The 144,179-nt window shown below is 38.4% G+C and overlaps 2 protein-coding genes, 1 long non-coding RNA gene and 1 other non-coding gene across 4 annotated transcripts; 2 read left to right on the forward strand and 2 right to left on the reverse strand.

Moving 5' to 3' along the window:
* Positions 1-770: 770 nt before the first annotated feature.
* Positions 771-115,426, reverse strand: TBC1D19 (TBC1 domain family member 19). Its single transcript, XM_090268198.1, has 21 exons — positions 115,219-115,426; positions 96,133-96,205; positions 95,169-95,214; positions 92,299-92,374; positions 77,480-77,554; positions 76,350-76,413; positions 75,321-75,367; positions 72,769-72,879; positions 61,652-61,724; positions 55,656-55,694; positions 54,041-54,153; positions 49,227-49,301; positions 45,745-45,807; positions 35,107-35,191; positions 30,530-30,574; positions 16,828-16,860; positions 14,626-14,735; positions 12,325-12,416; positions 6,884-6,999; positions 2,197-2,267; positions 771-1,186 (listed from the first exon to the last, which is right to left on the reverse strand). Exons 1-21 carry the CDS (start codon positions 115,315-115,317, stop codon positions 1,112-1,114), a joined length of 1,581 nt encoding a protein of 526 aa, XP_090124324.1. The 5' UTR covers positions 115,318-115,426; the 3' UTR covers positions 771-1,111.
* On the forward strand, positions 13,202-14,736 carry LOC150020281 (uncharacterized). The gene is made up of 3 exons (XR_016509335.1): positions 13,202-13,372; positions 14,159-14,262; positions 14,628-14,736. It is a non-coding gene; the product is annotated as an uncharacterized LOC150020281 (long non-coding RNA).
* On the forward strand, positions 83,624-85,083 carry LOC150020282 (CCHC-type zinc finger nucleic acid binding protein-like). Its single transcript, XM_090268197.1, is given in 2 exon segments — positions 83,624-83,875; positions 83,877-85,083. Coding segments are annotated over 2 exon segments (534 nt in total). The 5' UTR covers positions 83,624-83,684; the 3' UTR covers positions 84,220-85,083.
* Positions 90,700-90,773, reverse strand: LOC150020283 (small nucleolar RNA SNORD121A). The gene has a single exon (XR_016509447.1). It is a non-coding gene; the product is annotated as a small nucleolar RNA SNORD121A (small nucleolar RNA).
* Positions 115,427-144,179: the final 28,753 nt, after the last annotated feature.

Consider the following 144,179-nt stretch of genomic DNA (forward strand, 5'->3'; position numbering starts at 1 on the left):
TACAATTCTAAGCATTCAGTAAGAGTATCAATCTATTCATTTAGAGTTTTGTTAAAATGATCAGCATCTGGAATTTGAGCCAAAAATCAAAAGACAGTGGTTTTGTACTTTTTTCTTTTCATATACTATTATTCCATGTTACAGAAATGGTAGGCCTTTAGGAATTAATATACAATAATACTCACTTATAATAAAGACCAAAATAAGATCGATGACTTGCATAATGTCTTCAGTTCTGGAATGACTGTCTAGTACCTACTTCTAGTCTCTTTTGGATGCTCTTCGCTAGAAGTAAATCTCATTAAACCGACCAACAGCAAAAGCGAGTAGGTTTTGATTTTTCATTCCCTTCATTGCATCCTTGGGTGTCCTCTGTGTATAGTTGCAAAGTAACAGACTCTGGCAACAGGCCTCAGCAGTCTCAAGTCTTCTAACCAAGAGATGAAAGTTTGAACAGATCACTCCATAATTTTGACCTTTTTTGAGAAAATAGTGACTATAATATTGTCAGATGAACCCAACTGTATTTGACCTTCGCCAGTACAAAAGCACTAAGGGAGAAAAAAATGGAGAAGGATCTAGAAAATCTCTGGTGAGAGACACATTAAAAACAGCAAAGTGCATTTGAATTTCTACTTAAAAACATTATCTTTTTCAAGTCTTCCCACATCCTACCCCACCCCTGGTTCCAAGTGAAGAGCAACTTACAAGACAAAACAACACATTTCTAAAGATAAATTTACAAACTGACATAAGAGAATTGTCCCAGAGGCCACATTGCCTCTTCAAGTTTATTATAGTATCTTTAGTTCTTATTGCATACACTGTTACATGCTTCTTACAAATCAGGAGTATATACATAGTATGCTCAAATTCACAGAAGTTAAGTCTATTGCTTCTCTCTTGAAAATCAGCAGCATGCCGTGCAATATTTGGTGTGCTGAGTTATTTTCTCAAAAAGTGAAAAACTACTTAGTTTTAACTAAGAAGGGAACATGATCTTTTATCGGCTTATATACGAAGTTTAATTTTGGTTTTATGCAGAGTTTGCATAGTTCATGATTAGTTTCTAATGAAAAACTAGATGTGTTGTCAGAGACCTTGAAGAAGATCAGGTGACAGTAGCAAACAAAAAAATTTGAAGAAGAGGCATAACTTTTAAAGTAGAAAGGTCAGCAAGAACTGCCTGAAACAAACAAAAAAAACAACAGAATTATTAATGTCAGTATTCTAATCAGCAAAGTGAAGCCAATGAAATAAGATGCAACAGAAACAGCATTACAATGTAATTCTGGCATCAACACACACTCTTTAAGTTCTTCAGGTCTGTCTTCAACCTCTGTGATAAAGCTACAATGGTCCTTCTCTTTTCAGAGTATCTTAATGTTTGAACATGTGCAAAATGCTAACATGCACTGTAGCCCTGCGCCTTCTTCAAATATACAAGGTAGCATGAGTTTATAACAGGTCTAACATTTCAACTTGCTTCTATAAATAAATGTACGTTATGAATCCTAGTTCTGTTGTAGTAGTATAAGGAGTAGCTGACTTCAGGAAATCATTTTGAGATGGAACTAAGGTTTATTCAGTTGCAAGATGCATAAACATCCTCTTCCCTTTAAACAAAGAATGCAGGCAGCTATTTTAAGGGTAAAATTTACGTTTCTTTGAGAGACAACAAAAAGAGTACTATGGTAAGCCACTATTTAATTTAACCATGTTTCAGGTATAAATTGTACCATTAAAAAGAAACCAGCTTTAAATAATTAACTCACAATAAAAAATAACCAGAGCAGCCCATTTATCTTTACTGTACCATTCAAACAGACACCCTATAACATTCTCGACTAGTTTTTTTTGTTGTTGTGTGAGCATAACACATGGGTGTGAAACTAATAAGAAAGCACCCCATAAGACCCAATAGTTTCTATTAAAATTACTAGGTATATTGTTTCCCATAATGGTTATAAATGGTTTACTATAGTTTTGTTTTTGACTCCCTCCCAAGAAGCTCATTTTCAAGTCATTAAGGGATTTTAAATACTTAATATTACTTAGCTCTGAACTTGCAGGTTTCACCCAAGTTAAAAAATCAGGCTACGAGTAACATGTGCCTTCTGCGTCTGGACTGAAGTGCCCGAGGCTGGCAGTGTCTCGGGAGCTATTTCCATCCCCCGGAGTGAAACTTATCCTTACTTCAGCGGCAGCCAGTGACGTCACCTCCATCAGGTTGACCGCGCGGAAGGCAAACACGGCAGCTGCCAGGACTGCAAAAGAACGCGCACTGTTTCAGCTGCTGGCCGGCACTCCGGGCCGAGGAAGGCGCTGCTGCGCCCACTCCCCTGCCAGAGCTCAGGACTCGGGCTTCTCACCCAGCTACACGCCTGCATTGGCAGTTCTGCTTTTGCTACCAACGGAGATTCCCTCCCCTGGCGAACAGTGACTGACGCCTGGATAAACTGGATCTCACAGTTTTGGGGAAAAGGAAAATTCAATGGCCTCAAAAAAGCCATTTTAGACATGGTTTCTTTCATACTGGCAACTTAAATTATAACAGTTTTTAAACGGCATGAAGCTCTAATGACTGTTTCATAAAGTATTTTGAGGCAGGTGTTTCCTCTTAATGCAATAGAGAGGCTTTGGAAAAGTTACATGGAGACTGGATTTTTAAATATAGCCTGTCATGTTTCCTATGTATTGAGGTGGCATCCCGATAAAAAAGGTGGCAATAACACCTTTTCTTAAAAGCATCCTTATAATATGCTGTTGTATTCCTAGTTTTATACTCAGCATTGAACTTCCTTGAAGCATCACAAATGGATGTGCTTGAGGGAGCACGGCCGCCAGGCTGACCCTGACGTTTGCCCTCATGTTGGCTATAGGAAAAAAGCTGAAACTTTGAAAAACAACCATTATAGGTGAATATTATCCTTTGAGTGGAAAACAACGTTTGGATTTTTGTTTTTATTAAACATATGCCTATGAAAAAGCAATACTGGCATGTGAGAGAATGAGTCATCGAGCAACAGAAGGACCCATGTAAGAGGCAGGCAACCCTGATAAGGAGACAGTCCTCCCGGGGGTGACTCCTGACTCCTCCTCACCCGTTTTTATTTCATCACCAGTGGTGGTAATGCACTGACTACCCAGCAAGTACTGAATTTTAGGAAATGAAATCTATAAAATTATTTAGAACACTGGTTCCTAATACACTGCAGAGCTAATGCAAATATACAAGTATATGTATACACACATATATTTTTACTGTGGGAATAATGATAATAGTTAATTCTTATGCCAACTCTATGAGTTAAATACTACTAGCCCCATTTTGCTAATGTGGGAAACTGAGGCACAGTGAGTTTGGGTGACATGTTTATAAAGTCACACAGGTTGAAAACAGCAGACTGAATACACCTAGTTCAGGCTCGAGCATGTAACCACTGTGTGATGACGCTACTGAGGTTGAAGGTGAGCAGTAATGACTTCTTTCTGACACAGAAATCTGCATGCTTTCCAAGAATTGCCTCTCGGCTATCCCTCAGAATGTTTTGCAAGGGATGGCATGAGGGTGAAGCCACGTGGCCCAAGCTCTCACAGGAAGTTTGCTGTGCCTGAGGAGCAGAAGTCAGGATCCAGGCCTCTTGATTTCCCCAGAGGCAGAGTGGAGCTGGTGACTGGGAAGCACAGGCCAAAAAAGCATTAAAATAAGAAAAATTATGGGGGGGAAATAGTAATGGTAAAACAAAATTTTAAAAGTTGATCAGCTGGTATTATTTAATATGTAACAAGTCATACAGGGATCTGGGATGAAGAATTTATCCTTTGACGAAAAAGAGAAAACTCAAGTACTTTGAAGTCACTGAGCTTCTTTGTTTACAAGAATATCAAAGAAAACCATTTATGTGGCCCAGCAACTTCTTTACAGTCTGCTAATATGTGGAACCATATTTGACAATGGAGACATTTTAGAAGCTAAGGAGTGTGAGCACTGCTTCCTTTTTGGTGTATAATTTAACAGTGTTGGGGAAAGAAAGCCTGCCAGGATGGTCAAACTTTCTGCAGTGGCAGGAAAGAGTCCTACGTGGCGGGAAATTGCTTTTCCAAATGTAGATAAGAGGAGGAAAAGAGAGCAGTTCGCTAATTGATCTCAGCACCCAAAAGGCTCATGTGCTCATAAGCTTTATTTATCTTGGTGTCACATCACAGAAGTTCCTTTCTGTCTGCTTCATGTTGGCTTTGCCCAGCCCTTCCAACAGAACAGGTTTGTTTGCCAAGGAGAAAAGGTCTATACTTTAGGATATTTTCAACTGAAATCATGTTTCATATGAAATATAGAAATGCTAATATTTACTTTGGTTTCTTAAAACTATTCTCATTACTTTTATGTTAAGCAATTCTATCATGAATGTTAAGGCACCTCTGCTTTTAAACTGTTCTTCTAAAGTCTCTAATTCATAATTAAGCCAGTAATATTTACTAAAATATTTCTAGGGACTATATGTAATAACTCAATTGAGCAAAAAAAGTGAACCCAAAATATTCAGACCAAAAAATAACAAAGCATTTTAAATAATCAAAACTAATTTGTATCCATCTACATGAAATTATCTATCCTGGGACTCTTCATTTGAATTCCATGGTGGGGAGCTCCGATCAATCTAGCTGCATTTCTAGATGTTCTAAAAGTCTTCCCTGTTGAGTTTTTAAAAACATACAGGGAAAATAGATGGATGCAACGGTGTGGACTGAATTTCTACCTATTCATCAGTGACTTTTTTATTAATGTATTGAGCTCATAGCACTGTGACTGCTTGGAGCAAATACGGTGTTCAATATTTGTTTATTTCTCTTTTACTTCAGTTTGCTGAGGGGTGATAAGTCACAGAATGAGAGAACTGAAATTGGAAGAGGTCTTAAAAGTCTGCTAATTCAACATTTCTTTCATAGTAGAAAACCTCTTAACCCTTCAGGTGACAATTAAAAAGCCCATGCTACTTTGGAAGAGTCCCAATTATTAGAAAGTACTGTCTTATACTGAACCCCTTTCTTAAACATACTCTAATATCTTTTTGAAAAGATATAAAAAGCTATATACAATACTTTCAAAACTAATGACATACCCTGAGGAGAGTTATTCAGTGGAATGTCTAAAATCCTGTTGCCTGAGAAATGGTAGCAGAAAACGAGTCTGTTTAGCTGGGAAAAGGAAGACTTTGGGGAAAGGAGGGATTTATGAGAGTAGAAAACACCATGATGACGACCCTGGTCTTACAGGAGCATATTTTAGCAAGTTGTATTATCTGGAAATGAAATGGGCTACCAGGTGAGAAAGGGATATACGCTGCACTGAAGTGTTCAGACAGAGGAAGAGGACTGCTGATCAGAAACATGTCAAAGAAGTTAAAGCTGATGACTTCTAAGGTTCCTTCTATCTCCACCTTATATATGTCACTGCCATTCAGCCAAAAGAGACAAGGGCAGATCATTCTTTCCTAACTCATATCTGGATGGGATTTAAAAACAATTGCGATAGAAAATATCAGTATGTGATATTACTGATGTTTTACCAGCAATAATTATACCAGGGGCAATATTTATCTTCACGGCATTTTATTATAATTCTAATTTTCCTTTTCAAAATGCCACCCAATTACTCTAGACCTCTCAGCATTCAATAATGTGTTGATATGGTACCTAGAGAATCTTCTACGAGAAAAGTCTTTTTCAATTCAGCATTATTTCCCAGAAAGGTGTCTTTACACTCATATCAATATAAGGTAAGGAAACAAAGGCTCACACGGGTTAAATAATTTCTTCAATACTACACAACTGGAGAAGGTCGGACCCAGTACTCTGTCAACTTTTCTGCTTTCCATCCATTATAGTAAAAACAATGTAATGCTTGCCCTGGCTGGTGTGGCTCAGTGGATTGAGTGCTGGCCTGAGAACCAAAGGGTCGCCGTTTGGATTCCCAGTCAGGGCATACACCTGAGTTGCGAGCCAGGTCCCCAGTTGGGGGCATGTGAGAGACAACCACACAATGATATTTGTCTCTCTTTCTCTCTCTCTCTCCCCCTCCCTTCCCCTTTCTCTAAAAATAAATAAAATATTTTTTTAATGTACTGTTTAATTTTTCAGATAATCCCAATGATAAAAATTGAGTCTATTTTGTACAAGAGAAGCAAAATCATATAATAAATAAGAAATCTGTGCCCTATGTGTTATTATACAGTTGCTTTGTGTGATATCTGTTGTAGGAACTGTTTAACTATTTAATAACAGGTGAATCTGTGGCTTTCAGAAAAAAACATGAACTATTTTTGGCTTAAGAGAATAACTAAAAAGAGGAAATTCAGCTATCAGGGCAGGAGTCAGACCATTAGCAAAAAAGGAAAAGGTTTTGAATCCAGTATACATGGAAGTGCAGACGAAATGAGATTTCAATTATGTAGGGAGGCTCAGCACCAGTTTGGGTTTCGAGTAGTAGCTGAGAAGGGCACAGAACAAACACTAAGACAGGCAGAGGACCCCAGGGTGGAATGTGTACCCAGATGCTGTGGCACAGACCTCCCAGGCGCTGAGGGACAGTAAGCCTTGGGGGGGGACTGAAGGTGGGGGCAGGGGAGAAACGGCCTTTCCTGGGAGCTGAAAAGAAAGACTCGGAAAGCTTGTGTTGGGCAGTGATACAGAAGTACGGGATCTACATCACAGAACCTCAGTACTTGTCTTCTAAGGCTGACAAACCCACAAAAGTTTCATGAATTAGCAATGAGAGATAACTGTGGACTTAAACTCCAATCACAGACGGTGAATGTTAGAAAGGAAAGGGCTATACTATAGAAACAGCATGTGAGCTTCACAAAGAAGCGCTCACTCTTACCAGCAAGAAGTTCCAGGGAGTTGTACCCTAGGATTCTGTCCCACAACAGCAAGAGTTGATCTGTAGCTAAGTATCCAGAGAAAGCTCGAACCATCCATTTAAATGATATGCGAAGTCTGTAAGCAAAGAAAAAGTAAAATAAATTTTACCGATCGTCTTTTTTTTTTCTTTCAAAAGGCAGTATCCTACAAAAGGCTGGAAGAGCCCATGCGATTCTATTGTTAAGTGCGTCTTAGAAACGACCTGGGCATTTCTAACTCCAGTACTCTCTCAAAGGCTGCAAAAGGGCAGTGGTGAGAAACCATGAGTCCTCAAATGAGCAGTCTCAAAGTATTGGAGGGATAATTATATCTGCCTGACCCCCTTCATGTTACAGTTCAACCTTTAGAAGACTCACTCCTACCTACTATTTTTCAGGGTGTGTACTAATTAGCCATCAATGAAGGGGTCTTATAGCCTTAACAGTTTCAGGCAAGCCGTGATCATTTGAATTTTTTCCTAAAATACTTGAAAGAGTGCTTGATAGCTGCATATTTTTCCTACTCAATGAATTATATTTCTACATTTCAGTCAAGTGGCCACATAGGAAAAATAAAAGTTTTTGAAGACCAAGAGAAATACTTCTAAAGTTACAAGGGAACTTAGAAACAGATTTCTAATTTGAAACCCTTCATTTTAAAGAGGAGATTATTAGAACTTTGAAAGACTGGCTAGAAAATGCAATTAAATTCCATTTTGTGCCCCGCCCCCCAAACCCTAAGAGGTACACAATCCCACCGTTTACAGGTAGGTTAAGTTAGGATAACAATTTTTCTCTGGAATCAGGAAATGAATTCCTTGCCTTTGATGCCTTAAGAGATAAACTAGTTCCTCACATTTCTGTACTATCTTTTAGCAGGCCAACATCATTTGTCTGCCCCTGAGATGTGCTAGCCAAACTCTTTGCTGGAATTGTTATAATATTATGTAGGTAAATATCTGTACTATTTTCTTAAAGCAAGAGAAGGGGACCCAGAGATTGCGTTTGTTGGTGTCATATTAATTTTCTTAAGACTGAAAAAGACCCCGAAGTTCAAGAAATTCTTCAATATGAGAGAAATAACTATTGTTCTAATAAAACAAAATAATATTGACAAATGAAGTGTTTTGGTGGGTTTTAAAATATTTTCAGAGATGCCAAAGAAACTTTTGGTCATTGACTATTTAAAAATGTTATATTCATTTTATTTTTAAGTTTAAACTATTAACTTCAAGTAGTTTCATTTTGCTGGCACTCTCATATCGTCTTATACGAACAACAGTTCCACACAGTGTGCTCTCCCCATTATCAGCAAAGAATCCGTTTCTTAGAATTACAGTTTAGGGAGGTATAATTTATCGATGGTGGAATTCACCCTCATCAGTGCAGAGTTCTGTGAGTTTTGTTAAGAACCAATGGGAACTTTAGAACTGAAAACTACAATAACAGCAAAACAACTCCTCACTGGATGGATCCAACAGCAAAATGAAAATGACCAATGAGAGAGCCAGTGAATTTGAATATCCATCAGTAGAAAGACTCCAATCTGAACCAGAGTGAAAAGTATTAAAAATACAGTGAACAGAGCTTCAGGAACCTGTGGGATAAGACCAAAAGTTTGAACATGTGTGTCATTAGAAACCCAGAAGAAAAGGAGAAGAAGTGTGATGCAGAAAAAAAAAAGAAAGAAAGAAAAAAGTATTTAAAGAAGTAATGGTTTACAACTTCCTAAATTTGGCAAAAGACATAAATAAGCCTACAGATTCAAGAAGCTCAGCAAACCTCAAACAAGATAAAGCCAAAGAAATCCATGCCCAGATACATCCTAATCAAACTCCTGACAACTAAAGACAATGATCTTGATAGCACTCAAAGTAAACAAGAATTGACATTATTTACTCCTAAAACATTTGGAAGAATTTGCTAGGTAAGCCATCCAGGACAGGAATTTATTTGAAGGTAGAATGTGATTAATTGAAGATAATTATTATAAACCTTAGGTCACTATTATGGACTGTTTTCCCCACACAAGTTATATGTTGAAACACTACCTCCCCAATGTGATATTATTGCAAAAGAGGGGGTATCTCTGGGAGAAAATAAAGATTAGATAAAGTTATGAGAGTAAAGTCCTCATGATTAGGAGTAATAACCCCATAAGGGTCACGAGAAAGGCTGTTTGCCTTGTCTGCTCTCCACAGTATGAGGACACAATGAAAAGCCGGCAGTCAGCAACACAGAACAGGGTCCTCTCTGGAACTTGACTGCACTATCACCCTAACCTTGTGCTTCCGGTCTCCAAAACCACGACATGTAAATTTCTGATGTTTATAAGCTATACAGTTTATGGTAATTTGTTATATCAGACTGAACTAAGAAAGGCACCTATGAAAAGAATGCTTAAAAAAAGAGTATAAATACTAATTCAATAGTGAAGATAAATGGAATAAAAATAATTTAAAAGTAGGCAGAAAAATATAAAGAGCACATAAAACAAATAAAATGATGTCAATTACATTAAGTACAAATGGAATAAACATACCAATTAAAAGACAAACTGCCACATGGAAAGATCTAACTATAGTTTGACAAGAAAGCCACATGAAAAATAAAGATGACAAAAATAAATCATATTAAAAGTAAAAGGATAGAAAACACGCAAATTGCAATGAAAGGATAGCTGGAAAAGCTCTGTCATACAGTAGATTTGTTACCAGGAATAAAGATAATATATATTGATAAAGGTATCAATTCCTCTAAAAACAGAGCTCCAAATACATGAAATAAAATTCATATAGCAATAAACATACAAATGCACAATTATAATAAGTGGTTTTAACTTTTTTTTCTCAATCAACAAACAGAAAAAGTAGACAGAAAACTAACAAGTGTGTAGAAGGCTTGAACATTATCAACAAACTGATTTCACTACCATTTATAGAACATTCTGCCCAACACTAACAGAATATAAATTCTTTTCAAGTGCACAAAGAACAGTCACCAAGAGAGATCATATTCTGGATCATATAACAAACCTCAACAAATCCAGAAGAACTGAAATCTCAGAAAGCATGTTATCTAACTGCAACAGAATTAAAATATAAATTAATAACAGAAAGATAACAGGTTTTTATAAGTATTTGGAAATAAACAACATTCTCTATATAACCCAAAGTCAAAGAGAGAGTCACAAGAGAAATTAAGAAACATTTTGAATTGAATGATAATAACAACACAATTATCAAAATTTGTTGGGTAGAGGTAAAGCAGTGTGCTGAGGGCAATTAGTAACATTATTAGAAAAGAAGAATGGTCTCAAACCACTGATCTAACTTTCACCTAAAGCAAGCATAAGAAAGGAAATAATAAATATAAGAGTGTATGCTATGAAGTTTAAACCAGGAAAACAATAGAGAAAAATAAGCAAAACCAAAAACTGGCTCTTTCAAAAAGGAAAAAAAATTAATAAACCTCTAGCCAGAAAAAGGAAGAAAAAAGAGACAGAACATACAAATATCAATCTCAGGAATGAGAGAGGTTGAAATCACTCTGAGTCTATAGATATTAAAAGGCTAATTGAGGATAATTAAGGAATATTATAAATAATTTTGTCTATAAATATAACTTAGTTAAAATGAACAAAGTACCAAAGCTTACTCAAGAAGAAATAGATAACTTGACTAGTTCTGTATCTATTAAAAAATTAAATTCTGAGTTAAAAACCTTCCAGCAGTATCAGTTTTAATTCATGAAAGCATTTTAAAAATTCATTTCTATCTTGACAATTAAATTTTATACTTTCTCCTGCATTAGAATGTTAATGTTTATGTCATTAAAATAAATGTTACTTTTATATGATTGTGGGAGAGGGGGTGGGTTGGGTGGGGGAGAGAAATTGGGGGAAAAGGGGACACCTGTAATTGAAAAACCAAAAATAAAAAATATATAAAAAATAAAAGAGGCCTAGCCTATAAAAAATAATAATAATAATAATAAAATAAATGTTACTTTTAATGATAAAAGTGTATGAATTGGCTAGAGAAATATCAGAATTTTAGTTTCTAGCAATAAATGGTCTTCATCCTTGTAAAGTCTGCTTATATTCAATATAAAATATTTTGCCATATTCTTGTTTTATAATCCTAATTAACAGATCTCTGTTTTGCAACAGCTACAAAGGAAAGAGTAGCAGCTTATTATTATGAACACATGATATGAGGTATTGTTTTATAAATGGCAGTTCTAAGATCTAAGATGTCTGAAATTCAGTGGTGCTTTATATAGAAAAGATTATATTTGTGTGTGTGTGTGTGTCTATATAGAGAGAAACAGAGACAGAGGGACACAGAAAGAGATCTATATATTATAGGCACATATAGATCTATATATTATACATCTATCTATCTAATCATTCAATCTTGAACAACTCCGTAAGATAAAAATTCTCTTGAGTTTAAAAATAAGGAAGTTAAATTGGGACAACTCTAATAGCATAACCAATAAAATACAATAAAAAACAAAAAATAAAATAAAAATGAGGAAATCAAATTATCTTGATTTAAAGAAAGAAATTGAGGTTTAGATAAATTAAATAACTTTGCCAGGATTATACAATTTAGTAGTGATAGAATTTAAATCTGGGTCTGTCTCTAAAATCCACCCACTCATCCATCCATCTGCTGTGGCTTCAAGTACGGAGAAGAGAAACACTAAACTGTTCTATTTCTTATTAACTCCTTTTGTGGCCTCAAAGGGTTAAGGTTCCTTTCAAATGCCCTCCTGAATAGGGGAAAATGGTTGCGCAAAGAAGAAGATAGTACAAAACATTGATAAATCATTGGAAACTTCTGTTGCCTTAGACATTGTTTTTTAAAAAAGAGAAGAGAGTCAGTAAAATTAAAGTCCAGAGGTACCCTGCATATTCACTGATAGCTCATACTGAGAAATACAAACAAATATTCCAACTTTTGGAAGGAAAAATCACAGTGTACAACCATTGATAGGTAATTGATTGTTTCCTTTCACAAGACAGCAAACTTTAACTTATATTACTTTCATAAATTGTTCTCTGATCAATTTAGCCTAAACCGACTTAATTTTAGTTTTATCACATTTCCCACGAAGTATTTGTTTCCACAATCTTTTGCTTCAGTTTTGGCCAACACCTTTCATTATAAATAGAAATTAGTTCATTTTTGGTGATTCTTATACCAGGCACAAAAATCCTAGCAAATAATCCTTCCAAGAATTTCTGGCACAATGGCATAGTTACAATTTACTACTTGATAGTTATTTTATTGGGGAAATTGTTAGTTTAATATCTCTGAAAAATTACTGCATCTGTGAAGTGATCTACAATGATGAAAGAGAGCCTTCAAATGTCAAACCATCTATTCTCCAATTAGGAGAGAAAAATACTCACGGTTGAGCCCCAATTTCTCGGAGATGATAAAAAAGTTTGGGAAGGTAAGATTGAAGAAGAGTTTCAAACAGCAAGCAGAGTGACACAATACCCTGCATACAATAATACATCACAAGAGAAATACATATTTTAATATTTAAAAATTAACTCTGTTAATAAATTACTCAAATGGAAATGAGAAAACGATTATCAACATATTTTTCAACATTGTTTTATATTGTTTAAGAGTCAAAAACAGGAAGTGCACCAATGACCTCCAACATTTGTTTAAAGACACATTTTACCCTTCTTCATGGAAACCTACTTTTACAGATATGCAATGGAGCCTCCTTTTTAATACAATAGGCTCTCCGCATAACTTAGTATGTAACATTCAGAGAGGCCAAAGAAAACAGTATTTTATAGAAAAGCTGCTGCTTTGCAAGCCATATATTACCATTTAGGCCCAGCAAAATTAGTTTTTTCTGGATGCGTTCCAGTTTCCAGGTATTCCTCTGGTGCTACAGCCACACCCTCTACTTTCTCTCCCCAGTCTCCCTGTTCTGCCAGCTGCCTCACCCGCCAGGGAAAGAATTTCCTGCTTCCCCCGCCCCCCCCACTTTCTTTGAAATCCATCCACAGGGAAAGACTGACAGCTGACTGCTTGAATTTTGCATCAGAAAGTTATCAAACAAGAATTTTGATGATTTTGTATAAAGGTACTTTTTTTTTTCTTTTTCACTGAAATCTTTCTTAAAAGGGCATTCATTATTTGTAGAGCACAGGAAGTAACCGATTTAAGCAGATGGTTTTTCAAGTGCATTTATTACTTGACAACTCTGAATAAAGTCTTTCTTGCAGCTCAGCATTCCTCCGGGTTGATTTTGGTACTGAAGTTTTAATCCTCTTTTCGAATTTCTAAAGAAAAAGGGCTGTAATGCTTCCAAATAGTTTGGTCTGGCTGCAAGCCAGAAAAGGCGATGCCGCCTGGACGTCTTTATTCCACCGAATAAAGGAAGAGCAGAGGCAGGGCCGGCCCAATCGATCGGCTGAAAAAGGACACCTCTGGGTGAGTGTGGAGGCAGAGAAGGAATACCCAGCATTGCTTCAGGGCTCTGCATGCGCGAAACGGCACGGGTGTGTACTGAGCAGTCAGCTAAAAAAAACTTTTTTTTTTACTCTGAAGCATAATATGTAAAGAATCCGAATGTAAGAAATCTGATACTAAGAATGGGGAATTAGAAAAAAAGAATTATTAATATATTTCTGATTATTCTAGATTAAACATTAATGTAAGATAAGCACTCAATCAAGGTGTCTCAGAGAGAAGAAACCCAAAATGACTGGGGGTGCTTCATGTGCTCATCTGTGACACCTTGATTTCTGTTACCTGTCAGCTTTCACTAGCGATGCATGAGGGCAAAACTGGAGCTAGAGGAAGGTGGAACAGGAACACCGTTAACTGGGGGAATAACCATCAGCTGTTTCTTTTAGACTCCTCTCTGGGGAAATTTGGTAGCCCTGACACATTCCAATTTAATGTTTCAGTCAGTTGAGTTCTCACAATAGACCAAAGCAGTCCCAATGGTGGAAAAAGCATAACTGAACTAAAAGTAAACACTACTTTTACTCAGGCTCATAGTGGGGAAAAAGTTTTGAAAAGGACCAGCCAAAATAAAACAGATAAAAACCTTCAACTCCCAATACATTTCTCCATGACTTTCATACTGAGGCCAAAGGAGCTACCTATTGAATAAACACAAAGAAAATATCTAGTATGATAACTAATAATTAGCCAAACATGAAATTGAAAAATAACTGACAAATACGTATTTGGTTTTCATTAACAACAAAGAAGAGCAGATGATGATGATGATGATGATGATGATGATGATGATCATAACAACAAAAACTGCAGCCATTTCATTGGACACCTGCCACAAGCCAATGACTGCCCAGGTACTACTTTGTAGGCTTCTCTACATCACTGCAGACACGTTCTTAACCTCATTTCATAGGTGAGGAAATCAGTGTTCCAAAGGGTAGGCATTTTTGTCAAAGAGAATAATATAGAAATTTCTATGATTTTTTTAACATATAAAAGATTATTTAAATGCAATTGATAAAGGACTTTTTCCTCTAATTATTACCAAAATATTTAAATATCAATTTCTTATGCTCTTTCATTTATTCTATAGAAACATGTTGGTGACATCACAAATTAAAATTTGTGGCTTTATAATTCATTGAGTAAGAGACTTTTTCTTAAGAAGAAGAAAACAGACTTAGATTCTGATTTGATCCAATTTTTTATGAACTTACAGAAGGATGAGAAGAGATGGAATGAAGTCTGAAGAAGAAACGCACATACATCTCACGGAATATCTGATACAATTTGGAAGGTTCATGGTATAGAAAACAAAGTGGTGCAACTGAAAGAATAAAAAAATTCATTGATAATATTGCATAACTACTAATATTTAAAAAATAAGTTCATTAAACATGAATAAGTCCATATTTTATAGTAATAATATTCACAGACAAGTTTAAATGAAAAAAATGTTTTTAATCAATTTTTAAAAAGATAAGTATTATAATTTGAAAGAAATACAGTAACTAAAAATGGAGTGATAATGAACTAACTTGAGTTCCTGGGGGAAGGATTTATGATTATTCTAGTCTACTGGTTCTAAATTAGTGGTTACTGCTAAAGTATTTGTGGCTGCTTAACATATTTTTCTAAAATAGTATATATATATATATATACACTGTGTATCAAACATTTTGCATCATCTACTTCCTTAGCGAACATTTTCTTCTTGGGTGTATAAACCTTGGACTATTTAAATGACCAGAAACGTGAATAGTCAGGAGTTGATGTATTTTGTACTCCAAGAATTGTTAGAAGATTTAAACTTTCTGACATCATTAACTGTCCTCCAATCATTCAAGTATATCTTTTAAAAACTATTTACTTGAAAAATTCTTGCAGGTGAAATTATTAAAACAGGATAACAAGGCTAGCAGTTTTATTATCAGAGGTAAAAATTTATGTTCTTAACCTTTTAAAGTTTTCTATTTTAAGTTCCTCACATATTTACAAAAGAAAATAAAGCAGAGTGCTCTATAATTCAGGATTTCTCCAGACTACTGGCATGCACAGCAACACTGCATTAAAGCATTTGGTCTTCCTCATCAACACCATCAAGGACAGCACAGTGCAAAGTTCCTAGATCCTTTTGATCCTTTCCTTTATTTTTTATAAAAGTAAAGCATTCATGTATTTCTGTTGAGCCTAAAGGTTGGGGGGGGCAGCAAAAGTGGGGACAATAATCTTCAACAAATTCACATGTAGTGTATGAATATTTAAAAATGAAGTGCTCTTAAGGCATAGAGCATTTTTCCTCTGGTCATCTTCACTGAGCTTCTTGCAGGCCTCATTCGGTGACGCCTAAGGCCAGAAAGGCACTGCTGGGGAGAAAGAATTTTCCTCTGTCCTACAAAGGTTCTTCTGGCTGATCTAATAGTCAAGACAAGGATGAGACAGATTAACAGGGGAAAATCAAATTACATTTTGCACACACAGGAACCCCATATACATGAGAGAGTCAGAGACCCCACATGCATGAGAGGGCCAGAGACAAAAAGGTACACCGAAGCACAGGTGACCTCCTGAGCTGAGGAATGGGGGAGAGTCCTGAGGCTTCCAAGTGGGAGAGGGGAAGGCAGTGGCTAATAACAGCACATGGTTAGTAAACACGGGTGGGCAAAGGTAGATTTACAGTGTGAGTACACGAAACACCACGTTTATTCTTGTATTATTATGTATTGTAGTTATTCATTCTTATATTATATATTAGTATTAACCTACTTTTGCCCACTCCTGTAGATGTTTGCCCTGATGTACAGATAGGTCCTTTTACTTCTGGTAATAACTCTTATTATGAACAAGGCCCCCAGTTTAATCTCTTCAGGGGAGAGGTAAAAGTTTCTCTTGAGCCCACAGGGTCTTCGTTGCCTTTAGCTCAAAATAACCCTCATGTTCTCAGTCCCTTGAGCACTCAGGGCTCTCCCACCTGCACATGTGTTTTTCATGTGTATTCAGGGTGACTGAATGCTTCGATGCAACTGTAGCTTTGCACACCACGAGTCTGGAGAAATCATAAACTCAAACTCGGGATTCGTTTTTCCAAAGACTTAATGAGAATTGGTTCAGGAACTTAAGCAACTTCATCTTACACCCATTAAAACTAAAGATTAATGTGTATTCCTCATCTCCATTGGATTAGAAAATGGTAAACCACAGGACCACTTTCACAGCATGTTTTAATTCTGATTTGTCAAGCAAGCACCATCTGAGAAATTATGATGACGCTTTTTTTCATTGGACATATAAACAAATACTAAACTCAACGTTTAAAAATGTTCATAACAACACGTGTTCATGATGTGCTAAAAGTGTGATCTTCATGTTTAGTTTTCTAAATTGTAATAAAATAGTGAATATTTTCAAGCCCAACTTACCATACATTGAAAATCCATGAAAAGGGATTACACCTAAAAAAAAAAAAGTATTTTTAATTAGTATGCCCATTGAATTATTAGGTAAATGCTAGATGATTAAAACTGAAAATATAAAGTCTTCCTATTTTTGTTTCAACTTTGTTCATGAAAGACTTAGTGATGGTAAACTGAAGAGTTTCTGCTCAGCAAAAGAAAACATCAGCAAGATGAAAAGGAAACCAACCATATGGGAAAACATATTTGCCAATGACATCACAGACAGGGGACTGATTTCCAAAATATATAAAGAGCTGATACGACTCAACATCAAGAAAACAAACAACCCAATTAAAAAATGGGCAAGGGACCTGAACAAACACTTCTCCGAAGAGGACATACAGAAGGTCCATAGACACATGAAAAAATGCTCAACATCATTAGCCATCAGGGAGATGCAAATAAAAACCACAATGAGATACCATTTTACACCAGTCAGAATGGCCATCATCAACAAATCAACAAGCAACAAGTGCTGGCGAGGATGTGGAGAAACGGGAACCCTACTGCACTGTTGGTGGGAATGCAGACTGGTGCAGCCACTATGGAGAACAGTATGGAATTACCTCAAAAGATTAAAAATGGAACTGCCTTTTGAACCAATGACTCCACTACTAGGATTATACCCGAAGAATCTTGAAACCCCAATTCAAAAGAACTTATGCACCCCTATGTTCATTGCAGCACTGTTTACAATAGCTAAGTGCTGGAAACAACCTAAGTGCCCATCTGTAGATGAGTGGATCCAAAAACTGTGGTACATTTACACAATGGAATACTATGCAGCAGAAAGAAAGAAGGAACTCCTGCCATTTGCAACAACATGGATGGAACTAGAGAGAATTATGCTTAGTGAAATAAGCCAGGCAAAGAAAGAAAAATACCATATGATATCACCTAATACAGGAAACTAAAGAACAACACAAACAAAGGAACTAAATAGAACAAAGAGCAGAATAGCAGTCAATAGGGGGGAGGGGAGAGGGAGAGAAGGGGGATAAGTAAGGGAAGGGTTTAATTGAAGAGCCTGCATGAAAGACTCATGGACATGGACAACGGGGAGGGATATGATTGTGGGAGAAGGGGTGGGTTGGGTGGGGGAGAGAAATTGGGGGAAAAGGGGACAACTGTAATTGAAAAACCAAAATAAAAAAATTAAAAAAAAAGAAAAAAAAAAGACTTAGTGATGGTAACTAATAAAAATATATTCTTTTAAATATCTTTTAAAAAGCAAACTAGAGATTAGCAATATAGATAGTTAATTTTTCTATTGCTAATGTTGAAAATTAAAACTTTGAATATATATTACAAAAACTGAAAAAAACAGCAAAAAGGCAGTTCACAGAACGAAGTTAAAGAACTAATTATAACGTTCTCAGAGGTCAATAGATTAGGTCCTTCCTGAAACAAATTCATCCTGTATGTTTTAATCCGACGTGTTTAAACGATAAGTGAGAATTTCAAGGTACCTCTTGTGTAGATGTATTCCTCTGTAAACTTACTGAAAATTATATCATAGGATGTGGTTTAGAGAAAGTATTGGCAGGAATATGGTTCCAATTCAGTGTAATCTTTGGCAAGAATTACACACAAGTAAATTACACATCTACTTCAAAGAAATGCTCGAAGCCTAACCCGGTGTGCTAACCATCTTGCCACATTGCAAATGTAAACTTAGAATCTGTACAGCTTCGGTTCAAAACACAAGTGCTGTAATATACATACCACTGTACATCTATCACTGCACCAGTTCAGGTCCAAACACATTACAGAAGAAAGCTGAGATGTTTACCTTTTTTGAAAAATAGTATAGAAGTGCTTTATTCATCTGACTTGTTCAGTGGCGGGGACTTTAGAGGTCATCTAGAGTAAGTTATAATAAATTATTGTTCAGTCTCCATTTAGATACATCCAGCAATAGGAGATGCATTAATTCCCAATGCAACCAGTTACTATTTTTAACAGGTTTAATTTGGTGGGGGGAGGGGGGTATCTCTCATACTGAGTCAAGCTCTGGCTCCATGTAAGCCTTCCTTATTATTCTTAGTTCTGGCCACAAAGGTCGCATAGAACAAGTCTAACTTGTCTTCTTTGAAAACTTTCAGAAACATTTGAAGACATTTTTCTCTCCCTCCACCCCCATCACTACCAGGACTTTTTTTCTCTCTAAGACTATAAATTTTTTTAAAAATTATTTTTCAAATACAGGAGACTTTAGGGGCTTCTCTAGTCGTTCCTCAGATAAAGAGGTCCTGAGTAGCTTCCTTACTCTCTTCTCTTCTGGACAGGCTACAGTTCGCCACAGTCCAAGGGAAGTGACTAAAACCTCTAAGCATCCTTCCTCCCTGCACCACCACACAGCTAAGACACTGTGTACTTGTGCATTTGTTTGTGACCTAAATAAAAGATTATATTCTTATCTCTAGTAAGTTATTTTCTGGTGAACCATTCCAGTTTGAGGGAATCCTGAATTTGCATTATGTTCTCTAATGTCGGCAGCCGTCCGTCTCGAGAGACGATGGTGTAGCTTCTTAAGAGTCTATCTGCACCGCCGAGAATGGCTGTGCAGTCCGACTCGGGAGTGACACGGTATCTGTCTCCTCCCGTGTTGAAGTGAAGCTGAAGCTACAGAGCCTGGGCAGGGTGATATGGAGGGTCTGCTGTTGCCCATGCAGCAGACCCGTTCTCTAATGTATTCCCTACACTTCCTGGTTCCATAATACTGAAAACTTCCTTAGTACGTTATCTACGTCCTCACCTAAACCATTATAAAAGTGCTGAATGAGACAGAGAATGGACTTGTCACTAGAGACCTCCCTCCACACTGAGAGCAATTCATTAGCATGTTATTGTGGTTAAAGCACAGACGGGGTGTCAGACACTAGATGGGTTCATTTAGCTCTATCACTTAAGAATTCTGTGCCTTTAGATGAGTTTCTTAACTTCTCTAAGCTTCAGTTTCCTCATCTGTCAATCAAGAGGTAATGCTAGAAGCTACATGTGATTAAATGAGATATGGCTGTACCTTGGCCATTAATAAATACCTATGCCCTTAATAAAACTTAATTATTGATATTATTCACAAATTAGCTCTTATTTCTTTGTTTCAAGAAAGAATTTTATGAAAACAGAATATGAGAAAAATCCAGTATTATTCTGAACTATATAGTATGCCAAGCCAACCATCTTTAGAATTTTGTACAGCATCACAAGATATAATTTTCAGGATCTACTTTCCCCATTTCCCCCTAATCTTCTGGAACACACCACACCCATCTTGCCCATCTCTGGCTGAATCCTGTGTTGCTTGTCAATTTTCTTGTTCATCTGAATTTGATCAGCCACCCTGTTCTCTTCGCATATTTAACACCCAATTACAGACTTACATTTCTCCTCACCAGGAGGCTGATGCCGTGAACTCCCTCACGCGTCTGTTCCTTACCCCAAATGTTCTTCACGTGTTACATCTGTTTTCTCATTTCCTTTCAGGGAGATCTTCAGATGAAGATGTTTCCTTTTTCTCTTCCAGAGCAAACACCTTCATCTGAGCTCTTAATCCTGTTTCCTTGACTTTCACAGTGGCTGGCAAGCTAGAGCAGGTCTGTGGCTAGTTTTTGTGCAGCCTATGAGCTAAGTATGGCTTTTACATTTTTAAAAAATGGTTTTTACATTTTATTTTTTTAATAACAAAAAAGAATTTATCACAGAGATTGTTTGTGGCCTGCAAAATTTAAGATATTTACCACCTCACCCTCTTCAGAGAAACCAACCTCTTTGGAATCCTGCCCCAGCGATTCTCCCCTCTGCCCCTTTCTGTACGTTATTCAATAAATATGTCTTGAGCCTCTATATGTGCTAGACACTGTCCTAACAGCTAGAGCTCACTTTTTATTAGGGACAGAAAGATCATCTTCAGTCTTTCCTATTCCACTGTAACCTTTCAGCCAAGGATATATAAGTTATTATAAATATCCTCAACAGCGACCTAATTAAAAGTCCATTTTCTTCCCTGGATCCCGCTTTCTCGACAAACAAATCTCTCATCTCTCTCTTTCCCATGAAGCCACGCTTAATTTTTTGAAAATTCTCCAAATTAACTTCTTTCACTTCCTCATTATATATCCTCACATCCCTGTAAACTGGTTTCTACCCCTAGGACCCCAACTTCTGGTTGCTAAAGCCGGGATCTCCTCTCTGGGTGTCTGGGAAGTCCCCTCCCACGTGTGAGCTGACCAGGCTCCCCGCTGCTCACTTTGCTGTTGTTGTGACGTTTTTGGTTAGTTCTCTCTGCGGCCCACTCCTTCACTGTAGCTCCTTTCCTAGACACTATTGTATTTGTTTTCCCTCTCCTTCCCCCAGCACCTCTTTATCTTGTGCCTCCTTCTGGAGACTCCGTTTCTGTAAAGGACTCCCCACCTCCCTAGTCTTTAGGGAAGAGCGCTGTGAGTCATCCCCGCTCTCTAGTTCTCCCTCGGCCCTCACACCTAAACGTGACTGTGCGCCTTTCTGTCCCTTTAGGGTGAAGGATACTTAACTGTTCGGGATTTGGCCACATTCTAACATCAGCAGCTTCATTTCTCTTCCCTAACCCAAAGCACAACTCTAATCCTGTCAAGTTCATTGCCACTTCTCCTTCAGCCTCAGGTGTAGGACCAGGGTGTAGGCAACACTCTCTTCCATCTCCAGCCCTGTCCCAGCCTCATCCCTTCAAGATTTTAAACAACATTCCTCCTAAAAAGATTCCCCCCAACAGCCCCTATTCTTTACCCACAATCAATTCACTAATCAGTAGTTTTGTATCACTGACTTGCCCTGAGTGATTGAGGTTCCTTTTCTCCTCTATGTGCCTAGACAATCCTGCACAATTTTGGGTCTCTTCATTAACCTGTTTCCTCCTTCAGTACTGCTCTTAGACCGAGGCTGGAACCGGAAGGGGGCTTGGAGTAAGGGTTCTGCTCTGGCCCTCCTTTTAGACCACAACCCAGGTAGCCAAGACTGTGAAATTCCAAGCCCAAAGACTCCTAGCCAGCTGCCAGGGTCTGCATGGCTTCTTTGGCAAAGCCACCCTCCTGATGGGGAGGTGACCAAAGGGCTGCTCTTTGTGGAAGGCGTGGGATGGAATCCTGCGTGAGAAAGGGTGGAGATACCACAAGCTAGGGTGTGCTGAGAGGTCTGAGAATTCTGAATTTGAACCTGGCCTTCCAGATTGTTATAAAAGTATACAGAGATGGACAAAAGTAGGTTTACAGTTGTAATACAGGTAAATAATACAATAATTAAAAAATAATAATACAAGAATAAACTGTGTTTCATGTTCTCTCAACTGTAAACCCACTTTTGCCCACCCCTGCATTTTTCAAGACAATAGAGTAGACTTTATCAGTTTATTTGCCTCATTTATAACATTTAAACACCTAGACTTATGGTAGGTGGGCCTCCATGTATACTCCTGCTCTAAGCCCTACAAAAGTTAGGAATAGACTTGTCTTCACCTATAAAATTAGGGTAACACCAGCGAGGCTGTGAGGATTAAATATATGTGATGTGCCTCGCATAACACCTGATGCAAAATCTGTACTTGACAACTAATGTTTTCCTTCTCTTATCACAGTGTGCTGTAACCATTTTTTGTTTTTGTCTCTCTCCCCAAAGAATAAACCCCTTGAGTATAGAAACTATGTCTTATTTATCTCTTGTCCTCAGAGATTAGCCTAGTACCCAGAATTCAACAGGTACTTAGCAAATATTTGTGGAATAAATATATAAAGTCCCCAGAGAACCTAGCTCTACTGTTCTTCAACCACTCCTTTCCTTCCTGTTGCCAGGGCCCGAATTCAGGCTCTGATGAACCTATGGTCCTGCTGATTGACATCCGTTCCCTCAGACTCTCAGGCCTCCAACCAGCTTTTGGAACGGTTCAGGTTATCTTCCCCACACGTCGGAGAGACCATGAAAAAGGCCTCTTATGTCACATCCATGGAGGGTTTTACACTGACCACTCCTTCATCCGCTAATCATTTGCTGAGCTCCTACTCATCCAATTAGCTGATGTTTAAAAAACTACTACATAGCCCCTAGAGATGTTAAAGTAAATATATTTCTCCTGTATTCATGGAATTCACATTCTAACTTTGTGATATAGGCTGCGTGTCTACAGAGTAAAATTCAAAAACTCTGATCTGGTTTAAACTACTCACGATGGCAACCCGAAATACATACTCCCCCTCCCCTTTTATTGCTATACAATATTATGTTGAGCGTCGGCCTGCGAGCTAAGTGTCGCTGGTTCAATCTTCCAGTCAGGGCACATCAGAGAAGGAAAACTCTGACTCCAAAAAACCTCCGCTGCCTTGCGGCATACCTCTTCAGGGGAAAGGCTAAGGGAGTAAACCCCGACAGAAAATCCGGAGCCAGAGTCCCTAAGGCGGTTTGACGTTGTAGTCAACACCGGCAACTCCTGCGGCGCACCTGAAGCCAAGCTGTATTGACTCCGTCTTTCCCTTGGATCCTTCAGCTGCGAAGAGAGGGGGGGTCTGCTGCATGGGCAACAGCAGACCCTCCATATTACCCTGCCCAGGCTCTGTAGCTTCAGTGTCATCGCAAGATGTCGATTCAACACGGGAGGAGACAGATACCGTGTCACTCCCGAGTCGGACTGCACAGCCATTCTCGGCGGTGCAGATAGACTCTTAAGAAGCTACACCATCGTCTCTCGAGACGGACGGCTGCCGATGATTATGTTAGTTTCAGGTGTCCGACATAACGATTTGGTATTTTATACGTAGTGAAATGATCACCACAGTAAGTCTAGTTACCATTTGCCACCACAGAAAGTTACTACAATATTATTGACTACACATGCTATACAGTACATCCCTGTGATTTGTTTCATAACTAGAAGTTAGTACCTCTTGATTCCCGTCCCCCAGTTTGCCTCCCCTCCCCTTTGTCACACATATCCGCTGCAGTACAGCCACACCAAATTATTTATCATCCCCAGAGCTCATCGTGCATTTTCCTACTTTGGCAGCTTTCAACTTGATAATTCTGTATCCTAAAATGCTTTTTTGTTTACTACTCAGACTATCAAAACCTTACTAAGGTCAGGTACTACCTCAGAGAAACATATCCTGATCACTTAATCACAATTAAATGCTTATTCTTCCACATTCTCATGGCACTTTGTTCATATTTCCATCACTATACTTTCATTACATCTTGTATTACAATTAGCTGTTCAACAGATTGCTCCAGAGGACAGGAAATAGGTTTCACTCATCCTTGTATGCATTTCACGATGCCACGAACGTAACTGATGATGAATACACATGTGCTGAATGAATGAATGTCTCGATGGGATGGATGGATAAGTGATGAACAGAGAAGCAGCAAGAAGTGTACAGGTAGACAACTGTCTAGTCAGGAGATCAGGACTCCATGGTGAGCTTTCCACAAGCTAGCTGGGTTAGCTCAGGAAAGTCGCTGAAACTTCCTAGGCCAGTAACTGCTTGTCATGCAGAGGGACTAAGGCTGTCTCTGGAATATTATCTCATTTAAGATTCTGTGTTTAACAACTGCGACTAAAGTAAATGCAAAAAAATTGGAGAGCTGAAGAACACCGGGCATATGAAGATTTCTGATGGTTAAGATTCTTTAACAACTTAGAGGTCTTTGCTTTCTAGAAACTAAAAAAATTCAAAACCAAATTAGTCATATTAAAGGTAAATATTTCTAATGACACTATAGCTACCAGCTCTAGTTTGGGGAGGGCCCCAGAACCATATTTCTTCTTCAAATCTCTCTCTCTACATCTCTAGCTGCACCTCTTTTTCTTCCTGTGAACACCCATGTTTTTCTACCTTTCCTCTCTGCTGCTAACTTTTAACAAATAATTTAAAAATCTGTCTTTCCTAACTTTCTACAAAATACATGTGAAAGAAAAACAAAGTATGAGAAAAATAACTTAATAAATAGAAGGCATATTTTGATGTCTAACAGAAATATAAGTACATATTATATCTTTCTACATAATAAATCTCAAAGCAGATTGCTATTGTATAAAACTCCTATAATCATAATGCAAAAACATTTTCCCTTTTGCTGTTAAGTTACTGCAGAAACATTTGCACAAGCAGATTAAGGCAGTCAGGAATGAAGATATTATTATTATGGTTTTCATCTTCTACAAATATTTATCAAGAGTCTGCTAAGTGTAAGAATACCTTAGTCAGGACAAGGCACTTTTAATTAGGAAGCTTACAGAAATGAAATAGTGACCTGCCAAGCAGTAAAAGAGGATGCGTGTATACAGGTAACTCATGGTTAATGACATTTTCACTCCGTTTCCCCCAAGTTCTAAAATCTATAGCCATTCTCTAAGTAGCTAAGGTATAATCTATATAAGTGAGGAGCCACAATTCATACTCTGCATTATCTTTACCATGCAGCATAGTATCTTCTGCATGTGAGATGCTCAACATATGTTGTTAATGATGGAAATCTGAACATATAAATATAATCAAGGCTTATAAATAAAATATTAAAGTATAAGAATCACTTATGAATAAATAATCACCATATAGGATAGGAAGCTCTCAGTAACGCAGTGTTGACATATAAATGGTCAACAAAGTCACACAGATATGATTTTTAATTCTGTGTGGCCCTGGGAAACTACCAACACTCTGAGTCTCCATTTTTATTTCTGAAAATTGCAATCAATAAGACCAACTGCTTTAGGCTGTACTATACACCAATAAGTTAATGTATTTAAAGGGCACCAGTATAATATTTAGTAAACAGCGGATGCTTCAATAACTGTAGCTACTTTATGCTCTCAGAAGGGGGAATACCACATTTCAGTATCAACTTAAACCTAAGAAACTTTTTTTTTTTTTGTCAGTGTTAGATAGGGATTCACTTCAGCTTAATGAAGATTAGCCAGGGCTTAGGACTCCAAGAAAAGGTACACAGGCCACTCTGTTGAAGAAGGGCAAAGTCAAGACTGGCAAACAAAAGTAGGAGGTGTAAGAAGCACGGAAGAATCCATTAGCACTCTAGGGCACATACCACCTAGAATATGTCTTTGATCTTAGAGGCTGTCATGTTCTTGGCCAGTTTCTTAAAATCCTTTCCTTTGGCTCTCATCACTTCAGTTTTTCAAGGGTCCAGTTTCACCCACCTGGCCATCTGCCACGAGTGTTACTTCTAGCAGCCTTCGGGATACTTGGGACACCATCTCTTATGCGGCCCATGAGTCCTACAAGTCTGCTATGAGTGATGATTTCAAGATCCTAGCCTCCCATTACCAATCTGAAGAAAGTCTAAAATACTAACTGCCTAAAATATTAATTCCATTCAATAGGAATGACTTTATAAAGTAATGATTTAACGGGCCTTTGACAAAGCTCAGAACGGTGAATATTGTCAAAAAAAAATCTTGAACTAGATAAGATATAAATAGGAAATGTGACTCAGATAATACACCAAGTATCAACATGCTTTATACTTACTAAATATTTTCCCTTCATTTCCTCACTATTAATATTCAACATTTATAGTTGTACTATAACTCTTACTTCTAATTCAGTTTAACATCACTCCAGTTGAAAGCACATTTTTATGCTCTTTCATTTGAGATTACTTAGTACAGTTTATTTCATTCATTTGTTGAAATAAGCATTTCCTCTGTTTATTCTCATTCCACACGAGCCTTCTGGTCATGAAGAACAGGGATTAGGACAATGGATAAATTATTTTCTAAGTATTTCCATTATCTTTCTGAATTAGAACTTCAGAATATGACTGTTAACTTTTTAGTAGTTAAAATTTGCCCAAACAGCAGAACATATCCATATTTAAATATCAATCTAAAAGTCATACTTTAAATAAAATTTTAGTTAGGTTTTCAATTTATGTGTAAAACTACACATTGAATGAATTTTAGATGTTTTGAATTTATTTAATTAATACAGATGACCAAGTACATTGCTGTTTATCAACTTGACACATGCAGGCAGATTTAAAATGACCTATTTTCATTGATTCTTCCAAGAGCCTTTCCTAACCTGCACTGTAAGGAGCTGTCCTGTGCACTGTAGGATGTTCAGCAGTGCCTGTGAGATAATGACAGGTACGACCCCTCTTCCCCTGGTTGCAACAATGATAGCATCCTCAGACATTGCCAAATGTCCTCTGAGGGTTGGGGGGTGGAGATAGATTTGCCCCTGGTTATGAACCACTCACTGCTCTAGAGTCCTAAAACTCTACTTAACGTTCACTAGCAATTCATTATCTTCTCTTGTCCTACAAGAAACAAATGGTATCAGCAAACTGTGATGTTTAAGTATCAATCAGAGCTATGTGTAAGTTTTGTGTCCTTGTTTCTGTTCTTGCTCTTCTATATTCTCCTACACTTGTGTGATAATGTGTACTGATTGGTGCTTTGGGCCATATGTGATTCCAGGTGCTAGATATGTATGTTGGTCATCAGACTATTACGGTCCTTGTTCTCTTGGAGGTTACATTAGAGTGACTGGGAGGCCCCTTTCCTGGCCCTTCATCTAACACACCCATGCCCTCCCCCACCACCCTACCTATCATCAATTTCTTTTCCCTTTTCTTGTTCACTTCACTGCTCCCTGAAATTATTTTCATTAGCTATTTCTTTACTTGTTTATTATTTCTCCCTTGCTAGAGTTTAAGCTCCTTAGCAGCACTACTTTTATTTGGATCACTCACTCAGAAGAGGGTGCTAGAACAGGGCTAAGTATGTATTGTATCAATAAATAAAGACAATACATGTTGAACAAAGAATTAAAAAAAAGAAAATCTTATAAAACGCTGTGAGGAATCTCCTTCAGCTCAGAAATGTTGCTCACTAGTTGTTTAATGAACCTACTAGAGAAAACCTCTCCACTGACAAGGCTTCACATGAGGTGGGAAGTAGCGTCTGATACTACTGTGGCCTGTCACTTCCACCTGAAGAAAGGGGATCACAGGTGGCTGGGTGAACAGCAAACCTCTGTCCCTTGGAGGCACCAGCCTGGTCAGGGACAGAGAGCGTGCCCCCTCTCTATGGGGGCCACTGAGACCTAAAAAGCAAGACCAGTTTGGAGGTGGTGGTGGGAGAGGTATCCCTGAGATTTCAAAGTGATCCTGTCATTGGCAGAGGTTGAAGAACAGAGTGGGAAATGTAAAAATGTTGCTGAGTATTGCCCTGAGTGAAAAATAAAGGGATGGCAGACCAAGTGGTCTTTGTCTCTTCCTGTATTGCCACGTTAGATGCACAGCCCAGAGAAGAGAGTCCTCCTGATTCCGGTAAGGCTCTAAAACAACCTGATAGAAGAAATAATCTGAAGAATTATGTAAGTTTATGAACAGCTGTGAGGTTACCCCATTAAGAAGTTAACTATTTTTATTCTGGATGAAAATCTTTCTAGAACCTATTATATATATACACACACACACACACATACAGATAAATCTTTTACTTTTTCAATGTGTTAACCACTTTATTTTCTTCTAAAAGAGACTAGAATAAACTTAGTCACATCTTCTGAGGCAATGGGGCATGGTGATTATGAATATTGCTTCTGAAGTCAAAGATCTTGGGTTCAAAGCCTGGCATTGCCACTGGCCAGGTGGGCAAGTTAACACTCTGTGCCTTGGTTTCTTTGTCGATAAAGAGAGATAATAGATAATATTAGTACCTGTCTCAGAAGCTTCTTATAAGGATTAAATGAATTAATACATGTAATGTACTTAGCATGCTGCTCGGTGTATAGTAGTCTTGAGAAATGTTAGCTACTGCTGCTGCAACTACTGTTACTATTATTATTATAGCAGTATTTTTTCTTGGTACCCAGAGAAGGGGCCTCTGTGAGCCTGGGGACACAGGGGAGGCTTCCTGAAGAGCGTGGCACCTGGCCTGAGACTGACAGGTCAGGGAAGAAAGGCTGAATGGGCCGTTCCTAGCCGGGAACAGAGGTCACGAGGGAGGAAGCAGTCCAGGGCTGTTGTGAGAGCAGGTGGGTGGGTGGGTGGGTGGGTGTCAGGAATGAGTAGTTTGATATTGATGCGATGAAAAGTATCCCCTCGTGCTCTGTCGAGAGGCTCGGGCATCACTTATAAACAGATGAGGGTCATTAAGAAGCCTTTAAGGAAAAAAATAGCAATTTTCACATTTTCCTTTTCCATGTATACCTCAGACAGCGTCATAAAAGGTAGAGCAAAGCTGGAAAAGAGACTTGGAAGAAGAGACCAATTAGGTGTCTGTAGCAGTTAAGAAGCAAGAGCGATGGGAAAGCCTTAATGGTGTGGAAGAGAGAGGCCCCACGTGTGCTTTGGAGATGAAACTGGACGCTGCCGGTGAACTGCTAGATGAGGGGGTCCACGGTTGAAAGGGATCAAGGACGACTGCCGGGTTTTCGGCCTTGAGTTGCTGGTTAGATGAGAGAACAATTAACCGAGAGAGAAAGAGCATTTTTGTTTTGCTTTAAAATTTAATTTTGTTTTTTTTCTCTTTTGAATAATGGGCATAAGAAGGTAAATTAATGAGTTCAGGTTGAGACACGTTGGGTTTGAATTAATTATTGTAGGAGTCAGAATTGAAGATATAAATTTTAGAGTAATTACCACATAGAGCCAAGAGAGCAGAGAAAAAGCCCGAGGAAAACACGTGAAAAGGAGAGCGGCAGAGCAAGGGTGGGACGGGACACGCTGGAGGACATCGGTGCTGAAGGAGGGACACGGGGTGGGGGTGGGGGTGGGGGGCTGGCCAGAAAAGGACCTGGGACACTGCACTGAGAGGTGCAGAGAGAACACTGCGTTTTAGATGGAGTGGCCAGTAACGAAGCTAAATCCAGCAGTAACAGCTGCACTTTCTGAGTACTCACTACGCATACATCAGGCACGGTGCTGTTTCATACATTGTGTCTCATGTAACCTATTACCCACGTGATACGGATGACGAATCTGAAGTTCAGCAAAGTCATGGAACTTACCCAAGGTCGTAGGTTGAGCTGGCAGAACTGGGATCTGCACCCAGGTCTGATGGCTTACAAGGCCCGTGTTCTCAACTTTGGAGTAAAAGAACTTCTTCGGGATGCAACTGAATGTTCTTATAATAAGGACGGCCGTATTTGCTTTACAAGAAGCATAACTTAAAAACTATCTAATAATCTCAAAGGATTACTTAATACTTCATAAAGTCATTATACATTTGATCACTTTGTATAATGAAAACATTATTTCAGTGATATAGTTCTTAATAATCTTTTTATTTCATAAACTTATCAAATTGCAGAACAATAAAGTGCAACAAAAAGGCAATCCACTCATTAGGGCATTGCGCCAACGAAGCCAAAGGAAAGGTCCTGAAAGGACCCGTGCTCTTCAGAGGAAATCTAAGTGCCCTGGACTTAGATACCTGTCGGCTTCATTGTCCCACAAATATTCCTATTGGGCTCAAGGGAAACCAGAGAGGCTATGCATAGTTTAGCATATACTACAACATGAAAAAGTTGATTAAAATAGGTATTCTGTAGATTTATTTTAGATAATCAATTATTATCTTCTTAAAGGTAGAGAATAAGAAAGTTATTCCTATTATAAAAGTTGGAATTGTACTATTTCCCACTAGAGGAAGGAATAGATTTATTCTTACCATTTGGTGGATAAAAAACAGCATATTCTTCTATTCCTAGTTTTCCTGTAAGAGAAAGCCGTGGAGCGTTTCAGTGAGATAAAATAAATAAAACTTGAAAACTTAACTAATTTTATAAATGTAATTAATGGAATTTTAAAAAACTACAATAGTAAAAGCTCATTTCATCTCATTTTATGGTATGGAATTAATTTGAAAATATGCCAGCCAAACTTTTTTTTTTTTTTTTTTAATTTTAGAGAGAGGGGAAGGGAGGGAGAAACAGAGGGAGAAAAACATCTAATGGCTGCCTTCCATATCCGCCCTGACCAGGAATTGAACCGGCAAACATGTGGTTTGCAGGACAATGCCTAACCAACTGAGCCACACCAGCCGGGGCCAATCCTTTGATTTTAACAAATTCAATTAAAATCAATAGTATAAACTTAACTACAAGGTAAGAGATACAAAATAATTAAAAGAACAGATGCTTTCAAGCTTCTTAAGAAGAGAAGCATCTACTTATAAGCTTAGAATTGTTTTGCTAAGTATAAACAATTCTAATAATTCATAAAGCAAGTCCTAAGCTTTGCAATGCCTCATTAGTTTACATTTTTATAGAATGCGCTGAAAAGTTAAAAATTAAACATCTTTAACTATATGGTGGTAATATTTTCTGAATCCCAAAACAGTTTATATGTTCCAAAAATAAGGCTAAATATTGAAAATCAGAATTGTCTAAAAACATTTAAGTATATTCACTTCACCATATTTGAATGTTTAAAATAATTTAAAAGTAGCCTTTCCTCAAAACTTCCAAGGTTCTGAGTTTTTTCCCACCTTCCACTTAATACCTTTAGGAAGTTTTTATTTTTATAGTGATAGTTTTTCTAACACCTTCAGTCTATTGAAAAGTTACATGCAATTTTGCCCTGAGCTTTAAGGTAATATTTTTAATTAAATTAAAAAGTTTTTTGTTGTTCTTATTGGGGGTGGTGGCAGAGAGGAGATGAAGAACCATGATATTTAAGTTAAGGTGGTGACAACAGGACTGCTTTTGTATGTCAGAAGAGAATGGAATAATGAAAAATAGATAAGTAGATAGATAATACAGGTGGATACTTAATACTGGGTTGATGTCAAAAGGCAAAGAGAATATATATAAAAGACCTGGTCCCTCAACTGTGAGGCATTTAATCCAGCCTAAAACATGAGACACTTAGGATATGTTTGGTAAATACTCTGGCACATGCTTGAAGTGTTTTAGAGGTTTAGAGGAGAGGGAAATTAATGATGGATTGATGGACTTGGTGGGATGCAGGCCAGTTCTTCAAGAATCTACGACTTTTGGGGAGAGGTTAGAATGAATAGGGAGTAATGTGGAATAATCTAGAAAGCAAAGTTAGCTAGGTTAAGACAGGAGCAACTGATGGACAGCCTTAAATCTTGGCTGAGTTTAGAGGTGATTCCGTTAGACAATTAAGTTGTACAGTCAGGCTTTTAGTAGATGGTATTAAAGAAACAAATGAACAAACAAAAGGTTCAATTTAGAAGCAATGGAACAAAGAGAGCCCCCAAGTTGGGGGGCAGCCTGATCCCAGCACAAGGTGATGTGGGCTTGTCCTAGGGCAGTGGTTGGAGGAATCAGGCAGACAGTCAGACTTAGGAGATACAGGAGTAACTCTTCGTGGTAACAGCAGAGGGACCATACACAATAGCTTTTGGTGCTGGGTGTTCACCACTTAATAATAAGGAAAAGTTGGGAAAAGTTTCCAGGTGAAATTAGCTCACATGTCAGGTGATAGCAGGATATTGAAATAGCGATTATCTTGTAGGCAGCTAGTGATAAAGAGAAGCACTAAAATAAAAATTAGAGAGCTATTAGCATATAAATTATATCAAAATGTTAAATGTTGTAGAATGTTTTGAGAGAAGAAATATAGAAGGTAAAAAAATTAGAAAAAGCAAATTCATGTGATAAACTCATAAAAGGGAAAATAAAAGTCAACAGATTAGACAAAAACAGCAATAGAGAGAACAAACAGTCTTGGTATGATACGTAAGTGTTAAAAACTCTTCCAACTTCTGGTCAAGATGGCAGCATAGGCAGACACGGATCGTCCCTTCGCACAACCACATCAAAATTACAACTGAAATACAGAACACCCATCACTCAGAACCATCAGAAATCGAGTTGTATGAAAGTCTAATGACTACAGAATTAAAGAAACCACATCCACCCAGGCGCGTAGCAGGGGCAAAGGCACTGAACTGGTTGGTCCCACACCCACGTGTAGTGGATAAAAATTCAGGAGGGGTATCTCAGAAGCGAGGAGTCCCAGCTCCACACCCAGTCCCCCAGCCCAGAGTTCAAGTGCTAGGAAAATAAGTCCCCACAACTTCTGGCTGTAAAAACCAGTGGAGATTGAGTCTGTGGAAGAAACTGCTGGAGCCCCAAAGAATTCCTTTTAGAGAACCCACACACAGACTCACCTGCTCAACTCCCTCTGAGCTCCAGCACCGGGGCAGAAGCTTGAAAGCCCCAGTGGCATAGAGGGAGGAACTGAAGTGTCTGGCATTAAGGCGAGCAGAGGCCATTGTTCCTTTTCTAAACCCTCCCCCAACAGAGCCAGCAAGCTGGTGCCATATCTGAGATTCCATCAACCTGGCTAACACCGTTTGACCCACCTTGGGGATCCCAAGAGACTCTGTCCCACCCAACTTACAGGCCCATCCATATGAATGGCTGGTCTGGCCCCTGCTTCAGAACTTCCTAAATCCTATCAAACAAGCAACAGCTGGCTTCAGTGAGGCCCAGGCACAGCACTAGCAACAGCCAAACTAGATTCACAGCTTGGCTTCACCTGGGAATCTCCAAGCCCAGCACAAGTAGCAGCCATCTCAGATTGCTTTATAGCTCAGGGAGGGTGGTCCCGGGAAAAACACAGGTCGGGGCTGACCTTGGCCTGCACCACGCAGGAAACCCCAGGGCCTGTGAACCCAGTGGACAGCTACAGACCACGTTGGATCACCACCACCCTGCCCCTGCACAGCTGATCCTCCACAGAGGGTGGAGGTTGGTAGTAAGTGGTCACAGCCAATCCTTGCAGGTGACTGACCTGGGTAAATCCCTCCCATTGATCTGCCAACAGCAACCAAGGTTCAACTACAAGAGGAGGGTGTAGTCAGCACATCAAGGGGTGCACCTTGATAGTGGAGGCTGTGCCACTAGACACTACTGGACACTACATTAGGCCACACTACAAAGACATAGAGTCAAAGCAGCTCTACCTAATACATAAAATCACACACAGGGAGGCTGCCAAAATGAGAACACAAAGAAGCATGGCCCAAATGAAAGAACAGATCAAAACTCCACAAAAGGAACTAAACAAAATGGAGATAAGCAATCTATCAGATGCAGAGTTCAAAACACTGGTTATAAGGATCCTTAAGGAACTTAGTGAGGACCTCAACAGCAAAAAAAGGTCTCATCAGAAATGAAAGATACACTAATTAAAATAAAGAACAATTTACAGGGAAACAATAGTAGAGTGGATGAAGCCGAGAATCAAATCAATGACTTGGAACATAGGGAGCAAAAACAACCAATCAGAATAACAAGAAGGAAAAAAAATCCAAAAAAATGAGGAAAGTATGTATAATCAGCCTCTGCGACAACTTCAAGAGGTCCAACATTTGCATCATAGGGGTGCCAGAAGGAGAAGAGTAAGAGCAAGAAATTGGAAATATATTTGAAAAAATAATGAAGGAAAATGTTCCTAATTTGGTGAAGGAACTAGACATACAAGTCCAGGAAGCACAGAGAATCCCAAACCAGATGGATGCAAAGAGGCCCATTCCAAAACACATAATAATTAAAACGTCAAAGGTTAAAGATAAAGAATTTTAAAAGCATCAAGAGAAAAGAAGTTAGTTACCTACAGGGGAGTTTTCATTAGACTATCAGCTGGTTTCTCAAAAAAAAACTTTGCAGGTTAGAAGAAACTGGCAAGAAATATTCAAAGTCATGAAAAGCAGAGACCGACAGTCAAGAATGCTCTACCCAGTGAAGCTGCCATTTAGAATAAAAGGGCGGATAAAGAGTTTCTCAGACAAGAGAAAACTAGAGAAGTTCCTCATCACCAAACCATTATTATATGAAATGTAGAAGGGACTTATTTAAGAAAAAGAAGACAATCAAAACTATGAACAAAAAAATGGCAAAAAATACATATCTATCAAAAATTGAATACAAAAAACAAACTAAGCAAACAAGAACAGACAGAATCAGGGATGGTTGCCAGATGGAAAGGGGTGTGCGGGAGTGGGTGGAGAGGTGAGGGGATTAAGAAGTACAAACAGGCAGTTACTGAATAGCCATGGGGATGTAAAGTACAGTACAGGAAATGGAGCAGCCAAAGAACTTACATGCATGACCCATGGCCATGAAGAATGGTGACGGTAATGCCTGAGGGAGTGGGTGTGCTGGGTAGTGGGGAGGAAGGGGGAAAGATCAGGACAACTGTAATAGCATAATCAATAAAATATTATTAATAATAAATAAAAATACTTCCTTTATGTTACTAAAATTTTACCTCTTATGTATGATTTCGGTGGCGAAGCACTGTTGTATGCAAAGTGACTCAACACAGATGTATCCCGGGAAAAACAAAGTAAAACCTGGGTATAACATTGGAAAAAAACGAACAATTAAGCACTGTTTAATTCATTGCTATTTCCTGCTTGGGAGGCACAGAGATAGACTCCGGTTCTGTACTGTGCCTCTCAATGGGAAGAGTGCCCTCTATCGGTAAGTGTAACCGTGAATGTCAAGTGTGATGGCCAACGTTCATCTAATTTCTTACTGTTAGGCTCTTAAACCTTGAACAATAGCAGAAGATGCAAGTTGCTAACTAACAGTTAATTCTCTTATTGTGTTTTGTAGATGACAAGAGAAAAACCTGGAAAAAGTTGACAGACGAGGACCCTAGGGAACTACGGTGGCACAGAGCAATTTGGGAAGTGCAGGAAACTGGAGCAGACTCATTGCTGGGACGCAGCAGCAGGCAGCTGGGCATGCCAGGGTGGGAGGGAAGGCGACTCAAGTTAGTTAGCAGGGATGGCAGCCGCAACAGAACAAGCAGCAGCGCAATACACATTAGACGCTGGTCATCCTACCAGCACGTGGAGTGTGGCAAGCCTACCTAAATCAAGGGTGCTCATAAGGAGAGACTGGATTGCTGACACCAGCCTGGAATTTTAGGGCATGGAGCCAGTCCCTGGGAAAACAATTAGTGACAGGAAATCTGGGTCTTGGCAGTAAAAGACCTGGGATTCAAAAGATGTTACTAAGAAAAGAAGTTGGGAATGACTGGAAAGGCAGAAACCCAACTAACAGAACAGGGACATGAAGTCAGGCCTGGACTAACAGCAAGAATAAATGAACAGGAGAACCGTGGTTCCAAGACACAAGAGAGGGGGCAGCTTTAGAAAGACAGGTATGAGGATTGCACATCAGTACATCAGTCAGGCCTAAGGGTGAAATGTGTACCAACCCTTGCCACTGCTTTATCTTTATTGTATTTCAAAATACTACACAAGCAATACATACTTATGATGAAAATTAGATATACAGATCCTCAAAAAAGGAAAAACACCAATAGTCCTACCAGTGTTAATCTTTTGATGTATATCCTTTCAGACTTTGCTTATACACACATATATAAATTTTTCAAACAAAACAGGATTACACATACTGTTCTATAATCTATTTTCTCTCAATATTGTAAGTATCTTTTTACTATACAGAATATTCCACTATATGGATGAACAATAGCTTATTAAACCTGTCTTTTTGTTGATCATTTAATTATTTTCACTTTTCCCAGACTATAAACAATGTTGCAGTGAACTTCCTTATATCTGAATATTTATGTGCACCTTACTTAAATTCCTAAAACTAGACTAGGTGTCAAGTGATGGGCATTTTAAATCTAAAACTTTTTTATATACATTTCTAAATTGCCCTCCAGAAAGGGTTTCTTGTATTTAAACAAACCCAGCAGTAAGATAGTACAGAGTCTCTTATTCTCAACCAAACGAGTTGTCATCATCTTACAGGTAAAAAAATGGCATCTTGCTTTAATTATTAATGAGGGGTGAACGCCCCTCTATTTGCATTTCTTTTATTTTGCAGTTTATCATCTTAGTCTATTTTAAAAATGAATGTTTTAAAAATTTGATTTATTTAAATTATTTGTATTTTAATGATTCTAATCTTTGGTCTAATTATATGTCTAATTATATGTCAAATAACCTGTTAAATATTTTTGACAGAGATATTTTTAATGTTTATATTCTCAAACCCACCAATACTTTCTTTCATGTTGAAAAAGGCACTCTCCACATTTATAAGCCTCTCAATATATTCACCTAAATATGAATATCATTGCTTTTGTTCAAATATTTCCGGGTATTCCCCTTTGGGAACGTATGTCAGCTTATCTTTTCTGGCATGGCATGCAAGTCTCCGTCTGGGGCTCCTTTCCTGGGATCCCATCTTGCAACATAGTAAAAGTGGGGGGAAATGGTCAAATTCCAAATACAATGTAAAGGCAGAACCAGCAGAATTTACTCGCAGATTGGATGGTGTGCATGAGAGAAAGACAGGAATCAAGGATGAAGCCAAGCAGAAGGATGCTTGATCTGAATAAATGGAAAGATGAAGTTACCATCATGAGGCAGGGAAAGGTGAGTGGGCCAATTTTGAGAGATCAGGGGTTCAGTCTTCAACATTCTAAGTTTTGAGATATCTGCAAAATATCTACACGGAGATGTTGAATAGGTAGTGGGCGATACTAGTCTGGAGAACAGGAGGAGAGGTCTGGACTGAAGATATAAATTTGGGAGCTATCAACATACAGACGGTAACAAAAGCCACAAGATAGGTGAGTTTGGTGAAATCACCAAGGAGTGAGTGTAACTAAAGAAAAGAAGGCCAAGAACTGAGACCTGGCACACTCTAACATTAAGACATTGGAGACAAGTCAAAGAACGACATTAGGAGGCTGAGGAGTAACCAACACAAGGGTCTTTAGGATCCTTCATTAACATGGGTCCCTTTGAGTGCTGGGCGTTCCTGGGGCATGTAGTGTGTTCTGGTAAGAAGGGGAAGTCAGGCTGGAACGAGAAAGTATTTCTATGTGTGCATTTCTGGTAAGCTGCCTAGTAAGAGTTCAAGAAAGAAAAAAGAACCTGAATCTCTATGGTTCTAATAAGTTATTATTTTTTCCCTTATCCTAAATAATTAGACATCAGTTCTTACCTGATTCTGTATTTGTAACTTTATATTCTCTTCCTTAAAGAGAGCCCCCCCCCAAATTGTATAAACTTTAGGTTCCCCAAATGTTGAATTTGCCTCTGGTGAAGAAAGGGCACAACTGAGTCAACTGCTATTGAGGGATCGATTAAGAGGAGGATTGAGTGTTGGCCATTGCATTTAGATACTGGTGACCTTGACAGTAGCAGTTTCAGCTTAAAGGGCGGGACACCATATACAATGATCAGTAGCTTATAATTATCACTTTTTAGCAATATATTTTAGAGGTCTTTTCATACCAGTATGTATGAATATACTGTTGCTTCATATAGCTGGTTCATTTTAAGGGCCTACCATTTTTCACTGTGCGTCTATACCATAATTTATCTAATGGGTTAGTCCCCTAAAAGTGAACATTTAAATGATTTTCAACTTTATGCTATTTCTGACAATGCCAAAATACTGAGCCTTTTACTGCATCGTTTTACACATATATGAATATCTCTGTAGGACAAACATATAGAAATAAAATAGCCCAGAGGGTATGTGCACTGAAAATGTGATCGCTGTCTGGCTAGTCACAGTCTTCGTCCTCTTCTATCCAGCGTTTCTTTGTGGTCATAGCAGAAAGGGGGCTGCTGAGTGAATGCAGTCTCTTCTGTCGTCTGGCTCTTCATTTTCTGCTGTATGTTCTAAACGAGTATTGCTCATATTTAAAAAGGTAAGTGATTTTAATATTTTACATGGTAAACAGACTTTTAATTATCGTATTTGTTCTAATGGTTTTCAGTTAATCCCTTGATTTTTTTTACATATCTATACTTGATTATAATTTTGTATGCTTTCTGATATCTATATCTCTAATTTATTTTTCTTATCCTATTAGTGAGAAATTCCAAAATAACTTATGCTCTTTACTTGCTTTAGTGGGGATATCTCTAGTATTCAAACATTAAGTAACATTAACTTAAACATTAAGATAGCAAATATTGGTTTTATATAGCTATTACTTATATGTCAAGAAAATATACTTCCATTCTAGTAAAAAAAAGAAAAAAAAAAGGAATGTTAGGTTGCATAACAATGTGAATATACTTATCACTACTGAACTGTACACTTAGAAGGGTAAGATAGTAAGTTTTAGAGTGTTTTTTTTAAACCACAGTTTTAAAAAATAGATGCCATTAAATACAGTCTCAAATACTTTTAGGGCATCTATTGACATAATCGTATAATTTTTAAATTGTGATATAATTGACGTATAACATTAGTTTCAGGTAAACAACGTAATAATTTGATACTTGTATATATTGTGAGATGATCGTAATCATATCACTTATTCTTAGACCTAGAAATGTGATGAATAGTTGCCAATAATTTAGTGAAACCATTAGGTTCTAAAATATTCTAAGTCTATAAAATGTTATCAAACCAGTATATAATATTAATCTCATCTCTCGGCAAACCTCTCTATACCACCAGGGTAGGTAGAATAATGCTCCCCCTTGCCAAGATATCTACATCTTAATCCCTGGAACCTGTGGCCATTGTACCTTACATGACAAAAGAAATTTTGCAGGTGTGATTAAATTGAAGATAATTAGTTCCGGAAATTATTTTAGATTATCTCACTAGGACCAATGTAATCACAAGGATCCTTGTCATAAGAGAGAAGCAACAGGGTCAGAGTCAGGGAGAGATTTAAAGATGCCATATGCTGGCTTTAAGACAGAGGAAGGGGCTACAAACCAAGGACACAGGTGTACCCTAAAAGACGAAAAGGAAAGAGACTGAATCTCTCCAGAGCGTCCAGAAGGAACACAGCCCAGACAACCCCTTGGTTTAGCCCAGTGAAACTCACTTCAGACTTCTCATCCTCAGAACTAGAAACGAATATGTTTTGCTTTAAACCACTGAATCTGTTATAGCAGCAATAATAAACTAATACAATTAGTACAGCTAGTAAAGCAATACAACTAATATAATACTAAACTAATTAGCTACTAATAAATGAATACAATTAAAGTAAAATAATGCAAAAGGAAAATTTACTTACAAATATCTTTCTATCATTGCCTAGAGAGAACACAATTCCTAAAGAAATGTTTGTATTTCTCTTAGCAGGCTGGTGGGAACATGGTAATGTTAGGAGAAGCTTTGTGCTTAAATATAGCCCCCTCGAGAGCCTGGTGCCCTAGAGAAGACAAGCTATCTGAGACTGCTCTAGAGAGAATACTGGTGACTGTAAGGTGATAATGCCAGGGGTGGCCTGGTAGACATTACACACTGAGATATAAGCAACAAGCAGCCGACTCTTATGAAGATGACAATTTCAATCAAATGAACTACAAGTTTTAACTTTGATTACTTACTAATTAAGTAAAAATTAAACTTTATAAGGATGAGGTTATACATGGTAATGATTTATTTAGAAGAGCAGTGAGAAACTGGATGTGTAAGTCTGAACTAGGGTTTCTTAGCAGAATCTTATCCAAATTGTCAAAATATAGCCACAAAAGATTTGCCTGGGCCTGTGGCTTTCTTTAGTCTCTTGAATATATATTTTTGGTGAATGTTTCTGAGAAATAAGTTACTTACGTAATAAAAAGCACATAAGAAAGGATGTATACCAAACGGATAGTCATTTTAACTTGAAACTATCACACAAATTGTTCATGTGTAGTGAGTGCCCTTATATTTTTATCCAGATAGATTTGGAGAATCTCAAATGAGAAATTTCAAAAATAACTTTTTTGAAACACTCTGCCATAAGTCAAGTTTTCATAAATTAAAAGGTAACGTGGCTTACGGGACTTTGGAATTGAACAGACCTGGCCTGGTCTTGGTAGCTGTGTAAGCTTGGGCCCTGAGCCTCTGCTTCTTTATCTGTAAAACGGGAATAAAGTTACCTTACAGGCTGTTGTAAGAATTCGTTATCAAGTACTTGAAGTGTCTAGAGCAGACCCTGGCACCTAATAGGCACTCCATAAATAAATGATAAAGATAGTGCTGGTAATCTCATTTGTAATGATTGGAGATCTGGTAAAAAAATTAAAAAAGAAATGCTTTTTCTTTTCCTGCTCCAGTTTCATGCTTAGGCGTGGGCTCATATCTTTTTCTAACGACGTTCTTTTCTATGACTTTATTTATTTATCTTTAGAGAGAGGGGGAAGGGAGGGAGAAATAAAGGGAGAGAAGCAATCGATGTGCCAGAGAAACATCAATGGGTTACTTTTCCCACACCCCTAACCAGGGACCTGGCCTGCAACCCAGGCACGTGCCTTGACCGGGAATAGAACTGGCCACGCTGCTGTTTGCAGGACGACACTGAGCCACAACAATCAAGGCTCTTATGACGTTCTTCTCAAGAAAAATATACTTGTAAAATCTTTCCCTTTTCTGTCCTCCTAACTTCCAACCTATACATTCTTCGTGTGTCTAATCTCAGTCCCCAGTATCACCATCCTTGAACCTATCCAAAGCCTGAAAAATCATCCTTGATCTTTCCATCTCTCTCAACCTGTATATTTATCCAGTCACCCAAATCCTCCTGATTCTATCTTTGATAGCTCCTTCCTCCCATCTTTCCTTCCAGCAAGTATTTATTGAACACTTAGTGTGTGGTAGCCACTATTCTAGGAACTAAAAATACAGCTGTAAACACAACAACAACACAAAACCCAAATCCCTATCTTCTTAGTGATTATGTTTTAATAAAGGGATACAGGGAAAAAACTCAAAATATATAGTACATCATCTGGTTTTAAGCGCTATGGAGAAAAACGATGCAGACAAGAGGGATAATGCATGCGCGTATGCACATGCGTATATTGGGAGAAGTTTGCTCTATTAATTAGGGACTGAAAGTGGTCAGCAAATGAGCTCTGAGTAATAAGATGTTTGGCATAAGGACAGCTTCCTTGGAGCTGACACGTAAGCCTGGAGTTGAAGGGAGAGGTCCAGAAAGAGAGAGAAAAGTGAGAACCGTCAGTGTATAGATGGTAGATAGAGCCATGAGAATAGATGAGATCACTAATGGCATGAACATAAAAAATAAAAAAAGTTCCAAGGACTTATCCTTGGGGTGTTTCAACATAGGACAGAGAGATGAGGAGAAACGAGCAACAGTGAATGGGACTGAGAAGGAAACCAGACACCGTGATGTCCTAGAAGCTGAGTGAAGAAATCAAGGAGAATCAAGCAGAGGGCCTGACTCACTGAATGACCAAGTAGATAAAGTAAGATGAGAGTGGGAACGGACCATTGCATTCAGCAATATGAAGTCCCTGCTGACCTTTGGCAGAGCAGTTCAGCAGAGTGAATAGGAGGATGGGAATTGATAAGAATATCTATAATTTTTTAAAAAGGAGTTTTCCTGAATGAGGAAACAGGAATGGGCCTGTAACTGGAAAGCATATAGGTTCAAGAAAAATTTGTTTCATTTTATTTTGCTTTGACCTTCAGATGAGAAGAGTAATAGCTTATTTGTATACTGCGAGGAGTAATCCAAGAGGTGAAGAAACCGACTATGGAAAAGCCCCGACTACACTGCCTTTGAGTACCCAGAGGAGGGGAGGGTCCTAACGCAGGGACTGGCTTTATCACAAATGAAAGCAAGGGCGATTCATCCCCAACAACAAGGAAAGCTGAGTATACGGGTACACGTGCAGGTAGGCGGAGCACACGGGGTGGCAGGAGGATATGGGCTCCCTATTGAGAGCTTCCCCCACCCCCCAGAAAAAGAACTCAAAGTCATCAGCTGAGAGAGAAGAGACAAAGTTCTGGAGGAGGAGGAGGAGGAAGAGGAGGAGGAGGTGCTAAAAGCCATCCAGGGAAATGAATGAAAAACTGGACTAGGAAATGAAGTCGAATTGCTGAGCAGAACTAAGAACGGTTGATGTTAGGGGTCATGAATTTAAAGTAAAACTCGTTATCATGGTTGCATGCTTTTCTCCAGCCACTTGCAAATGCACGCCGCAGCCACAGAATTAGTGCAGAGTTGTACTTAAGCGGGGTTAAGGTTTTGTCAAGTAATCACCAATAGAAAGTGGGAGAGGGGCAAGGAAATTGAACATGTATTGAGGTGGAAGTGATCTAATGATAGACCGTGTTATTGACATGTCTTTCACATCTGTTCTCTTTTTTTAACCCTCACAGACCTTGCTCTCTATCACGTGCTCATCGTCGCTAACCTGGACTGCCTGCTGGTGCTGCGGTGCTGAGCTAAATCTCTCTTTGCAGCGTGCGCATGTCCGTGTTTGCTTTTTGTTTTCACTGTTCCCCTAATTCCCTGCCATTGAGAGCCAGACATTTCTTATAACATTTCTATTGTGAAGCCCCCACTTTACTACTCCCAGAATTTATTTCTTTTTTAACTGTGTGTGTCTGTGGAACATTACAAATTACAGAGCCATCAGAACAATTACCAAATTATAACTATGCATCTGCCTTTCCCCTCATTTTCCACTAAAATGAGAGCTTAATAAACATCTTCTTATGCAGCACCTACTACAGTGCCTTTATCAAAACAGACACTAATTTGACTAAATGGATACATGAATAAAAGATATGTGATTGCATCTGGGTCCTGCTTAGACGCCATTCAATGGCACTAACATATCTGTAACTATGGCAGGCTCTAACATGTCAGCACCTCTACCAAACATATGCCACATGAGCCACGTGTACAACAGAGGATTTACCACACAACAGAAAGAGTGGATCCCCATGCCTTCCCTTTGCTGTGCAGGAATTCTTCTGCATGAATATTTTAGGTACTGTGGACAAAACGTTAACTTGTAGGTTGTCAGGATGACGTCAAGTACTGGAACCTGAAAATGATATTCACACTACCCAATTCTCTTCCATGGAATAAGGGGAGTCTTCTATTTGAATACATTTCAAAACTCTCACGTAATTTAAGACGTCGAACACCCCTAAGTATTTTTAAGAATTTCATGCAAAATAAAAACTAACTAAATTTTGGAATGATAAAAAGTTGACCTATTACTCAAAACGCTATTTCTATAACATTCAGTGTTGTTTCCTATACAATCTAGGTAACTGTCACGAGTCATTCAGGAGCAATACCTGTGTTTCCTTGTAACACAGGCCCAGATTTTCCTTGAAGAGGGATTGCTGAGTTTTTCTCATCTATATATGGACACAGCAACGACACGTGCTGTTTAATTTTGTGGTCTAGTCACAACTCAATAATGGATTAGAAACTGAACATGGCCAGAAACATTAAATTCACTCCATTATCAAATACATACATAAAAGGATAATTATAACATCTAAGCTCTGTTTTGGGGAATTATACAGAAATAAATTTTTCTCAGGTGGATAGTTACTAAGAAAACACTTTCTATGATCATGCCTTTCAATGACTTACCTGAATTATTAAAGTTTATTTTAAGTAGTAAAAAATTTTACCATACACACTAAAAACAATATTTGATTATCAGAAATTGAGTTCTGATTTGTCTGAGAAAAAAATTATTCATATATGCATATATGTATATGTGTGTATGCATGTGTGTGTAAAATAAAAGAAAGCCTTTTTATCATTAATTACAGACTTTCCTTTGACAGAGCAGCCTAGCAACATACCTGCTCTATGGGAAAAGAGATGGTTCCATGGAACTCCTGATGCTGCCATTAAAGAAGTGGTAAGATTACTATATCAATGAAGCATTAACTTCATCTGTATACTCAAAATTGCACTGAGTACTAAGAGAACTCGGCGCCCAGCTACATACTGGCTACATAAGTAAATAAACTTAGATTTTTGTACTTATCTCCATTTTCAGAGCATAGATGCTTCTAGATATTAAACTATTACAAAATAATGAAATTATTTTCTGAGACCTCCAGCGTTTAATACCCATCCCAAGCCAAAACATCCAGTTTCCTAGAGAAATAAATCTATCAGGTTATTAAAAATATATACATTCAATGGCTTCAAATTACCTATTTCAATTAAAACTTAAATGGCTTGGTGTTCTTCCCCCCCCAACTTTTAATAACTAAATTTATATAAAAGAATGAGATTAAAAAAATTAATTGCATATTTGAAATGGTTGAAATTCTCTTCAAATGTTTCTAGGGTTATTTCAAGTTTTAATTTATAGATAACTTTTATAAAGTCTTGGAATGTATAATTGATTAAATCTCCTTGAAAGATTCTTATTTAACTGCCTTTTTTCTTAAACGGATGCACACCCCCATCATTACTACCAAACAGAAACCTGCTAATCCAGATGATCTTATTTACACTTAATCGAGCAAAAATTGCCATGTGGCACCTAGATATTTTCACCATGACATTTATGTTGACATTCACACAAATTCAAATTATTAATATAGATGTGATCTTTAAAAAATCATCTAGGCGATTCTATATATTATATATTTTTTCTTTATGAAAAGGTATTTTTATTTTAGCAGATAACAAAAAGACCTAGGTAAGGATCCAAACATCCACAGTATCACCATATGAAATAATCTAAGCGTAATCATGACACTTCCAACAGATTTCAGAACATCTAATTATTTATTTAATACCTTTAATAGAAAACTTATGTAAGATACTTTCTCTACACATCTTGCTATGGCTTAAATATGAATTCTACATCCATTTTAGAATCTGTGCCTCTACATCTCCTGGTTGTAACAAATTTGACCAAAAGGTACTGTCCAAACACTCATTTGGGAACTCTTGTTCTGCTACTTAGTCCCACATAAGAACAAAAGTTAACCTTATCCGAAAACTTAGACCATTTAATTTGAGAAAAAATAAACATGGCTTGCACTTTAGGAGGATTCAGTTAATAATTTGAGAACCATTTCACAAAGCATCATGAGTGAGAGGACTTAAAACAAGAACATTATATATATTAACTTTTCAACTTACCTGATATAAATAATCTTCAAATACAAAATAATAATCATCATTGCTTGCTGTCAACTTCACATCCTGTAATTAAAAGTAGAGACTACTGAAAAGAACCTAAATAAATGTCTATAGTACTAACACATAAATGCAATATCTAGAAAGAACACTAAACTAGTTTTACTCACTTATTATGATTATAAAGTTCTCAATTAAATTTTAATCACTGATCTAAATTTACTTGACTAATATAGTGTGACATATTACTTGACATCTAATTGCTGGCACTTTTTTAGGTTTCATTAGTAATTCGTTAGTATTTACTTCAATTCCATCTGCTTTTAACCTAATATTTAGATGTAATCATACCATCCTGAAACAACCATGACAATCTGGCCCCAAATCACTGTTCCAACATCATCCTCCACTGTTCAGGTCCACACTGTTGCCACACCCTCAAAATGCCAAACCTCTTCCATGCCCTTGTAGTTACTCATCATTTGCAAGTCATCTTATTTTCAAACAAACAAAAAATAAGACAGTGTTTAGCTTTAAGAAGTCTACAATCGCATCAGCAAGAAAACAGAGAGAGCAGAAATATGGGAGCAACTCAAAAGAAATATTGAAGAAATCCCTGATAATATTACTCAGTCTACAAAATTCAACTGAGCTGTTGAGCAAAGCCAACAAAAAGGAGAGGATGAACTTAGTCATCGATGATGCTGGAGGGAGTTGAATGTGTGTTAAGTCTCGAAAAACCTAAAGACACAGATCAAGAAAAAAGAAAGGGGCCAGTCTTCTATGTTGAAGACAACACGGGCGGAGGTAGAGATCCTGCATCCTCAACAGGGATGACACTGCCTCTAAAAGGGTGACGACTGGTTCTTGGGGACCAAAAATTTTACATATCAGAATGGTTTGTGGACCTCCAAAGCTCATCCCTATCCAACAACATCTTTTCTTTGGTATTTAATTTTTACATTAAGAGAAAAATTAGTTACCTTTAGGGGGTAATAAAAAGGAAAAGGCTGGAAAACACTGGTATAAACTGTCAGGTTACAGTAAGTGATGGGAAACTGCAGATGACGGGGATAAAATGCAAGTTTGTGAAAAAATACAGTCCAGGGAAAACCACTTAATAATTTAGCTTAGGGAGGGTTTGATGATGTTCTATAGTTAATATTGCCTGTTCCATTTATTCCTTTAACTACTAAAATAATTGACTTTTTTTTCAGTTAAATTAAAAATGAATCTTCGCCAAAGGGAGCTGTAATGTTCCTTCCCTCAAGGACTGACTTTAATAATGTTTGGAGTTGTTTCAACAAGATCAGCAGAGCTCAGCGAACACAAATTAGGAACGATCAGAGACAGACCTCTTCCTAAAAACACTCAGTCAGGATTGAGTCTATCAAAACGTATATTTAATTCTTCAGCCACAAATTGTTTACCTCCTTCTCACAGCAGATTTTCTTTTCTGAGTCAAACTGAAATTCATATTGGCAGTAGAGAACTCTCATGCTATTCCTCCCTGATTTCCTAAATTTCTCTCATTTAAGTAAGAAAGGAATTGAAGGTCTTAAAGCCAAAAGATCTCTTAGGATGTTGCTAAAATAATGACCTGAGCACAATCGTAAGCAGAAAGTTAACTGCAGTACTTATGATCCAAATCCGTGTAAAAAGTCTTGTGAGAGTCAAACTTTTCATTAAAAGACTGTATGCCCTTGCACTGACTTGTGCGGCTCAGTGGGCTGAGCGTGGTCCTGCAAAACAAAAGGTGGCCGGTTCGATTCCTGGTCAGGGCACATGTCTGGGCTGTGGGCCGGGTCCCTGGTTGGGGGGTGTGAGAGAGGCAACTGATCGATGTTTCTCTCACACATCTATGTTTTTCTCCCTCTCTCTCTCCCCTGCCCCATCTCTCGAAAAAAGATTAATTAAAATGTCTTCAAATAAAAGACTGTATCCTCTTAACTCTGCTAATCTTCGCTTCCTATAGAGCACAGTGGTTAAAAGTATGGTGGAGAAGTCACATTGCCTGGATTCATATCTTGGCTTTGCTACTTAATATGTAAATTTAAACAAACTTCTTTACCTCAGTTCCCTTATCTGTAAAATGTTAAAAATAATAGTACTTCCTGTTTGTCATAACACACGTCATGATGAGGCTGGTAAGTAAGGGAATGAGGCTAGTATAACACGGAAATTGTGTCGGTTCAAATGCAGTTTTTCTTTGGAAAAGGAGAGCTAAAACAGCGGGAATTATAATCAGGAAAGGGAAAAGCCTTCAGCTCAGCTGCTGCACAAGCACGATCCCTATAACTGTAATGAAGAAGAGGTAAAATGAACGCGTGCACTGGGTGCTCCCTCCCCCGAAAGGCACACCTGGCCTCGCACATCTCGTCGTTGCTTTACTTCCTCTCGTGCGCACCTTAGCGGCTGCCCCGGTAGCTCAGCCCACCGCTTCCATCTGCGTTATTTTAGCATTTCTGCGTTAGCATTTCTGTACATCCTAACAGCTCCTGCAGGCTCAGCCTGCCTGAGCTCCCCAATGCGTATCCCAATTACTGTCTTTGTGAGGACTCTGGTTACGAATTGCGAAAGGTAACCTGACCCCATTTTTCCCATAAGCTCCGTTATATTTAATGCATGCTTTCGTAGATAGCTAGTTTTTTTCCCCAGGAAGAAATACACTTATCATTGATAGCCTAAATGCTGGTTTCTGCTACTCTTAAGGTAGCTGCCAGGATCAAATGACGATCTACGTAAAGAGCCTGGAACACTGTATGGCACACAGCAAGCCGTCACCAGATGCCCACAGTTGCCTTGTTCTCCCAGACAGATCCTCCGGTCCTCACTGTTATGATCTTCTTTCCCCATTTCTGAGACCTGAAACACTATACCCTTCTCCTCTGTCTTACAAGTTCTAAATTTAAAATCCAAGTGTTTTAAATAGCCGAATTATTAATCCTGAACCAGTCCTATCCTATATCGTGCTTACAGCATCTGCATCATCTGCATCTCAACTTCAGAGCAGACAACTAAAATCAAAAACTCAGTGTACCCCTAGCATAACCCTCGAGATGTGTTTAACCATGTGTCTAGAACTTAAAAGAAAATAAAAATAAAAGTGACTTCAATACCAGAGAACAAGTAGGTCCTAAAGAATGAGATAAATAAGATTAAAATATTATAGTCCGATATTTCTTTCAGTTGCTTTTTTAGCTTGTGTGGTAAGCTTGAATTTAAAAGGATAAGAAATACTTATCATTCTCTTAATCAAAAACTGGGAGGGCCAGGAAAGGATCGTAAGGATGGCTTCAAAGGGAAAGGAGGTAACTTTGGATGGAGAATGTAAAACTTGAAGGTCAACTTTATAATAATTACTTAAATTTATTTTTCAAGGTTAATATGTATCATCATACATAGTGCAGGCCCTACATGTCAAAGACGCTCAAAAATATTCTAATGATAATAATGTGATGAAAAAACTGAAAACTTTTACTTACTTTATAAATTAGACTGTCCACCAAAAGATCATGTTGTATCACATTGGCCTTAAGCTGCTCGTAATACAAGATATCCTGGAGTTAAAAGTAAAACCAAAAATTAAAGGCCAATCACATTTATAAAGTCAGCCTCAAACTTTAATAAATATTAACTGTTAATAGTATTATAAACACTAAGAGAATAGGGACTTCATTTTATTCACAACTACATTTTCCACGTCTGGCCAATACTAGATGCTCAATAAATATACCTCATCCTGTCACTTAGGATAAGATCTAGCACCTGATGGGTATTCAATCAATGTTTGTTAAATTGATTAACTATAATTTAACTTTAATAGCCACTATAGTCATTATTAATTACTAGGTGCGAGGAACTGTTTTACCATATATACATGAGTTAACTCATTTAATTCCATACCAATGAAATACAATAGTTCAGTGATTATTATTCTCATTTACATTTGAAAAACCGAGGCCCAGAGAAAAAAGCAAGTTCTGTTCTAGGACACAAGGTAGTGAGATTTGATCCCAGGAAACCTGACCCTAGAAACTATACAAAAAACGGAAGGACTGCTCTATACTGCCTTTCTATTTTCTTTTTTCCTTTAAACATAATTTTTAATCAAGGGAAAAAAATACACAGCTAACTTCATTTTGACATTTTTAAAGACAAACATTTTACTTTATTTCCTTTTGATTGTATTTTTTCCATTATCATTTATCCCCCTTACACCCTCCTACCCCCCATCAGTCACCACCCTGTTGTCCGTGTCCATGAGTCCTTTTTCCTTTCAGTTCAATCCCTCCCCCTGACCTACCCTCCATAGCTGTCATCATGCTCTCCATTTGTGAGTCTGTCTCTATTTTGCTTGTTAGTTCAGTTTGTTCATCAGATTCTACATATGGGTAAAATCATATGGTATTTGTCTTTCTTTGACTGGCTTATTTCACTTAGCATAATGTTCTCCAGGTCCATCCATGCTGTCACAAAGGGTAAAGTTTTCTTCTTTTTCATGGCCGAGTACTATTCCATTGTGTAAATATCCCATAGTTATTTTATCCATACTTTAAACATAGTTTAAACATACTACCCATAATATGTTTTTATCCATAGTTTAAACATACTAAATCATCCCTGGTAGTAAAAGTAATCATATAGCATTGAAAGAAGTCAGGATTCTTTTTATATTAGAACATGGTCCCATAACACTATAAAATTTGATAAAATTAGGCTGTTTAATAGAGAATAAGAAATAGAAAGAAGAGAGGGAAGATAGAAAGGAGAGGAAAAAGGGAAGAAATGAAAAAAACAGAAGGAGAAATGGAAAGAAAGAGGGAGGAGAGACTTTAGAATGTAATCCACTAAAAGCGTCATGTTAATAGTTGGTTAGGACATTCAAAATAAAGATTACAGAAAAAGAATCAGGTGGGTAGTATTGTGTTAAAGTGAGATGGAATATTATCTCACTGCTTTAGCTGACCCCTGTGTTCCTCCAAATCCCTCCATTCATCTCTCAGGTATTTTAGCACCCACATCCAAACACGGCTTGGCTCCATTAGCACACACCAATCTGTATGATTCTTTGTGAAGACAGTGCCTCAAACAAGAGTTGTGGGGCAGGGTGGTCTGGGGAAAAGATGAGTGTCTGTCACATAGCTGCCTTGGCCAGGACACTTACGGTCATGTAGGGGGCATTTGCCAGACCATGGTAGAGTGAGTAATGAGAGTACGGAAGTGAGAACATCCACCACAGACTTTTCTTTCAGAAAGTTTAGCTGTAAAAGTAGAGGAGGAAAGAACAGCTGCTGATGTCATTAAGTTTACAAGTCTGGTGGAAGAAATCTGAATTCATTTCCTAAGACGATTTCTGTTTTCTCTGGGTAGGAGGAGGTGAGGTCTTTCGTTAAGGCTCTAGAAAGAAGAGGTTGAGAAGAGTGAAGATCGAAAACAGGCACTGTGAAGATTAGGGGAGGTGATCAGGAAAACCAAGGTCAGGCACTATTGTGGACCCAGGTAAAATGGAAAATCTTACTCAGGAATCACTAAAGAAAATCTTAAATGTTAACACTAGCCTTGGTTATTTTATCAGTAAGCAAGTACCCTAGGAAAGTATAAAAAATTTTGTCTTCTTTTTAGTTACCAAGCTTAAATTAAGCAAAACATTTTAAAACATAAAAAATAATAATTACAAAATATAGATATTTTGACTCACACATAAAATTATATAGGAAAAAAATACATATAAGCAAACTTATGACATATTTTTTAAAAAGAAAAAAAATCAAAGTTAGATACTGTTTTAAGGAAAGTACTAAATAAATTAACTACCAGGAACTTAGAGCATTAGATCAAAAGTCTTTCTATTGAGATAAGATTTTTAAAATAGTTTTATGGGCATAAAGTATTCCATTTGTCTCTTTGACACCTCAAGTATGACTGCATTTGTATGTGTAGCTCATTTTAAGTGACTGAAAAGTAACTGAACAAAATATTCTGATTATATTCTTGATAAGAAGTATTCTCACTGCCCCAATCTCGTTTCACCTACAATTATTTGGAACTGCTATATAGTTCATTGAGGTCACACTATTACAGCTGAAAATAAGTGTAAGTAATGGGAAGCGCTTTATTCAACAAAATCAATATCGCTTTTCTATGAATTTCTATTTACAGACTTGTCATTTTGCATTTAGAAAATGAAGATGACTATTAGCTCTCAAGACACAAGTATAAAAATGCTTCTATCATTATATAAGCGATTGTTATCTAAGAGTGTTATCATTCTCAGGTGACATTTCTGGACATCTGTCTTTGAGATGACACTAGTCAGTCCTGCTGCAGTCTCACTCCTGACCCAGGAAGGTGCTAGGTCATCCGCACAGTGAGATCAGCACACGGGTTACAACCACATCTACAAGAGCCGATACACTTACAAAAAACGCCCAGCACACACTCAAATCTGTTTGGTACACTGTTACTTCGAATTATCACCGCACAAAATTGGCACTATCAGTTTGTCTAACACTGCTCTGAAATGAATCACAAGCTTTATTCTTTTAAAAAAGAAGCAAGTTGTTTTGGGCAGTGTTGTTCACAGGGGGAGATTTAAAAAACACATGCGCATGCACACATGCAGACATAATTTGCAAAGGTTAGAAGTGTAGTTTTTATAAGGATAATAATATTTGACTTCTTAAACACTGCATATTATACATTTTAATTAATTTATAAAATAATTATATTACTACCATTAATGGTGACCACTGATGTCAGGCTCTGTGGTAAGACTCAGAAACATTATTCCATTTAATTGTCCCAACCACTCTAGGGTATAAACATTATTACATATATTTAAGTATGGGTAAATTGAGGTTTGAAAAAATTTTAAGTAACTTACTCAATGACATATTTCAAGTAAGTTGGGAGAGCTAGGAGTTGAAACCAGGACCATATGATTCTAAAATCATGTTTTTAAACACTAGGCTAGGGAACTATTAGTTTGTTCTTTATTAAAATATTTAAATGGATGACTTATATGATGCATGAGTTTAAGAAAAAAAGTCCTTACTAAGAATATTTCAAAAACAATCACTGTCTTCCATAATTTTTCTTTATTGCCTCTACTACCTGTTTGCTGGTGATTTCTCTCCATGTTCATTCTATTTCCTAAAATAAAATGTTCTTATATTTAAATAATATTTCCATATAACCTGTCAATTTTTAGAACCATAAAAAGAGTACATATTTCATAAGTAACCATAGCCCTGGCCAGGTTGCTCAGGAGGTTAGAATGGTGTCCTGTGCACGAAAAGGTCAGGGTGCGTATGGGAGGCAACCCGATCGATGTTTCTCTCACGTCAATGCTTCTCGCCCCGCCTCTCAAATCGATGAACATATCCTCAGGTGAGGATCGAAAATAAAAGGTAACTGTAGTGACCAAGTAGGTCCCCAACACCGAGGTGCTGAAGCGAGCCAATATGTGCAGTTTGCATGCAGTTCTTAGCGAGAGACGCCTCAGGTGGCTCGGCCATGTCAAAAGAATGGATGCAGGCCGTATCCCCAAAGACCTCCTCTACGGCGAGCTAGCAGAAGGCAAGAGGATGACAGGGCGCCCAAAACTGCGGTTCAAAGACATCTGCAAAAAGGACATGACACAATGCTCCATCAATCTCAACACATGGGAAGTTCAAGCAGACGACCGCCTAGCCTGGAGGCTCGCGGTCAGGCAAGGTACGTCACGCGCGGAGGCTGCGCGCAACGAGGAGGCGGTCCAGAAAAGATCGAGGCGGAAGCAGCGTCAGCAGCAGCAACAACAACCATCTGCCTTCACCTGTAACAAGTGTGGCAGGGATTGTCACTCCCGAATCGGACTGCACAGCCATTCTCGGCGGTGCAGATAGACTCTCAGGAAGCTACGCCATCGTCTCTCGAGACGGACGGCTGCCGACGACGACGAGTGACCAAGTATACCGAGTTTCTCACCTTCACTTCTCTGTATTCTAACAATCCCGTTTCCACCACACATCATGATCTAAATGGGCGGACCCCCATTTCTTATAATATTACTTACTGTTCTGTTGTATGTATAAGTCCACACAATCTAACTAATTACTCATAACAAAAACCTCTACATTAAGCACAGTGATTAAATTATGTTAATCATGTCTTAGGCTCAAAACTACAGTGAATTCAAAAACAAAAAAGGGGTAAATATTAGACTACAAACCAAAACTATTTCCTCTTTGAATAACTGGTCTTTGAAAAATAAATATCAATAGTTCAAATTTGGCTTATCCTGTTTGCTTCTTACCTCAGGTTGACTGGAAATATTCAAAATGAGAGCCCATAATTCGGCTCTCAGTGCTGTGGGACTTCCTTGTCTGATATACTGTTGAGCAGCAGCACTGTCCTGTTCAGCTAGAACTGGCAAAAGTACATTAAAATATCATTAGATATGTCATGATTTAAAAAAATAACACTGGAATCTTTAATTAAAAGCTTTTGGGAAGCTAACATTTACTCTTTATATCTAACATATTTATATCATGTCATGACAACCTTCTTTCCCTCTCTGAATTTTGATGTGGCCCTATTTACAGCCCTACAAGTTTTAAGCCTTCAGCTCCTCCACCTCCTACCCGGCCTGGTAAAAGTTTTTAACGTGCTTACCTTGAGATAACTTCGCTTTAACTCTAGCTCCACGGATCTGAAACTAGTGCTGCATATATATAATAGTTTTTGGATTCCATGATCAAGTCAAGTCATAGCTACAGAAACCCTAAATTTCTTATGAATATTCCACTAAGTCATGGATGTTATAGTATTTGGAATTAGTATGGCACTTGAAATATTTATTTAAGAATTATAAAAGATGTAAGATATCCATTCTTTTAGGTTACTTGTTAGTTATCTGCCCAAAAGAAAACAAAAGATCTGCTAACATTTAAAAAGGCCAAAAATTACTCATAAGCAGCCAAGTTCACAAAATCAATATATTATACTTTTGCTTCCATTTTCATTTTTGTTTTCTTTAATGAATATACCAGTTATTAAGTCTGGAAATAAAGCTCCCACCCCCAAAAAGAAAACAAACAAAATAATAATAGACTTACTAGACAACTGCTGACATTTGTCTAACAGTACTGTTTCCTTATATTTTCTTCTTAAAGGAAAAGCGAAAAAAAACTTATACTAAGTGAAAATGACAAAACCAAAACAAAGAGATATGAAATTAAAAAAATAAAACATTTTAATTTACAACTGTGTTTAATAAAAATGTCAAATCATACAAATGAAGTTTTAAAAATACATATGATTTTGAAAAATTAGGAAGTTTAGAATATCACAATATAATTGCCACAGAAGGTTTATTTTGACACAAAGACTTATTTGTACTTCCTATTTCAAAGGTAAAACAGGATTTACAAAAACAAAGAAAAAAAAACCTTCAGAAGATGGGGAATAATTACTTCCCAGAACACAGGGAGCTGCTTCGGTTATTAAGTGTTGCCATTAGGAACAGTGTGATGGTTACATTTTCTCCTGATGCCGGAGCATCTTTCCATTAACACTAATGAGAAGTGTGTGGGCGCATCAGAGAGAGAACCTGCCTCTTTGATTTTAAAATTAAATTCTACTGCTGCATGGATCAAGCTACCGTCCTTGAAGAATGTGTGTCTGCATTTATTTCCTTTTTAGTGAACCATCTGTGTACTTCCTTATCTGACATTTACTGATGAAGCCAAAATGATGCATTTCCCCTCCTTAGAAAGATCCCCATTGAGTATTTATGTTGTTAAATATTACTCCCTTCTTAGGTTTTTAGATTTTCCAAGGTTAAGCTTCAGCTGGGGGTATACAATACAGACATTTACTTAGAGCTGTCTCATTTTCAGAAATTATAATAAATATAATCAAAAGCTTACCTTTTTGCCCAATACATACATGCTCATTTTCAAAAAGTTCTAGGAATTATAAAAGAAAATAAATTTATTAAACATAAATATGATCAGCCACATTTAGAAATAATGGGTATATTTTTTCTGCTATTGATTCTTTTAATTATGTTTAAAACTGAATGGCTCTATAGAAAACAATAAGCATATTCATATTTATACACATAAAATCCTTTTTCTAAGTTGTTTCAAGTTTGTAGAAATTTTAAAAGTACATTAGTCAGAAGAAAAAATTGACTAATTTTCCTTTGTTAAAACAGAATATCTTCTCAAAACACAAAAATGTTTCTGCCCATTCATCTTTGATTTTTTTCCTGAAGAAAAAGGCAAAATTTTTGGTGATTGCCAGAGGTCAGGGTAGAAGTGGGGGCAAAATGGGTGAAGGGAGCTGAAAAGTAAAAATTTCCAGTTATAAAATAAATAAATCACGGGGATGTCATGGACAGCATGCTGACTGTAGTTAATACTGTGTTGCATATCTTAAAGTTGTTAAGAGAATAAATCTTAAGAGTTTTTACCACAAGGAAAAAAATTCTGTAAGAATGTATGGTGAAGGATGTTAACTAGACTTATTGTGGTGGTCATTCTGCAATACATACTAATATAGAATCATGTTGTACACCTGAAACTAGTACAATGTATGTCAGTTATACATCAATTAAAAAAACATGTTGACACCTTCACTTGCAACGTCCCACTTCTAATCTACCAATAAAGGAAATCTAATTTTACAATGACATTTAAAAAGACTATATGAAAGAAGCAAAGATTTGTTTTTAAAGTATCAAATCAAAGAAAAAAGACTCACGAACTAGACAAAATTAAAACTGAAAAACTCCTGTTCACCAAAAGACATCATAGAAAGTGAAAAGGTAAGTCACAGAGTGGGAAATGTATTTACAATACATTTATCCAGCAAAGGACTTGTATCCAGAATATATAAAGAACTCCTGGTAAGTCAGTAAGGAAAAGACCACTGACTGACACAAAGAGGCAAAAGACTCTAACAGGTTTTTACAAAAGAAGATGTCCAAAAGCCCAGTAAACATGAAAAGGTGCTCAACTGTGTTTGTCACCAGATACGCACGTAAAAGCATATGAAATACACACTCACTACAATGGCTAAAATGAAAAAGACCAACAATTCTAAATGCAAATGAAATGGAGCAAATGAACTTACACAAAGGTAGCAGGAGTGTAAATTAATACAACCACCTTGGAAGACTAGTTGGTAACATTTATTAACACTGAATATGCATATCCTATGGCAAATGAGCAATTCATTCTCAGGGGTATACCTAATCTGTATATATGTGTGTATATATATATATATATATATATATATCGTCGTCGTCGTCGTATGTGCACCAAGAGACATATACAAGAATATTCACAGCACCACTATTAATAAGAGTGGAAACAACTCAGATGATCAATAGAATGAAGAAATAGTGGTATATTCATAAAATTCATACAACAATGAGAATGAATGATAAAACTCCACACAATACAAAAAAGTACATACTGTATGATTTCATATCTATAAAATACAAAAATAGGCAAAACTAACCTACGATGTTAGGAGCCAGGACAGTTGTTACCCATGGCGCGAAGGGGTGGTAGAGCCTGCAAGTGTGCCTAAGGGGCTTTGGGGATGCTGGTAATATTTTATTTCTTGATCTGGTTGGAGGTTAGACAAGTGTGTTCACTTTGTAAAAATCCACTGATCTGTATACTCATGATTTGTGTCCTTTTCAGTAAGTATGCCATACTTCTATAAAATATATCTAAAAATTAGGTCAAAACAAACAAAAAGAATGACAAAACCATGAGGGGGAGAACTTCTAGCTCTTCTCCCCATCGCAGAGAAAACCAGTTTCTCAACTTCCTTTCCTCCTCTTCCTACCCACATCTGAGAAAGGAGAAGCTGCTGATTGGATTTGCTAGATTCTACAAGAGCAATCAGTTAACCTTTTTAAAAACAGCTTGACATTGTTTACAGTAATATAATTGACAAATTGCAAAAATATATTTGTTTAATTTCTAAACATAATTTCAGATTTTCTATAGCTAAAAATAGAAGTAAACCTAAGTTCAGCTAAGTCACATGGTGATATAGTGACGAAAACACCAAGTAATTAATGGCTGTAAAAGTATAGCAATATAACCAACCAAAATATTGATATAAAACTCTCCCTAAACACTACTTACAACATTTGATTCAAATGAAGATACTGAAAAATTCCCTTGTATTAAAGAAATACATGAAGAATATTTAACCTATGCTTTAAAATTAATTGGTCAAATTAAAAACTATTTCAATGAAAGGCATTACATTTAATTAAATTCATATCAGAATTTATTATTTGTGGTATATTTATACAAATAACAATAAACTTCTGAATATATAGCAAAAATAGAATCCAAGTTATCCAGATGTATATAAGAAATTCATAATTGATTGAAATGATATGGGTGGGCCAGCATACAACATTTTAAAGAGTAAAACTAAAAAAAGAAAAAAACTAAAGCTGTCTAATAAATAATTCTATGAGCTATTAGTTTATTATGTGACAAAAACATAGTCATTTAACACATCACTTATTTTCTAATACTTATACATTATTTTTTCAAATTTGGAATTTACACATCTTACTGCACTTTAAATGCAGTAGTAATAAAATTAAGTTCACTGATATTTTCTTCTGTGCTACTTTAGAGAAAAGCTTCTCTGGCTATATCACTCCTCTCTTTTTACTAATTCTATTTTTAATTTATTAGTCTTCAGGATTGTAATATCAAGAATTCAAAGCTGCACCCTGGCTAGTGTGGCTCAGTGGATTAAATACCGGCCTGCAAACCAATCAGCTGTTGGTTCGATTCCCACTCAGGGCACATGTCTAGGTTGCGGGCCAGGTCCCCAAGTGGGGACGTGCGAGAGGCAACCACACAGTGATGTCTCTCCCTTTCTCCCTCCTTTTCCTTCTCTCTAAAAATAAATAAATAAATAAAATCTTTGAGAATCAAAAGAATTAAAAGCTGTTGTACATTTATACAATGGAATACTACTCGGCCATAAAAAGAAGGAAATCTTACCCTTCACAACAGCATGGATGGACCTAGAGAGCTTTATGCTAAGTGAAATCAACCAGTCAGAGAAAGAAGTACCATATGATTTCACTCATATGTGGAATCTAACGAACAAACTGAACTAACAAGCAAAATAATGACAGACTCATAGATGGAGAGCAGATGACAGCTTGGTGGAGGCAGGGCTCTGGGTGGTGAGGTTGTAGAGCGATTGAGTGAAAAAGAAAAAAAAAGGGAAAAAAACTCATAGACACAGACCACAGTGTGGTGATTGCTGGGGGAGGGGTGACAGGAGATGGTACTGGAGGGTACGGGGGGGATAACTGGTGATGGACAGAGACTTGATTTGGGTGGTGAACACATGGTACAGTGAAAAGATGGTGTGTTGTAGAAATGTGCCCCTGAAACCTGTATAATTTTGTCACAGTGTCACGCCAATAAATTCAATAATAAGGGGGAAAAAAGGAAGTTTGATTCTAAAATCTAAATAATCACAAGTGAGAATAAATTAACATGCAGAAGAGAGTATAAAACAACTAAGGAAAAAGGGGGGAAAAGTTAGAAAAAAAACAATGGAGGTCTGATCTAATACATATTTTAATTTGTTTATTTGTTTCATTTTAAAGTTCTACTTCCCATTCCTGGCTTTTCTTGCTTAAAGCTTCATTTGGTTCTTACATTAAAATGTTCCTTGTAACCTTTTCTAATAAATGGGATCACTGTGTGCTAAAGGTCATGAACTTACACGTGACTCTCAGGGTACATAGAGCCTGGATCCCCTAGCAACCTGGTGGCCACCTGGACATCTGATTCTCTCTGGAGCAGAATGCTCATGCTCAGCCACAGATCTGGGCACAGAGGGAGAAGGAAACCTGTCCGCAGCTAAGATTTTCTAGAAAGCCTATTCTGTGATGTCCAGGTTTAGCCCAGCTGAATATTAAATGGTACTGTACTTCTATTTTCCACTTGTTAATATTTTCAGTGTTAGATCGTCTTTCAAAAAGCTGGCTTTACGAAATAGAATAGTTGAACCAGAGTACTCTATTCTTTTAGTTTATTTTGGCTCTGAAGTAATTATTTGAGCAGACTATACAATGATACAATTTGGGATCCCTCACAACATATAATCATTTTCTAGCACTAAAGTATTTGAACATATTTATTTCAAAGACTACATATAAAATAACAATAAAAGTTTCATTTAAATTAATTATGATTGCTGAGTCTTAGTAACCAAAGAATCAAAAGTTGTCAGTCAATTCTTGTCTCTTATAAAAGTGGATGATACTATCAGGTAATAATAGTGTTTGATCACTGAAAGTAATATGAAATAAAAATTAAAAGACTTCTTTACAGAATTTAACTATTTGATTACGTGAAGTACTATAATTTTGCTTTCCAAGTACTATTCTCTAGTCCAAGAGTAAGAAACCCAAAGAAGTCAGAACCAATCTGTAATCTGTGTTTCTCAAAAAAATGCTCTGAGGACCATTATGTTAATAGGTTCATTTATGTTAACAGATCTTGCTTAGAAAAGAAGGTTTTCTGATAAAATGTGACTAGGAGATGCTGAGCTAAAATTTTTCTTAGGACTTCTCATAATCTTTAAGATAGTAACACACACTATAACTGTACATCTTTAACAGGTACAGAGCACAACCATTATTTAATAACAAGATCCTCGACAGGGCATACAATGGAACACACTTCAGGAAATGCTGTGCCAAATGAAGGTGCTTTTTTCTTTCAGAAATAACAAGCTGGGAAAATCGCTCTTTAGCAGACATTTTATTATTATTATAAGATTTATTTAAAAAATCCAAAAGATTTATAAATATGCAAAGCAATATAGCTAAATCTCATAAGCACAATAGTGAACAAAAAAGAAAGTCAAACATCAAAGAGTACATACTATATGTTCTATTTCATACAAACTTCAAGAATTGGCAAAACTAATCTATGCTAGGAGGAATCAGAATAGTGGTTATTTTTGACATGGAGGGAATAAAGATTGAAAGAGGTTAAGAGAGGGCTTCAATTTATTAATCTATATGTGTCCAATTAATAAAAATTCATCGAGCCATTCTTTTATGATATATACTTTCTCCAAAGCATTAAAAACTAGTCAAGTTTTAAAAGTTGTAATAAACATACCTTCTAGATTGCTGAGAGATTTAAGTGAGATAATACACATATAGCAGAGTATATGCTCAATAACTGTTTATTATTATGTTTGTTATTATTATTAATAAGTAGCCAACTTCCTTATTTTTTTAGAGGAAGAAGCAAGTGCAGAGATGGAAAGCAGCCTGTCCACGACCCACAGCCAGCCAGTAGCAGGGGAGAGACTGGAAGAGTGCCCTGACCTCTGTCTAGTACTATATGTCCAATACAGGCCTCCCGTATTGTAAGTCAGTTTTTACTTCCCTTTTGTTACGGTGAAATATCAGTCTGGCTTTTTATAAAAAACACATTGAATTTATGCACAGAGAAAAGTCCAGGAAATTTTCTGAATGATTAAGGTTTAAAAGCTACTAATTTTAAAGCCTAAGTTTATTCAAGGTAGAATGTCTGTGTTTGCTTAATTTGATGATATGAAAAAAAATAAAGAGTGATGGCCAGTAAAAGGAAATATGAGTGCTGCCAATGAAGACTTTGCCAACAAAATAATTTATGTATGTCTAATGACTTTTCAAAATTATTTTAAAATCTTCAAACAAAAAGACCAAATCTACAACATATAGGATTCTATTCAATAATTAATAGTAACTAAAGAGAGGCAGATACGAAAAGGTTACTAGATTTGAAAATGACAAGATAAACCTTAACCTCACTCATGTATCATTAATTATATGCCATATGGAAGAAATACTAACCAGGAGGCACGTGTGTAGAATCATCTATACCTAGCTGTCCTGTAGTCAAGCCGAGTTCTACAAATAATTCTTTCTGAAAAAATAACACACATAGAATTAACATACATCTCAGGTTTTGCCACATGTAAAAAAAAAAATCAGCTTCACCTAAACATCAACATAAATTAAAATCACAATATAAAACAAATCTTTGTGTCCTTCAAATATCTGAAGAAGAGGATATTATGGAACCTTTAAATAGTAATGCACTAATTCAAAGTGAAGGAGCAGAATAACCATAATTTTTTACTGTAAGTATTATTATGTAACATTTACATTTCTAATTTTCATGTGAAACAAATACGAGTAGAAAAGATAAATGCTTTTAGGAAAAATTAATAAATAATGGGAAAAGAAACCTAAACTCAGTATTTCTCCAAATGTAGAGCCTTTAGAAGTATTTTTCTTTCTCCTATTTTCTTCTACTTAAAAAATTTTTTTTACTTTGATGACTTAAAGACCAATATGAGGGATGTCAATATTTTTTTAAAACTGTTTTTACTATAGTTCTTGGTTTTTCCCTTTTTAGGTAATAGGCTAATCTGTAAAGTAAGGAATGAATTATCCTTTGAGGAAAGACCTATTAACATGCAAATCTCTCCTGAAACACACATATACACATACTATATGCAACACTTGTCAATTTTATCTTCTAAAATCACTGTCTAAAATTACCAATATAATTCTGTATCTGTGCTTTCTATGGTACTGCACTTCACTCAGCTCTTGATCAACAAAACACTGCAAATATCCAAAACAACTTAAATTAATTTTTAAGTAAAATTAGACTATCAAGTACTCTGCTAAAATAAAAATAAATTAGATTTATTCTCCAGACTTCCTCTACTTACCTAGTAATGTCTAGGGAAAATAATCAAGTTTGTCTGTTATTTTTAAAATATATAACAACCCCATGTTATCTGCATTATTTTTCTTCCCTAAGTAATTAAATATTTCTATTAATATTTGCCTCAGTGTTTTGTTACTATTTAATTGCTAAAATCAAACTTCCTTCTCCTTTAAAAAATAGAATTAGTTTTAATCCTTCCAAATTATCATTTAAGTTAGTACTTTATTAATGTCCCTCACAAGACATTGATTTTAAATAACTATCATATTTCAATTTTTAACTAAATTTGATTTTTATCTATACTTTAAAAAAGCACTGCATCATATATTACCAATATTTTAGATTAAAGAGGTAAAAATTTAATGTCATTCTTCCATTTTCAACCATTGTCATTTAAACTCTTTCTTCGTTGAAATCATTAGTACTAATGACGATTTATTTGATTTTTAAATAAATTGGATCCTCATACTTGAGAGGGACATTAAGTCCAATAAACATTTCAGTATTCGGTTCCATAACACAAAGGAGAATTATACTTATGCTAAGACATGGCAGGGGCATAAAAAGACTCTGAACATCCATTTTCTATGGCACCGCTCTGGACTGCGCTTCACTCAACATCAGCAGCCCTGGCCCCTAATCTCAGATTTCCTTCACAATCCCCCCAAAATATTAAGCCTTCTAGGACACCTTCTTTGATATCTCAGGCTGCTTTTGGCAACTCTAGGCACACGTATTAGCTTTCATCAACTTCTATAAAACCACATAATCACATCACACTAAAATTATGTCTTTACTGTCCATCCCCCCACTTCGCTGAAGCCCTGGGAACGCAGGGACCGTGTCTGCACATGGGCAGCGCCAGAGCCCAGCATGTGCTCAGTGACACACAGAGGAGCGCGAGAGCAGTAAACCCCACCGCCGAGCTGCGGCTGCGCCCTGCTATCTCCGCATGGCTGAATGAGTAAACAGAAGTTAGTCAGCAACTTCACTTCAGAGATCATCAATTTTTAGTTTCAAGGAATTTCCTTTTAACAATGGATGAGGCTACATAACACCGTGAACCAGATTTAAGGGCCATCCAGTGGAAGACCACAAGACTCACGAGCCTCACGAAGTTCAGTGCTCGTACAGATACACCATGCAGCCTGCAGTCAGAATCAATATATACCCCGGCCATGTGATTCCGGGAAGGTAGGGACAACCACCCCTACTGACCACAAGAAGAGGGGGGCTAACTGTACTCTTAGTAGGTATAGCCACAACTTGTGAAAATCAGTCGCAGGCTTTCATTCTTCAATAGCTAAGAATGAATCCACATCAGTTCCAGGTCCCTTCAGACAGACACACGATGGAATTAGTCCCACTCAGACACATGCTGAACCTTTACATACATGATCAACTTGCCCTGCCTTTTACTAAGAAGACTTCGCACCACCTCCAGGGGAAGAATCTGCCACTTCTTCTGTACAGCCATAGCATTTTGTACAAACCTCTACTAACACAGGGTTTTTCACACTTTTTAAAAATTACTCCTTAAAAATTAACTTTTTATCAAAATTGTAGTAGTCATGGTCAACAGTTAAATACTGCTTACCATGTTTCACTAACTGGGTGGCTTTAAACAACAGAAATTTATTCTCACAGTTCTGAAGGCTAGATGTCCAAAGTGAAGGTATTTACAGGGCCACGCTCTCCCTGAAGGCTCTAGGGAAGAATCCACAGCATGCCTTTCCCTTGGCTTCTGATGCTGCTAGCCATCTTTGGTGTTCCTTGGCTTGTAGGGGTATCACTCCCAACTCTGCCTTCATTGTCATAGGGCATTCTCTTTGTGTCTCTCTCTTCTGTGTCCCTTCTCCTCTTCTTATAAGGACACCGGTCATATTGGATTTAGGGCCCACCCAACTCCATTAATCATCACCTTAATCTAATCGCACCTGTGAAGACCCTTATTTCCAAATGAGGTCACATTTATAGACAGGTACTGGGGGTTAGGACTTCACCATACCTATTTTTTTTTGGGGGGGGGGAACGACACAATTCAACCCATAACATTTATCTTAACTTACTGATCTGCACAACACTCCTATGAGGTATTACCATCCCTATCTTACATATAAGAAAACTAAAGCTCCAAGTGAAAAACTTGCTCAAGGTCACACAGCCAATAAGTGGCAGAGCAAGAACTTAAACCCAGGTGAGTTGGCTTCAGAATCTATTCACCTGTATTGTCTCTACACGCAGCAAATGGTTTAAGAAGTCAAATCAGCTAAAAGACTTTTTTACAACAAAATAGCCGTTCTCTGTCTTACACTCCTTCCCAACACACACACACACACACACATACACACACGCACACACACATAATTGGCCCATTACCCAGGGACACCCACATGCAGCTTATTTTCTGGTAATTATCTGCATTTTTCCAAGTAACATGTATATATCGCTATTTTTAATGCACCAATTTCAGATATCCATTGATTTTTTTTTGTGGTAAATGAATTTAGCTCATATACTTCTCTCTATCATTTCAAATAATTATATGTCAATAAGTGATTAAATCTATATTAAGAGTTTGCATTATTATGACTATTTAAATATTATTCACTGACAAGCCACATAATGTTATAGATGTGTTTCCTTTCTTATACTTTTTTCATTCAGTTCATAATTAAATTATTTTGCCACTTAACAGAATTTTCTCTAATCATTCACCTCTTCCTACAACCTTTGACAACTCTGCAAAAAGCCTCCTTGATATAATTCTGCATGTGGTCAAATCTGTCAGATCATCTATACCTTTGGTGTTTTCTTGTAGGCATTCATCTGGGATCCCTCCACCCTTCTGCTCCAACGTGGGATCACTCTGCTCTGGCCCTGTGTACTGCCTCTGTCCTAGAATTTCTCCTCATTGTCATTTTGGAAATTCTCCTTCTCCTAAAGCAAAATCTCATTCCCTAAGCCCCCTATTCGCTCTTTTTATTTATAACCTTGTTTTGGAGCACTTGTACCAGTAGCTCCCTGAATAAGAGTAAATATTTTATTTTAGATTATATACATCTGAAAATGTCTACTCCAACTTCACGTTTGATTGACTAGTGGTTACACACAGAAGTCTAGCCTAAAATCATTTGCATTTTTAAAGGCTTTATTGCAAAATCTTCCGGTTTCTAGTCTTATTGCTGAGAAGTAAGATGCTACTCTCTGACTCCTGACACTTCACATGTACTCTGTTTTTCTTCAATGAAAAGTGTTCAGCCTTCTTTTCAGGTGCCTTGCTACGGCTCTTTGTTCATTCATGGCACTGGGTACTAGGTGGCCTTTCCACACTAGAGATTCCTGTCTTTCAGTTCTTGGAACTCTTTTTTCTTTTTTCTGGAACTTCTATTGGTCAGATGTTAACCTCCTGGATTGATCATATAAATTAAATTATTTTTTCTCCCTTATTTTTCATCTCTGGCCTCTTGCTTTTGCTCTGTCTTCTGACAGATTTCTTCAGCTTTGTTTTTAACTATTCTACTGACCTGATTTTTTTTTTTTTTTGCATACCATATTTTTGATTCTTAAAAGCTCTTTTTCATACTCTACTGTTTGTTTTGTTATTTTATTAAAATTCTGCTTTCATTTCATGAGTAATACCTTCTCTTTGAGAATATTAATGGTTTCTTTAAGTTTTCTATTGGGAAGAAATAGTTAACAACAGGTTCCATATGAAGATGACCTTGGTTTACCTTTTTCTAGCACTGTGACCCTGAAAATGTATTAAATCACACAAACACACACAGGTGTGAAAAGGAATGACAGTTGTATTAATGAGCAATGTTGTTTACTGAAAAAAATATGACCCAATATCGCTGATGAACATAGATGCTAAAATCCTCAACAAAATATTGGCAAACCGGATCCAGCAACACATTAGAAAGATCATACACCACGATCAAGTAGGATTCATCCCAGGGATGCAAGGATGGTTTAATATTCGCAAATCAATAAACGTGATACACCACATAAACAAAATGAAAGACAAAAACCACATGATCATATCAATAGATGCGGAAAAAGCATTTGATAAAGTACAACACCCATTTATGATAAAAACTCTCAGCAAAATGGGAATAGAGGGAGCATACCTCAACATAATAAAGGCCATATATGAGAAACCTGAAGCCAACATCATACTCAATGGGCAAAAACTGAGAGCATTCCCCCTGAGATCAGGAACAAGACAAGGATGTTCGCTCTCTCCACTCCTATTCAACATAGTCTTGGAAGTTCTAGCCACAGCAATCAGACAAGAAAGAGAAATAAAAGGCATCCAAATTGGAAAAGAGGAAGTAAAACTGTCATTATTTGCAGATGACATGATAGTGTACATAGAAAATCCTTTAGACTCCACAAAAAAACTACTCAATCTAATAAGTGAATTCGGCAAAATAGCAGGATACAAAGTCAATATTAAGAAATCGAAGGCATTTTTATACACCAACAATAAAAACTCAGAGATAGAAACTGAAAGAAAAATCCCATTTACCATAGCAACAAGAAAAATAAAATACCTAGGAATAAACTTAACCAAAGAGGTAAAAGACCTGTACACAGAAAACTACATAACACTGAAGAAAGAAATTAAAGAAGATACAAATAAATGGAAGCGTATACCATGCTCATGGATGGGAAGAATCAACATCATTAAAATGTCCATACTACCCAAAGCAATTTATAGATTCAATGCAATCCCTATTAAAATACCAGCAACATATTTCACAGACCTAGAACAAATACTTCAAAAATTTATATGGAACCAAAAAAGAGCCCGAATAGCCACAGCAATTTTGAGGCAGAACACAGTAGGAGGAATCACAATACCCGATATCAAACTATACTACAAGGCCACGGTAATTGGCATAAAAACAGACATATAGATCAATGGAACAGAATAGAGAGCCCAGAAATAAGCCCAGGTTCATATGGTCAACTAATATTTGACAAAGGGGGAAAGAACATCAAATGGAGTGAAAAGAGCCTCTTCAACAAATGGTGTTGGGAGAACTGGACAGGGACATGCAAAAAAATGAAACTAGACCACCAGCTCACACCATACACCAGAATAAACTCAAAATGGATCAAAGACTTAAATGTAAGCCGTGACACCATAAAAGTCCTAGAGGAAAAAATAGGCAGGAAAATTTCAGATATCCCATGTAGCAACATTTTCACTGATATATCTCCTAAGGCAAGGGAAATAAAGGAAAGAATAAACAAATGGGACTACATCAAACTAAAAAGTTTCTGCTCAGCTAAAGAAAACATCAGCAAGATGCAAAGGAAACCAACCATATGGGAAAATATATTCGCCAATGACATCTCAGACAAGGGATTGATCTCCAAAATATATAAAGAACTCATACGACTCAACACCAAGAAGACAGACAACCCAATTAAAAAATGGGCAAAGGACCTGAACAAACACTTCTCCAAAGAAGACATACAGAGGGCCCATAGACATATGAAAGTATGCTCAACATCACTAGCCATCAGAGAGATGCAAATTAAAACCACAATGAGATACCACCTCACACCAGTCAAAATGGCAATCATCAACAAATCAACAAACAACTTGTGCTGGAGAGGATGCGGAGAAACGGGAACCCTGGTGCATTGCTGGTGGGAATGCAGATTGGTGCAGCCACTGTGGAAAACAGTTTGGAATTTCCTTAAAAAACTAAAAATTGAACTGCCTTTTGAACCAGTAATTCCATTGCTAGGATTATATCCAAAAAATCCCGAAACACCAATTCAAAAGAACCTATGCACTCCAATGTTCATAGCAGCACTATTTACAATAGCCAAGTGCTGGAAACAACCTAAGTGCCCATCTGTAGATGAGTGGATCAAAAAACTGTGGTACATTTACACAATGGAATTCTATGTAGCAGAAAGAAAGAAGGAACTTCTACCATTTGCAACAACATGGATGGAACTAGAGAAAATTATGCTTAGTGAAATAAGCCAGGCAACAAAAGAAAAATACCTTATGCTGTCACCTATTACAGGAAACTAATGAACAACACAAACAAATGAGCAAAATTGAACCAGAGGTATGTAAACAAGAAGTAGACTAACAGTAACAAGGGGGGCGGGGGGGAGGAAAAGAAAGGTGTAAGGGGATGGGTCAAGTTAAAAAAAATATATATATATATGAATGACCCACAGACAGGTGCAACTGAGTGGGGACTAAATGTGGGGGAGGGGAGGGACAGGGTGCAGGGAAACAAGAGGGCTAAAAAAGTGAGACAACTGTAATGGAAAAACAAACAAAAATTTTTTAGTGGGGGAAAAATGAAAATATGAAGAATGGAAATGCCAGTTCAGTGAATATTAGGACAAAGATTTTCCTTCACGTTGTATATTTTTCTCCCTATTTGATCCCTCCAGAGTTTGGCATTCTAAACAAGTAAGTAATGACATAAGTTCCTTTGCATAGAACTAATAAGACCAGTTGTCAACAGAGGTTCTTTTTTTTTTTTTTTTTTTTTCTGACCAAGTCTTTGACTGGAATGTCAAGCCTAAAGGAAACATACTTGGGCTCAGATTGTTACCAGAAAGCCCTGAGGAACTCGGAATGACTTTCAAAGGTAATAAAAGCCCGTGAGATAAAAGGCCTGGTACCATGGTTGGTTGTACGGTCCACAGCAATCTTTCCAGGGAAGGAACGAAGGTTGTTTTCCTGAAAGATGGCTAGAAGGGACCTTAAGGCACAAGGAAAGACCAGAAAGACTTGGAAAAAACAGGTGTGTACAGGCAAGGATGAAAGCCAGATATGTGGCACAGCTTCTGTGCCCTGAAGAACAGACTGAAGGTCACCCCAAATATTCCTTGGGTAAGTTCCAGCAAAGCAGAACTAAAGATCATAAGTGATCATTTGCTGCTCTTGTTATGTTTATGCAAACGAACAGGATAAATTAAAAATGGACTTAATGTAGTCCCTTTAAAGACAAGGAGGGTAACCTTACGGAGAAAAATTATTATTCAAGGAAAATCACAATGATCAGTAGTAGAGTATAAAACAGGGCAACTAACCGTCTTAAAAGTTTCTTCTCCAGATTTAGAGACTTGTTTGCGGGTTATGTTACATAAATTAACACGTGTTTTTTGTTTTCAAAGGACATAAGCCTATGATCGCATTACCTGAGTGATTATCTGTACGCATAAGCCTCACTTAATCCTCTCTGCAGCGCTGCCTCCTGAGACTCAACGGTTTGGCTGAACTAAATGGCTGGGTTGGGGAAGAATGGGGTGGTCTGTGGGCTTCACTTTAAAACGGGTTTCTCTTTTCTATCCTAATGGCTTGGACTGAAAAGGCCCAGAGGTCTGAGAGGGGGAAAAACCTAAACTATTTACCTCAGCCCAAACTAAGCATAATGGGCAAAAGGGTTTTGGACAGGCGAGATGTGCCTAGCACACCTTCTTACAAAGAAGCCTTTTTTTTTTTTTCCCTAATATGGAACATTGAAAAATTAATCCCTGCCTTTTGTCATCTAGTAGTTACGGATTGAATGATGTCTTTTAACCCTTTTTGCCAAATCTGTTGCCCCCAGAACACAACAAGGACACCAGCCTGTTAAACCAAGCACGCCGTTGACCGGAGACAGCCAACTGACCTGGAGTCTGCACGATCCTTCCCCATGTGGGAAGGCCACCCTCCCCTCCACACCCCCACTCTTATTAGGGTTTTCTGGACCCAAGGGTAGGTAGGACGACGACCATGTCCAGCTTGAAGCAGCTAGAGGAGCTTGAGACCTTCGCCCATTGTCCTTTACAAGATTACAAAGGGTCCTAATATTTGAGAGGGGGGGGATAGTTAATTTTTACGAACCAGGGGTATGGACTTGGGGGGGGGATTGTTGGGGGAGGGGGGTGCTGGGTGGAGGGGAACAAGGGGGAGAAAATTGGAACTGTTGTAACAATATAATCAATAAAAAACATTTAAAAAAAATATGACCCTTGGCTGGTAAATTATATCTGAAATTGAAGACTATAACTATAAAAATCTACTGGAAAACACATGTCTGAGCTGCCTGGTGTGTCGTCCCTGGAGGGGACTTGGAAGCTATACTCACGTTCATTTCAAGAATTGGTTCCTATCGTGTAAGAGACTTCCCTGTGCTTTGCCTATCTGATCTTGTCACTTCCAATTGCATGTATTCCTTGTGGGGTCTAGGAAGGAGCATCTGGGTGTCTGCAGACTCCCAGCAAAGATCTACCTGATAAGGGCTTGCTGATACACTGACATGCTATGTTTTGTCCCGTATCACTCTACAAACCTAAGTGAACCTGGTGTCAGGTTGTGGCCTACTGTATCGTGTGAGTGTGAATGTAAATTTAAACCCGAAACAACTATTAGTGGTCATGATAAGTGTTTACTCTATATATTGGCTACTTTAACTATTATTTTTTATTTGTTTGTTTTAGTTTTGGTCTTAGCCTTTCAAACTGGAGGATTTCAAGTTCCTGGAGATCCTAGGCTGGTCATTCACATTTAGGAATGAGGCAATAAGAAACTGACTGGAAGCTCTGTCTGCAATAGAGTGTGGGGGGCTCCCCTCTGGGGTAGTTTTATAGCCAACCAGCTATCTCTTTGTAAAGGTGCTCTGAAGCTCTGGCAGTCGCTTCTCTGGTGTTCTAGAGTTGGTGAAAAACTAGGAAGGAGAGAACTGGGTAGGCACAGTGGTGGCGATAGGGGATGAGAGTTTTAATCTCACCACTCAGTCAACTTCCGCTTAATTCCTCTGTCTTCAATGCAGTATCTTCTTCCTGTCCTGCTCTGTGTCTGAGGTCTCTGAGTTCATTCATAGCCTTCCTGATTCCGTGTCTCTGGTCTCCCACCTGACTCTGAGCCTAGGGGATCTAACTCCTCCTTACACAGATGTTCACACAATCTCCATTTTCAGCCGTCTGATTCACTACGGCCTTCTATAACATGTGGTGTCTCCAGTTCCTGAGCCTTTCCCAGATTCTATGTAGAAAATTATCTGGCTTCTTGTGCCGGTCAGTGTTCAGTAAGGAAACAGAAACCATACCAGATGTGTGAATACAGAAAAATAGAATAAGCAAATGCAGAAAGCAACTCTGACTTCCAGGCTGAAAGACAGTGAACCAAGAAGGGACTACATTCAGGAAAGCCTCCCCTGCCTCAAGACTGAAATCAGACCTCTATGAAAAGGGCCCAGGGGTGGTCAAGACCCCTGCCAGAGGACACAGGCTGGAGCAGGCTGCTGCGGCTGCCGAAGTGAGTGCTACCGGGCCTCCCGCATGCCGCTCTGCAGGTTCCCACACCAGGAAGGGAAGCCCCTTTCTCCTGCCATGATGCTCCTGCAGCGCCCTCCAGAAACCTCTACTAACAGAGCCTACTATTAAGCCAGTTGGCCAGAAAGAAATGCTTATAAGGTCCAGCTCCAGTATAAAAGGACAGAGCAAAAAAAAGAGAGAACTGGAGCTGGAGGACATCTATTGATTAGCGGCACACTTCTCATTCATACCTCCCGTTTTCTCCCATTTAGGCTTGAACCTCTGCTTGCATGTTGAAGTTATTCATCATTCTCCCATCAGCTCTCTGTCTTACCACTCAAGCGCAGACTTACAATCTGTCCCTGTTTCAGCAAACACAATATTTACGTTTCTATGCTCCTTATTGTTTTGCAGTGAAATTTCTTAACTCCGCCATCAGGAAATCTCCTCACCTTTCTATAATGACTCCATTTTAAAACTTGCTTCCTCACCAAATGTGAGAGTCTCCAGCGCAAAGACAGTCTCATCCTTACTTTTCCTTATCTCCTTCAGAGCCTCACCATGCTAGAAGCTTAATAAATGTTGGTTAAAGGAAATAAAATATACTTTCATTAAAAAATTTTATAAAATTCATAATTTGTTTCAATCTGTTTTATCGATATACATCAGGTGCCTGAATCCCAATAAGCCGTCTTGTAAATCTATGCTGTTTACGAAGATGAGAAATAAGCAAAAGCATTTATAACTCAATGAAAGCACATCTTCAGCCCTACTGGCAAAACAACTCCTTCTCTATGTAACATATTTACAATAAAAAGAAGCTTTATTTTATTTACTTAATGAGTGGATCATCCAGTGTATGGATGTAGATGTACTAAAATATCCTAGTGGTTGTCTTCTAAAATATGTTCATTTATTTGCAGATGCCCATACTTACCAATTCAGGGATGTCTTTTACTTTCAGAGGAACTTGAATTAAACCCAAATGAGTCCTGAAACCAAGAGAATCACCATTTTCATAATTTGGGTTGCGAAGATTAATTAATACCTTTAAAAACAAATCCAACAAAATCGATTAGTTTTTTATAGGATATCTACACTGATAAAATTGGCAGTGATATTCTCTGTGTATCACCACAAAATTAAAAACTATTTGGGGTTATGCATATGCTTCAGTAACATTCTAAAATACTATAAATTTGTGCTAAAATGTTAAAATACTATAAACATGATTTTAATTAGGATGGCTTAACATTCCAGCTGATGATCTACCATATAAAACTAAAAAGTTAAGAATTTAGTTATAAAGAAAAGCTTTTTGATGGTAAGGGGAAAAAATTGTTTGATTATAATAATTTACCAGGGAAGGTGATGGAAAAACAAAAACTGCTTGATTGTAATATTTACCAGGAGAAATTTTAGAACCAACTCTAACTCTTTTAAAAACAAGTATTAATTGAGACTTTCCTAAATTCTATCAAACAAGCAGCATCTGGCCGAGTGAGCCCCGTACCTCTCAGTAAGGGGCCCAAGGCCTGTCACTTGCCATAGCCAGCCTTGGTTCACTGCCTGGCCTCGCCTGGGTACCCCTAAGCCAAGCAAGTAGCAGCCATCTGCGGACTGCTTGGCAGCTTATACCAGGTGGCCCGGAAGATCACAGGTGGTGGATGACCTTGGCCTCCACCTCCCTGGGGGCCCCAGAGCCTGCACACCCAGGGGTAGCTTCAAACCACATTGAAGCATCACCTCCACAACTGACACACTCAAGAGGCAGACCCAGTGTGCAGTGGGCAGCGGTCACAGCCAGTCCTTGCAGCTGAATGGCCAATATTACTTCACTATCTTTCTAAAAACATTGTCAATATAATTTTTAAAAGGAAAAGCTACTCATAAAGATTTCTACAGAAGTAAATTATGATCAATTCACATAATAAAACAGTGTAATAAGTAATGTAGGTAATAATATTAAAAATGTTCACAATATATTACATTTTTTAAATTACGATAATTATAGTGTTTATTGCTGTATGATGGTATTATAAATAATTTTGATTAAGTTTTTCTTCTTATGGTATGTTTTCTTATTTTTCTATCAATTGACATTCATTTTGGGGAAAGAATAATAATAAAATTTTTAAATATTTTTAAATTGAAACTGTTGCAGGAAGAAAACCATCAAGAATCCAGTGAAGGAAATTAAGATGACAGAAACACTATCATATCTGCTGGAGGCATTACTGAACGGATAGTTAATGGTGATAAAAGGGAACATGTTATAACGCTAAAAGTTTCCTAAAATTGCAAACACTAGATTGAAACTGAAAATGTCAATGGTATTTGTTTTAAAAAAATTAGCAAAGAATCAATAGCATTAAATAGAGGCTAATATACAACAGCACAATTTTAGCCTAATTATATAAATAAAGGATCCTGCTGCGTGGGAAACTTGCAAACACAGATAAGAAAGGAAAAGAATCTATGCATACACAGGTAATAGAAAAGAAAACCTATTAGAAATGCAGCAACTATGACTAAAGAAATAATTATAGAACATATTCTTGAATTAAAGAAGAATTTCAGCATGAATAATAAAAGCATCAATTCAGCAACTATTCCTAAGGAAATAGAATATGTGACTATTAAGGAGGAAACATAGTTAAAGACAGCCATATAAAAACTGCATGAAAGTTCAGCTCTAGTGCTAGAAAAGGAAAGAGTTTGGAAGAAACTTTTAATAAGCTAAAATAAATAATGCCATCACTATAAAGTCAGTTTCTGACCAATCTAACTTCTCTTTAATGTTAAAAGGAGACTATTTACAACTCCAAAATGCCTGAAAAAATTCTAACAATGTTTAATCCTGGCAAACTCATAGCAGAGAAAACAGGTACAGAAAAGAAGTAAAAATAAAATGTGAAAGATTAATTCATTCACTCATTCATTCAACAACTATTTATCAAGCAGGTACATGCTAAGCATTGTTCTACCTGTTGGAGATAGAGCAGTTTAAGATAGGATTAACTTGCAGCTGAGTTTCTACCTATGCCTATCTCCAGGTACACCTGGAAGTCTGGTAGTGACCCTTGGTCGAGATCGAATAGAATGTACTAACTAGTCATTTATAATGAGCTATTTAAGGTCACCTGTATTTACACTGCTTATTGCCTAGACTACTAGAAACAGGAGGGAACAAAAAGGAAAAAGATTCCCTGAGCACCTATATGTTCCAGGCAGCAGGCTACATGATTTATAGTCACTATTTTTAAATAAAAATCTTCCTAATTGATTTACTTGCCTCTAATCTTTCCATTTTCTGATGTATTTTCCAAGAGCAATTTCCAAACACAAATCTGATCATGTCATTTCGCTGCCTCATTGGCTCGGGGACTGTTTACATGGTGATTTCTCTGCCTGGAGATCTTCTTCCATCATCATTTCTTTCACTGTTTCCCCTCATTAACATGCATATATTTAACCAACAGAACCTACCTCAAGAAAATCCTTAGGTGCATAAACAGGTCTGAAAAGGCTTAAATCTAGAATTAGGAAGATAGATCAAAACAAAATTTCAGTTAACATAGTATATGAATGTCTATTAATAATAAATGTTCATGACTTTCATATGTTGCTGTGTAGCTATATTAATCCAAACATGTGTAGAGTACTGGTTTTTTGTCATACATTCTGTTAAGTATTGGGAATACAAAAATAAAAAATACCTCCCTTGGAGAGCCTAGATGACATAGTCTGAAAGAAATTAAGAGTCTCCCTTTCATAAATTTGTAATAGATTATTTGTAACTGAATTGAAAAGACAATGTCAATATAGTGTAAAAATTCTATGTGAGAATTCTCAAAGTACATAAGATACAAACAATGCATCCTTAGTGAACTCCTCCAGTTGTACTGAACTGTCCTCTCTTTAGAACTCTGTAAATGCTTTCTCTCTTACAGTACTTACTTCCTGCCCAGTCCCCCACACTTATTTTCATAGTGAGCGATTATGTACATGTCTACCTATGCAATTATATACGTATATATTTATCATAGTAAATTACATATAGTTTCACTCATTACATGTTTATAAAGTTGAGCAACTCAGTTTTAAATGCCACAATGATCCAAAAATAAGTTCTTAAAAACATTTTTAGAAGTCTTAAAACTTTTCATCGTTTAACCTATCTTTGACATCTCAATGGAATTAAAGTTTGAAAAATATTTACCTTAACTATGAGTCTAAGAAATGCAAGAATGATTTAATTTACCTCTTAATAAAAATATTTTCAAATGCTGCTTTAAAGAAAGAATAATAGATTTAAATGTTCTCAAAATAATGCAGAACACTGACTAAAGTTAGGAATTTTCAAACTGCAAAGCAAACAAAACAGATTATAGTAAATTAGTGGGAAGAGAAAGTTGTTATTGTCCAAAAGAACTGTTAATATTGCTATTTTGAAGTCACAATTAAGAAGGCAATTTTTTCTCCATTACCATATTTTGAAAAAAGTTCTTCGTATACCTGGTTCATCAGTTCCCATTTCATTCCATTTATTGAGAAGTTCTTTCTGTTCTCCAACTGGCCTCTAAAAAGGGTAATTTAAAAATTAATTTTATTTTGTGAAGTTTACCAATCCAACCGAAAAATAAGAATCAATAACTTCTCTAAAAGTTTAAATAAGCTACTGTAACATATGGAAAAATAATTTGATTACACATAAACTTATTTAACTATTATATCTAGTTTCAATGGCTCAGCCAATGAGTCCAAGAAAAGAAGGGCCAGTAAATTTCACACACACAAAAAACTGCTCCTCAGCCACATACTCCTCCTCTTACTCCATCCAGCAATCTCAGAAATGCATCACAAAGAGGAATGGCCAAGAGAGTATGACTGAGTCAGAAGCATCATCTTCCTCTATGAAAGACAGTATATTGCACAGTACACATAGTTAGACAGTTAATATAAATGTATCCCTTTTTTAACACCATCCTCCTCCTGTCTTCAGTGACTTGTCCTTGGATATTATCCAAAACACATCAACGGTACTCAACAACAGGGAAGAAATAGCAGGAAGGGAGAAAGAAGTAATGAAGTGAAGCGGAACGTGTGCTCTCCTACTTGGGAGCAGCTGTAAGAATCCAGAACATTTCTCAAGGGGCTTTTCTCTCCTTTTTCATCTCTCCCCCATCACAGCCCAGAAAGACAGATAAATGTTGAGTATTAGATTTAAGTAAACCTAATACTACTCCAACTTAATAGTTCTGCAGAGATAACAAATCATTCTTTTCATTCTGTGCCTAAACTCCATCTCTAATTCAAAAATACGGGAATTGTGCTAATAAGCCAAAAAGTAAGGAGTTGAAAGGTAATTAAAATCTTCAAAGTGCACTTATAACCTTTACAGCCAAATCTCTAAAAAATCTATACTGTAGATTCTAGATTTTATTTCTATTTATTCTCAAGTTATAGGTTTATTACCAAAAGCATTACAGTATACATAAGTCTACATAGAATACACCCACATAGTCTTTTACAGATTTTTGTTTCAAAACAAGCTGATATATTAGTAAAAATAAGATAAACCTGCCTAAGTTATAACTTCATGATACTTTCTAGTACTTGATTTACAATAAAATACTTAAAAGTACCTTTCGTGCCAATGGGATACTCAGTTCAGTGCACATACTATTTAAACTCTTCAAAATTCTTTTTTCCCAGCTTCCCTGAAATATAAAGAACAATCTATTATTGTTTCTGGTTAACAAAACTGAAACTGATTAAAAAAAAAACTGGAAAAAAAAGTTTCTATATGTTATATTAATCAACAGATATTGATTACTGCCTGCAATGTACCAGATACTATCCTTAGTGCTCTGAATTAGGTCATGAATAACAGAAAGTCTCAGTCCTCGTAGAACTGACATTCTAGTGAAGGGCAGGAATGAGAACAGATGTTAAAAAATCTAAGTCATACGGCAATAAACATTATAAGAAAAAATAGCAGATAACAAAAAGGTAAGTTAAGTTTAGGTGTTTTATAAATGATTACTACTCAGAAATAATATTGACCTAGTAAAAAATAAAATTTTACAGAAATTATTAGTCATTTTTCCAAACATGACTTTTCACCCCTAAATACTTTAGCATGAATGATCTAAGAATATGAACCTTCTCCTACAAACCATAATACCACTATGACATCTTTAAAAAATTAATGATAATATTTCATATCATGTAATATTTAATCCATGTTCAAAATTTTCTAGTTGTCCCCAAAATGTCTTATAGTTTTTTATCCATGCATTACATTAAAAAATTCATGCATACTTTACATTTGATTGTGATGCCTTTTTCAGTAGCTTAATCTAGAGTCTCTTTGTCATTTTTTTCCATGATATTGAGTTTTGTGAAGAGGCCAGGGCAGTTATATTTGAGACTGGGTCAAAATCTGGATTTGTCTTACTGCTTTTCACAATATTGATTGCTTTCTTCTCTATTTCCGACATTTCTTATAAACTTGAAAAAAGTTAATTTTAATAGTCATAAATTATTGATATATTTTAGTAAACTATTTTCTTCAATGCCAAAATAAAATGTCAAAATTTTATACTAAAATATGCTTAAAGACTACTTACTAAATCCAAAATAAAATAATACAAAAGTTTCAAAATTTAGACCAAGGAATAAAAGGGGAGAACTATAGAGATTACATTGTTTATAAGGGACAGTTATAACCAGTCAAATAAAGTAGAATAAGAATAGCTCCTTTATGTAGTTATTATAAAGATTAAAGATGTAAAGTACTTTGAACAGTGACATAATAATTATAATAATCATTCAATAATTGATAGGTTTTCCTATAGCTATCATTCATAGCTGCTTCCTTAACACATGTATTTAAACCCATTACTCTCTTTATCTGGAAAATACTCTCCACGCTCTACTCCAATCCCCAACACACTTATTCCTACTTTAGCTGGGCAAATCTTATTCACCCTTCAGGCCTTCACCTCTGTTAAGCCTTCTCTTACCTGGTGCCCCGCCCGGCCGGTAGTAGGTGCCTACTGCTGATGGGCTCGCCCACGTCCTCGCGCTCACAGCACAGTATCACACTTCCTCCAACACTTAACAGAAGCTCAATATTTGAGCAGATTTCTACTCTAAGTAATGTTGTAAGCCTTTTAAAATTGTCGATACAATGGCCTAAGCAATGAACGAACAACAACAAAAAAATCATCTATAGGAGAAATTCAGAGCTGTGTGAAATGTAAAACACTTGGTTTATTAAATATGTAAAAATAGATTTTCAAAAACAAAACAAAACAAAAAAACCTCTTAATAAATAGCATAAAATACTCCCAAAACTAAATCAATACACTGGTTTATTTTCAATTTTTTTTTTTTTTGTATTACAGATATTTCTCTTAGGTCCAAGAATTAAAATATCTTATTCATGATCAAACATTAATTACAACAATATAGTCCCCTTTTATGTCCAACATCCTTAGATCACAATTTATTTGGATAAATATTATTCAACTTTCAGATATTAGCTTAAATATCATTTTCTGTAATAAGCCTTCTGTTACTTGTTCCACCCATTCCAGACTGTGGCAGAAGCAAGTACATAAAGCTTAATTCTTTTAAATTTAATTTTCTATTACCTTTTATATTCAATATTATTTTGCATTAGTTTCAGGTGTGCAGCATAGTGGTTAGACCATCATATACTTCACAACATGTTCCCCTCCCATATTTCCAGCACCCACCTGCCACCATACACAGTGATTACAATATTACCGACTGTATTCCCTGTGCTGTACTTACACCCCATGACTCTTCTGTACTTTTGTTTTTTTTTTTATGTGTTTTATTGATTACAGTGTTACATTTGTTCCAATTTCCCTTCCCTCTGCTCCCCTCCACCTGGTGGCCCCCTCCCTCCCCTTGTCCCCCCCTTTTAGTCCATGTCCATTGGTTGTACATATAGTTCTTCTCAACCTCTCTCTGTCTATTCCATTCCCTCCTACGATGTTTCTTCATTCCTATACCATCTCCCTCCCTCTCCCCCTTCCCCTTCCTTGCTGACCTCCCCCCAATATGCTCCCCATATCTATAGTTCTCTTTCCACTCTCATTGCCTAGTTTGCCTTTGCTTCAATTCCCTAGCTTCTGTTGTTTCTTGTGATGCAGTTTTCATTTTAGATTTCATAGTTTTGATCCTCCTTTTTCTAAACCAGTCCCTTTAACATCTCATATAACAGTGGTTTGGATCTAATGAACTCTTTCAGTTTTATTTTGTCCTGGAAACACTTTCTCTGTCCTTCTATTCTGAATGACAGTTTCGCTGGATAGAGTATTCCTGGTTGTAGGTTTTGGATTTTCATTACTTTGAATATTTCTTGCCAGTCCCTTCTTGCCTGCAGGGTCTCCCTTGAGAAGTCAGCTGATAGTCTAATTGGGACCCCTTTGTACATAATTCTTTTCTTCTCTCTTGCTGCTTTTAAGATTCTCTCTTTAACTTTTGACATTTTGATTATAATGTGTCTTGGAGTGGTTCTCCCTAGGTCCAGTTGTTTTGGAACTCTCTGTGCTTCCTGGACCTGTAAGTCTATTTCCTTCCCCAAGTTTGGGAAGTTCTGCTTTATTATATTTTCACTTAATTTTTCAATTTCTAGTTCTTCTTCTTCACCCTCTGGCAATCCTATAATCCGTATATTCGATCTCTTATAGCTGTCCCAGAGGTTTCTGATCCACTCATCCTTGCTTCCCGTTTCCTCTCTCTGCACTGGTTGACTGTTCCTTCTCTATGTTCTGGTTTGTTGATTTGAACTCTGGATTTTATTTCCTCACCATCTGTCTTGTATGTGGTTTTGTTCCTTTCAGTGTGAGTGTTTTTCAATTCTTTCTCATCTTTTTCCAGATCTTTTGTTAATTCTGTAAGCCACCTGATAACAAGGGCCCTGAACTGAGCCTCTGACAGGTTTCTTATTTGTTCATCTGTCAGGTTCTTCATCTGTTGCCTGGTGAGCTGCGCCACCGGGATTTCTATAGTTGTCTGCCTCATTTTGACAGATGCATTTTGTTTTCTTGGGCCGGCTATAGGGGGCAGTGCCTGTGTACTCGTCACAACCCAGCGACCTGCGGCGATCCGCAACCTTTTTCGCCGCACTGTGGCCTTTTGTCGTCACAACCCAGCGACCGGCGGTGGTCCAGCAACCTTTCTTGCTGTGCTGTGCCCCTTTGTCGTCACTGCCCAGCAACCAGTGGCCACCCGCAACCTATTTCGCAGCCCTGTGGCGCTTTGTGTGGGGGCGGGGGTCCAAGATGGATTCCCGCAGTTATTCTGCTAGGAGACTGGGATCCGTCCTCCTGCCTTCTGAGCCTCACTGTTCAAGGCGATGTGGTGGCTGCTTCTCCCAGCGTTGGGGTCGTGAGCTGCCGGGGTTAGACTGCAGCTGAGACTGCTCTCCCTGCCGCTGTCCCTGGTGCGACTGCAAACAGCACCACCCACTTTCGCTCTTCCTACCTGCCCAAAGGGCGCCGCTGGTTTATAACTTTGTATGTTGGGCTTCCGTGTAGTTTTATTTTCTGGAATTTCTAGTTATCTTTTGTTTTGAAGTAGTTGTATTCCTCTCTAGTTGTAGAGGGAGACCGAGCATGTCCGTCTAAGCCTCCATCTTGGCCGGAAGTCTTCTGTACTTCTGAATCTTTTTGTTTTTCACCCAGCCCCCCAACACCCCTCCTCTGGCAACTACCAATCTGTTCTCTGTTTGTTTATTTTGTTATTTAGATTCCACATATAAGTGAATCATGGCATTTGTCTAAGAAAGCATTTTTTTAAGTAATTTTAATTTAATCATCACTATAAAAATGTGCCTAAAGATTAAAAATCCAATCCCTAAATTTATTTTATTTATCTTCTTACATAAAGAATCAAATTGCTATCTATATAACAGTCATAAAAAGGGCTCTTAAATTGATAAAAAGACAACTCTCTGATATAAAAACAAAATTAAAGCTACATCAGACAGCAATATGTGACTCATAATATATACTGTACATACTTTCAAGACTGAATAAAATTTTAATCAACATAACGTCTACTAAAATCTCAAACAAAAGGTCATTCCAAGCAGAATGACACTTTCTGGAATGACACCTTAACAAGATACTCTAAAACACATTTTTAACTTATCCTTTAAAAAGTTATTTTGGCATAAACATCTCATTCAGGTCTTTTCTATAGAGTATAATTTAAAATGGTTCATCATAGCTTTCCTAAATGAATATCCCACTGTTCCAAGTATTTCAATTTATCGACTTTAAATTTAACATTAGAAGTTAGATACACAGAGAAAATAGTTTTTCAAAGTTACATAGGAAAGAAATCAGACATCAGAAAAGAAGTAATCTGAATGGAGAGTTTAGGAAACAGATGTATGTAATTTACATGGTTTACATATATTATTTTATTAATCTGTTGAAATATGTATCATTACCTTCATTTTCTGAGTAAGAAAGCTTTTAGAAAGAACACAGAAGAGCAGAATAAAAATGATTAAGAACTGAAGCAATGTTGAGCGAATCTTTATGCATTATTTTTTCTGGGCTCCACAACTAAAGCAGAATCTTAGAAATAACCCAGAAGAGAAGAAACAACGTGACTAAAAAATTGAAGGAAGGAAAGAGGAAAAGTATGATCAATTCAAAAAATAGGATTTTTGTGGCTAGACCAAGGGAAAATGAAGTGTAATAGCTGAGTTTTCAAACATTAAAAAGACAACGAATGACTCAACAAATATTTACCAGGCATCCTTTAAACACATGGCACTGGAGAAGAATATAAGCAGCATCACTGTCCCTAAGAAACACATCACTTCTGTGGCGGGGGTTGAAAGTGTAAGACAGATACACATGTAATATGAGACAGGTTCAGAAAGTTCATAAAGGCTGTATCAGATCATATGTCATAACCATAAGAAGAACATAAAAGAATGAGCAAAGAAAAAGCAAGTTAGATACAGCAAAACTTGTGGTTGTCAATAGAATACATTCTATTTAGGTGCTTCCTTTAAAATCTTAAAAACAATGAAAGAAATGTGACCCTAGTGGATCACCATGTCTTCTCCCTCCCCTGATCCATACTTATGACACCATGACAAGGTTGGCAAGACATTTCCAAGCTACCCCTTGCAAGAACTTCAGTCAAATGGTCAGAGAAGTCATTTCCATAGACATCAGAAACAAAAATACAATGTCCTGACAATGAGGGGAATCCCAAGATGAGAAAAGAAGCTGTTATTTTAAATTATTTAAATAAAAATTTCAATATATAGTTAGCACCAAAAAAGTGTGTGGGAGTAGCAAATAAGTTCCTGATAAACGACAGCGCACTAATACAAAATAGAAAGAAAGTAACGTTTTCTACCCAAAAGACTAACAAAATAAATAAAGTTTTATAATGTTATTTAAAAGGAAAATAAATGACCTTTTACATTTAAAATGTTTAAATAGGAAGACATTACCTTTTACCAAACTCATATCCTCGCAAAATGAAATTATTGTTGCCTTCAGGTCAGTTTCCCTAATAATTGAAATACATGATATTAACTCAAAAGATTTCAAGAGTTTCATAAATAAGGTAATTTCTCAGCCATAAAAGGCAAAAGATTTATAAGGGAATCACAATTTTATAGAAATCTTTAAATAGGTATTAGCTATCACCTTGCTACATTTTTATAACAATAGAAGTAAATAAGAGGTCTTTAAAAACTGTACAACAGACTTCGGCCCGCGCCTCAGTCTCCGCGCTGTTGGCCGGCCTCAGACGCCGAAGATCTTAACTGCAGCCATGAGCAGCAATGAGTGTTTCAAGTGTGGACGATCTGGCCACTGGGCCCGGGAATGCCCTACTGGTGGAGGTCGTGGTCGTGGAATGAGAAGCCGTGGCAGAGGTGGTTTTACCTCTGATAGAGGTTTCCAGTTTGTTTCCTCGTCTCTTCCAGACATCTGTTACCTCTGTGGTGAGTCTGGTCATCTTGCCAGATTGTGATCTTCAGGAGGATGAAGCCTGCTATAACTGCAGTAGAGGTGGCCACATTGCCAAGGACTGCAAGGAGCCTAAGAGAAAGCGAGAGCAGTGCTGCTACAATTGTGGCAAACCAGGTCATCTGGCCCGTGACTGTGACCATGCAGATGAACAGAAGTGCTATTCTTGCGGAGAATTTGGACATATTCAAAAAGACTGCACCAAAGTGAAGTGCTATAGGTATGGTGAAACTGGTCATGTAGCCATCAACTGCAGCAAGACAAGTGAAGTCAACTGTTACCGCTGTGGTGAATCAGGGCACCTTGCACGGGAATGCACAATTGAGGCCACAGCTTAATTATTTTCCTTTGTCACCCCTCCTTTTTCTGATTGATGGTTGTATTATTTTCTCTGGATCCTCTTCACTGGCCAAAGGTTGGCAGATAGAGGCTACTCCCAGGCCAGTGAGCTTTACTTGCCATGTAAAAGGAGGAAAGGGGTGGAAAAAAATCGATTTTCTGCATTTAACTACAAAAAAAAGTTTATGTTTAGTTTGGTAGAGGTGTTATGTATAATGCTTTGTTAAAGAACCCCCTTTTCATGCCACTGGTGAATAGGGATTGATGAATGGGAAGAGTTAAATCAGACCAGTAAGCCCGTCTGGGTTTCTTGAATATGTTCCCATGTAGAAGGTAAAAACCAATTCTGGAAGTGACTGTGAGCTTCCATAAATAACTTTAATTTTAGTATAATGATGGCCTTGGATTGTCTGACCTCAGTAGCTGTTAAATAACATCAACTAACATCTGTATCAGGCCCTACATAGATCATACAGTTGAGTGGGAGTAAACAAAATAGATAAATATGCTTGTTAATGTCTCTGCGAGGAAAATTGGGATAAAAGCCTAAACAGAAACAACTTAGCATTGCTACTGGATATGCAGATGGTGATGGCAAAGGTTTAGAACACGTTTCTTGCAGAGACAGAATCTAAAACCCTGAGTAAACATCTATGCTCAGAGTAAGCAAAATTTGGAGCTGTTCAGGAATTGCAGAGAGATACATTTCCACAGAAATCAAGATGTTATTTTTGTATACTATATCACTTAAGACAACTGTGTTTAATTTGATGTAATCAGTTTTAAAAGTCATGGAAAAAGCAACTGAAGTCCTAGAGTATAGAAATGTAATTTTAAACTATCCAATAAAACTGGAGGAGGAAGGGGAAAAAAAAAAAAAAAAAAAAAAAAACTGTACAACAAATATATAGCATGTAAAAGAAACTATGGAATTATAAAGTTAGAAATTATTTTCTTCACCCTGAGAAAAATAAGGTAAAACAAAATAATCATAACTCAGCTACTGAATGTAAAGATTTAAGTAACTACTTTGATTAAAAATGTAACACATTTATTTAAGATAATTTGGAAAAAGGAATATGTAAAGAAAAAAATAATAAATAAGCATTCACAAATTTCTATCAGCCAAAAATAACCACTGTTAACATTTTGTTCTCTTTTTTTCATTTTTTCTATATAATTGAGATATATGTGTGTATACATATAGACACTCATGTACATAGTTAAAGTGGAATTATATTGTTACATAGCATGCTTTTTCCATTTAAGATTACATTGTATGTACTTTCCTATTTCATAATATTTCTTCAGAAATTATATTTTTGTTGCCTGTATAACACTGACTTTTGGAGATGCCATGTTATATTTAAGCAAGCCCTATTGATATTCATTAAGATTCTTGTGAATTTTTTATCTAGATAAGGTTCTAGATGTGTAATTATACTAGGAAAAGGGATATAAATACTTTTAGAAGGGAACATTTTCTATTTTTTTGCTTCTTCAATTCCTTCATCATTTTAAGTAATATCTATGGAGCGCCTACCATGTGCCAGGCACTGTGCCCGATGGTGGAGACACAGTGGTGAAGCGGGGACACTGACCCTGTTTCACAGGGACTACAGAATCTAGGGAACAATACAAACAACCAAGTATTATGGTAGGAAGTCAAGGTGCTTCCCATGTGGAGGACCGGAGACACAGGAAGAGTACCTGGGAATCTGAGATCTGGGGGTCAAAGAACTTTCCCAAAGAAACTGCCACCTAACGAGACACCTGAAGAATGTGTACAAGTTTGGCCAGAAATACGTGGGATTTGTGGGAAGACGGTTTCAGGTAGAAGCAGAGGCATAAGCAATGGTTCTGCTGGAACAACTGAGAGAGGTCGAGTATGAATAGACAGAGGGAATGCGTATGTGTGGAACTGGGGAGCGGCAGGATGGCGGGGGACAGCGTGAGAAAGCAGGAGAGGACACCGGCACCGTAGAGAGGGGCAAGACCATTTACAGCCTCGTAAGCACAAGTAAGGGAAGGGGATGAGAACTGAAATCATATAACACTAACCAATTTCTCATTTCTGCTTAGGTTGCTGGATTGAGAGAACACAGAACAAATTCAACCACATCGGCTATCTTGAGTTTGCCTAAGGATCTCAGGACTGAATAGAGAAATAGGCTGAGCCAGACTTCCAGGTTCAAATCCCAATTCTTCCACTTACTAGTTTTGTGAAGTTGAATGAAAGATCACAAGAGTGACCCCCCTCATAAACTGGTCATGAACATTAAGTGAGTGGGAACTTGTAAAGCATTATAATGGTACCTGGCATGTGCTCCACATGCTTGCTAGTATTATTTCACAAGAAAACGCATACACTTATATTTATCATGCTGTATATCCATTTCTTCAAATACTGCTTTCTCTGAAAGGTGTAGCAAAGTAGTTCCCAAGGTATTTTACATGGAAATAGGGCTTCGTGGTCACATAAGTTTGAACACCACTGGATTAAATAAAAGTGAAGTTTCTTTACTGCAGACCTTCTCTGAGCCTTTAACAGGTCAGAATAGACTGTAAGCAACAAAACTGAGGAGTTTTAGATAAAACCCAAAGTATAAAATAAATATCCAGGAGCCTATACTGAGATAAATAAGTGGTTGAATAAATAAGTGTATGGGGGAGAGGAAGAGAGACAACTCCTCTATGAAGAAAAATTCCAAATAATTTGTTGATACTACCTCCTCCAGGAAGTGTAGCAAACTTCCCCTCCTGAAGTGTGGCCTATACACAGAACTTCCTTCCAAAGAGCACAGCATACAAAGTGGAGAGGGAGTGACGTTATAGAGGAGAAACCTCACAAATACTACCTCAGCCAGGTAATCAAGGTCAACAGTGACAGTGATCCATCATGCTGACAGTGTACACTGACATGAGGAGATGAGTATAGTGACAAATAGCATTTTACATCTGTGGTCTTCCTCCAAAACATCCCACAACCCCAGGCTAATCATAAGAAAAACACCCAACAAATTCCAAATGAGGGATATTCTACAAAATACCTGACCAGTACTTCTCAACACTGTCAAAGTCATCAAAAACAAGGAAAGTCTGAGAAACTGTCAGAGCCAAGAGGAGCCTAAGGAGACATGACTACCAAATGCAATGTGCTGTCCTGGATGGGATCCTAGAACCAAAAAAGGACATCAGGTTAAAACTACTGAAATCTGAATAAAGTAGGAACTTGAGTTAATAATAATAAATTAATATTCGTTCACTGATTATAACAAATGTATCTTACAAATATAAAATGTTAATAATAGAGGAAACGAACATGGGATCTATGGGAACTCACGATTTTTTTTGTATATCTAAATCTCTTGTAAAAAATAAAGTCTGTTTAAAAATGATAAAATAAACTGTGATTCACCAAGAGGAAGGCAGTGTGTGCCTCAATTCCCAGACTTATTTGTCCATGGAGACATTTTTTGTGGGGCACCTCTCAGCAGAAAATACTCAGGGATATGTTGATGCAATACAGTGATTCCTCACTTATCGCGGGTATTACGTTCTAGACGCCCCCATGATAGGTGAGAATCCGCGACATAGGAACCTTACATTTATTTTAATATTTATATATATTTTAAGGCTTTATGAACCCTTTCCACACACTTACAAACCGTTCCCAGTCCCTTATTAACCTTTCCCACTCCCTTATTAACCTTTTCCATGCCTTTATAAACACTACTTATGTTCTTAAACATATTCTACACTCTTAAACCTATGTAACTTTAACATAATGTATACAGTACCGCAAAACCCCGCGATATAGCAAAAAAATCCGCAATAAGTAATTAGATATAATATTTTTAACAATCCCGCAATACAGTGAGGCCGCAATAAGTGAACCACGATATACAGAGGGACTACTGTATAAGCACCCCCTCCCCCCATCAGCCCAGAAAATTAAACACCAATCCAGTTTGCAAAAAACACTGCTGACAGCTGATTTGCATCTCAACTCTGAAGACACAAGCTAGAACTAAGAGAAGTTAAAGTAATTCTTAAAACTTCAAGAGGAAATAAAAGTAATCAAAATTTTCCAGGGTACAGTTTCAAAATATTTTTTGCCCACATATTTTACTGAATACAAGGGGAAGGAAACACTAACTGCAATTTTTTAAGTTCTTCTTGATTCTAAAGAACCCCCTGGTCAGTAAGCACCTGTGTCCAGCCCCTTCCTGTGCTCCTATAGAACTTCCTACCACCTCCCCTGCAGCACACAGACTCACTGCCTTACACTACATCTCCCTGTGCTCAAGTCTTCTTTCAATTACTAAGCCACAAAGTAACCCAAAGGCAGAATGTAAGTTATTTCTGAACCTCCACAGCACACAGCTGAGTGTCTCCCCTCGTAGGCATTCAGTAAATATTGTTTAAGTGAATATAGTAATCGTTGGCAGAAGAGAGAGCAAATGCCTTTACAAGTCATTCAACATAAACTTACTAAGCTCCTGCTATATAAAGGTCAGTATACTAGATATAATGGGTATACAAAATTGTTACTGCTTTCAGAAGACATAACAAATGTCAGAAAGGTTATGTACAGAAACTAGTCTAATGAAATGCCATAAAATGATTGTGTGCTACGAGAGTCCAAAGAGGGAGAGATATTTTTCAATAGGGGTAATAACAAAATCAGAGAAGAAATGTCATCTAAGCTGGTCCTTACAAAATAAACAGGATTTTCATAAAGCAAATCAGGCAGAAAGGGCTGCCCATGGTAAGAAAATAAAATAGAAGTGTCAAAGATGCAAGAGGGAAGGCAAAACGATTCACCTGGATGGGCACAGAGGACAGTTATAAGACAGCAGAGACTGAGAAAGTGAAAGGGGAAGCTGAGGAGAAATAGTAAAAATTCTTACATGTTGGGTTTTGGAGTAGGAACTTAATTTGTTAGGCTATTGGAAGTCACTAAAAGTTTAATAGAAGGCAGAGAGATACATTATAAAGGTTCATATGCTTGAAGTTAAAGTGAATTGTATTGAGATTACAAAAGGCATTAGGAAAAGACTCCTTAAAAGTTAGGAGGTGTAAGAATAAGGCAAGGATGTCAACTAATGTCTAAAACAAAGTAAGCATTCAATAAGAGAGAGTCATCACTATCATCATCATGGTCATAGTGACCACTATGGTAATGGCCTTCATAATGAAAACAGTAGAAGGCTTTAAGACTATGGGAAGGAATAAGTTATAGTTTACAGAACTTAAGTGACTATTTGGATATGGAAAATTGAGATAAAATGTATTTCATGTCTAAATTATTATAATAATGATGGAAACTAATCAACAGAAATGGGAAAGTCAGGAAGAAATATTTATTTTAGGAATAACATCATAAACTCAATTTTAGACATGCTGAGTTTGATCTAACAGAAGAAATACATAGTACATCATCGACTGTAGAGGGCTGGAGCCAAAAAAAAGATGTAGCAGAAAGAGGGAAGCTATGGAAACTTAAATGACATGACCTAAATATTCTTAATAAAATAAGTGGCAAATGTTTCAAATGAGTGAGACAAGGTAGAATTTCAGACTATACCAGCATGGAGAAACTTCAGGAAAACCTAACTTCAAACCAGGTAATAAATAATGAATTAATGTACGACCCATGGGCATGGACTTAGAGAGGGGATTGTTGGGGGGGGGGAGTGCTGGGCAGAGGGGAGCAGGGGGGAAAAATTGGAACTATTGTAACAATATAATCAATAAAATATACTTTAAAAAAATAATGAATTATAAAGGGACTGACAAACACTGAAATGAATCCAGGGAAAGATGAATAAATGAATTTAGTAAAAAATTAATGGTAAACATAAACTTGTATGATTTTCCTCCTAAGTATTCAACATTTTCAGGAGAAGAGAAAAAATAGACAGGAGAGGTAGCCTCAGGCAGAGGATGGGAATGGCAGCAGAATGAAAGTCTAAAGGGGCAACAGATAATGAGGTGCAGGGGAGAATGAGATGGAAGGGTAGTTTTGCGGTCCAGACTAGGTAGCTTTCATGCCAAGAGGAGAGAGCTGCCCAACAAAACAGGAAGCTGAAGAACCCGATGACTGAAGAACAAACATAAGAAGGCAGGTGGACACTGAGCTGCTAGAGGAGGTATTTAGTGTGACCATGGTTAAAGAATCGATTATTTCAACAAACATTTGTTGACAGTGTCGTGTGGGGCAAGCATTGTGCTAGATGCAGACAAAAAAAGTACAGTCCCTGCTCTTAAAAAAATGAATTATTCAGTGCAGGGATTGGCAAACTTTCCGTAATAGGGCAAACAGTAAATATTTTTGACTTTGCAGGTCATAGTGTCTCTATTGCAACTACTTAACTCCAGCACTATAGTGCAAAAGCACACATAAACAGTATGTAAATAAATGAGCAAAACTATTTCCAATAAAACATTCTATTAATTCATCTAATTTTTTTTTTTTTAAACTCAGAGTAGCTGAATTCCACATGGAATCATCAGATATGTGCTTGGAAATGAATACATCATTGTTTAATTCATCTAATTTTGATGGGTCACAAGCTGATTTTTCAATCAGCTGAAAATGTTGAAAAAATATTCCTAGGTTGCAGCCATATAAAAACAGATGGCAGGGCCGATTTGGCCCACGGCTGTAGTGCGCTGACCCCTGATTTAGTGGGTAAGTCTGGAAAGAAACGAGAGAAGCACCATACTATGCACAGTACATACCCTTACCATTCCTGTGGATTCTCAGCGACTAGCGGCAGGTAGGCTGTAAGGACAGACCTACTATTTACCTCTCCCATCTTCTGGTCACAATAGGAAGCCACGTTTTGCGTTTTGCTTCTTACACCTAATATTCTAAAACTCATACTTTCTCTAAACCTTTTGGAAATTTTCAAATTTCACCAGAAGATGTTTAGACCTAACCTTCTTTTTAATGTATATCTTTACAACAAAAGATGAAACCATTCTTTCACACATGTATCATTTAATGAATATGCTTATGACACATCAATAGTAAATAACAATTCTCTGATCGCTAGTCCTAAGGTTCAACCTAGAGGTAAAAATATACTACATATTTCCTCAAATATCTCCATGTTTTTTGTTTATTATTGTTTCCTTTCATAATCTAATTTTGAGGGTCTTTCAATGAAAACGAAGCTTGAAAAAATAAAAATCTGCCTGACATCCAAAGCTGGGGGCCATGGTAAACTCTATGCAGCAGAACGTTTCTTAGGAGAAACAGAACTGCTCTGAGAATTGTTGAGGCTGGACACAGGGAGCAGTTCTTTGGTGCCCATTTGCAATGTTCCATAATAATTTCTGAGACTATCATGGAGAAGGAAGATTGGCTCAGTCCTGCCCATCAAACACCATGGAAGTGGCAGCCACAGAGTCCAACCCAGCGCTGGGAGGAACAACCAGTGTTCCCGGGCAGGCAGGCGGGCCTGGCTGAGCCGAGGCAAAGGACAGTTGAGAGTCAGGGACACGTGACAGGGGTTATTTTATTTTTTAACAGCTTTGTACAGTTCTTCTGTTCATATTATTTTATTTTATTCTCTTATTTTTAGTTATTTTCATCCCATTTTAGAAAGCAGGTTCATCTAAGTTCTGCAACGGGACATAACTAATATGTAATGGCCTTCTGCAAGAACAGATATATTTCACATTCGCTACCAGCAACAGCGACCTCAAAGGCCGAAATTTCAAGGCAAGAGTGTCAGTTCATTCCTGTTTCATTCCTGTAACATAACAGAGCATGAGGAACAACTGTTGCATAACATTTCTAGCATATTCTAAACTTCAGGCCAGTGTGGTACATAATATCTTTTTTCTACTCAACGTTTTCCGGATTACTTTAAATAGGTGTGACCCTTGGTTACTGAAAGTAAAAAGCAAGAGTATACAAATATGAGTCACATCACTTTATTGGTTCTTATCCAGGTTTTCATATAATAAATAATACATACTCCTGATATCAATAAGGACCTTTTACTCTGCATTATATAACTTGGAATGGGAAAAAATAAAATTAAAAATGAACAATAGCCAACCTGTGCTTTCCTCATGTATACCAAAGGTTCTTTAAGGTGTTCAGGAGGTGCTGCAGGATGACTATGTAATGGAAACCTAGGGGCAAAAAGAGGCAGGTAAATATTGTACACTACCCTTGACAAGTAACTAATTCTCTTGGTTAGAAATTATAATACTTACCTCTGTAGCCCATGTTATAAGTGAAATATTGAATAGAATACTTATTAGCAGTTATGTGTATTTATACAAGGCACAACAGCCTAACAAAATTGTAATTCTTATCCTACTGGTATTGTAGTTTTAGATTAGCAATTTAATTAACTGTTAAATTGCATAATCACCTGAATTCATAAATTGAAGTAATTAAAAAATTATTTAGCTCTGTAAATGCTCATGGAACTTATCATAACTTAATTTTAATACAGACATATAACATTTAGAGAAATTTTATAAGGTTGAAAAAAATCCATTGACTTACCAACACATCAACTATTTTCATTTCCCCAATTTCCTTTCACATATGTTTATATATATATATGTTACACAGTTGAAATAATAATATAAATATCTATTGGAATAGCCACGTTTTAACATATAATACATAAATTCACAAATTTAATAAAATTTAAAAATTGTAATGTCTTATGAATTATTTCTGTTTTCTAAGTAACTTTACATTTTATTATATTCAAACAGTATTGTTTTTATTAAGAAAACATTTCTTTATTCAACAAGGTTTTGAACTATTCTAGGCACTAAGTGTATGGCAGGGATTAAGACAATATCCCCTATTCTCATATACCTGACATTCTAGTAAAGACAGTCAATAATTATAAAAGCAGATAAATATGTACAATAACATGAGATAGTAGTAAGTGCCATGAGAAAATGAGAGCAGGGTTAATGAGACAGAAATGACTTGGAAGGGTAGGAAAGGCATCAAGGGGAGCTAATATCTGAACTAAGACATGAGTGAGAAGAAGCAGCCTACCATACAGAGATCTGGGAAGAATGTTCCTGGCAGAGGGAAACCAAGCATAAGACCCAGTGGTGGAAACATTTGGAACGTTTAAAAATCAGAAAAGTCAGACTGATTAGGATATAATGATTGAGGCACAGAGTGGCATGAAATCACAAATAAAGCAATAGCAAAGTATGATAGTTCAACATTTACATTGAGGTTCCAACCTCTTTCAGCGAAAAACATAGAACTCCTACTGAAGTTAGTCATAGGGCCTGTACATACAGCAAAGAGCCATGTTCCAATCATCAGGAACCATACACCGAATCCTCAAGAAACTTCCCATCCAAAGTGGGACATCAGTATGTGAAGGGTTAATTAATCCTATACAAGCCACTTGTATCTGTCCCAGAACCTATGTGTAAAAGGCTCAAATGTCCATAATAAACATGTCTAGAATAGAAAAAAGCCACCTATCTTGAAAAAAGCCACCTATCCCACCTAATTTAAAGACAGTTTTACTTACTGCTTCTAGCTCACTGCTCTTCCCATTGAAATCTACATTCCATGTACCTAAATAAATCACCTTTCTCAAAAGAAATAGATGATCATCTCTAGATACCTCAGTATTTCTTATATGCAAGATAGTTTTAAAAACTACATAATGCATACTGTAAAGGGACATGTGGTTTAGAATCAAATATCACTTTAAAATCCCTCCATTTGAACAGCAACCATTTCTAAATTTAATAAAACTCAGAAACGGAGGGCAGAAACTTGAGCGCGCGCACACACACAGGAGGGGAGAGCTGTCGGGCAGGAACAAGGCACAGGAACCTGCGCATCATTCTCGGCTCCTTCCTCTTCCTGTCCCCCAAAATACTGCTCAGCTTTTTCCACCCAAATGACACTGTTTTACACAACCACATCTCTGTCAGACACTTAACCAGTGTCCCTTGTTTCCCAGCTGTTTTCAACCTCTCTGCCAATTCGCCTGGCTGTTAGCCGGAAGCAGTAGCGTCCTTATTCACCGGTGATTGCAACCCAGTGTCTAGCATGCCGCCTGGGACATACTAGATAACCAGTACATCGTTGAAGGAATGAAATGCAAATGTCATCATGTCACTACACTGCTCAGAGTTCTAAACTGACACCCGGACCCTGTTAGGATCCAGTCTACGAAGCCTTGGAATGAAGCACGTTCCTGACTCTGCCGCTAACATCACCCTTGACCGTGCCCCTCTGCCCTGCACCACCCAGCCGTCCACTTTGTTCCTCCAGGGTGCCGCATTGCCACCTCTAGGTCCCTGGGCCCGCTGTTCCCTTCTGCCTAAAGCACTGCTCTTCTTGCCCTACACTATACCCCCAGCGCCTAGCGTAGTGCTGGCACGGGGTACGTGCTCAATAACCGCAAGAGCTAACATTCCGGATCTCCATTTTTTGTAATGACAAGCGGATCTCTACACCTCAACAGGTGCCGAGGCAAGTTCACATAAACAAAAAAGTTCATTTTTTTGTTGGATGTTCTTAACAATACCAATTTTGCACAAAAAGTTCATTATGTTTAGAATGATCATTTATAAAGAGAAATATCCAAAAAAACGGAAGTAACATGCAAAATGGCGACAATAAAGAGAATGTTGGTAAGCTTCAGTTTTCTGAAATATCACCTTATGAGAAATATCTTATTCCCTAATTACCCCGAAGAAATAAATTTTAATATAAAATTCTTGGTACTATAAAAATTCCATCTACTCATTACTATTTTTCAGGTAAAACTATAATTTTTCAAAGTATTAACTAATCTTAAATGCTATATAAATACTGCGAAATAATATTATGAGTATATATAGCAATACTGTATTCAGTACTTAAAAATAAATAATAGCTAAACAAAACAGTATTTCAACAGAGGTAGGAAAAACTCACACACTCAGTTCACTATAAACAGCATTGTGAAGTTTCTTCTCCCAACCTGTTTTTTAAAAAATAAAATATATAGACATATTAGTGTCAAAAATAAAAATACCTTATAATTAAATGTATCTCACTAAAACTGTAATATTATACTCATTATCAACTGCCAATAGCTGTGTAAAACATTATTAAGGATTTAGTTCCTATGCATTCACTATATCCCTTGCCAGACGCTGAGGAGCTAAGGTTGTCAGCATTATATTAGTTTTCAAGATGGGAGGAAAAGTTGCTTCTTCTACCATTAAGGTGCCCAACGAATGCCGAAATCTTTAGCTACTGTACAGTATCCTTGTGCTATGAGGGCCGTTCCAAGAGAAGGGCAAGAAATATCAGGGCACCTGGCAAACACAGACCACAAGTAATCAGTTCACTGTAAACTCCTAAACAACAGAAGTGGATTGTAAGGTACAACCAATCAGAGCAGTTATGTTGGCTGCTAACTACTTGAACTTTTCTGGGTTAGTAAACCACTTAACAGCTAAGTTTCCACGTACAAACGTTAGAATAGGGACCTCTCTTCTTGCCCTAAAAAAAGGTAGGCTTTTCTTTTGTTCGCTGAACGGGTAGAAAAGAGGAAGGAAAAGAAGTGTAAAGAGAAAAAAGCCACAAAATAGTAAAAGACAAGTTGCTTAACTAGGGAGATTTTTCATATATTCGGGATGTATTTTGATCCAGAAGGTAAACAGTACTTAAAACTAATTAATGTAAAGCAACCGTTCCCTTGGTGCCCCTAAATTTGTACAACATTTTATTGAAATGCCTGAAAGTTCTAATTCTTCCCAAACAGAAGCCTAACCAGCCACTGTTGCCCAATTTTGAATGAGTCATAGATGTCTGGGGATAAAATATTCCCTTCAAATAAAGTATTTCCTTATTTTGCCTTAAAGAATTAGGGGGGGAAAAGCAACTTACAAACCTGATGTTTTAAAGAATCTCTTAATATCTTCTTTTAGTGATTCAAGTTTAATCTCAGGTCTCTGAAGACTGGCCTAATTTTAGAAAGAAGAAAAAGACAGAGGTCAAAAGTAAGTCATTTGGATTGATATTTAATCCCAATGAATATTTTAAAAGGTGTGTCCAAATGTGCGTATGCACATTTAAAAACTCCCCTTTGAGGCCAGAGCACCTTAGAATTAACTAGACAAGCTCACAAGAGAGAAGACTTTTTCACCTGCTCTTAAAATAGAGGATCTGTGATTGTACACTCTAGTCAAAATACAAAAACTTGCAACTTATGAATATTTGATGTCATCTAGGGTTTTATCTTTATGCATATTTAACATCTCTTTCTCTAGTAGAAAAAATACTGAGATTTTGTAAGTTCATTCTCTTAATATTATACCCAAACATATACAGCATCTACACCTAATGACCAAAAACCAACTGTATCCATAAAATGAATTTCTGAACAGCATCTTCCTCTTTGTTTTGCTGCCCAATGTGAATCTGCATTTGTTGTGCATATTTATGGAAAATACATAAAACTACTATTTCACAAATGCTTATTATTGTTTCTTTCATCTTCAAGTACAAGCTTTTTATTCTACTGATTTTCCATACTGTAATTTTTACCAAAAATAGTAATTCCCCAACTTATAACGGCTTCAATTACTTTCAATGAGTTGATCTTTAATCACTTAGCTCTCCCTATCAAATTCTAGAAGTTTGTTTCTGAAGAAGGCATTTCTATTAAGAATATCTCATAAGCACTTCAAAGCTACAAAATAAAGATATTGATCTTATCTTCCACTTAGTACTTTGCTCCTTCTCTTCTATTTTTTAATCTTCATTCATGCAATTACTATCCACCAGATCTCCCAAATCATAAACTTCAGTATTCTCAATTCCACTCTAACTCTTCTAGGATTCAACCCATTTCTGGGAAGATAGCATTAGTAGCAGTAAGCTTTTTTTTTTTTTAATCTCTCTAATTTACATATAAAAACAGACCAGCCAACTAGATAGCAAACCAAAATCCCATGAGAAATATGTACAACAAAGCTTGGTGATAAGAAATCCCCACAAACCTAAAATACAAGCAGCTGGGGACAAAACACAGACACAGGACTTAGACTGTCTGGTATTAGCACCTGCGAAGGCGGAAGCAGAGGGAAGCACTGGGGTATCTGATGTATATAAAAACAGAAGAACTCCAAAACAGCCAACAAGTGTTCACTGGAATGTATGAAAAGCCAATTTTAGGAGCTGCAACTGAGAGGGCTTTTGCCTAATCCAATACAGCAAGCAGATGAGGTCTGAACAGACCAGAGCAAATAAAGGAAAATAAAGGAAAAGTCATTTTTAGTGCTCTTCCTATGGGAACTTTACCACTGGGTAACCAAACAGTAGGTAAGAGGAAATGTCTCTTCATTAAAGTATTCCAGCTACAACTAAAACAGATGCACTATAATTAGAATATCATCATTTTGCAACCCCTAATGAATGACTAATTCTAGGCATGGAGCAGAAACAGCTATTGACATTGCAAAAGACAAACAGACATTATTTGCTTCTCAATGAAAGAACACTTGCTGCCAATATGCGAGTTGTCTGCTTGTGTATTGAGTCTGCTGCTGTCAATTTACAAGTTGTACAAAGGACAGAGGAACCGGTTAAGTTTCACCAAGAGTGTGCCATCAGAAAGATCTGAGATGTGGAAATTATAAAGGTCAAACAACCCAGTTCTTCAGCTGATAAGTTATAAGAAAAAAGAAGGGAAGGAGAGGAAACCTGTAGATTTTGTAAAATATATTATTTCATCTTTATTGTATTTTTTTTCCATTACCATTTAGTCCCCTTATAATCCCCTCCCCCCAGCAATCATTACACTTGTCCATGTCCGTGAAAGCCTGCAGATTTTAAAAGACTTTAAAAGGCATATCAAAAACCTTTTTTTAATTGGCAAGACTAAGTTAGAGTGTCCGGGAACATACGTTTGGTTAATAAAACCATCAAGCAACGCAGGAAAGTGACTAACAAAATCAGGGTGCGGCGGAGGGAGGGGTCTGTGACTGGGATGGGCAAATGGAGGGGTGTCTGGTGTGGCTGGCAAGGTTTCGCTTTTTTACACGCGTGGATTTTACAAGGTCGTTTCTCTTATAATAATTCATTACATTACAGATTTGTTTTGTGTCGTTTTCATTTGTGTTTTATTTTATGATAAAGAGGGCAAAAGAGAACATGAAAAATATGTCCCCCAATCTGTTCCTTCTCTCTGCTCTGAAGTCCCACACCTAAGCTTAAGTCCTCATCATGTCCCATCTGGGTCACTGCAGTAGCTTCTGAACGGGACCCCTTCCCACCTTAACTAAACTTCGGCCACCAACCGCACCCATTCTCACACCCCTTTATTCTACTTTCTTAGCTTTTATTACCTCCTCATACACTATATGGCTAATTTATTCACTGTGTTCATTGGTGTATCTCACTACACGAGGAGCGGTTAGCTCCACCAGGGCAAATGTCTTTGTCTATTTGTTCACCATTGTATGCTAAGTGCCTAGAATAGTTTCTTTCACAATAAAAGCGTATGAAAGAAATGAACCAATTCTCCCTTTTCCAGTCCACCCTCCAGTGGTTTTTCCTAAAACATAAGTCTGTCCTGGCTATGGATCTCCAAGCATACACAAGAAGCCTAAACGTTTCAACAGGGCTGGCAAACGTGGACCTTCCGTATGTATCCCAACTTCTCTCCAAATTCATCAGCTACTCCCCCACCAAGCTAACAACATCCTCTCTTTTCTCACACCTCCTCCTAGCACACTCTACTCTTCAGTCCCAGTGAACTATATTCACTGACTCCCCAACTGTCAAAACACGTTGCCAGGCTTTTGTTCGTGTTGTTCATTAGGATACCTTACCACCTTAGCAAATACCTACCAGCTTCTAAGACATCCCTCAAATATTACCTGCTTTCCCTGCTTTCCTTGCTCCCCTCACCAGCACCTCTGTTATAGCATTTATCAGATTATACTGTAATTCTCAGCTCACCTATTTATCTTTCTGCCTGTTGAATTCAAAGGCAAAGACCATGTCTTCATTTACGCCTCCCAAGTATCAACCTGGCATTAACTGTTGCTTGACAAAATCATACTGACCAAACCACGTTATATCTTGTTAACAAATTTCCTTGCAAATAAACAAGTAGCTTTATAAAAACTTGTTTAACGGAACAGAATGTTTTCAAGCCGGTTATTCCTAGGATTTTAAAAGCTGTGAAACGCTGTTCATTATTCAAAAGCACCATGGCGAAAGGAAGTAGGTTTTCTTTTACTAATCCTGTATTTGGAAATGACTCAGAGTAGCACAATTGAAAGAACTTCAAGAGAGAAAATGGTTATTACTTCTAAACATTTTCAATACTTTAAAGTTGCTACACCTCCTAGATATACTTTAAAAAAATTTTTTTTAAGATTTTATTTATTTTAGAGAGAGAGAGGAAGGGAGGAAGAGGGAGAAACATCAACGTGAGAGAGAAACATTGATCAGTTGCCTCTCGTGCACCCCAACCAGGGACCAACCCACAACCCAGGCCTGTGCCCCAACGGGGAACTGAACTGGCAGCCTTTCTCTTTGCAGTATGATGCTCAACAAACAGCCACACCAGTCAGGGCTCAATATACTTTTTTATATCAAAGGCAAACCACATTAACTCATCATCTCAACTAATTATAAAAATCCTGAGAAACTTGAAAATAAAAGGACAGTGACAGGAGGACAACATGGTAAGGCATAGCAGTTCTCAAACATGCTTTAGCACCATAACCCTTTTTCAAATGAAATCTGAGCCCTAGTAGGAACCCCAGTATATAAAACACACTGAAAGTGATATTTCTAGACTATGAGAACAATGAGTCTTTTCTCATGGAATAAGGTAGGATCAACATTAAAAAGATACAGCTTCATTCTAATATAGCCTCAATATACAAACTTTTTGTATTTTGTTTTGATTGCTTAATATAAAGAAAAATCCTCTTTCACAGAGCCTTCCTGGCAATCTCAGCACACTCCCCAATTAAACTGCTGTGGGAACTCAAAAGAGTGATTGAAAGCTTTTATTTTGAAAACAAATCACTAAATTTATTTATCATCAATACAAAGATTAGTAACTACTAAAACAAGGCATACCACGGTATTGCTAGCACGTGACACGTCACTGGCTCACTTGTGCCACATCTTGCGGTACACCATGATGGGAGTTTGTGCTGAGCAGGTGCACCTGCGCTCGGTTTGGCCAGTGCCACGCACGCCCTGCGGCGGTATCCTCGCTTGTACAATGTACCGTGAGGGGACATGCACAAGCCCAAACGTTTTGAAAGACCAGTGCAGAATTACATCCTTCCTCACTGATGACACATTTATAAGTGTTCCAAACGTAGAAAGAAATATGGAAGAAGAGGGTTCCCCGCGCCCTGGGATCTACCCAGAAACAAGTTAATTTGGAAGCACCTGAATGGATTATGAAGTATTTGATATAACAATGCATTTGAAAGAGTGTTGTTTCTTAATATAATTTTAAATCAAGTATCTTTAAGTGAATAGAATATTTTCAGAGTCCTTGATGTAACAGAGCATAGTTTAAAAACCATTTAGGATTAATGAGAGTGGGATTTTGTGTCGGAAGACCTGGAATCATCTCTCAGTCTTATATATCATCTCAATCAAGTCACTTAAACTCTATGTATCTCAATTTTCTTTTTTATTTTACAGGGAAACTAACAACTGCACTAGATTGTCTTGAAACTCAAATAGAAAATATACTAAGTGATGCAGTAGACACATTTCATTAAACAATATCAGAAAGTAACATTCTTTAGCATCACCATGAATATCATCAAAAAGTCTTCAAGTATCGGGAAGTCATCAAGTTCACAGTGGTGGACACAGTTTTACAGAATCTAATTTTTATTTAAAGTTAAAATTTTATCATTGGCAACACATAGTGGTTTTCCTTAAAGTGAGGCTCACTTTGCTCACTTTAGAGAACATATCTGCCAAATACCTAATAGTTTGTCAAACACTCTTTTAAGTAGAAATGGTGTTCCATTAAAAAAAAAAAAAAAAAAAAGCAGTTCCACTTGTAACTCAATCAGTTAATTACAAGAGTGCTTTTCTTCTTGATAATCATTTTACTTCAATATACAGCAGAAGTGCCTTATGCATACTTTCCATTTCCTCAAACAGAATACTAAAAAGATGTGTTTTCAAGAAATCAGATTTAATTAAATTAATAATTGTTTGCTCTTTCATCAAGGACACTCAAGTACAGCTGAATTCCTGTATGTGAATGTGTGGTGTGAAGAATACAATGACTATTAACTATTACAGTTGGTACCCGCTCTGCGATCTGCACTAAGACACCTGCAGATAAACCCACTGACACGGCCCAGCACAAATGTCAGCACAACAAAATTTCCTTTTCAAAAAAGGTATTATTGATTTATACATTATATGCATTATTTATTATATTACATAAAATATTTTCAACCTGAAAGGGTCTTACAGACCACCAGTGACCCGCAGATCACACTTTGAGAATCACTGCACTAGACTATAGGCTTCTCGAGGACAAGTGTCCTCCATCTCTCTCTGTAACGCAGATGCAGTACAAGAGCTATCCCACAGTAAGTTCTTCATAAACATGTATTCAGTGTACGCATTTGCACTACCGAGTCCTTAAATCTATACCCACAAAACCCCCAGGGGAACACAAAACAAATAAGACATCATCCTTGTCCTCTGGAATTTTTAATCTGGAAAAGAAAATAGCCGATACAAAAAACTAACTCCCTATAAGAAAGAAAATGTCACAACAGAGGTATCGTCCCTAGAGAAAGGGACAACTAATTCTGAGGAAACTGGACAAGGGGAGCCAAGGCATACAGGCTGAGGGCACAACGGCTTGGGAGTGCTCGCACTAGAAAGGGGGAAGGGATGGAGAAGAGAAGTAAGCGAACACTCACCTCTTATTCCTAAAAACCACCTTCATGTCTTCATCCTCCTCAAAATACCTCAGTGACCCCATTCACTGCCTATAGAACAAAGGCAAATTCATCCTGGCATTTACCGTCCTGTCAAAATCTACACCCACCCAGCCTGTATACGCTCTCTCTGGAAGTGCCCTAGAACAGAAACCTCCTGCTCAGCCTTACTGCTGCTCCTACATTGGGAACTCACGCTCGTCTTCCCAACCTGAGTGCCGTCCAAGCGTTCCCCATCCCCAGCCGTTTCCTTTCAGTATATTTATACCTTAGTGTGTGCCTTTTCATCTGCATTCTCCTTTCAATAACTAACTGAACATGGCCTGTGTGTCAGCTGTCGGACATAAAAAGAAGAACAAGACAGAGTCCTCCCTTACTCTCAAGGAATTCACAATGTACTGAGAAACACACACAAAAAAATAAGGTAAGTGTGATTTAAAAAAGCGATATAAAGCCCTTTGTCACATTACTCCCCAAACATTCTTTTATCATTAATATAATTGCTTTGGACATTGTCTATTTTCTGTCAAAAGCCAAACACGACCCCAGAAGAAAGGCTTATTAAAACATGTTGAATTGGGTATCCCCATTTCTTTCTAATACTCTTGGTTCTCTGTAAAACTGTTGATCAGATTTGTTTCTGTAACCCTAGCAGTCCTGGTAGACATGCATTGCAGCCAAGAATGAGTTCTAGTTTCCAGCTGGAAATTTTGGCTCTGTGCAAGCTGACCATGCCTTATACTCAATCTGTGTTGTATAACTGGAGCCCTGCTCTGGTTTCTCTCACCTAAAGATGTATCCCTCTCTGGCTTTCTCGTGCTGACGTCGCCAAGCTGACCCACTTCTCTGTCAGCACTGACTGCCTTATTCCCTGTCCCCCTTACTCCACATCCTTACTTCTTAGCCTCTTTTCATAACATACTTTATGCCTGAAACAGTCTTCAGTTCACATCTACTAATCAATCTTATTCCTCTCATTTCAACTTGGCCTTACCTAATTCAAGACTCTTACATGAACCTTCTCTAAGTAACAGTGTTGAAATAAAACATGAAGAGATATACTTACACAAAGCAAACCCATATTCTAATAGGTATCTTATCCTTTAAGTACATAAATTCTATGAAGACAACAGATTCCTTACTTTGAAATCCTGAACACCATTATCCGCTTCTTCACTGTTTTACTTCCCAGAATTAAAAGGCATGACCATAGCCAAGTTAGATATGGGTAAGGATAGAACCACTCCCTGGTTCACACCAAACTCAGTCAGAGTCCCTGAATTATCCATCTATATATCAACTGCAGTAGTCCAATCAGAAGCTTCCCCTACTATATGCCAAATCCCAAGAGAGAGAGAGAGAAAGAGAACACACAAGTAAGCTCTAGTTGTGGCACAGGCTTTTCAATACCAATATATGTTCTACCTATCCATGCCTTACACAAAATGTATTTAATTAAAATCTTTTTAATTAAAGCCATTTAATTTTCATTTTCCTAAAATAAATAATAAAAGAAGGTCAGTTTCTTTTCTCCTTTTTATGTTCTCTAAATTCTCTATGCATGGTACATATTTCTGGTAATGATGAATACAAAAACAATATTTGAGATATAACCCCATAAGTTTTTTAGTAAAGAGTGCTAGCACTGAGATGCTCTGGGGTTCTAGACTTATGACAACATCCCATCATTCATATTATTCATATTATTTCTTTTCTCTCCAAAGCCTATCTTCTTTCAGGTTCCTTCCTTTCATAATTCTATTATTTATAATAACAATCTGAGCAACAAGACTTATTAAATACTTAATGGAATGAAAATAACATTTGAGGTTTTAGCACAACAACCATTTTAAATACAAACAATGCAAGATAGAAAGTAAACATGCTGACCCAATGCTAGACATCAAATTTGGATTTAGGCTATTATTCTAATGTCTAGAGGATGAGTGAGCAAGTGCAATTTTAAGATGCAGGTTGAGGGAGATGCAAGATGGTGGAGGAGTAAGTAGAAGCTACACTAACCTCCTCCCAGGACAAATCTGGACTTACAACTCAATTGTGGAGAAATCATCTGAAATAACCAACTGAACAATAGCTGGAGGGAAGCCTTATAACCACGGACAGACGGAAGAAACCACTCACCACAACATGACTGGTACAGAGTGTGAAGGAAATGGGAGAGAGCTGGTTGGGCTCCCACAATGGCAGTTGAAGTTCCAGAGATAATTTTCAGCAGCCAGGGGATTTCCCCTGAGAAGTGTGGGTTCTAAACCCCAAGCCAGGCTCCCTAGCCTACAGTACCAGAGCTGAAAAGGAACCTAGATAACATCCAGCTGTGAAAAGTAGCAGGTTTCTGTCTGTCAGGAAGAGATGGCTGGAAATACAGAAGCCTCTTAAAGGGACAAAGCACAAAATTTCACTCGCAGTCAATATCCTAGGTGCTGACAAAGGGATGGTAGAGTGGACTAAAGATGCTTGAAGGGAGGCTGGGTTTGGTGGCTTTGGGGAGAGAACTGAGGGAGCAGCTGCCAGGATCCCTGTACTGAATCATTTTCCATACTGCAGGAGCCATCTTGCTCAGGTAGAACAGCCCCCACCAAAAGGCATCAGGCCTGAGGGGAAGTAATAGCCCTGCCTGCAGGAATTACTCTGCTCCACCCTGTGATTCTCAATCCTGATTGCTGATTAGAAATTGACTAGATTAACAATTGAAGAGGAGAGCCACAGACTGTTGGTCATTAGTAGTCTCGGACAGGCTCCCTAGGGCCACTCTGGGACACCATCTGAGATCACCAGGAGAGGATCCAAAAAGAGAAGACAGTGTTCTTGTACAACAGCATACAAGATGTGGTGGGAGGGGTGACTCTCAATCAGTCAGCCAGAGAGAAGGTCCACCAAAAAAAGACCCAACAACAACCAAAACCCAATTACAACCAGAGCCCACATAAACAGCATAAAGGGCATCCCAAGGGCATTAAGCTCAGTACATCAAGGAGACTGCACCACTGGATCCTGCAGGTCTCCTACCACAGAAGGTCTCAGCACAAAGAGAGGGAGTCAAAGCAGATAAATCTAAGAAGCAGAAACAAACAAGATCAGTCTCCTAAAATGGGGAGACAAAGAAACAACCCCCAATCAAAGGAAAGGAGAAATCCCCAGAAAGGTTGCTAAATGAAATAGAGACAAGCAAACTATCAGACATTGAGTTTAAAATAAAGTTATAAGGATGCTCAAGGAGCCCAGTGAGAACTACAAACAACTCCAGGAAAACTACAAAGAAGTTATTATTACCTACACTAGCATGAAATAGGACATAGAAACTATCAATAAGAGCCAAGAGGAAATGAAGAATGCAATATTTGAACTGAAGGACACAGGAGAAGGAATTAAAAGCAGGCTAGATGAAGCAGAGGATAGAATCAGTGAGCTGGAGGACAAGGTAAAAAAATCACAGACAGTGAAACAAAATAAAAAAAGACTAAAAAAGAATAAAGAGTGTTTAAGGGAGCTGCAGGACACCATGAAACGTAATAATGCCCATATCACTGGGATACAAGAAGGAGAAGAAGAGGAGCAATGGACAGAAAACCTGTTTGAAAAACTAATGACAGAAAACTTCCCTAACTTGATGAGAGAAAAAGTCACCCAAGTCCAGGAAGCACAGAGGGTCCCAATCAAGATGAAGCCAAAGAGGCCCACTCCAAGACACATCATAATTAAAATGGCAAAATTTTAAGAGAAAGAAAGAGTCTTAAAGGCAGCAAGAGAGATACAGCTAGTAACATACAAGGGAACTCTAATAAGGCTTTCAGCTAATTACTCAACAGAAACACTACAAACCAGAAGAGAATGACAAGATATATTCCAAATAATGAAAAGCAAAGGCTTGCAACGAAGACTACTCTACCCAGCAAGGCTCTCATTTAAAATGGAAGGCAAAATAAGGTGTTTCCCAGACAAAAAAAAATAAAAAAGAAGAAGCTAGAAGAAGCCATCTCCACCAAACCAGCATTGCAAAAGATGCTAGAGAGACTGCTGTAACAAGATGAAAAAGAGAGTGAGAGAGAGGAACACAGGTACAAAGGGAAAAATTGGCAATGAATAAATACTTATCAATAATAACTTTAAATATGGATTAAATCAAAAGACACAGGATAGCTGAATGGATAAGAAAATATTAATGCTGTCTACAAGAGACCTGCCTCAGAACAAAAGATCTACACAGACTGAAAGTGAAGGGATGAAAAAAATATTCCAAGCAAACATGAGAAAAGCTAGGGTAGCAATACTTATAGCAAACAGAATAGATTTCAAAACAAAGACCATAAAAAGAGATAAAGAAGGACACTACAAAATACTTAAGGGAATAATCCATCAAGAAGATATAACCCTTGTAGACATATATGTACCCAAAACACCCAAATATATAAGGAAAATCTTGAAGGACTTCAAGAAAGGTATCGACAGCAACACATTCATAAAAGTAGGGGATTTTAACACCCCATTGTCAACAATGGATAGATCTTCCAAGGAAAGAATCAACAAGGATATTGTGGCATTCAACACCACTCTAGATCACACAGACTTAATTGAAAATGTTCCACGTGCATTTGAAAAGAATGTATATTTTGCTTCTTTGGGGTGAGAGGTTCTGTATATATCAAAGAGAGACCACATGGTAGGCCACAAAAGCCTCAACAAATTTTTAAAAAATGAAATTATATCGAGCATCTTCTCAGATCACAATGGCTTGAAACTAGAAACCAACATCACAGAAAAAAATTAAAAACACTCAAGTTCATAGGCAATAAAATTTCAAATATCCCACACAGCAATGTTTTTGCCAATGTATCTCCTAGGGCAACAGATATAAAGGAAAGAATAAACAAATGGGACTACATCAAATTAAAAAGCTTCTTCACAGTTAAAGAAAACATCAGTAAAGTGAAAAAGGAACTAACTGTATGGGAAAATGAATTTGTCAATGATACCTTGGGCAAGGGTTTGATCTCCAAAATATATAAAGAACTTATACAACTCAACGCCAGGAAGACAGACAATCCAATTTAAAAAATGGGCAAAGGACCTGAACAGATATTTCTCCAAGGAGGACATACAGAGGGTCCAAAGGTATATGAAAGAATTCTCAACATCACTAGTCATCAGAGACATGCAAATAAAAACCACAATGAGATACCACTTTACACCAGTCAGAATGGCCATCATCAACAAATCAATAAACAAGTACTGGCAAGGATGTGGAGAAACGGGAACCCTACTGAACTGTTGGTGGGAACGCAGACTGGTGCAGCCACTATGGAAAACAGTATGGAATTTCCTCAAAAAGCTAAAAATGGAACTGCCTTTTGATCCAGTGATTCCATTGCTGGGATTATATCCTAAGCATCCTGAAACCTCAACTCAAAAGAACCTATGCACCCCTATGTTCATAGCAGCATTATTTACAATAGCTAAGTGCTGGAAACAGTCTAAGTGACCATCTGTAGACGAGTGGATCAAAAAACTGTGGTACATTTACACAATGGAATACTACACAGCAATAACAAAGAAGGAAGTCCTACCCTTCATGATAGCATTGATGGAACTGGAGAGTGCTATGCTAAGTGAAATAAGCCAGGTGGGGAAAGACAAATACCATGTGATCTCACCTATAAGTGGAACCTAATGAACAAAACAAACAAATGAGTGAAATACAACCAGAGACATGGAAATAAGACACAAACTGACAGTGACCAGAGGAGAGACAGGGAGAGGGGTAATGGGGGAAAGAAGGGGAAAAGTCTAGTCAAGGAACAGGTATAAATGACACATGAACATGTACAACAGGGTGGGGACTGATTGTGGGAAGGGCGGTGGGGCAGGGGAGAGCCACCCGGGAAAATTTAGACAACTGTAACAACAACACTAAATAAATAAATAAAAGATGCAGGTTGACTTCATAACAAAGTAATTCAGGAAACTTAGAAATAACCCCTTTCTAGGAACACAAAATTCCATGTCATCGTACTAATATTTTTAAAAATTAAACTTCAATATATATATAAGGATACATTAAAAGAGTCGATGTTTAATCGTAATTCTAAAAGAGAAGCACTGGTAGGGAAAAAATCTAAAACTCATTTACATTAGCTTTAAAATGTTCTGTGTGATTCCATTTTTCTAGTTAAGTTGGACCACGGTGCTCTAGCACTCTCTGAGTACACTCACAAAAGACAAAATGTAGGCAGTCCAGAAAATACTGGTGTAGGAAAATGCCCTACAGATCAAAATCTTAAAGGCACGCAACCAACACAGCCAGTTGTTTACATTATCAAAGCTGATTGTAAAGCTGCCTTTTAAGAGTTAGCGACTTTCTACTGAATGTCTGAGCTAATGGATATAAACTAAGGCAAAGTTTTCTCATTTTTTCAAGTCCGAGGTTCATCACTTTAAAAAGATCTATAATTGTATTTTTATGAATTTATAACATTATAGGTCTGTTATTTTATTTATCTTAAGAACCAGTCAAATACATGTTTTCTTTAATTTCTTTTTTTTTATTGTTGTTCTATTACAGTTGTCCCCATTATTCCCCTGTGAGTGTCCCATGTAATCAGCTCCTTACCCTCCCTGCTTTATCTTTCTATTTCCTTGTCCTACTTTTTATTACATCAAGGCAATTAATTAACTGTTGGATGTTATAGGTACAGATGCATACATCTTTATTTGAAATTCCAAAACCTAAAGAGTTTGAACACCAAAGTTTTGTGTAACTGAATTGGTGGCAAAGTCTGTCCTGACTTGAACTCATTTAATGGCAAAATCTGATCTGACCTGAATTGACACGAGACTATTTATAGTCCTTATTTATCACACTGAGTGTGAAAATTCATACATTTTGCTACATAAATATTAACGTATAGAATTACTGGGTGATGCAAGATCATGGTAGGGACATTAAACACCATACAGAATATGCATACAATTTGGGGAAAAAAATCTGAAATCTGAAACATATCTGGCCCCAGGTTTTGGATAAGGGATTGTGGACCTGTATTTATTTGTAACACTATCATCTCTTCATGAGGGGAATACTTTATCTTGTCACTGTTGTATGCCCAGGGCCTAGAATTGTGCCTGACACATGAAAAATACTCTTACAACTCTACAACAAGAAAATTCCCAATTTAAAAAGGGGCAAAAAAGATCCAAACAGACATCTCACCATGTCATTAGGAAATTGCAAATTAAAACAACAGTGAGATATCACAACATACCTATTAAGAGTGGCTAAAATCTAATACACCAAATGCTGGTGAGGATGTGGAGCAGCAGAAACTCTCATTGCTGGTGGGAATGCAAAATAGTACAGACACACTAGGGCAAGGAAGATAATCACTTTAGGGTGGCAATTTCAGGGTGGGGAAGCTAAGACTATAAAACCAGTTTCCTTTGTCTACTTGGCACGCACATTCTCCTGGCTGTGAGGGTGTGCCCGGCTCTGCAGACTTGTGAATACTTAAAGGCCTCGTTTTACGGCTTAAGTCCTGTGTCCCAGTTTTTATTGTGAGCGTTTCTCACACCTGGAAAGACTGCCATAAACTGCACAACCAATTAAGGTGTCAGGCCTTTTTTTCATGGTCTTTTCTTAGCTTCAAAAGTTAAATCCAGTTCCTTAGGGATTTCTGTTAGCAACCAGAGCCTAAGCATGCCTCCTTTAGGCATGTCATTCCAGTCAAAGTCTTGGTTAACAATACCTTTATTTACAACTGGTCTTCTTAATTTTATGCAAAGAAACCTAATGTTATTACTTACTTTTTCAAATTGCCGAATTTTGGAAGGATTAGGTAGGGAGAAAAATATACAGTCTGAAGGAAAATTTTTGTTCTTTTAATATTTAGTAAAATTGATTTCCATGTCTTATACTTTTCATTATTAAAACCATACAATTTTTTTTTTAACCTTTATAAACTTAGCAAACCTTTGCATTTACATGCCTTACACTTTTCCTGGTTTCCTTTTTTTTTTTTAATGTGAAGTTTTAAATTTCCTTGGGAAACCTAAGTTTTCCTTTTAGAGCATATGGCCAATGCAAATACAAAGTACAGTAACCATACAATTAGACCATAAGTAATTGAGGTTTCCTTTTCCTAGGTTTAAAAACTTTCACAATTTTTTTTTTATTATTACAACTTTTTACAGACCTTCTGCAACATTCACAAACTTTCTATATATTTAAATATATAAACTATAACATGCTTCCAATCCTTGTTCTTTTTTACACAGTAAAGGACTATATTTAAATTTAGTATTTGGCAGCTGTCCCTGGCTGGTTTGGCTCAGTGGATTGAGCGTCGGCCTGCGAGCTAAGTGTCCCTGGTTCGATTTCCAGTCAGGGCACATCAGAGAAGGAAAACTCTGATTCCAAAAAACCTCCGCTGCCTTGCGGCATACCTCTTCAGGGGAAAGGCTAAGGGAGTAAACCCCGACAGAAAATCTGGAGCCGGAGTCCCTAAGGCGGTTTGACGTTGTAGTCAACACTGGCAACTCCTGCGGCGCACCTGAAGCCAAGCTGTATTGACTCCGTCTTTCCCTTGGATCCTTCAGCTGCGAAGAGAGGGGGGGTCTGCTGCATGGGCAACAGCAGACCCTCCATATCACCCTGCCCAGGCTCTGTAGCTTCAGCTTCACTGGAGAGGACACTCCAGCGTCATCGCAAGATGTCGATTCAACATGGGAGGAGACAGATACCGTGTCACTCCCGAGTCGGACTGCACAGCCGTTCTCGGCGGTGCAGATAGACTCTTAAGAAGCTACACCATCGTCTCTCGAGACGGACGGCTGCCGACGACAGACACACTGGAAGACAAGTTGTCTGTTTCTAACAAAGTTAATCACAGTTTTCACCACACACTCCAGCAACCACACTCCTTGATATTTACCAACACAAGTTAACTTATGTTGACAAAAAATCTACACAGGAATGTTTATAGCAGTTGCCTTCATAACTGCCAAAACTTGGAAGCAACCAAGACATCCTTCAATAGGTGAATGTATTCATATAAATAAACTGTGATACATCCACACAAAAAATATCCAAAGAAATAGACACAGAGCAGCATAATATATTTATTACTAAGTGAAAGAAGCCAGTTTGGAAAAGCTGCATACTGTAATGATTCCAACTTTATGGCATTCTTAAAGGCAAAACAGTTTAAAAAAAAAAAAAAGTCAGTGGTTGCCAGGACCTTGGGAGAAGAGAGGAATGAGTCACGGGGACACAGAAGATTTTCTGGGCACGGAAACTACTCTGTAAGACACTGGAACAGTGCACACATGACAGTATACATTTGTCAAAACCCACAGAACTGCACAACACAAAAAGTGAATCTTGACATAAACTATGGTAAGGACTTCAATAATAATGCATCAATATTGGTTTACTAATTGCAGCTATGTAAGAAGGGGAGAACGGATGTATGCAAACTCTGTACCTGCCACTCAATTTTTTCATAAACCTAAAAATATTCTAAGAAATAAAGTCTACTAATTAAAAAAAAAAAAAAGAAAAGAAAAGAAAAACTTCCCAAAAGAAAATCCAAGACACAGGCTTCATGGGAAAAGTGTCCCAAATAATTAAGAAAAAAAAACCCATCTCATAACAGTCTTTTCCACATGAATGGCTTCTCTTGGTTCCCGCCCCAGATTTTCCTAAATTCTCTCAAACAAGCAGCATGTGCCCTCAGTGTACCCTGTGCCTACTGGTAAGTGGCCCAAGCACAGCACTAGCAGCAGCTAGCCTTGGTTCACAGCTTGGACTCACTTGGGCACCCCCAAACCCAGCACAAGCAGCAGCCAACTGCAGATCACTTTGTAGTTTACCCCGGGTGGCCCCAGTCAGAACACAGGTGGTGGCTGACCATGGCCTGTACCTCTCAAGAGGACCCGGGGCCTGCACACCAGTGGACTGCTATAGACCACACTGGAACACCACCACCCAGCCAACTCTACAAGCAACATATTCAAGGGGTGGAATCAGCAGGCACCAGAGTCCTGCTGAAGTAAGTTCTGCTCTGTGGACTGGGCCCCTGCACAGCTGATCCTCCACAGATGTTGGAGGTTGGTGGTCAGTGGTCATAGCCAGTCCTTGCAGCTGATCAGTCTGAGTAAATCCCTCAGCAATCAACGCTCAATTACAAAAGGAGGGTGTACACAGCTTACATGGTGGGCACACCTAAAGTTCCCAGCTTGGGTAATAGGCAAGGCTGTGCCACTGGACTCTACAGGACACTTACTACATTAGGCCACTCTTCCAAGCCAGGGAGTCATAGAGGCTCTACCTAACACATAAAAACAAACACAGGGAGGTGGTCAAAATTAGAAGACAAAAAAACATGTCCCAAATGAAAGAACAGAACAAAACTTTAAAAAAGAACTAAACAAAACAGAGGCAAACAATGTACTAGATGCAGAGTTCAAAATACTGGTTATAAGGATGCTCAATAAACTTAAATGAACTTAGTGAGAACTTCAACAGCATACAAAAGGATATGGAAACCATAAAGAAGAACCAATCAGAAATAAAAACTGTAATAACTGAAATGAAGAATAAATTATATTGAAGCAGAGTCTCAATTAAGGGATTTGGAGACTAGGAAGCAAAAACCACATCATCAGAACAGCAAAAGAAAAAAGAATCCAAAAAAATAATCAGTGTAAGGAGACTCTGGGACAACTTCAAGCACATCTATATTCACATCATAGGGATGCCACAAGGAGAAGAGAAAGAGCAAGACATTGAAAGCCTATTTGAAAAACTAATGACAAGAAACTTTCCTAGCCTGTTAAAGGAAATGAACACAAAAGTCTAGAAAGCACAGAGAATCTCAAATAAGATAAACTCAAAGAGGCCCACACTAAGTCACATCATAATTAAAATGACAATGGTTAGAGACAAAGAGAGAATCTTAAAAGCAGCAAGAGAAAAGCAGCTAGTTAACTACAAGGGAGCTCCCATAATATTATCAGCTGATTTCTCAAAAGAAACTTTGCAGGCTAAAAGGGATTGGCACAAAATATTCAAGGTGATGAATAGCGAGGACCTACAACCAAGATTATTCTACCCAGCAAAGCTATCATTTAGAATCAAAGGACAGATGAAGAGCTTCCCAGACAAGAAAAAGCTAAAGGAGCTCAGCATCACCAAACCAGTATTATAAAAAAAAAAAAAAAAAGCTAACAGGTCTTCTTTAAGAAAAAGAAGATAAAAAATATGAACAATAAAATGGCAATAAACATATCTATCAATAATTGAATCTAAAAAATAAACTAAACTAACAAGAAAAACAGAAACAGATACAGAAAATGTTCTGATTGTTGCCAGATGTGAGCGGGGTCGGAGAGATGGGTGAAAAAGGTGAAGGGATTAGGAAGTACAAATTGGTGCTTACAGAACAGTCATGGGGATGCAAAGAACAGCACAGGGAACACAGTAGCCAAAGAACATATATGCATGATCCATGGACATGGGCGATGGTGTGGGGATTGCCTGAGGGAGTGGGGAGGTCTGGGTGGAAGGGGGCAAAGTGGAAAAAATTGGGACAACAGTAAGAGCATAAACAATTAAATGTAACTTAAATTAAAAAAGAAAAATGTAAAGAGAATAAATAAAAACTGAGATCAAGTACTAGGAAGGATGCAGAGCAAATGAAACTCATAATTGCTGGTGGAAATGCAAAATGCTATAGCCACTTTGGAAAAGTTTGTAAGATTCTAGTAGAATCAGACATACACTCACTGTACAACTCAGCAATTCTAATCCTAGGTCTTTATCCCAGAGAAAAGAAAACAAATATTTAAACAAAAACCTATACCAGAATGTATATATCAGCTTTACTCAGAAGCTCTATAACTGGAAACAACCTATAACTTCATAACCAAAAATGCCCAGGAACTACGGAAGGGATAAACAATTCATAGTCTACCCAAATAATGAAGTATTGCTCATCAATAAAAAGGAACACAACTCATGGGAACTAGATTTATCAGGGTCACGCTTTGTAAGATATATTGAACAATAAAAAATCCTAATCACGCCCTGGCTGCTGTGGCTCAGTGGATTGAGCGTCAACCTGAGAGCCAAGTGTCGCTGGTTCGATTCCCAGTCAGGGCACATGACTAGGTTGCACATCAGGTCCCCAATTTGGGGCGCGAGTGAGAGGCAACCACACAGTGATGTTTCTCTCCCTCTCTTTCTCCTTTCCCCTCTCTCTAAAAATAAATAAATAAACTAACAAACAAATAAATTTTAAAAAAAATTCTAATCACTATGTTGTACACCTGATACTAATATAACATTGTATGTCAACTGTCACTGAAAAAAAAAAATAGAAAGAAAAGAAACAGAACTACTGAAATACCAACAACATGAATGGATGGATCTCAAAGGCGTTTTTTTAAATGACAGAAACCAGACACTTATATGCTGTGTAACTCCACTTACATGACATTCACAAATACACACAAGAAGACAAAGGTCTCTTGATTAATCTCTGCATTAAAGAACCCAGCACATTAGGAAATACTCAATAAATGGAAGGTGGACATATTATTGCAAGGAGGGTAGAGTGCAAGGTGATGGATTGATGCTAAAGCAAAAAGGCACCTGGAGTCCAAACCCACGGATAGAACAGAAAAGGTGAGAGAACGCACGGTCCACACTACTTTCCCCGGTTGCAGCGGTTTAAAAAATCAGACCCTGTAAAGGACTATAATATGAATAAACAGCTATAGCGTTTCTCTGGCATCAAGAAAGGCATGATGCGCCCCACCGTTCTTTAAAAACCTATCACCCGCATGCAAGGCTGAGCAGGTGGACCTGCAAGAGAGCGTTTTCCGTGCACAGGAGCGGAGTGGGAGAGACCGGGGGCGGGCTCCAGCGCAGGTCAGCGGGACGCCCACGGAGACAGAGGCACTGCCGCAGCCCCGCCCGTCCCCATCCCTTCCCACTCCGCCTCACTTACCCAGGCCTGCCGTTCCAGCTGAGCGTACAGACTGGAGCCCTTGAGTTTCTGGACTATCTGAGCAATAATGAGAGACAGATCCGACTCGTCCTGCAACATTTCCCCTGCCCTAACGCGCCCAGCGGCGGGGACAGGCTGCCAGCGAGGAGAGAACGGGCTCCAGCGTCCCACTTAAGGCTAGAGACACTTCTCGCGGACCCTATTATGCTGGGACTCCTCCAGCGGGCGTTACCAGGCAACTGCAGGGCCGTGTGTCCGTTTCTCTCCGGTCCCCCCAGCGCCTGACGGCCCCAGCACCTGCGTTCCGACAGCGGAAAACGACCTGAGAGAGGGTCGATTTTCATTGCATTGTTCCTGCTTAGTCCTAGCTTGAAAGGCAAGAAGAGGAGCTCTTTCCTCCAGAGCCACAGCACCTCCGATGCACAAGGGGAACTCAGAGAGGTGTTCATTTTTGTGTTTTATTGTATAGGATCCTTCCTCTCCCACCTTTCAATCTCTGCAGAAAGAGGGCTGTGCATACAATGACACAGCCAATTATTTGCAAGAAACATCAGGCTCTGACACTAGCCGTGTGAACTTGGGTGAGGTACTTAAAACTTAAGAACTCTGCAAAATGATACCCAGTTCCCAAGATGTTGTGGCAATTAGCTGAGGTAACAAGTATAAAGGTGCCTAGCACTGTGCTTAACGTTCCATTTTATTTTCATTTTTCCTGTCTCTATTCTCTGTGGGTTTAAGCCAGGAATAAACAAACTTCACCAGGAAGTATTTATTTATCACTTTTCTGGGAAGCACTGGCAATTCAAGGGTGACTAAGCATTGTCCCAGTCTTCAAGGAATGTACTATCTAGATTCTTCTTCTTCCGTGTATTCATTTATTCAATCACTTATTCAGAATTCGTTCGGTTTTCAACTCATTGATCATTCACATACAGGAAATTGTGTGAGCACAAAGGTAAATGAAACATGGCTCTTGCCTTCAATGAAACATCAAAGATTTTTAGGAGAACTAGAAGTAACCTATTTAATCAATTGAATGACATTCCCAAAGGCAACTAGAAAAAGGCCTGTGGATTAATACACACATGAGAATAACCTTTCCAAAATAATCAAGAATTTATTTCAAATGTGTTTATGCATATATTTTAAGCAAAGCAAAGGTAGGATTCCAAGACAACAGACCAAGATTGTTGCAAAAACTCTAGCCTAACTACATTAAACTTTAATGTGCTTAGGAATCACAAGAGATTTTTTAATTCAATAGGCCTCTAGTGGGATCTTCTAATCTGCATCTCTAGAAACTCCCAGGATATTGTGACCCTGTTGGTCCAAGGACTACATTCTCAATAGCAAAAGAGGTAAGCAATAGACATTCAAAGGGACTGGATCTCAGGCACCTATGCACAACACCCTGACATTCATAATACCACTGTTCAGAATACTGTAATGGTAATTACAGATTCCAAGTAACCTATTTGGTCAGGTTTGTTTATTAAAACAATTTTGGAAAGAGGAAGGTAGGAAAAAAAAAAAGACTTAACAGCAATTACTGACAGACTACAAAACATGTAGTTTCTCTACAAAACATTCTCCCACAACTCAGAATTTCTCAAACTTACAGATGAGGACATTCCTTCAACTCTTTTCTTAATTGACTGGGGGAGAGAAAGAGCAAGGGGAGGGAAAGACAAAGAGAAAGTGACATCAATTTGTTGTTCCACTTATTTAACCATTAATTGGTTGATTCTTATATGTGCCCTGACCTGGGATCAAACCCATAACTTGGTATATCAGGAAGATGCTCTAACCAACTGAGCTACCAGGCCAGGGCCTAAATCTATTCAATTCTTTCCCATCTCTTCATTCCAACACACCAATCATTCACAAATCTCTCAGCACAAACTTCACTTTAAACCAAAAGAAAGAAAACTATGAAGACAGTTATTTTGAGATTGAAAGGAGCAAGGTGATTAATAGCTAAAAAGATAAGGATTCTTAGATTGAGAAGAATACAAGTCACAGGGGAAAGAAGAGGAAACTGTACAATGGAAGAAAAGGCATGGTGCCTGGAATAAAAAAAACAGCGTGACTTCCTTCCTGCCATTTACCATTGGGACGCATGAGCTCCCTCCCCTAAAAGTTTTAGCTTTCTCATCTGTAACCAGAGGGTATGATGCCCACTTGAGGGGATATTATGAAAAACAAAGTACCTACCACTAAAACATCAATAAATATGAATGAATTAAATGTTAAAATTGAGAAAAATAAATAAAACTAATGCTCTGTACTATTGAAAAGAGAATGACTGGAAAATAAGTAAATAAACGTAGCAACGTACATGAAAATGCCCAGCACAATTCTTTGCACAGATAGAGGATTTTTAAAGTCGTTCTTTTTTTTAAAGAGAACAATTTGTAGAACTAAGAAGTTTAGATTTGATTCTGAAGGCATGCCCAAGCAAAACAATCTTAATTCCAATATTAAAAAATTCTTCCTTAGGTAGGAGCAGGTGTGTTGGAGTATAATACAATTCTAGAATGATCTGTGTTCTCTTTTTCCAATTCAATTTAGCAAAACTTTTCAGAACACATGCTCTGTACTAAAAATGGCAAGAATACAAAGAGGAGTAAGAAATGGTCCCTTATTCCAAGGAATTCTCAATCTCAAGTGGTTGATAAAGCTGGTACACAAAGAGCTGCAATAGTAGAGAGACCCCTTTCGCCTTCCACCTGTGTATCTGGAAATCACATTACTTCGAAGTCAGTGTTGCATAAGAAACAGAAGATGCAGATTCCCATCTCCATCCCACAACAGGGAACTTTGACTTGGAAACCCTTACTCTGCCCAGAGTGGGTGGGGATTGAGAACACATTCTATTTCTGGCCTTTTAGAATGGACCATGACTCAGCCTAACTGATGAATAGAAAAAGGGATCCAACCTCATCCAAGTAGTGAAAACTAGATACACAGAAACAAAAGTAAAATAAAGGCAGAGAGAAGTCTTCTGAAAATTCCTTCAGATTCAGAGCAGAGGCACTTCTGGGTCCCTGTGTAAGGCTCTGGGCTCATCCTGCCTTTCTCAGACCTGCCCTGCTTTCATCTGTCTACATGTAACATGTCGTATTTCACTGTGGGTGAGGGGGTAGGGGGTGCATCTGAAAACCACTGACCAGGGGCCTCACACGAACAGTGGCAGACAACATCAAAAACACCCTGCCAGCCTACCATAAAAATGGGGCACACTTTAAGGCATACTGGAACATGTTCTTACTTTATGCACATTAGTGTGGCTTGCATCAACTCTACAATCCACCATGGAAAATATTTTCAGCTATTGGTTTAGAAGGAGACACTTACTTAGCAGGTCCTGTCTGCAGAATAGATTGAACTGTGCACTCTCAGGAATTTACTTAAAATAAATAAAAAGGATTTTGTGTGTTGTATCATGACTGTTATAGGCCTTACTGTCTTTGGGAACAGATGAGCTCATAATGATACCAATTAGTTGTCATGAATAGTTAGCCCCAACCCCCCATGCTGGAACTGAACCTGGGTCTCCTTTCTGAAGTGTCCTCCTGTGACTTCTGGGAATCCTCAAGAAGTGAAACTTACATAGTTAAGAAAAAGTCTGCTTGTGATCTGCTCTGCCTGCTTCAGTGATGTCAGATGCCCCAAAACCAATGTCTGGGGTACTGCTTCTTGGTGCTTCCAACATTGCAAAACTCCAGAGGTGCTCAAATCCAAAGGCTCACAAAAGCCCTCTTGAAAAAAGCCCCTTCCTATTCTCCTTGCCACTTATCTTTACAAAAGTGGTCGTACCTTATTTCTGAGTCCAGGCTGAATGCCAGACTATACCCTCCTCCACTTCCGTATTTCTCATGCCTCCAGCCCCAGGCAACAGTGTGTGAACAGGGAGACCTGGGCTACCAGTTTCATGAGCAAGCTCTGGGACCATGCTGAACCCATGAAAAATATAAAACTGACTGAAGAAAATCCAAGGAACAATTACTTAAATCATAGAATACTTATTATTACCAACAAATCTGGAGCAGTGTCCAGGGTTATCTCAATAACTCCACAACATTTTTCTTTCTTTTCCCTTCTGCCTCAATCTCAAGATGGCTGCAGTTCCAGACATCACCTTCTCCTTCCACTGTCTACACAAGCAGGCATGAAGGGGGTCAAAAAAAAAGGGTTTTCAATCACTGCCTATATCTCTTTTTTGAGGAAAGACTATTTTCCCAGGAAGACTTACCCACACATGACCATTTATAGCTGAAAGAGAGGCAAGCAAGAAGTGATCCAGTCTTTCACCCTCCATACTGGTAGAAAGGCAAAGAAGAATAGTTTGTGAGTTCTCCAAAGGAAAAGAACCAATAGGAGATAGATATATAGATATTGATATCTATATATCAATATCTCAGTGGATTGAGCGTCGGCCTGCGAGCTAAGTGTCGCTGGCTCGATCTTCCAGTCAGGGCACATCAGAGAAGGAAAACTCTGATTCCAAAAAACCTCCGCTGCCTTGCGGCATACCTCTTCAGGGGAAAGGCTAAGGGAGTAAACCCCGACAGAAAATACGGAGCCGGAGTCCCTAAGGCGGTTTGACGTTGTAGTCAACACCGGCAACTCCTGCGACGCACCTGAAGCCAAGCTGTATTGACTCCGTCTTTCCTTTGGACCCTTCAGCTGTGAAGAGAGGGGGAGTCTGGTGCATGGGCAACAGCAGACCCTCCATATCACCCTGCCCAGGCTCTGTAGCTTCAGCTTCACTGGAGAGGACACTCCAGCGTCATCGCAAGATGTCGATTCAACACGGGAGGAGACACTGTCACTCCCGAGTTGGACTGCACAGCCATTCTCGGCGGTGCAGATAGACTCTTAAGAAGCTACACCATCGTCTCTCGAGACGGACGGCTGCCGACGACGACGACGACGATATAGATATAGACAGATGTACATAAATAGATACAGAGAGATTTATTTTAAGAAATTGACTTACATGATTGTGGGGACTGGAAAATCTGAAATCTCTAGGGCAGGTCAGCAGGCTTGAAATTCAGGTAAGAGTTGATGCTGAAGTCTTAGATCCAAAATCCACAGGGCAGCAGGCTGAAAACTCAGGCAGGGTTAGGTTACAGCCTTGAAGCAGAAGTCTTTCTTCTCCAGGAAACCTTAATTTTTGCTCTTACGGTCTTCAACTGATTTATTGAGGCCCACCCACATTATGGAGGGCAGTCTGCTGTACTTAAAAACAACCCATTGCCAATGCTAACCAACTCCACCACAGATGTTCACATCAGCATCTAGATTAGCATTTGATCCAACAACTGCACACTGTGGTCTAACCAGGCTAACATATAAAATTAACCATCACAAGAGGTATCTGTTTTCTCAACACAGTTCTTTAACAGCCTTGTCCTAGTCACACCTCCCTCTACAAAGTCCCGTTAAACTTTGACCCCGCTTTGTCTCGCTAACATTCTGACTTTCTCCATAACTTCAATTCTGATTTTCTGTTTACGGGGCTCTTTGGCCCCTCACACTGCTGTGTTGTTCTTACGTTACAGTTTGTCCCTGTTAAATTGGCCTCCACTCATGGAACTAAATGCTTAAGCTGGGTCCAGAGCCCCTTCTGGGGTGCCACTTGTCAGGCATCTGGGTCCACTAGTTCATTGTACTGGGTCCCAAACAAGGTGTGACATTCTCTCCAGATTCCCAAAACAAAACAAAACAATGTTTAATTGATGGAACTAAACATGAAACTTACATGTCAAATTGCACTTTTGTTAAGGAAAGGGAAGATGGCAGAGTCAAACAACAGCCTCTGGGGGAAGGGAGGGGAATGGTGGCTGTGATTCACCTGTAGTAAGTTAGTCAGACTCTGTGTGTGTGTGTGTGCGCGTGCGCGTGCATGTGTGTGTGCGTGTGCGTGTGCATGTGTGCGTGTGCGTGTGTGTGCGTGTGCGTGTGTGTTACTTGATATCAAACATACTGGAAACACTTTACAAGGGTATCATTGACATAATCCAACAGATAAACAAATGTTTCCATCTCAACTGACTTGTTTGCTGTAACAACTTCACTTGACAGAACAATAAAGAAAGAGGACAGGACCCGTGGATGACTGAACAGCACATTTTAAGGTTTTCAAGATACAAGAAAAGGTGTAGCATTTTAAAAAAAATTTCAAGAATTACCTTTTATGTTCCTGCAACACGGAAGGTCAGAATTCAAACAAACCTGGGAAGTCAAAAATTCCTTTTCTTTTGACAAGAGTGAAATTTGCTCTTTCTGAGAGTAAAATTAAGAGAATTATTTCAAGCCATATAAGAAAATACCTGTTTTCAGATGATTTGACCCACACATTCCCATGATTCCAGAATGCTCGTCTTTGCTGTGCGTGGATTGTTGTTATTGTCTATGTTCTTTTCTTTCCTTTCTTTCCTCTTTCTCTCTTTCTTTCATTCTTTCTTTCTTTTAGTTTAGAGATGCAGAGATTCAACATGGAAGGAAAAAATATCTCATTTAACCCTTGTAACACCTTATAAAATAGAGGTTGTTTTTTCTAAATTTTATGGACCACCAAACATTATATAACTTGTCAAAAGTCAAAATAAAATTTATAGTAACAGAACTGGGATTTGAACCTGGCTTGTTTAACACCATATTTTTTCCTCTCAGACGAATGAGGGTAATTTTTTGCCTCAAAAGTATTCAGGTCCCACTTTCACCTTACAAAATCAAGTAGAGATAAAAATGATAACTCCAGAGTTTTCAGAAATCCTTTCTTCTCATAATGATGAGTTTAACTTTGAGAAATTCTATTGACTAAACAGGTTACAAAGTATAAAACAGGAGAATTTCTGCACATCTCTATAAGAAGTTCCTCTGGACATCTAATATCTTCCTCTACATTATTAATTTCTAGGCATTAGAAGAATAGTAAGACTTTATTAAATCTTAGAGATGCAATCTTGAAAATGTAAGAAACATGATTAGCAAGAAAAAAGGAGTGTGGGACTCTACAGCCAAGTAATTGTATTTTGGTCCATTCTTCTTGAAAATGTATAATGTTTTCTCTAATAAATGGATGGACCTATGGGTCATTTTGCTATTCTTCACTTCAAAGATAATAACAAAATTCAGGGAATTATTAGTTTTGTATCTGAAAGCAATTATTCCTCTGAGCTAGTCTTTGATTTAAACAGGTTTTATTAGACTTTGAAGTATGTTGGCATTTACCCAAGAGTCTATTGTTTCAGTCAAAAGATTGTTGTTAGCACAATATTTTTCTTTAGCAACTAAATCACCTGATCACAGATACTGGGATATTGTTAATTTTAAAAAGACTTATTTGGAGGAATCTGATTTAAATTTAAATGAAAGCCATCTTTAGACTCTGCAAAGAGAGAAGATCATCTAAGCAGAAGAGTATAGTGTTCATGAGCTTCGGGCTCACGGTGTAGGCCCATTGGTGCTTGGAGTTAGCTACCTGTGTGATCTTACCTTATTTGCCTAATTTATTCCACTTTTTAATCTTTTTTGCTTTCTTTAGAATTTTTACCTGCAAATCATTTGAATTAAAACATTTCATAATAACCGATTAATCATTTGATTTTACTTTTTATCTTTTTAATTATCTGGCTCTGTGTGTTTTATTCGGCCTTGTGTTTTATTGGGTTGGCCAAAAAGTTCATGTGGTTTTTTTCCGAAAAATAAAGGACAGATTTTTCAATTTCATCCATAACCTATTGATTTGGACAGTTTGAGTATGTCAGCTATCACCCATGTGGAATAATGTTGATTGTTCTCAATTAATGTCTCATTTGATCACTATTAACCTCAACCTTGCCTACCCAGCAGTGGAACATTATTCAGCAAGAAATCCCCAGCATGGAACTTTGCAAACCACTTTGAAACATTCGATCAGTCACAGCACCTTCCCTATACACTGTGCAAATCATTTTTTGCTTTTCAGTTGCAATTTTACTTTTCGTGAAATAATAAAGCATAATATGCCAAAAATGTCGCTTATTTTCTTCCATCTTCAATATTAAAATGGCTACACAAAAATTCACCAATTATGATGTTTTTCTTTAAATACATGTTGTATAACAGCTACCACAATACAACCTAACAGAATTGTTTCAAACAAAGTTAAAGACAACTACGCATTATTAGGGCCATGGTATAGAAAAAAATAAGCTAATTTTTTGGCCGACCCAATAGTTACTCCTAACTTTTTGAATTTCTCTGCTTGTCTTCTAGGACTTCCATTTTGCATGGCAACTTGGAACTTAGTTTTTATTCCAAAGGAAACAAGGAGACCTAATTAAGGATATATGTCTTAGGCTTTCAGATATTCATTTAACAAATACTTACTCAGTGTCTTCCATGTGCCAGGCTCCATCCTAGACACTGAACTGGATCATCAGGGAACCTGATCAACCATGGAGGAAATGCATGTAAAAATGAAACCAAATTCCTTTTTTAAAAAGGATACTTTAAAATAAAAGAAACATTGTGATGGGTGGAAGTGTCTGATATGTAGATTGGGAGGTCAGGAAAGGCACCTCTAACACTTGACAAGGCTGACCCAGTTAACTTAGTTGCTGACATCAAATTATGCACATTAGGGACTTCTGGCCAATATAGAGGTGTACATAGACACACTTTGCCACCCTCTACAAAAATAAGGAGAAATACAACTATCTCAAAACTAAATGCAACCAGAACTACCAGAAAATTGAACTGCATGGAAGTCCAACAAACTCAGATATAAAAAAGCAATACTCATCCAGACAGGTAAGAAGGACTGAGAAGGGGTGGAGAGGACACAGTGTGGCAGCAGTGGTGGCGTCAGTGGCTGAAGTGGCGGTGGTGGCATCGAGGCAGTGGCTGTAGTTGGCCTGCAGAAAGTGAAATCACACATTATAAAAGTCAGGAGGGATACCTGTGGAGTAATTCCAGCCCTGACCAGACAGCACAGCTCATGGCTCCTGCCTGGGGAAAATAAAGCCTCTTGCTTCTGACTGTGCAAACCAGTGGGGGTTGGGGCAGAGAAAGAAATTACCAGTCTCTCAACAGAGTGCATTTGTTTAGACATCTTCAGAGTCCTAGAACATCCTCAAACCCATCCACTCTGGGAACTACGGCCAGGGCAACAGCTAGAGAGGCACCAGTCCCATACAGGAAGTGGGAGAAGTGCCTGGAAAATGGGGGAGTGCTGAGCAAGAGGCATTGTTCTCTCTCGGACCTCTCACCCACATACAGTGTCACAACATAGTGAAACAGGTCGCCCCATACTGACGAATATCTAAGGCTCCACCCCTTACAACTTAACAGGTGCAACAGCTCTACCTGAGACACAAGCAAATACAGGAGGTGGTCAAGTTGACAAGGCAGAGAAGTGTGGCCCAAAAGAGGGAACAGATCAAGGTTCCAGTGGGAGAACTGAGCAACAAGGAGATAGCCAACCTAAGAGACTCAGAATTCAAAACATTGGTGATAATGATGCTCACAGACTTGACAGACAAAATTGAGTATGACAGATGCATAATAGAAGAAGTAAAGGCTGTGCTAAGTGAAACAAAGGAAAATCCCCATGAAACCAATGGGGAAGGGAAGGAAGCTGGCATTTAAATCAACAATTTGGAACATAAGGAAGAAATAAACCAGTCAACCAGTACCAAATGAAGAAACAATGATTGGAAAAAAACGAGAAGAGGCTTAGGAACCTCTGGGACAACTTTAAACATGCCAACATCATAATCATAGGGGTGCCAGAAGGAGAAGAGAAAGAGCAAGAAACTGAAAACTTATGTGAAAAAATAATGAAGGAAAACTTTCCTAATTTGGTGAAGGAAATAGACATACAAGTCCAGGAAGCACAGAGGGTCCCAAACAAGCTAGATCCAAAGAGGACCACACCAAGACATATCATAATTAAAATGTCAAAGGTTAAAGATAAAGAGATACTCTTAAAATCAGCAAGAGAAAAGCAGAGAGTTACCTACAAAGGAATCCCTATAAGACTATCAGCTGATTTCTCAGAAGAAACTTTGCAGGCAAGAAGGGACTGGTAAGAAGTATTCAAAGTGATGAAAAGAAAGGACCTACAACCAAGATTACACTATCCAGCAAAGCTATCATTTAGAATGGAGGGGCAGATAAAGTGCTTCCCAGACAAAGTGAAGCTAAAGGAGCTCATCATCACCAAGCCATTATTATATGAAGTGTTAAAGAGACTTATTAAGAAAAAGAAAATCAAAGCTATGAACATTAAAATGACAACAAACTCACAACTATCAACAACTGAATCTAAAAACTAAAAACAAAAATAAACTAAGTTAACAACCAGAATAGGAACAGAATCATAGGTATTGGGATCATTTGGAGGGTTATCAGCTGGGAGGAGGAAGGGGGAGAAATGGGGAAGAGGTGCAGGGATTAAGAAGCATAATTGGTAGGTACAAAATAGACGGGGATGTTAAGAATAGCGTAGAAAAGAGAAAAGTCAAAGAACATACAGGCAGGACCCATGGACATGAACTAAGGAGAGTGGGAGTGCTGGAGGGAAGGGGAGTACTGGGTGGAGGTGAGCAAAAAGAAAAAAACTGGGACAACTGTAACAGCATAATCAATAAAATATACCTTAAAAAGTATGCTCATTATCCAAATAACTAATACAAACTTATAAAGGTAATTATTGCTTGTGTGAACAAATGGAAATCAAAGGAAAGAAAGCCCATGCTATGAGTGGTTCGAAATTTGGTAGCTGTGAGCAGTAAAGCTTCTGAAGACTGATAAATAGATGTGGGTGAGGGGACATCTTTCTCATTCACTACAATCTCCTGCTTTGGTCTGGTTTTCCCCCATTTTCTGGGCACCAGGAATTTCTCTGCTGAACTCTCAGACAGTGAGTGTGAATCCTTGAAATGTAAATTATGTGTTGATGGTCCTTCCTGTTTATAATCAGTAAAACTCAGGGTTTAGCATTCCAGAGACTATACCATTATATTGAAATTTTTCAAATCATTGTCTTACATTTAAAATATACCTCATTATGGCAACAGTATACTGACTTCTGACTACAAGTTGCAACTGGAATGCTTCACTTTTTTCTCCTACATGGTATTTTCCTTTCAACTAATTTTTGATTATATGAGTTGTGCTGTTTCATATCCAACTATGTTATTTTCATTCATTAAGCAAGTAATCATCAAAATCTGTGCCTTAAATTTTCAATTATATACCAGGTAGAAACAAATTGTCCTTTGACAATAATGCAGGTTTGAATTAGATTGTGTGTAACTATAGATCTGTATGACAAAATATTTAGGCAGTCATAGATCCTTGCAAACAGCTCTATGCTTGTTATTAGGTAGCCAAAATTCCTAGACAGTTGACTATTTGGTTTTGTTTGGGGTGGGGTTTTTTTTCACAGATGTTCCTTCAGATGATTCAGTGGACACGCAGCCACGGAATTGTAAATGCTCGATTTTCGTGACAGATTACAAATGTACCAGCATAAGTCGTTAGGCTTTTCTCAGAAAGGGCAGTTTCTTCAAGGACCAGCAGTTTTCTTAGGAATTCTTTGACGTTAATCTTGAATGTAAACTTTGCTCTTTAGAATGATCTTCTAAATTTTAAACACAAAACAGAGACACAATGACATAAAACAATTCAGATTTCATTGGCTTGATCACCCAGTTAAGTGATTTCATTCCTTGTAAAGCCAAAGCAAAACAAAAAGATATTGAATGGAAAAATCAAACTCTTGGAGACAATCAGATCATCTGAGAACATTTTCAGTGATCTCATGGAGCTTGGAAACAGAATAACCTCTTTTACTGCAGAATTGGATTTACTCCAAATCATGCCAGATGACATTCTCTGGGTTGGAAATTTATGGAATAAGAGGCTTTCTGGAGCCACCAGAGACTTTCTGGGCTTGTAAAATGGTGCCATATGGTTTGGTGGACAAAGACGTGAGCGTGGATTCACAGAACCCAGACTCTCATTCTGGGTCCACTACAAATTAGGTGTGAGGCTTTTTCAGTCTCAGTAGCTCAACTGAAAACATGATCTCTAAAGATTCTTCATCAAAAATATATGATGGTGGCCCTGACTAATGTGGCTCAGTGGACTTGGTGTCATCCTGCAAACCGAAAGGTCGCTGGTTTGATTCCCAGTCACAGCACAGGCCTGGGTTGCAGGTCAAGTTCCCATTTGGGGATGTGTGTATGAGAGGCAACTGATAGATGTTTCCCTCACACATCAATATTTTTCTCCCTCTCTTTCTTCCTCCCTTCCCTTCTCTCTAAAAATAAAATAAACTTTTAAAAATTTTAATAAAATATCTATAATGGTGTAACGCTAACAAGAAGCCCAGCAATTTAACAATTATGTATTTAAGGAAAGACATCTTTGGTAAGGTGATGAAAGAACCCAGGATTGAAGAGAATCAATGGACTTTTCTAGTATTCTGCTAAATATTAAATTTCATAATTATACATAGAATTATAAAAGATTAATTCAAGTAATAATGGTTAATCTAGGGACAAATGGTAATGATTATAGTAGATCAAAACAACACATTGGTAGGCACTTGAATAGTGACATCTCCTACTGCTCAGATGTAGTTCAGTTGGACTTACAAAGTAACAGTAACAGCAGCAACAATAGCAACAAAAAAAGCCTATACCTGGCCTGTGTCTAAATAACAATATATGTTAAGAGGCTTTCTTGATTAACAATATATGTTAAGAGGCTTTCTTGATTAACAATATATGTTAAGAGGCTTTCTTGATTAACTCAATGTTTGCTTCTCTCATTATAAGCTTCCTTAATTATTAAAGCATTTTGGACATCAATATTACAACTAAACTATAAAACAACCATCATTCTTCTGAAATTAGCTGAACCGAAGTCCTACAACTAAAGCTATGAAGAAGCCACATAGAGACTGGTAGGAGGGTCAGAGGCATAGAACATGCAGTCCCACACCTATGGGTGGCAATGAAAAATCAGGAGGACTATTTCAGCTGCAGAGGTCCTTTCTGAGAAGCAACGGGTTCCTGCCTCACACTAGGCCACCCAGTGTAGGGTTCCATTGTCAAGAAGACAAGTCCTCATAACTTCTGGCTACAAAAACCAGCAGGGATTGTGGCTGAGTTAAGACAGGCTTCTGGAGCCCTGTGAATTCTTCTTAACAACCCCATGCATGGACTTACTTGGACTCACTCACTCTGAGCTCCATCACTGGTACAGCAGCTTGAAATGCACCAGGAACATACAAGGAGGAACTAAATTGTCTGGCATCAGGACAGAAGCTGGAGGGGCAGCTTTCTCCTAGTCAGAAATGCTGGCAGAGGCCATTGTTCCTCTGCTGAGAACTCCCTCAGCAGAGCTAGCTGTTGAGTGCCATATCTGAGTTTCCATCAAGCTGGCTAACACTGTTAGTGCTCGCATGGTGATTCCCTGAGTTCCCTGAGACCCTGCACTACCCAACTTTCATGCCCAACCCAAGCTATCTCCAGTGGCTTTTCCATACAAACAGCCTGTCTTGGCTCATTTTGCAGACTTTCTAAAATCTCTCAAATATGCAGCATTTGGCCTGAGCATGCCCTGTACCTCTCACTAAGTGGCCCCACCATAGTACTAGCAGCAGCCTGCCTTGGCTCATAGCTTGGTCTCTCCCAGGTACCTCCAAACCCAGCACAAGCAGCAGTCATCTGAAGATCCCTTTGGATCTCATACTGGGTGACCCAGGGCAGAGAAAAGGTGGTGGCTGACCTTGGCCAGCACCTTCCAGTAGGCCCCAGAGCCAGCACACCAAGTAGACAGCTGAAGGCCAATGCGGTAGCACCACCCAACCACCTCTATGAGTGACACATTCAAGGGGTGGACTTGGAGGATAACTGAGCCCCAGTGAAGTAAGTTATGTTCCATGGGGTCAGCCCCTGAGAGCAGATCTGCCACAGTGGTCATGGCCAATTCTCCCAGCCTATTGGCCTGGGGATAAATCTCTCCCATTGACATATCAATGGTAATGAAGGCTCAAGGACAACAGGAGGGTGCACAAAGCCCACAGCGGGGGTGCACGTGGAGCACCCAGCTCAAGTGACCCAAGAGGTTTTACCACTGGACCTACAGGACACCTACTATATTAGGCTACTCTACCAAGCCTGGGAGATGTAACAGCTCTATGAAATACATAGAAACAAACACAAGGAGGTTGCCTAAATGAGGAGACAAAGAAATATATCCCAGATAAAACTCCAGAACAGAACAAAACTCCAGAAAAGAACTAAACAAAATGGAGACAAAGAGTCTACCAGATCAGAATTCAAAATACTGGCTATAAAGATGCTCCATAAACTTAGATTAACTTAGAACTTCAACAGCATACAAAAAGGACATGGAAATTATAAAGAAGAACCAATCAGAAATAAAAAACTATAATAACTGGAATGAAGACTAAATTACAAGGAATCAACAGTGGAGTAGATAAAGTAGATAATCAAGTCAGGGGTTTGGAGAATTGGAAGCAAAAAATACACAATCAGAACAGCAAAAAAAAAAAAAGAAGAAGAAGAAGAAGAATCCAAAAAATGATCATACTGTAAGGAGCCTCTGGGTTAATTTCAAGCACACCAATATTCACATCATGGGGGTGCCAGAAGGAGATGATAAAGAGCAAAAAATAGAAAACTTACTGAAAAACTAATGACAAAAAAACTTTCCTAACCTGGTCAAGGAACTGGTCAGACAAGTCCAGGAAGCACAGGTAATCCCAAACAAGATAAACCCAAAGAGGCCCACTTAAAGACAAAGAGAGAATCTTAAAAGCAGCAAGAGAAAAGCAGCTAGTTATCTACAAGGGAGCTACCGTGAGGTTTTCAGCTGATGTCTCAACAGAAACTTTGCAGGCCAGAAGTATTGTAAGAAATATTCAAAGCGATGAAAAGCAAGGAGCTACCACCAAGACTACTTACTCTACCCAACAAAGCTATCATTTAGAATTGAAGGGTAGATAAAGCGCTTCCCAGACAAGAAAAAAGCTAAAGGAGTTCATCACCACCAAACCAGGATTACGTGAAATATTAAAGGGTCTTCTTTAAAAAGAAAGAAAAAAAAGATTAAAAATATGAATAATAGAATGTCAATAAACACATATCTATCAACTGAATCTATGAAAAGAACAAAATAAATGAACAAACAGAGCATAAACCGACTCATAGATACAGAAAACATTTTTAAGGTTTTGAGATGGGAGGGAGTTAGGGGAATAAATAAAAAAGGTGAAGGGATTCAGAAGTACAAACTGGGAGTTACAGAATAGTCCTGGGGACATAAAGTACAGCAAAGGCAATATAGTCAGTAATGTTGTAATAACTATGTACGGTGATTTTTTGAAATGATCACTTAGTAAATTAGATAGTCTAATCACTGGATTGTACACCTGAAACTAATATAATATTTTATGTTAACTGTAATAAAAAAATAAAAATTGATTTCAAAAAATCTTAAGGAAAAAAAAAAGAGAAAAAAGTAAAGCATTTTGACCTGTGGCTCTTATTAATCAAAATGATTAAGACTCTCTTGTCCTTAATTTTCTTACCTATAAAATAAAGATTTGGGCCAAAATAATCCTAAGATTCTCTCGATCTTTATATCTGGAGTCCATATTTTTGGATGGTTTGAAAATCTGGACTTTAATTCATTAAACTTAAGCTACGAAACATATTTTCAGCTACACAAGACCCAGAGAGAGGTCTCCCTTACCAAAAACCAGAATGGTTGCCTGACTAATTTCATTTCAGGAATATCAGAAAGGACACTTCAAGTCACATGCCCTCCCTTTGCCCAGAAAACCTCTCCTGCTGTCTGAACTGTAGAATTACATATTCATGCGTTTAACTTCAGACCTTATCTTCTGGTAAAATACCAGTGCCTCTGGAAAGGTCACACATTAAACATTATCAGTCATTTTATCTTTGAATGAATTTTTTTTTCAGTCTGACCTTGTCTGGTTCCATAAAGATTTGAAGCTGCTTACTGGGAATGAGTTGAGATCAGATTTGGCAAAAGCCCAAGGGGGCCAAGGGAGAGCACAAGAAGGGGTGTGCCACCAACAGGAAACGCTCTGTGTAAATTGCAAACTGCAGTAAAAATATTAGAAGCTGTTATTAACAACAGGGAGAGGCTGGCTGGCTAAAGATAAACCTTGTTCAGTTCCCAATGATTCAGAGTCTGCTCTTTCAACAAGTCAAATTATTCTTTATTCTTCTTATGAGTCTTAATGTTCCTTTCGCATTCTTTGGACACTTTGTTTGAAAAAGAAATCCATGTATAATTTGCTCTTTTCCTTGCTCATGTTGCTTCCCTACTTCCTGAATGGCATGAAATTCTCTTAACTACTGCGTTGTGAAGGACTACCATTTGCAGTTTCATGATTTTCCCTGTTTTCTGGAAATGCAGAGACCCCTTTTCTGTCTTTGCATAAATAGGTGTCTATTAATCTCAGGAAGGGGGAAAAATGGCTTTAATTCAAAATGACTCTCTCAACATTGCCAAAGCTGACTGTTGCAAAATTAATAGATCTGTCATAGACAATGAAGAAAAGCCATAGCCCATTTTCAAAGACACAAATTTTAGCCAAACACAAAACCCAACAGATTCCTAAACTGTGCTGTATAGTTCATGTCACCAGGAGAAAGAAAAAAGAAAAGAAAACCTTTAAACTCTGAGAATTAGACTGAAACTACGTCAAGTTCCTGGAAGATGCCAGCATAAGAAGATGTTCTGTTGCATCAAAGAGTAAAGAAAGAGAAGCGGGCCTCTTGACGTGGCTTCTCTGACCCTGCCCGTAGAACCTAACGTTGAACAAACAATTAAAATATTCTGTTAAGAAACTGTAAGGGCATCCACACGTATGCCCTTCTGCTCTGACTTCTTTAGTTCCCCTAGTGCTTCTTCCTTTCTTTTCAAGCATGTGCGCCTCCATTCTGTGTTGAAATAAAACACATAAGAGCAATCTCAGTTGATCCTTTAGTCTCTTCCAACTGAGGTTCTATTTCTCTTCTTTTTATTACCACATTTCTTGACTAAGTGGTCATCAACGGTGCTGATGTTGCTTGCATCATTGCACCTCCGTTGCTTACTGGGTCCTCACCACCCCCCTCAGCACACACATGCACACGCGGACCCTGTTCAGAAGACATGGATCTGAGGCCATGCTTCTGACACTGGGAGTTCTGATGTGTCCCATGCCTTCACTTCAAACCTGAAAGTCTTTCTTTGGTCCTAGACCTTCTTGTGTCCAAATGTATTGCCCTTTCATGGTAATTTTAAAAGCTTTATTCAAATAAAATATTTTGCCTTCATTCTACATGATTGCAGGCACTCCGGTGTCTTACCAGGGACAGCTGAAGATGACCGGGTGAGGGATGCTTGTTGACTTTCTCAAGATGGTTGTACCAGGCTGCTCTGTCGGGTACCTCTTCCGTCTTGCCACTCTTGCCCACGTGTGGATGTGGCCTTTTCCTCATTCTTCATGGCCCTGCTAACACAAGCTTACTGTGAGGAATCATCAGGTAGTATAAAAAATTAAATGTGAGTACGAGACCTTTGCCCGTTGTCCTTTATAAGATTATAAAGGGTCTTAAGTCTGGGGGCGGAGGGATTGTTATTTTTTGCTATAAAAAATTAATTAATTAATTAATTAAAAAAATAATAATATAGAAAAGGGTGAAGCCAAGGAACTTATATGCATGACCCATGGATATGAACTAAGCAGGGGTGGGATTGCTGGGGGAAGGCAGGTACTGGGCGGAGGGGAGCAAAGGGGGAAAAAATTGGAACTATTGTAACAACATAATCAATAAAATATACTTTAAAAAAATTAAATGTGATATCAGTCATAAGTCAGATATCACAAATCCTAGTGTTTGTGGGCTGTGCCCTTTCATGGGTGACAGAAATGGGACTGAGGGGACACCCAATATTGGTGGCTACCTCCTTAGCCCTAGGCCAGCCACCATGCTGCAGAGGGTCCACTCCTGGTTCAGATCAAAGCCCCCTCTCTTGTTCTCTCTCTCCCAACTCCCCATCTCTAGCGCTATGCAGAGAAAGCTAAATTGTCAAAAGTCTCATAGGTTTTCTGCCCCCAGGGAAGACCACCCTTTCACCTTATCATATAAAATAGTTGAATTCAGTGGTTCTCAATCCTGGCTACACAATAGAGTCACCTGAGGAGCTGTGAAAAAATGCCAGAGATTGGGCTGTACCTACAGAGATTTGTATTCGTGTGTTCTGAACTGGAGCCAGGGCATGGCAATATTTTAAAAGTTCCCCATGTGGTATAATGTGCAGCCAGAGAAAGAGGCCCCAGCTGCCCTGCTTACTGTTTCAGCTTCTCAATGCCAGCATAAGAGTTTGCATCCCTTTTTTGCATAACGAAACACTTAATCATTCCTTTCTCCCACCAGAAGTGACTTTTAACAAAATACATAACAAGCAGAAGGCTTTGAATTTCTTTTCCCTAAAGAATGCAAAGACCTTTCTGATCAAACGTATAGGCTGGGCAGCTCAAGGCCTCTTGCTCAGACTTTTTCTAAGCCCCAGACGTTTCCCAAACCCTTGGGGAGACCAGTTCTTGGGTCAGGAGCAGTTAAAGTAGTGAGTTGAGTCTCGTGTCTCTGTTCTAGAACAAACCTAGAGGGCTCTGGCTTTTTTAAAATGTTCACCTTTTTCTAACTCACTGCAGGGAGCACTGCCGTCTCTCCATCTGCATGGAAACCTGATGTTACCTTGGCTGGAGTAAAGCTTCATAAGCCCAGTTTCACTCCTTGGGCTCATCTCTGTCCCATTCAGCATCCTCCTGGCCTTCCTCTAATTCAATCTAACTTAGGCCCTCCCCAAAGCTCAGTTCCTGGCTCTCAGCTTTGCTTGCTCTTCACACTTCCTCAAATAAGTTATTCATGATGATATCTTCAGCAATGACACCCATCCTTAATTCATCGTATTGTGTCCAGTGCTGGGGATATGACGGAGAGCTTAAATCAACATGGCCCTGCCTCAGAGGGCTTACACTCCAGTGGGGGCAGAACTGCTAAAGAAGGTGTACAAGCAGATCTGTACCTGCAAGTTGCCGTGAAGAAAGGGACAGAGTTGTATAGAAAGAGAAGCACCTAGTTTTAGAGATCAGGGAAACTGACACTGGAGCTGGGACTTGAGGGGTGAGAAGGTGAAGTGCGCATTCTCAATGGCCTTGGGTCTCCCCATTTGGGAAGTCCTTAAAGAGACATTGGCTCTCACACTTTTGCTGTGCCCAGCCTTCGAGCATGGAGCTTCGGAAGCTCAGTAAATAGCCACTGACGTAAGGTTTACTCCAAATAGCAGGACATGGCTGAGGCGACTCTCCGTTGTGTTTGCCCAAGTAGAGAAATGGATTCCTCCTCTGATGGAGTGATTTCTCTTTCCCACCCCTCCTCCCCAGTCCTTCAGTCATTCGTCTCTGGACGGTGCCCCATTCCCCTGGCCGAGGAAGAAGGATCCAGGATGAGAACAGGACCAGGCTGCAACAAGCAGAGCCTTTTCTGGGATTTTTCCCTTTGGAGTTGAAGGGACGAGGAGATAAAGAACATGAAATGGGGCTGCTGGTGGCCCTCTTCCCAACCCCTTGGAGAAAGCTCATCTTTAACAGATCAGACTAAGCAAAGAGAGACCAGAAAATATGGCAGGTGGCTGAGGTACAGTTCTGCAGCGCTGGGGGCCAGGTCCATCCCAAGGGCCCGTGGAGCTGCCATGGTTTCTGCAAGACTGCCTTTGAGTGTGGGAACTAGTCACTGTAAGATTCACCCTTAACTTCAGTCATTTCAAGTTAAAATCCTGCCCCTAAAACTGACAGAGTCCTGATGAATACACGCTGGCTTAACTCAAATTCTCAAGCAGACTTAAGGGGGTCTCATTTGTCTTTAATTAAAAATTAAAAAGTCGTGGCCATTACTTATTTTATGCAACATCAACAAACCATATCACACTGGAACTATAGGGGTGAAAAAGAAGTGAGTTCCCCTGTGATGGTCCAATCAACAGGGAAACACTCGCCAAAGAGCTAAATACAGTGTAACAAGAGCAGTGACAAAATATGCACAGGATATAGTCATTCTACTGCAACATTACCATTCCAATTTTATCTTGTTGTTAAAATTTATGGAGAACTAATATTTAAATGGCATTTGCTCCTGTCCTTTGACTACCCAAAATGTGTAGGTGAACAATTTATTTTAAAATGCAATGCAGTTTTTAAAGTCTTACAATAACCCTTTCCCATCCATCAGTTTAAATCAAGAAGCCAGTCAGCATGCCTTTTTCTCCGTGGCCAAGTACGAAATCATTTTAGAGCGAAAGGCTTGGGAAACCGTGTTTCATCCCCTCGCCCCCTTTCTCATGAAGAGATTGGCTTTTGTGCTTTCTTCACACATTTCTATTCCTTTAAACCATTTGTCTTGGCTCCTTCCCAGGTTGGGTCAAATTCTGTCTCAAATAGAGAGAATGAATTTGGACCCAAAGCTCTGATTGAAAGGTAAAATGAGCTTCCCTGGTTTGTGGTTTCCCTGGGGCACAGATTCAGCAGAAGGTTGGGTGTGTGCCTCTTAGAGCCAATGTGACCCAGAGCAGGTTACCAAACTCTGCAAACATCAGTATGCTGTGATGTTCAATCCATAGATGGTAACATTACCTGTCTCACAGGATTCCAGAGTGCCTGCGTCTTTAAAAGTATCCAAAGAGCCCTGGCTGGTGTGGCTCAGTGGATTGAGCACCAGTCTGTGAACCAAAGGGTCACTGGTTTGATTCCCATTCAGGGCACATGCCTGGATTGTGGCGGGGTCCCCACTTGGGGGCACATGAGAGGCAGCCACACATTGATGTTTCTCTCCCTCGTTTTCTCCCTCCCTTCCTTTCTCTCTAAAAATAAATAAATAAAATCTTTTTAAAAAATACAATAAAAGTATCCAACAAATGCCAACTGCTATCTCTCCATAGTGTTAGGTCCAGTGGGAGTTGCATGAAGATGCCCATCCTCTCTCTGTCCTGTGTACAGTCGAGTGTCACAACCTGGGTCACTGCCATTCATTTTCCCCCAAAACGATCTCACCTGCTCCTTCTGAAGTTTATTTTTATTCTTAATGGATCACTATCTCCTTGGTAAAGGTGACTTTGAATTACATTCATTTTCCCCAGTGTGTTAACAACAAGGCTCAGTGGAGTAACCAACAGCAACATAAACAAGCCTTAAAATGTTTTCATTCACATAAATAAGAATTAAATCATTTTGACCTCTGTCTCCTAGGGTACCAATCAGCGTGGGTCTCCAGGGTGACTTTTGCCACCTGTCAGTCTACTCGTACCACATCTTCCTGATTTAATGAGGAAAATCATTATCATCATCAGATTTTCATTAACTGCCTGAAGCAGTGTTAAGGGGAGAGAGAGAGATAGAGAGGAAGGAACACCAGAAAGATCTGATCTTGCTTAACGAAAAAGAGAGACATCCAGAATACATAAACATGAATAAGCATGTGGTCACTAGAAACAAAACAAAGGCTAATATATTGAGCTGCATTTGTGGAGTGGGAGCCAAGTTTGGGTACATTACCTCTAAGATATTACTCCAAGTCAGATCTTGTTCTAGGAACTTGGGATGTATAACCTAGTGAAAATGACAGACAAAATAAATAAATGTGTAAATGCATGTATTACCATGAGTAGTCATTAATTATAAAGAAAATAAAATCAGATAGGGTAAAGAAGAATGAGGGAGGGAGGTAGGGGAATTCTATTATTTTAAAAATAATGGTCAAGAAGCCCCCTCACCTTTTTTAAGAAATGACATTTGAGCAGAGATCTTAATGGAGTAAGTTATGTGTCCATGAAGGTGTTTATGAGAATTCAAGGCAGAGAGACACAAGTGCAAAGGCCCTGAGGCAGGAATGTCTTGCCATATTGGAGCAACAGTAAGAAGGACAGTGTGGCTAGAGCCTGGTGGCTTGAAAGGGGCAAAGGAAAGAGGAGATAAGTCCAAGGGATGGAGGGGTAGGGGTGTGGGTGCCTGGATCACAGAGGGTCTTGTAAGACATAGAATGGCTTTGGATCGTGTTCTGAGTGAGCCAGAGAGCTGTTACGAGGAAATGGCACAGGCCATGTAGAGGCTTTGGCAGTGCCACCGCTGGGAGACAAAGGTGGCTTAGGCTCTGTGGGCAGTGCTGGAAGTGGAAAGAAATGGTCTGACTGTGGGTTCTTTAGATGGTAGAACTAACAAGATTTAGTGATGGCCGAGACATGGAGGATAGGAGAAAGCAAGGAATCAAGCGTTCTGGCCTGAGCAGCTGGGACAGTGAGTTAACATGTACTGAGATGAGCACGGAACAAGGTTGCGACTGGGGTTGGGGTGGAGTGGGGTGGCATGGAAAACTAAGAGTTCGGTTTTGTCACATCAAGGAAGGCCAAGAGCAGAGTAAAGGAAGCACCACTCTTGCCTTGGGCAGAAAATTCAAAGGGCCCAAAAATCTCAGTAATCAAGGTATTTTAATATAATATGTATTAAATCAAAATGATTGCAAAAAATAATGGTGTTGAAGAAAATATCAAAACTTTAAATAAAGACGGGGTCTTATTGTTTGTTTGCTTTATGACCCTGCATCCTGCCACAGGAGCAATCATTGGCATCAGCTTGCGGTTCCTGATAGAACCCCTCTCTCCCTTTATGAGAACTGACAGTGGCATGGGAACAGACTAGGCACACAGGGTTTACATATAGTCATTTTCAATGTAAAACTGTTATTACCTTTTCCCACTTGGTTCAGAATGCTGTAGTATATTTTGATAAGCAATACATAGGGGCTCACACGTTTGCTTCTGCCACAGGCTCCAATACGCTCAGCACAGCAATCCAAAAGGCAATGTTGAGTCTGGACACAGAGCCTGGAGTACGGGAGAAGAGTTGGAGCAGGAGACACAAATGTAGAGCTGTGGCATTTAGATCCACAGTACTGGCTGAGGTCAGATGCAGGGAAAGCATGAAGACAGAGGTGGTAAGAGGCCTGCAGAGCACACCTTGGGGAGGAATGGATGGACACAAGGAGAGACCAGCAAATGTGACTCTCAGAGCAGCTCTGATCCGAGAAATCACCCAGAGGCCACTGCGGGAGCAGGCAATGGGTTTACTGAGGGAGAGAAGGGAAGGAGAGTGGAGGGGCCACTCCCAGTCCTCCTCGTGGGCCCAAAAGAGTCACACACACACACCCCCGCTGCCACCCAGGACTTCTGAAGGTGCACTTTTTTTTAAAGTATATTTTATTGATTATATTGTTACTATAGTTCCAATTTTTTCCCCTTTGCTCCCCTCTGCCCAGCACCACCCCTCCCACAGATATCTCCCATTCCCAGTCCATGCCCATGGGTCGTACATACAAGTTCTCTGGCTTCACCCTTTCCTATATTCTTCTTTTAAAAAAGGGCACAGAAGCTGAGCCACATACCTGCCATTCAGCCTTGCCTGTACACACCTGTCTTTTCCAAGTCTTTTTGGTTTTCCATTGTGCCTTAAGGTCCCTTCTAGCCATCTTTCAGGAAAACAACCTTCATTCCTTCCCTGGAAAGATTGCTATGGACCGCTCATCCATCCACGGTACCAGGCCTTTTATCTCATGGGCTTTTATTACCTTTGAAAGTCATTCCCAGTTCCTCAGGGCTTTTTGGTAACAACCAGAGCCTAAGCATGTCTCCTTTAGGCATGACATTCCAGTCAAAGTCTTGGTCATAAAAACCTCTATTAACAACTGGTCTTATTATTTTTATGCAAAGAACCTTATGTCATTAGTTACTTCTTCAGAATGCCAAATTCTGGAGGGATCAGATAGGGAGAAAAATACACAGTGTGAAGGAAAATCCTTGTCCTTCTAATAGTCACTGAAATTGCATTTCCATTCTTTATATTTTCTTTTTTACCCCTGACTAAAAATTTTTTTGTTTGTTTTTCCATTACAGTTGTCCCACTTTTTTTCCCTCTTGCTTCCCCACACCCTGCCCACCCCTTCTCCCACAGTCAGTCCCCACCCAGTTGTCAATGTCCATGGGTCATTTATACATGTTCTTTGACTAGACCCTTTCCCTTCTTTCCCCTTCACTCTCCCCGTGCCTACTATGCTTCTTAATTTGTGGTACACTTACACAATGGAATACTATGTAGCAGAAAGAAAGAAGAAACTTCTACCATTTGCAACAACATGGATGGAACTAGAGAGAATTATGCTTAGTGAAATAAGCCAGACAATGAAAGAAAAATACCATATGCTATCACCTGTTACAGGAGACTAATGAACAACACAAACAAACAAGCAAAATTGAACCAGAGAATACAACAGGGATGCCAACCTGTTAAACCAAGCACACCACTGTCCGGGGGCAGCCAACTGACCTGCAGTCTGCAAGATCCTTCCCCATGTGGGAAGGCCACCCTCCCCTCCACACCCCCACTCTTACTAGGGATTTCTGGACGCAAGGGTAGGTAGGACGACGACCACGTCCAGCTTCAAGCAGCTAGAGGAGCACGAGCCCTTCGCCCATTGTCCTTTATAAGATTACAAAGGGTCTTAAGTCTGAGAGGGGGGAATTGTAATTTTTTATTGTTATAAAAAATTAATTAATTGATTTTTAAAAAGGGGCGAAGCTGCATTCTGCATGCCTTCAATCAGGCATGTGAGAAAATGAGACATCCTAGCCAAATCTAGGGAGCCTGACTGGTAGTCCCAGCATGGGTCTGTGGCCAGGACCACAGTGGGTCCAGGTGGGTTCCCGTCAGGATCTCGGACATGCGGGGTGTCTGCAAAGGGGGAAGTACCAGACAGAATATGGTCTTTTCCCTCCAGGGTAGTGGAAGAGGTTAGAATGACATAGACATCTTGATATGTTAAAGAGTATGTCTGAGTCAAATATTGGAACTCCTTGCAAAAGTGAGTGGGATCTGCTGCATAAGACCCTAGGTAGTGCTCAGTCTGGGCTAGCTCTGAGAAGGAAAAGGGGACATGGACCCAGATGATGTCCTCAGCCCCTGCCACTTCGCAAAGGGGGTACAGACCCAAGGACAGCGAGGGGAATGACGGCGCAAGGGCAGTCTGAGAACAGGCGTGAGGAGAAATGAGTGGGGCAGAGACCTGGGGTGGCGACTGTTTGTCCCAGGCCGAGGAGTCAGGAGAGGAGGGGGAAGGGGGAGAGGGGCCTGCCATGGGAGAAGGGGCAGAGGGAGGGGGTGGGCGGGTGCCCAAGGTCAGAACAGTCCATTTTGGCAAAAGATATGGGTGGAGAAGAGTTGGGTAGTCCAGAGACACAGAAGAGCAGACAGAGCTTTATTGCAGAAGAAGTTGAGGGGGGTGGCAGGAGGAGCAGAAGGACAGTCAGCTTCAGAGAGATCAGAAAGCCTGCATGTAGGGAACTTCGAACCATCTCCTATTACACTTGAGGAAGTTGTCTAGGTCACTAAGGATTTGAAAGTCAAATGTACCATTTTCTGGCCAACGATATTGGTTATCAAGAGAATATTGAGGCCAGACAACAGTGGAGAAGAATGTAAACTTTCTTCATTTTATCCTAGACTCTAATTGAAGTGTCCTAAGGTTCCAACAGAGACAACCCCAGGGGGAGTCCTTCGGAGATGCCTCTGTGGCTCTGAGAGAGAGAGAGAGATGACCCAAAGGGTGAGGCTGAGAATTATGGTCAGAATCAGGAGGATTAAGGGATGTTCCTACTTAAGCCACTGATTCTACAAGGTGCAAGGGCCGCAAATGAACTGTCCAGGGTGTGGGCATCCCCAGCCGCCTCTGGAAGTTCAACCAAGCAACAATGGCTCCAAGGCACAAGGGCCCCAAGGAAGAGTGTCCTAGGCCTAGGATTTTCGAGCACAGAGCCACAGTAGACTCAGGAACAAGACGGTCAACCTGAAGAGAAATTCACCCAATGAGATGAAACTCAAATGATTAATGTCTGGTGTGGATAGAGGGCAGGCCATGGCAAAGGTCCAAAGGTGGAGGTCGCCAGGTGGGCGGGCCTTGCAAGCAAATTACAAGGGGGAAGGCTAACAGGGTCCTGACAGATAGGATCAGGGGATAAGCTTGGGATGTGCTGCTGCAGCCCACCACTCCCCTGGTTGCAAGCTGCCGGTGACCACTCTCGGAGGGGAAGAACAGGTGGGCAGATTTCTCAGAGCAAAGCAAGAGAGGAGGGGGCGAGCAGGTCCCGACAGACAGGATCGGGGGTAAGCTGGGGATGTGCTGCCGCAGCCCACCGCTCCCTTGGTTGCAAGCTGCCGGTGACCACTCTCAGAGGGGGAGGTCAGGCGGGCAGATCCTTGAGCAAGGTGTGGGGGGCGTGAGAGGGTCCCAACAGACAGGATCGGGGGTAAGCCTGGGATGTGCTGCCACAGTCCACCGCTCCCCTGGTTGCAAGTTGCCAGTGATCACTCTTGGAGTCCTCTCCCAGGTTTTGGCACCAAAATGTCAGAGCAGCCTTGCTCTGAGAAATCACCTGGAGACCACTGTGGGAACAGGCAATGGGTTTATTGAGGGAAAAAGAGGCCACTCCCAGTCCTCCTCATGGGCCCGAAGGAGTCACCTGCCCAGGACTTCTGCAGGTATGCTTTTTAAAGTTCTCAACTGCACATTTCAACAAGGGTGAGTTAGCCATGTTAGCATATTCAGTAGAGCGTTTGCATCTTGTGGTGGTTGTTCTGACCAGGTTAATTAATATATCCTGTTGTTGTCATTCTGATCAGGTTTGCATACTGGCTATCTCTATATTCTGACAGTGACTGAAAAGGAGCACCCAGGAGAGGGCTCAAGAGTGATGCCACAGAGATCAACCAACAAGAGCATTTTAAGAGGAAATAGGTATAAAACTATACAGAGATATTTTGTCTATAAGATGGGTAAATTTTTTTTTTAAGTTTTAATAAACTTGTGGTGCATTGAATAGTGACTCCCATGGAGATATGTCCATGTTCTGATCCCAGGAAGCTGTGAATGTTACATTATTTGGGAAAGTGGGCTTTGCAGATGCAATTCAGTTGAGCATCTCCAGGTGGGCCCTAAATCCAATAACAAGTGTCCTTCTAAGAGTGAGGCAGAGGGACATTATGCATCCAGAAGAGGACAAGACCATGTGAAGACACAGGAAGAAACTGGAGTGATGCTACCACAGGCCAAAAAGGTTAGTTGGTGCTGGCTGTCACCAGAAGCTGGGAGAGACAAGGAAAGAACCTCCCCAGAGCTTCTCAAGGAGCATGGTCCTGCTGATACCTGGATTTTAGACTTCTGGTTTCAGGAACTAGGAGAGAATACATTTCTTTTGTGTTGTTTTAAGCCACAAAGTTTGTGGTAATTTGTTATAGCAGCTTCAGAACACTAATACAGAACTCTGGAATTGAGGGTGTGAGGAAACCAGTTTTCTCACACATTGCTGATGAGTGACAAATCAGAGCACAACTTTTATGGAGAGCAACTGGTAATATTTATCAAAATTTCAAACACAGAGACTGGGATATGATCTGACACCACTAAGGGCAGATCCAGGAAGTGCAGATCAATCTAAGAAGCAGAAACAAACAAGAAGAGTCACAGAAAATGGGGAGACAGAGAAACAACCCCCCACCGAAAGGAAAGTAGGAATCCCCAGAAAGTGCTAAATTAAATAGAGGAAAGCAAACTATCAGACATGGAATTCAAAATATGGATTAATGGGAAACTTAATGAGCTCAGTGAGCTCAAAGAAAACTACAAAGAACTCCAGGGGAACTACGAAGAACTCCAGGGAAACTACCAGGAACTTACTGAGAATTACACCAGCATGAAAAAGGACATAGAAGCGATCAATAAGAGCCAGGAGGAAATGAAGAATACAATTTATGAATTGAAGAACACATTAGAAGGTATCGAAAGCAGGCCAGATGAAGCAGAAAATCGGATCAGCAGGCTGGAGGACAATGTAGAAAAAAATTTCCAGACAGTGCAACAAAATGAAAAAAATACTGAAAAAGAATGAAGAGGTTTTAAGAGAGCTGCAAGACAACATGAAATATAATAATATCCATATCATAGGAATACAAGAAGGAGAATAAGAGGAACAAGGGATAGAAAACCTGTTTCAAAAACTAATGACAGAAAACTTCCCTAACTTGATGAGAGAAAATATCACGCAAGTCTAGGAAGCACAGAGGGTCCCAATCAAGATGAACCCAAGGAGGCCCAGTCCAAGGCACATCATAATTAAAATGGCAACATTGAAAGACAAAGAGAGAATCCTAAAAGCAGCAAGAGAGAAACAGCTAATAACATACAAGGGAGCGCCAATAAAGCTATCATCAGATTTCTCAACAGAAACACTACAAGCCAGGAGGGAATGGCAAAAAATATTCCAAGCAATGAAAAACAAAGCCCTACAACCAAGAATACTCTATCCAGCAAGGCTCTCATTCAAAATGAAAGGTGAAATAAGGAGTATCCCAGACAAAAAAAAAAAAAAAAAAAGGCTAAAAGAATACATCTCCACCAAACCAGCATTGTAAGAGATGCTAAAGGGTCTGCTTTAAGAAGATGAAGAAACAGAGAGAGACAGAGAGGAACTCAAGTACAAAGGGGGAAAATAACAATGAATAAGTACCTATCGATAATAACCTTAAATGTAAATGGATTAAATGCACCAATGAAAAGACATAGGATAGCTGAATGGATAAGAAAGCATGACCCACACATATGCCGTCTACAGGAAACCCACCTTAAAACAAAAGATCTACATAGACTGAAAGTGAAGGGATGGAAAAAATATTTCAAGCAAATGGACATGAAAAAAAGCAGGTATAGTAATACTTCTATCAGACAAAACAGATTTCACAGCAAAGG

This window comes from Furipterus horrens, unplaced genomic scaffold (assembly GCF_987537825.1).
Source record: "Furipterus horrens unplaced genomic scaffold, mFurHor1.1.pri manual_scaffold_2, whole genome shotgun sequence".
NCBI classification, from domain to species: domain Eukaryota; kingdom Metazoa; phylum Chordata; class Mammalia; order Chiroptera; family Furipteridae; genus Furipterus; species Furipterus horrens.

Coding starts and splice junctions, on each gene's coding strand:
- TBC1D19 (XM_090268198.1), bottom strand. CDS start 115,317: ATGTTGCAGGACGAGTCGGATCTGTCTCTCATTATTGCTCAGATAGTC. Junction 61,725..72,768: donor TAAAAGACATCCCTGAATTG/GTAAGTATGGGC, acceptor TTATTTTTTCAG/AAAGAATTATTTGTAGAACT. Junction 2,268..6,883: donor CTCCCTGGAACTTCTTGCTG/GTAAGAGTGAGC, acceptor GTTCTTTTGCAG/TCCTGGCAGCTGCCGTGTTT.